We start from the raw sequence: 144,179 nt of genomic DNA, 5'->3' as shown, positions 1-144,179 counted from the left end.
TAATGATCAGTAGAAACTAGACTTGTTCTTCAATTTATAATGGTATTGATTGCTCCTGTTTTAAGATCTGCATTTTTCTCCTAATGATGATGGTACTAAGCACCGTGTGCTAAACACGGGGAAAGATACAGCATAATCAGATTAGACAAAATACAAGTAGCATTTATTTATCGAAGTCATGCACTGTACTAGGAGCGTGGGGTGTCCAGATTAATGACGTGATACATTTCAAAAGGAGCTACATTTTCTCCATTCAACACATAGCTTATAGTCTGAAGGAGGGAGAACAGGTACTTTATCCCCGTTTTACAGATGAGGAAACTGAGGTGCAGAACGGTCGAGTGACTTCCCCAAGGATGGGGAGGAGATGGGATTAGAAACCAGGTCCTGTGACTCAGTACCGTGACTCTTTCCACTAGGCTGCACTGATTCCTTCATGCTCGGCGAGAGGGTGAGAATACTGTCCGAGTTGAGGTGATGTGAAAAGACATCATTTTCAGGTAGTTTGTAGCCTATTATTTGTGGCCTTCATATTTATATTTTCCATCATGGATTGACAGTTTACATCTACATTTTTATTTCATGCCAATCACAATAGTGCCCTGAAACAAAAGGGCTAAAGGTACTGTACCCATACATCTTGATTAGGGTGATTTTGTTGTCAGAGCTCACTGTGAGAAAGCGAGACGTATCATGTGGCTTTTGCTTTTTGATGAATGCTTTTCAAATTGATATTAAAAAAATACACAGCAGATTCCCCAAACCATTAATATATATGAGAAGGTATTGCACAGCACAGAGACCTCCTGAGTTTTCAGCGGTCCCGGGATGCCTCCTCTCAGTAAAAATTGATGTTTCATTAACATTTAGGGCACGTTTTTAGAAACGTCTTCCAGAGGTGGAAGGTACAGAGATCTCAATAGCATGTCCTCCTGGGGGCAAAAAGGGGACACTAATTTGCTATGGTTTTCTGACCCCAAAATCTCACCAGAACTCGTTTGGCAACACTGACTCATTTCCAGCCTGCCCAAGAACAAAGATATTTTATTAATAATAATAATTATTATTATTATTATGGCATTTGTTAAGCGCTTACTATGTGCCGAGCACTGTTCTGAGCGCTGGTGTGGATACAGGATAATCAGATTGTCCCACATGGGGCTCACATTTTTTAATCCCCATCTTTGCAGATGAGGTAACTGAGGCCCAGAGAAGTGAAGTGACTTGCCCAAGGTCACACAGCAGACAAGGGCCGGAGCCGGGATCAGAACCCACGACCTCTGACTCCCAAGCCTGGGCTCTTTCCACCAAGCCACGCTGCTTCTCTGTGTCAATTTAAACATATTTTAAACAATTTTAAACATATTTAAAGATAGAACAGAATAACTATGCCACATAATGAATCACTTCAAATACAGGAAGGGATCATATTTAGGATATTGATCAGCTAGTTGTTCTCATTTACAGACAACAGTATATATTCAAAAAATGAGTTTGACCTACGACAGAAGGCAATCGAAATAAGAACTGGGGGAGGTTTGGAAAGTTTGAAACACTGCACTGAATTACCGAAGGGTGTGTGAAACCTCTTTTTCTGGAGGTTTTAAGTACCCAGTGCAGTCTCATCACCTGGCGTCAACTGAGTTGCTACAGAAATTTTCACCAGTGAGAGAAGCAGTGTGGCCTAGTGGAAATAGCGTGGACCCGGGAGGCAGGTCTAATCTCGCCTCTGCCACTTGCCTGCTGTTTGACCGTGGTCAAGTCACTTAATTTCTCTGGGCCTCTGTCACCTCTTCTGTAAAACAGGGATTAAGACTGTAAGCCCCCAGTGGGACATGGGCTAGGTCTAACCTGATTAGCTTATAACTAACCCGGTGCTTAATATAACGCCTGGAGCTTAGTAAGCGCTTAACAAATATCATAAAAAAGTAGAAAGAAAATAGGAATTCTAGATTCAGTACCTAGCTAAGAGCTGCCTCACTGTGAGAGAATATCCTGGTCACTGCTCTAGTACTGCAGGTTCAGTATGATGCAAAATAGCCCTTGGCTGTAGAAATATCTGCCATCATATCTTGCACTTCGCAAGCTTAACCAGGTCCCCGCCATAAAACCCCGGTGAAGCTAGAATGTGGGAATCGGCCATTTCACAAATGGAGGAGCTTAGGTCCCCCAAGTTAAGGTATTTCTCTCAGCTCTCGCAGTGAAGCAGTTCTTGGCTAGGTACTGAATTTAGAATTTTCTTGGACCCATTCCTACTGAGACTGTGAGCCTCCAGCCCTCAGAACAGTGCAAGCATTTAATAAATACCATAATTAATTAATGATTTGAGCCTACACAACTTCCTAAATAAATTCTATGTTTACTACCCATTATGATGAAAAATTATTTTCTTTGGTTCAGGACTGACACTATTCCCATTTCCTCCCCCTATACCTTTTCGTCTCTCTGTATATCCATATCTCTCTCCCTTCTTCTGAACTCTCCTCGTCTCCAACCTATAAACCACCTCTGCTGCATTCTGCTCCAAAGTCATCTCTCCTCCCCCTGAAATTTCCCATAGAGCAGATATTTTCACTGGCTGTTTAAAAATCAGATTTATTGTTTCTCATTTTGTTTTCTTTTCCTTCAAAAGATCGGTCAGTGGAGTGGGAATGTATAAAGTCCCACGTTTATATGGCCTAAATTATATCTCTCTTGCAGGAAAAGCTAGATAAAACAATCTGGATGATCTTTTTCCATAAGTGTTCTTTAATAGCATTGTTCATTTTAAAACTGTCTGAATTATCAAATTGCAAAATAGTGGGGTCCAGATTAATGAGGTTTTATTATACTCAAAAGGAGGCCGTCTTGTTCAAAATGTTCAAAATGAAATAAAATAAACACAGATTTACTAGGAGAGCCTTTTTCATAGTTGTCAGTAGATATAACACCAGAGCTATTAGGATTATTTCAGAGAAGTGAGGCTAATAGTGAGGGAACAGACTATTTTATGGAAAAAAATACTTGGAATGGCAAAATGTTTACAGCACCTTATCAATAATCCATAACCACAGCCAAGTACATTTTGGCAGGGGAACATAAATCACAAGGATGCAAGGAGAGTTAAGAACAATAAATCCTTGTAGTAGAATTGACTGCGTTAAAATTCCGTTGCACCTTTTCCAGGATCTGCCAGGACATTTTCCTCCCCAAATATCCATCCAATATCCATCTAGAACTAAAACTAGACCACAGTGCAATTTTAGATATCCACTGCATGGGCAAAGGGTTATTTTATTCTGTGCACAATTCCACCATTCATAGATGCCGACCAAAATCGGCGAGCAGCGGGCCAGAGAACGAAATAGTCATTTCTGGACCGGAGTTAACCACGGACCCTTGTCCATGATGATTTCCACAAATGGACCCAAACCAATCAATCAACCCTATAAAAATGTCAAAAAAAATCATCCATTCCAACTGTGAAACGAATACACTGACCTTAATACAAATGTATAAATAAATAAAAAATCTATCAGCACCATGGAAGGCTGGCTGCCACACTCAGCAGTTTCGAGCATTTGCAAGCTTGACAAGGTTGACGTTACTAGAAAATAAAAATTCTCTCGCACATTTTTTCAGCTGGTGGCAGAAAAAACATACCTCAAATCTTCTAGTAAAAGCTCTCTGGCTGCAAAGATACAGATGCACCACTGCTTCCTTAGAGGAAGCAAGGAAAATTTAAAAAATCCTGTCGGTTCTACCTTCATATCACTAAAATCTGCCCTTTCCTCTCCATCCAAACTGCCACTAGGCTGATCCAAACATTTATACTATCCCTCCTTGACAACTCAATCAGTCTCCTCGATGACTTCCCTTGGACTAAGTAGCCATCTAGGTTGTTCCACAAGGGGACAGTCCCAGCAGGAATCCTGAAAAGCCGTGGCTCGATAAGGTGCCGCCCATCGTGCTCATTTGTCTATATTTTTATTACCTTATTAATTTTGCTAATGAGGCGTCCGTCCCCTTGATTCTATTTATTGTGGTTATGTTGTCTTGTTCTTGTCCGTCTGGCTCCCCCGATCAGACTGTAAACCCATCACTGGGCAGGGATTGTCTCTATCTGTTGCCGAATTGTCCATTCCAAGCGCTTAGTACAGTGCTCTGCACATAGTAAGCGCTCAATAAATATTACTGAATGAATGAATTTATTAAGCACTTACTTTGTGCAGGACACTGTACTGAGTGCTTAGGAGAGTGCATTGCAATAGAATTGCCTACCATCAATAAAAGAAGAATTAAATATTCAGCTCTGCCCCGGTACTATACGATGATGCTGTACTGTATTCTCCGAATTGCTTAGTATACTGCTCTGCACCCAATAAGCAAGCAATAAATACCACTGAGGAAGCAGCGTGGCTCAGTGGAAAGAGCACGGGTTTGGGAGACAGGGGTCGCGGGTTCTAAATCGGGCTCTGCCACTTGTCTGCTGTGTGACTTTGGGCAAGTCACTTAACTTCTCCATGCTCCAGTTCCCTCATCTGTAAAATGGGGATCAAGACCGTGAGTCCCACGTGGGACAACCCGATTACCTTGCATCTACCCCAGTGCATAGTAAGTGCTTAACAAATACCAACATTATTATTATTATTATCATGCTGCTTCCCAGAATGCCCTAAGGGATTCTTTGGCCAGAAACCTTCCCTGAAAAGCAAAGAAGAGACACTACAAACCCAGTTCTTCAGATGCCCAAGAAGTAACCTCCTTCCACTGGACCGACAGCACATCTATTTACAGTTTAGATTTAGATTTCATTGCTGTACAGTAAGTACAGCACTTACTGTGTGCAGAGCACTGTTCTAAGCACTGGGGTAGATACAGGTAATCAGGTTGTCCCACGGGAGGCTCACAATCTTCATCCCCCTTCTACAGATGAGGGAACTGAGGCCCAGAGAAGTGAAGTGACTTGCCCACGGTCACCCAGCTGACAAGTGGCAGAGCTGGGATTCGAACCCATGACCTCGGACTCCCAAGCCCGGGCTCTTTCCACTGAGCCTCGCTCTTTCTCAATAGAGAAGCAGCATTTCCTAGTGGATAGAACATGGGCCTGGGAGTCAGAAGAACCTGGTTTCTAATGTTGCCTATGTTGCTTGGGCAAGTCACTAAACTTCTCTGTGCCTCGGTTACCTCACCTGCGAAATGGAGATTGAGACTGTGAGCCCAATGTGGGACATGGACTGGGTCCACCCTGATTAGTTTGTATCTACCTCAGCGCTTAGTATGATACCTAACACATAGTAAGCGCTTAACAGAAGCCATAAAAAATGCCCCCGCCTGCATTCCTGGCAAGACAATCTGTCCTTGGCAAAAATACCAGGCCACGGAGGCATTGTGTTGTGGCTGAGCATATGGAGAAGAAGGAGAGTGTGGCGGCGTGTGGAGGGAAGGATGGAGATATATTCAGGAACCTGAATGTAGCTGAACTTTGCTTTTTGTTTTACAGTGCTAGCAATGTTTATTTTGTTAGCAGGAGAGGTTTGCTTAATCATTTATTTTACAAACACACTGTAGTTCATCTTGAATTTTTCCAAATGCAGAAGGACATTTGGACCCAAATACTGGTATTTAGCATCCCGGGGATATTAGCTTCCAGTCAGTCACTTCATTGTAATTATTGAGCATTTACTGTGTGCAGACCACTGTACTAAGTGCTTGGGAGAGTACAATATAAACAACATAACAGTCACATTCCCTGCCCATTACACAGTTTTACATTTAAAAAAAACCCTATTCCCTTGAAGCTCTCAGAATTCTTTTTAAAATGCTAAAATACATCGCCTCAGATCGTTTATATCAATAATTGCTTTAAATAACAGTGAAAAGAATTTTTAATTTTATTTTCAAGTTCGTATTTATTCTACATTTACTAAGAAATTGACATTTTTTTTCCAAATACCTCAGTTTCAAACCCACAGCCCTCTGACAGGTACAGTGACGAACTTGACAGAGCCTTTCAAAACAAAATCACATACTCCTCCTAACACCTGTTTGTGAATTCACCATCTACCACACACCAATAATTTGAATGGAAACATTTTTCATTCTTATGCCTAGTGATAATTTTAGGGCATTTAATTCATTATATTTGTAGCCCTCTCATTATGCCATTTTATGTCTTAATGAAGACAAATGCCCACAGTTTAGCAACAGATTTGGGTAATGACAAGATGTAGAATAATACAAGGTAATAGGACCGGGCCTATGCATTCTAATTGAATATTTTTCAGATTCTCTCTCCATTAATCTCCCGTTATTCTGTCGGTGTTTTATAGTTCCTTTTATTTCTATCGTTCAGTGTGTGCACATAAAAATATATTTTTCAAAGATGTGGCGTTTAGGTCTCTATTTAAATGACGTCTCTTCCCGTCGATATGGACTGTTTATCTGAAGATGAACCGTTGAGTTTCTGAGGGAAGGGATAACATATAACCCAGACAAGGCACTTAATTGGTATGCTTGCCCATGCAAAACTATCTGATTGCATTCAGTAACCGGCAGGAGCAGCAAGCATTTCCAAGGGAAATGATATCTGGCTGTGAATGTGGGAATATCTATGTTGGAACTGAACAGTAAACACCCGCCTTAATTTTAATGTCTCGCATTATGCAAAACTTAAAAAAGATGAGGTCTGTGATAATCAAGCCGAACCCACGGGATAAGAACGCTGTCGTACGACCACTGTGGGGACCGATGTCAAATATCCAACTGCTGTGAGAAGCAGCTAGAGTTTTACTGCATTTCACATTCCCAAATCACCATTTTCTTTCATAAACGAAAGTATTTACCTATTAAGAACTGTAAAAGTCTGATTTCACTAGGCTTCATGGCTGAGGCCAACACTACCTCCCAGGCTTGGCTTTGATAGGTTAGCATTTATGCGCTAATAGTCCTTCAGGGCTGTAAGGTGCAAATGGAAAACTATGATACAGAACGAAATGGTCATTTTAGAAACGAACAGTCCAAGACTCAGGAGAGACTTTGTCTGTTTAAGAGGCATTTCTGGTAAAATGGAAGTTCCAGAAATGTGCTCTGGATGATACCTATTTAATTTTATGGTGATCCCTTTCCTCTCCAACAAAGAAAGAACTACAGAGACAAAAGGTCATGCCACACTCAACATTTTCTTGCAAGTCTCTTGTCCTCCTAAAGGACCGTAGTCCCTTGATTGTATTTTTAGGCAAAACATTTGTCTCATCCCAGTATTTCCATTCAAAAACATATCCAGCAGGCAAGCTCATTTAACAAACAAGACTCAGGATACTATTTTAAACACAAAATACCCATCGAGAGTTTCTGCAAACTGAAATGTACAATTTTAACTTGGGATTAGTTTTGACTTTGTCGGGATTTACCCTACCGTCCTCCCGCTACCTTCCCAGGCCAAAAAAAAAAAGAAGCTCAGTTAAGATAGGTCAATCGATCAACTTAAGAAGTCATCATTTCCCAGATGGAAAGTGGATGCCCAGCAACAAGATATGGCTGGCGACCCCAGGCACCCTTCTAAAGTGCCAGATTTTAATTATAGTTAGGGTCTTTGGGATGAAATAGACAAGCGAGGTCCTGACCACCTGAGTCCATTCAAGACTGGAAGGAGAAATAGAGGGTTAACGTTGGTGATCCGATTCCATTGCGGCAATGACAATTACAGGCCCTCTCTTTTAATATCCATGGTGGGTTCAAATAGATATTGGATTTTTTTTACTTCCCACCCTTAGTGGCTGAATGGTGCTCTTTTTCGGTCTGAGCTGCCCGGCGAGGCTACAATCATACGTCTTCATATAATCGGTCAAGGAATGCCCCGAGACCCATCTGGTGAAAGGTGCTAAAGAAATAAGGTGATTAACAGCATAGCGTTTCATCTACAATAGGTTGAGAGAGGCTCCGTGTATGAGGCGAGAGGTGGAAACCTCTTTTGAGGAATGAAAGGATATCCAGAGGATTCTTTAATTTTGAGATGGTTTTACACCTTCTTGTATATTCCATGCATTTAGGGGAAATCTGTGACAGGCTATTAAGGATTAATGCACTCACCACCATTACTGCGCTACTCTCTAAGAGTGATAAAAAAAAAGGGTCAGTTGTCAAGGGAAACGGATACGGAGTCATGAGATCATTTGCCTCACAACCATATCCAGTGCTAACCAAGGAGAGGTGAAGACCTTTTCCCTGAACGACTGCCACTCTCAAAAAAGAAGTCAGATAGTACTTTTCTAAAAATCAAAGTACCTTTATATGAGCTTAGAGTCCACTGTTCTAAGATAAATTGATTGCCTTGGAAATAATGGCAAGTTTGGGGCTTTAATATAAGAGCTTTACTTCTTTGGGAAAGTGGGAAGTTGCCCATCAAGAATCGGTCCACATTTTTCCAGAGAATACAACACACTCTGATTATTTTAGCAGGCCAGTGCCCTATTTCTTTCCCCTCTTAAATGTCACATCTGCATTCATCAGTCAATTCGCTTTGCTTAGCTCAATCTTCCCATAGCTCAGCCAAACGCGGACCAGAGGCCGGGGTGCTAGAAGGCCTTTCCTTGATCACTGTTGACAGTCCATAATGGTTGAGGGAAAAGGTCCCAGAAGTGAATTTAAAAAAATACCTTAATCCTATAAAATTTTGACCTGAGGAAAATCATGAATACTATTTTAGTTTCTTTTGGTGTTATCAATCAATGGACTTTATCAAGCGCTTACTGTATGCAGACCACCCTATTCAGCACTTGGGAGAGCACGATAATGTTATAGAGCATCATCCTAAAATCTCATTTGTTATTTTCCCTCCAGAAGTTCACTGGGAATAGTGTCACTCTAGAATTCCATTGAATACACCCTCTATAGTCTATTGGGCATCTCATCTAACTCATCCTGTCTATCTGGCTCTCACCTCCTTAAACACTTCCATCATGGGAGGGAAATTAACATTTTAGGTCTGTGCTAAATCCCAGGGAACAACTCCTGTCGCTGACTGAAAGGTCTACCGTCTCCTAACCTCAACCTTTGGTGTTCATTTAAATCTCTGTCCTATCTGCTCTTTTTGCTTCCGTTCTTCCTTTCTCACTCACTTGTCTACATCTTTCACTATCTTTGTTTATCACACCCCACTCTAGGGTTTTTAAATTGCTCATTAAATGGCCTGCTCCTTCTCTTATTGCCCTTATGCCCTTTTAAATCCCGAATTTCTTCATTCACTAGATCTTAGGCAAGGTCATGGACAAATTCCTCTTGAGGGACTTAAAGGCATCAGCACTGCCATCCTGCTCTTTGGTTGCCTGTAGGACATTTGTTCTTTCTCCCTACCTTCCCCCTCTTCTCCCTCAGGACGACTTCATTCTCCTTTTGTAATCTTGACTTCTTTCCCCTCAACATTTCTTTCGGAGGCTTCTCCATCACAGTGTTCCCGCAACCTCTTTACTTAAAAATTGTTTTTACTTCAACCAATGCAGGTCTCCTTCCTTCTACAGGCTCTGCCTGAATTTGATGGTGATGATGATATTTGTTGTGGGCCTACTATGTGTCAAGCACTGTTCTAAACACTGGGGTAGATACAAGCTAGTCAAGTTGGACACAATTCCTGTCCCTCGTGGGGATTCATAGTCTTAATCCCCATTTTACAGATGAGGTAACTGAGGCACAGAGAAGTTGAGTGGCCTGCCCAAAGTCCCACAGTAGACAAGTGGCAGAGCCAGAATTAGAACTCGGGTCCTTGGAGCTCCCAGACCTGTGCTCAATCCACCAAACAATGCTGCTTCTGCTTAGACTTTGAAGATTAGTGTAAAATAGCTTTCTGTATATGTGAGGAAATTACTACACTACAGTCTTCACTTCATTTGTTTACCTTGATTTAGCTGATTTAATATTGAGACTTGCTTCCAATATTTCTTTAATTCTTTTTTAATGAACTCTAAAATGGTTATCTATATTCCCTTTGTCATCGTATAAATCAGTTTGTACCTTAATTGTGATAATCACACACACATATATTTATGAGGATTAACAGATACATATATAAATGTCTATATGCATACGCACAAATATATGCATATTTATACATCAATCAATGATACCTGGGCAATTACCTACGTATAATATATATATAAAAAAGTACTCACCTGGCTGCCATTGCTAATTCCTCTGCTAATTTATTTCTCCCCTGCCATTCTCTGACTCTCTGAATCTTGGCAGAAAATCCCTCTGTTGTTCATTGAGCAGTAACATTCATTCAATAGTATTTATTGAGCGCTTACTATGTGCAGAGCACTGTACTAAGCGCTTGGAATGTACAAATCGGCAACAGATAGAGACAAATCCCTGCCCAGTGATGGGCCTACAGTCTAATCGGGGGAGACAGACAAACAAAAACAATAGCAATAAATAGAATCGAGGGGATGAACATCTTATTGAAACAATAGCGATAAATAGAATCAAGGTGATGTACTTCTCATTAAGAAAATAAATAGGGTAATGAAAATACATACAACTGAGTGGACGAGCACAGTGCTGAGGGGAGGGGAAGGGAGAGGGGGAGGAGCAGAGGGAAAGGGGGGAAAAGAGGGCTTAGCAGAGGGGAGGTGAAGGGGGGTGGAGGGGGAGCAGAGGGAGCAGAGGGAAAAGGGGAAGCTCAGTCTGGGAAGGCCTCTTGGAGGAGGTGAGCTCTAAGCAGGGTTTTGAAGAGGGGAAGAGAATTATTGTGGTGGTGGTTGTGATGAAGGATCCAAGGAGTAATGGAACTACCTGCTAGAGTAACTGCTGTCTGGGCTGTCCCTTGGAGGTGTCTGGTGTGTTCAAATATACTTCAACGAGGCTGTACCAGAAACCTCAGAGAAACAGCCCCGCGATCAATCAGTGCTGCTAATTCAACACTTACTATATGCAGAGCAGTGAACTAAAGGTTTGTGAGAATACAGTAGGTGTTGGTAGATACATTCCCTGCCCACAAGACCTATAATAACAACAACAATAAGTGTGGCATTTAATAATTCTGGTATTCGTTAAGCACTTACTGTGTGCCAGGGACTGCACTGAGCGCTAGGGTGGCTAGAAGCAAATCGGATTGAGCACGCTCCCTGTTCCACACGGGCCTCCCAGTCTCAATCCCCATTTTACAGATGAGGTAAGTGAAGCCCAGCGAAGTGACTTGCCCAAGGTCACACAGCCGATAAGTGGCGGAGCCGGGATTAGAACCCATGACCTTCTGACTCCCAGGCCTGCGCTCTATCCACTGGGCCGTGCAGCTTCGTAAGCACTTACTATGTGCTAAGCACTGAATTAAATGCTGGGGTAGATTCAAGATAACGAAGTCCCCCCCACGGGGCTTACAGTCTAAGAAGATGGTAGCAGCAGCTATCGAATCCCTATTTTGCAGATGAAGGAGCTGAAGCTCCGAGAAGTGAAGTGACTTGACCAGGGTGACACAGCAGGCAAGCGGTGGATCCGGGATTAGAATCCAAGTCCTCTGACTCCAGGGCCTTTTCTCTTTCCGCCGTGTCACGCTGCTTCCCTCATCTTGTATTCTAGAGAAATGACAAGCAGCAATATCATGGTGGTGCTGGCACCATCTGCTAGCGTTTGGAGAAGGAGGTGGGAGGAAGAGGTGGGAGGAGAGCGTGGACTAAGTTTTCCTTCCCTCCTCCGTTACCCTTCTCTGCTGCACGACAGTTGCATCTGTCAGGATCCCTACCCGACATTGGCCCTAAGGGAAACCCTGCTGTGTTGTGCTGGAAGCTTTTCAGAATGTGGGACAGAACTCCCAAATCCAAGACATGAAGATAGAATTGTGTCTTCGGGACTACAGTGGGTGAAAAATGGAACACATCTTGTGAGAAAGCATCGTGGCAACACGCATAGTCTAGTGGAAAAGAGCACGGGCCTGGGGGTCACAGGACTTTTTCATTCAATAGTATTTATTGCGCGCTTACCGTGTGCCGAGCACTGTACTAAGCGCTTGGAATGTACAAATCGGTAACAGATAGAGACAGTCCCTGCCCTGTGAGGGGCTTACAGTGTAATCGGACCCGGGACCTCACTCAAGCGAACCTGAGTTCTAATCCCAGATCCACCTCTTACCTGCTATGTGACTCTGGGCAAGTCACTCAACTTCTCTGGATCTCACTGTCTTCAAATGTTAAACAGAGTTTCTATATCTGTTCTCCCTCCACCTTAAACTGCGAACCCTATGAGGGATGGGGCTGTGTCCGGCACGTTTAATTATATCTACCCCTGTGCTTAGCACAGTGCTTGAGCACTTGAATGCCATAATTAGTCATTATTATTAAGAGAGACAGAGCTAGGCCCGGACAGGTAATGTAAGAGAGGACGAGCCAGCTGATAGGCTACAAATATATGAGGGTAACCCCAGTTTAAAAAATAAGGCTGTTGACCAACAGATCCCTGGTTTAACAGCCTAGGTGTTAGCCTGCCTAGTTTAGAGCCCTCACTGTTTTCTTCTTCAGGCTACCGGAATTCAGTACCTAAAAGAATCTGTTTTCCATTCGGTTATTTGTATTACCTCGTTCTGAGACTCTTTCAGGCTTTTTTTCTGCATGGATTCAGATTTGCAAGGGTTTTCTATCTTTTTTTTACATTTGCAAACTGACATGGGCAGCTATACACAGCTCGAGTCATCCGGTTTTCAATAGACGTACAATAAATACTCAGTTTCTGTTACGGATGGCAAAGGAGGGAGCACAGGTGGTTTATCCCTTATCTCTAGTTACAGTTTGCACTTTAGAAAAAAGAATCAATCCATCAGTAGTATTTATTGAGAGTTGATCACGTGCAGAGACCCGAATTAAGTCCTATCCACAGGGAGCATACTGTCTAATAATAATAATGATAATGTTGGTATTTGTTAAGCGCTTACTATGTGCAGAGCACTGTTCAAAGCGCTGGGATAGATACAGGGTCATCAGGTTGTCCCATGTGAGGCTCACAGTCTTGATCCCCATTTTCCAGATGAGGGAACTGAGGCCCAGAGAAGTGAATTGACTTGCCCACGGTCACACAGCTACCAAGTGGCAGAGCTGGGTTTCAAACCCATGACCTCTGACTCCCAAGCCCGGGCTCTTTCCACTGAGCCACGCTGCTCCTCTGTGTCTAGAGGGTCTCATGTCTAGAAGGTAGTCATGCCCTCCCTCGCCACCTTCTTTTTCCCCTTCTGGTTTCTGGGTTGTCCTTATCCACTCCCACTCTCGTCAGGATTTTCTCCTCCCACAAGGCTCTTGGCAACTTTCTCGAGCCACTGCTCTAGAGGAGTTTCCCGCTGTTCCACCCATCTGGAGACAGCCTGGTTACGTGATGAACCCGGGGGAATGAAAGTGAACCTTTCTGAAATCACATCTCCTCCACAAGGCCTTCCCTGATTAATTTCTAATCTTCCCACCTTATATGTACACACTGTCACTTCAGCAATTAAGTCTTCACAACCACTGCAGTACTAGGAATAGAGCCTATATACTCTTTCTTAAAGTAACTTTTAAAGTATGTTCCCTCTGCTTCCTGAAGGTAGGGATTATAAGAGAAGCAGCAGGGTTTAGTGGAAAGAGTATAGGCTTGGAAATTAGAGGATGTGAGTTCTGATCCTGGCTCTGCCATTTGTCTGACCTTGGGCAAGTCACTTAACTTCTCTGGATCTCAGTTCCCTCATCTATAAAATGGGGATGAATAATAATAATAATAATAATCATGATGATGGCATCTGTTGAGTGCTTACTATGTGTAAAGCACTGTTCTAAGCGCTGGGGAGGATACAACGTGATCAGGTTGTCCCACGTGGGGCTCACAGTCTTAATCCCCATTTGACAGTTGAGGGAAGTGAGGCACAGAGAAGTGAAGTGACTTGCCCAGAGTCACACAGCTGACAAGTGGAGGAGCCAGGATTTGAACCCATTGCCTCTGACTCCCAAGCCCGGGCTCTTTCCACTGAGCCAGCTGTTTACTGGGAGCCCCACATGGGACAACCTGATTACCTTGTAACTACCCAGTGCTTAGAACAGTGTTTGGCACATAGTAAGTGCTTAACAAATGCCATTGATATATATACACACATACATATCTATATATAGATATTTATATTATTTATATATCGCTATATCTATATTTAGATATCTCTCTATATCTATACCTATATATATAGATATCTAGATCTAGATATATATACGTATACACACACGCCAATTCAACTGTTTTCTCTCAAGTACTTAGAATAGTGCTCATTTCTGAATATTTTCAAATCCACTCTCACCTCTTGAATATTAACTACTTGCAGTTTCATATTCATGGCCTGCCTAGTTGCTCTTAAAAGAGGAAGTTTCCTGACTGTTCTTGAAATAGACCCCTTCCACTCATTTGAACACCTGTGTTGTCTTTCCTCTCAAATACACTTTTCCCAATCCTCCTCCCCTCGCAACTGCTATCTTCAAAGTCTTACACTCCTTCCTTTTTCTCTGCCTTCAAAAGTGCCCATGTTCCCACCTTAGATGCTATAGAGGTTTTATTTTGAGGCTGTGGCATCCTACAGCTCTTGTGTCATTTCAGGCCTCCTGTCCCCATCCAAACTCCTTGAATGGGTTGAATACATTTGCTGGAACAGATCCTAATTTTCCAGAAATTCACCAACACAGCTCTCCCACCTTCAAAATCCTACCTCCTCGAGGAAACAAAACAGTTGTCAACCCAACACTCGTCCTTAGCGCTTATATAGTTTTTCCCCTATTATCAGTACTCATATGTATATTTAAGTTACAAATTTCTGTCATTTTATTCAGCAAATAACTTACTGTCTTTTACTCCCTCTTGATTTCCCTTTTTGTAAATCACTTTGATCTGTTGCCCCCATCAAATTGTTTACTCTATGAGATAACATGCTTCTTTTGCTACTGTCCTACTCCCCTTAAGTGCTTAGTACAGTGCTTACTACACAGTAGGCATTTGGTAAATAACATTTACTGATTGATTGATAAGGGTCCACTGATTAAAGCTTTGGAACAGCCAAGATGGTTTTCTCTTAATTGGTAAACCAACCAGAAAAAAAACTACTGATAACTAGCGGCGGATGTTCTGCATGTTCCTTGAGCAGAAGAGAGTTATCAATCTTGTGCTGTCCAAAGAATTTTCTCCAAATTTCAATATCGCTGCCCACAAGAACACTGAAATCTCCAATGAGAGTTGGTTTGTTAGTCACTGGTATTACTGTGATGTATCATTTTCGAATATTGTGGGCAGAACACTGTACTAAGTGCTTGGGAGAGTACAGAATTGGTAGATGCATTCCCTGCCTGTGTGTGGGTGTGCTTGTATGAGTGAGTGAGGAGAGTTTGTTATTCGTCCTTGATTAAATTCGTCCACAGGTGCCTGGTGACTTAAAAGGCCGCACTTAGTCTGCTTAGATAATAATAATAATAATGTTGGTATTTGTTAAGCGCTTACTATGTGCAGAGCACTGTTCTAAGCGCTGGGGTAGGTACAGGGTAATCAGGTTCCTTACAGTATCTTTCTTTCTATTCAATTGGTATTAATCAGGGCTAGACTATATAATGATTGTAGCATAGTGATTCTGTTTTAGGAAATGGGCTTAGGGACAGATTGGGAGGGTGTGAGACAAGTGCTAAAATCATAAAGACAATCCTCTGGGCTGAAATTAGGGCTGCTGTGCTGTAGCCCATCAAACTAAAACTTAAAGGCTTGATTACCCAAGGCAGAGATGGAGTTAAGGAAGCCTAAGACCCGCCACTCCCAAATAAGGCTTATATAGGCCCCAGTGGTTCTGACCAAGCTGCACCTCGCAGACAGACAAGATCAACAAACAGGACTGAATTTGGAACAGGAAGGCAGAGATACCAAACGCATTATTGCTGGGAGGTTTTCAAGATAACAACCTACAGCTTCTGAAGGTTTTTCTGACTTTTAATCAGAATACCCTCCTAAAAGTTGGTCTGATTAGCAGGCCCCTTGATAACAGTCAATCCTATTTACTGAACACTTACAGTATACACAGAGCATTGTACTAAGCACTTGGGAGAGTACAACAGACACATTCCCTGCCCACATTGAGTTTACAGTCTGGAGGGGATTAAGGGATCCCTGAAATATTGAGTTGAGGCTAGAACTATCCACGAAGTTTTCTTATTACCAAATTAACCCACACTAACCCTCCTTTGTATCTTAAATGTAGTTTGCAGAGTGAAAAGTAACTTACCACAGCGAATGGTCCAGGCTAAGGATCAATCAAGCAGGGCGGGAATCAACCTTGCTGCCCCCTGCTCAGCTCAATCCAAAAGGACTAAGGTTCTCTCCCTCACTCTCCGCCAGCCTCAGTTCTATCTCTTGGAGGGTGGGGGAGTGGAGCCAGCCATCCTATTGGCCAAGAGCCAATTCCTCCCTGGATCATTGCAAACACCTTGGAAGAGGGGGTAAGGGGAGGACTGTACCAATCTGAAGCCCATCTGTGACCTGCCTGACAACTTACAGGAAACACTCAAGTCTCATAGACAATCAATCAGTGGCATTTATTGAGAGTTTACTGGGTTTAGAACACTGCATTAAACACTTGGTCAGGAATGATCCCTGTCCTTAAGGAGCAAGAAGCTTACAATCTAGTCATGTAGCGTACTGAGGTTTCCTTTTCTGTGATGTAATTATTATTTTCTTTATGCTCAGTAGGTTTAGAGCTGGCAGCAACTGAGGTTGGGGTTGACCCACTTTTTCTAATCCTGTCCCGCACCGCAGAGCTAGCTGATAACTCAAGCTAGCCGGTAACCTAGTTTACCTCCTGATTAACCTGGGGGAGTGCCTGATGAACTGTGATCTGTCTTTCTGTTTTCTTTTCCCTTTGTAGAAAGGGAAATGAAGAGAAATTTAGATTGTGTTCCTTTTTCTCTTTCTAGTAGTAACAATAATAGGAATTATTAAGTGCTCCTAGACTCCATAAGTGATTCTCTGGTTGCCCTGCCTATCCAAAGGGCAGTGTAAGCCTTCCCTTTGTTTTCAAACAAAGTGCCCTCTCAACTTCATGACTGAGCAACTCCTCAGGTGACCTCACTTTTAGACCAACACAATTGCACAAGTAGTCTCACCATTTGGCACCCAGAAAACTTTCTGTGTTGCAGTGGGTTCAGATAATCTGGAGGGTATAAACTTCAATTTTTTTAAATACAGATAGGCACCTTGCAGTATTACATAGCGGTTTGTCACGTCCTTCCCCATTTCTTTTGCTGCTCTAAGTCAGTACAAGAAGAATTTAGTGGGAAATCCACTGCTGTTGTCCAAAGAATTAGATGGGTAATGGGCGAAAGCTCTGCCCTGTGTAGATTGGGGTCAGCGGGAATTTTCCAGAAAATAAATTTCCTTCCAAAACACCACTTGTCCTGGTACGTCCAATCTAGATTATAAGCCTTTGCAGAGTAGAGAGCTTGTTCTACTAATTCTATTGTACTCTCCCAAGCATTTAGTATTGCAAAGAGTAAACACTTAATAAATACTATTGATCGAGGGATCCCACCAGTGGCTACTCTGTAGCTGCCATGGATTAACTATTGCATTCCTGCTGTCTCTAGTTCATCCCCGCCTCACCGTGTCACTTAAATTCATCACAATAGGTCTAAAAGGAGTAAGGAGCCTGGAGCCCACTGACGGAATACAACCAAAGACGTTCGCTCCAACACCAGTCAGAAAGCAAAACATAATGGGGTATATGGGAAGAATTGATCCATGAAGCAATTTGGTGACAATTGCCAAAACAGCTCACTGAGAATTAAAGTAATAGAAAACTGTCTGAAATGGCTGAGAATAACCAAGAAACCAAAAGAGAGATCATTTAGCAGGGAATAAGGAGAAACAGGCAGAGCAATATTCTGGAGGTCGAAAATTCAAAAGGAAGTTGAAGAGAATACTCGTTCTAAAAAAATGTTTGTAATTCCTGAGAGAGATCTTTAATTCTTATATATCCATATTACATGTGGGAGAGCAGAAACGGTATAACAAACTTCTGCCCATAATTAAAAGGGTGTTTGGCATTACTCATAATTTTGTAAAATCCATTTTTCTCAATGCCGTTTGCAATCCCACTGAGGCTTAGAAGTGAGATCTGCCTTTAGCGTATCCATTCTTTTTTCCCCTCAAACGTGTGCAGGCCAAGATTGGTATTATAGGGCTGCTCATGAATGCTGAGTGCCTGGCATTGATTTCCTTTAAGAAAAAATAAAAAGCATTCTGCTAAATAAGTTGGTGGTCTCTATCCAGTTCCTAGCAGATTGCTACCCATCTCAGGAATGCAGCATCATAATAGGAACCATTGTTTGCTGCCTTGGCAGAGATGCTAAGGATTAACTGGGCACGGAGACTTAGCCCTGATAATAATCCCTGCACTACAAGGCTAAGGTACAGAGGAGAATTTGCAGAACTTTGCTTCGTCACTGCTGGTGGCTTACTACTTCAGGGGACAATTTTTGTGCGAAAGTTTTTCCCATAGCTTGAATTTCAATAAAAAAAAGCAATTAATAGCCCTTCTTTCTCAGAGACCAGCTCTGTGAATCTCCTTTGGCTTCCCTCCTGGCCCCCCAACCGGGTTTCTCCCTGGCCCTTCTCCCAGTTTTAGGGAAAGAGTCAAGACAGAAGTTGATTGATCCAGAATTCCTGTGCAGGAGTTTCTGAGAGGGAACCAACATTCTAAATTTTTTTTTTAATGGTATCATGTTAAGCGCTTAGATGTCAAGCACTGTTCTAAGCTCTAGGATAGATTTCAAATGAATCAGGTTGCCCCCCTGGGGCTCACAGCCTTAATCCCCATTTTACAGATGAGGTAACGGAGGCGCAGAGAAGTTAAGTGGTTTGTCCAAGGTCACACAGCGGAGAAGTGGTGGAGTGGGATTAGAATCCACGGCCTCTGACTCCCAAGCCCTTGTTCTTTCCACCTAAGTCACGCTGCTTCTCATAAACGCTATTTTGCCGGTAATGACACAGCCAGGCAGCTTGTCCACAATCCTCAAATTCTACATGAAGTCCCACTTTATGCGAAGAACTAAAGTCCCTTTTACTCATCCTATGAGTTGAAATAATGATGAGCACAAGTTTGAAGGGAAGGTTTAACGTTTGTGTACGGTGCTTCCTTAGTGACCAGGTGAGGAGCCTGCTCTGCCGCTTTATTCACTTTTTAAGTTGTTACAGATCTATGTAATCTACTACACTGTAAGGAGTAAAGTCCACGTAAAATACTCCCAGCAGTGATTGGTCACTCTGTGCGTGGGCTGAATTTCTTTGTTTCTGGGGAAAGCGCAATGATTTTTTTCGAGGAAACGTTCATTTTGAATTAATGTCCACAACACATTGAGAATCAGGCACAGATTGTCTAGGTGGGTAATTATATGCTTTGGTAGGCCAGTTACTGGATTCTGGAAAACTCGGCGGGCTGCTGTCTCGGCGATGGGCCGTGGCGAGGAGGAGTTCGGCTGTAGCAAAGGCTGCTATGGTGACAGTCTGCATTCTCACAGGCCTGAGGCTCCCAGAAGGGCTGGAAGGGCCTGAGGGCTGTCGCCTGGATAGCAGAAGGATTTTTCATTTTTTTGAGAAACAATTAGCTGATCTTTTTCTGCTGCGGTCCCCAATCTGTAGCTGCTGGTTCTCAAGGCTCATCTGCCCACTGACGCCGCTAAGTACTGTACTTGTTTTCTCTGTCGTCAAGAGCAGTTCCCCGCCCTCTTTGGTGGCAGATTCTCTTCTTCAGCTTCCATCCAGGAGCTGCTTAAGGTCTTGGGGTTAACCAGAGGGGAGCCAGATCAGTGGAGAATCATTTCTAGTGGACCGTCTATCCGGGAATGATTGTACCAAGTGTATAGAGAAATGACGTGGCCTAGTGGAAAGAGTACGGCCCGGGCAAGAGAGGACTTGGGTTCTAATCCTGGCTCTGCCCCTTGTCAGCTGGGGAAGTCGCTTCACTTCTCCGGGTCTCGGTTTCTTCCTCAACTGAATCGACTTCAGTCCCTGTGTGTCATGGAGGAAGCTACTCCAAAATACCCATAAATCTTCTGGCTCCATATTTTGTTATTAATGGACTTTTTGATCTGGATCTCAGTAGTTTCAGGAATTTCACAGTTGATTAATGCAACAGCTGGGTTTTACGAACTGGTCCAGCTAAGAGAATATTTGACCGCAGCTTCTGGTTCTTCTGGCTTCTACATTGACTCACCTAGGAAACCTTTCCTAGCAGTAAGAGAAAAGGGAGGAAGGAGAATACAAAGGAAGAGAATAAATAATACGAGAGGAGTTAATGAAGGACTGTCAGAGAGAGAGCAAATGTTATTGAGCTGTTACTATTACTGATTGTTTTCCAAGATTTTTATGACGTGGTATGTGTGGAGAATGTGAATTTAGGCAGTTAGGAACAGCAAATACTGGGCCTTAATTTGATTTTAATGATGTTTTACCTATTCTGTTTCTTCTATTTGTTTCCATTTTATCTGCAAGTAACTTTAATCATCGGAGACATTTCGTTCATTTGAACAATTTTTTTTCACCCCGTAGATTTAAAACGTATATTCATCGGTGTTAACCTCTCCTGTCTTCATAAGATAAGCTGGCAAATTTTCAAAAGGAAAATACAGAAATACAACTTCATTTTTCCATCACCTGCAGGTGAAACTTGAAGTGAAGTCTCTTTGATCTATTATTCACAGTTATTCAGTGGCCTAGTCTGCTTAGGACAAAAACCACCTTCAGTTTGAAAAGAGTGCTGTAACCACACATTTAATGGCCCTAATGGAGTCTGTCCAGTTAGCTAGTTAATGAGAGGGGATTTGTTCCTTATATTTCTTTTTGTACTTCAGCACAGAAACATTAGGGCGAGGTCATGTGGACAGGCTTTCTTTTTTTTTTTCCCCTCCACTGAAAGCTTATCTTCTAACTGATAGCTTTCCCTGGGCTTGCTGGCAGTTCTGGGCTTCCTCTTAAGTGACCGTCAGCCTGGGTGGACTCTAAGAACTCTCTGCACGGGTAGGACTAGAAACGTTCAAATTCCAAAGTTCGGATAGTGGATCCTAAAATATTCTAAATATTCATGCACCCTGAAGATATAGGCCAAAGGAAGTATTTTTCAGTAGAAAAATTCCTTTCAAAAATATCCAGCCCCAGAAAGTTTAAGTTGAAAGTCTAGCCAGGGGCCAACGGTAAGTTCTTCTGTGTTCATAAACTATCTGGATAGAGGCTTCTCTAGACCAGAATGGTTCCTTTCTACCCTCCCTGGAGCATGGATACCCTCACCCTCAGGAAAACATTCCCTCCCCCAACATCCTTGATGGCGTTACTATCTTCTCAGTGGCACCTGGAAAATTAGGGAGGGGAGACAGGAGGGAGAGTCACCGCTCGGTAGCTGTATGGGCCTCTCTATAAGTAATGAGTCCCTCTGGTGCTTTGTAATGCTTTATGAAAGGATCTCGAAAAGCACAGGATCTTACTCAGCACTTCGCAAACAGGTGGAACTCGAGTGTTAACTAGGGAGATGGTTTTTGCATAAGAAGAAACTGTAATTTATATCTTCCTCTTTTATTCACCTTTATAAGACCAAAATATCGTGATGTGTAGAGACGCTTACAAAGGACGCGTGAGTAATTATTGTGTTCCCGTGTGTGGATTGACTGTCAGCCCCCCACCACATACAAAATTGTATACATCCAACACTGTCCATTTTATTCTACCCATAAGATTGTTGTAATTGAGCCCAGTGAAGCAGCTCGGCGGACTTCGTGAAAATGTCACTGAGGCTCATTAAAGCACAGAGCACAGGAAGCAAAATGGGAGATTAATTTAGCAGTTGTCAATTATAAATTTTCTCCCAAGCCTGTTTGGGCTTTATTTTCTCACTGCTCTCTGATTTTACTTTTCTGAAGCTAGTTTAAAGGCATTAGTTTAGGCCCTGCACAAAGTTTTAATTTACAAACTATTCTGCTTGCCTAGAAAGGCTCTTTTGATTTATTGGACTAGAGAAGAACCATCATCCATTATAGTTTGTCTTAACTTAATCAAAGGTATCTTTTCCCTTTGGAGTATCTCCCCTCCGAACTACACAGTCACTATGATAAATGTGCCCGCTTGGGTATTTTTTTTTAATACTCTGAATGAAGCATTCCAAGCAACTTCATATTTTCTCTTAAAGCTATAACTTCTATGTTGAATGTCTTTGGGGAGTACACATTCTACAAACTATGGCTCTTATATTTACTTGCAATTTGTTGATTACTCAAACGGCGGCTCTGTTTTATGAAGACGGACACCGATGATTTTTCTGGTTTGGGAAAATGTATATGCTGGCTAATAGAGAGTATAAGCTCTTTGAGAGCAGGCACTGAAGAGCCTTGACCTGAAAGGACTCTCAATAAATGATGCCAGTCATAATGCCAGTCATGATAATGATGGTATTCATGATGAGTTCAGATTTAAGTTGATTCTAACAGCGGTGCAGGAAAAAAAGAAACTTTCTCTTCTGCATGGGACAGTGTCAACCAGTATAAGAGAAATTACCCAGATAAATTCCTCTCCAGTGGAAAAAATCATTTTGCCAGATTGATAAGATAGTTGCCTCGATTCTCTCCTCCACCTGAAAGCTCTTTTTAGGCAGAACCGATCAAAGTTAACTCAGTATTTGGAATTGGAAATTATATTTCCATTAGGCCCAGATTTCTGAGATTTCTTGCTAAAATCCTCTGAATGAGGAGAAGGACCACCCAACCTCCTCCAAACAGGACATTCAGAAAGAATAAGGGAGATGAGCAGGGTGACCAAGAACCCAGTGTGAGTTGAAAGCCCGAACGAACATAGCCGAGTGAATACTTTCCAAATAAAGACATTGGTCAACAACTAATATCTTACTCAGAATAACAGTAACAATTATTACTATTACATTTAAGCGCTTACCATTTGCCAAGCACTGTACTAAGTAAGAACAGGGGTAGATTTGAAATAATCAGGTCTGGACACTGTCCCTGTCCCTCGTGGGGCTTATAGTCTAAGAAGGAGGGAGAACATGTAATGAACCTCCATTTTATAGATGAGGAAAATGAGGCACAGAAAAATCAAACGACTTGGCCAAAGCTACACAGCCTGCAAAGGAAGGACTAGGAATTAGATTCCAGGTCCTCTGGCTTATTCTACTAGATAACAGAAAAAGAATTCAATAAGAGATTTGGATCGAAATGACAACCCCTTTCTTCTCTGGCCCACCATCCCTTAAGAATTGATTACATGCATAGGAGAGGAACATAGCATATCAATCAAGGCTATGTTCTCACTGTATGTCTTTAGGTCAAGCCAGGAGAAAAATCCCCGGAGCCACCTTCTCTGAACTAAATCAAGAGCAGAATGAGACTCAGGGCTTGGCTTCACCCAGGCCAGTCCCCTGCTATTTTGAGACTTAGTAGCAAGTGAATAGCAGTGGTTTCTTGGAAATGTAGTTTCTCCTTTGCAACTCCCTGGGCAACTTTCAACTGGGTCACACAGTTGGCCTAACAGTTTCCACATGGGCATTTGGGTTGGGAGAGCTGTTATCCCCTGTTGGTATCTGTCTTCGCTTTCTTGCCAATTATAAGTGACCCATAGATTAAATCAGCTGATGAAAGAAAAATGGCATTTATTACATGCTCACTAGATGCCCAGCACTGAGGAAGATACAATAATTTCTTGGCATTCATGGATTGTTTTGTTCTTGGTTTTGCATGTTTGTGGTTGGCCTCCAGTGTCGACTATGCAGCGGGCCTAGCGGTCCCTAGCAGTCACAGCCCTGCTCCTTCTTCAGTGGCTGGCTGGTCTCTGGTGCCCCCATTTCCTCCACCCCTCAAATATCCCAGACAATCTCAAGTTGTAGGTTATACTTTCCATTGCTCTAAGCGTAGCTGGAGTTTTTTTATGGGCTTTTTTAAATCGTATTTTTATTAAGTGCTTACTATGTGCCAAGCACTACTCTAAGCACTGGGGTGGCTACAAGGTAATCACGTTGTTCCACCTGGGGCTCACAGTCTTACTCCCCATTTTATAGATGAGGTAACTGAGGCAAAGAGAAGTGAAACAACTTGCCCAAGGTCACACAGCAGACAAGTGGCAGAGGCTGGGATTAGAACCCACATCTTCTGACTCCCAAGCCCGTGCTCTTGCCACTAGGCCGTGCTGCTTTGGGCACAGATCATATTAAATCAACCAATCATTGGTATTTATTGAGCAGCTACTGTGTGCAGAGCACTGTTCTAAGCACTTGGGAGAGTACAGTATAGCAGAGTTGGTAGGCATGTTCTCTGTCCACAAGGAGCTTAGGGTCTTGAAAGGGAGACAGATATTAATATAAATGAGAGATATGTAGGTAAATGCTGTGGGGCAAGGCTTTTGGGATATGAAGGAGGAAGGAGTTCCAGGCCAGAGGCAGGATGTGAGTGAGGGGTCTGTGGTGAGGTAGATAATAATAATAATGTTGGCATTTGTTAAGCGCTTACCATGTGCAGAGCACTATTCTAAGTGCTGGGGTAGATTTACAGGGTAATCAGTTTGTCCCACATGAGGCTCACAGTATTGATCCCCGTGTTACAGATGAGGTAACTGAGGTACAAAGAAGTTAAGTGACTTGTCCACAGTCACACAACTGACAAGTTGCAGAGTCGGTTTTCGAACCCATGACCTCTGACTCCCAAGCCCGGCCTCTTTCCACTGAGCCCCGCTGCTGAGATCGAGGTAGAGTGAGTGGATGGGCATTAGAGGAGCACGCTGTGGGCTGGGTTGCAGTAGAAAGTCAGAGGTAAAGTAGGAGGAGGTAACGTGTTTCCGGACTTTAAAGCCAAAGTCAAGGAGTTTCTGTTTGATGTAGCGGTGGATGGGAAACCACCGGAGGGTCTTGGGGAGTGGGGAAACCCGGACCTGATGGGTTTTTTTAGAAAGATGATCTAGGCAGTCAAGTGAGGTATGGACTTAAGTGGGGAGAGACAGGAGGCCAGCAAGGAGGCTGCTGCAGTAATCGAGGCAGCATAGGATGTGCTAAAATTAACATGGTACAAGTTTGGATGTAGAGAAAAAGGTGGATTTTAGTGATGTGAAGGTTGAACTGTGAGGACTTGGTGACAGACTGAATATACGGTTGAATGAAAGAGATGAGATGAGGGATAATGCCAAGTTTTTGGGCTTGTGATTCAGGGAGGATGGTGGTGCTATCTACAGTGATAGGAAAGTCAGGGGAAGGGTAGGGTTTGGGGGGCAAGATGAGGAGGTCTCTTCACTGTATCACCTCAGTAATGAGGGTTCCTCTAGCCCGTACTCACCCGTTCTAATGTATACTTTTATCGTGAAGATGTTGTCTTGTTTTTGTCCGTCTGTCTCCCCCGATTAAACTGTGAGCCCGTCATTGGGCAGGGATGGTCTCTCTCTGTTGCCGAACTGTATATTCCAAGTGCTTAGGACAGTGCTCTGCACATAGTAAGTGCTCAATAAATCCTATTGAATGAATGAATGTACTTCCAAGTGTTTAATACAGTGCTTTGCACATGGTAACTGCTCAATAAATAGCACTGAATGATTTGATTGAAACTCTGAGGGTTTACTGCACATCCAATCAATCCCATGCAGGATTGGCTCGCTAAGAGATAGGGAAATGGTGGGGGTTTTTATGGTATCTTTAAAGTGCTTAAGCACTTATTATGTGTCAAGCACTGCTCCCTTCAAAGCACTGGGGTAGATAGAAATTAGTTGGGTTGGACAGAGTCCCTGTCCCCCATGGGACTCACACTAGAAATTGGAGGGAGGACAGGTATTGAGTCCCCATTTTGCAGTTGAGGAAACCGAGGCAAAGACAAGTGACATGACATGACAAGTGACACGACAGGCAAGTGGTGGAGCCAGCATTAAAACCCAGCTCCTCTGGGTCCCAGGCCCGTGTTTTATCCACTAGGCCACAGTGCCTCCTTTGTGAAGAATAAGCAATGATTGATGATAAAAAAAGATTTTGAAAATAAGAAGCACTATAGAAATGTGATCTGTATATCAGGGTGGTCTGAAAGCAATCAAGCTTTGAGATTAGGGGTTTTTATTTTGCAAGGTTTCATTGAACTGGAAGAACTTTCCAGAAAACTACTAGAGTTCTGGCCCAGTCTATGCTTAATTCTGCTATCTTTGTCCTCCTTACAGGCTCACTGAAAGGGACTTTACCCGTGTAGCTATCAAAGAAAAAAAAACCTGTTAAGGTAAAGATTTCTGATGATTTTCTCCTGAATTTGCGGGTATTAATAAAGCAAGTGAATTTATCCAGCAGGAGCAGTACCAGAAAGCCATATTTCTGCAAAATTAATGACACACCATTATTAGAACAACTTTTTGCAAGTCTCTGAAGTGCCTGTAATTAACAAGTTTAGCTGTACTTAAAATGATATAAAGTATCATTACTTTCATGTTAAATCATGACAAATTTCTGATTTATTTGTCAGTAAATTATCCAGGTAATTTTCTCAATATTACTAATGCAAGGATTCACACACAACCACCCTCTCTAGATTCAGTCAAGTCAGAGAGTTCTCAGTTTAATGAAGCACTGATTTTTTAACTGAACATTCAAGTTGTAGGCAGTATGATTTTTAAGGCTATATATATAAACACACACATTTGTATATATACATATATATGACGTCTACAAAAATGTCATCGATGTTTACTCTTTTCTTGTACCTCATAATACATCTTCCCCAAGAATATTAGATTAAAATAGTCATTTGCTCATTTTTCACTGCAATTTTTATTTTGTGATTCAATACCATCATTGCCAGGGCTAAAAATAAAAAGATATTCTAACTAGAACACCAGAGGTCAAAGGGCACTCTGAGAGGGTGGGACGGTGATGGAGTTCGTAACGTGGGTGACGGCCATGGTGGTGGGCAGGTTTAGACCGCTTCCAGCTGAAAAATGGCAGGGGGTCACCGAGCGAACTTGATCAGCGCTCAGCGCTGCATGACTACTTATCTGGAGGCCACACTATCAAGACTGGTGCTCTTTCAAGAAGTTAGTACAGTGCTCTGCACATAAATGCTCAATAAACACCATTGGCCGTGACTTTACGGTAGCTAGTCTTCCCTGAAAAAAGAATTTCAAAGATGTCATTATATTTTTTGAGTGGTGGTCACCTTTGGCTGCTAACCCCTGAGAAAAACTTTTCTCTGAAGGGTATCTGTTGCTTTTAATTTTTGAAATCTTCTTGACCCCGAGAATTCATTGTTTTTTCACAAGTATTTATGGTGGGGAGTGGAAAATGGGTACTTTTCCACTCATTTTGAATTTCACTCCTTGCCGCAAGGCCAAAGCTTGTAAAACAAGAAAAGCTAACCACTGTCTGGCTGCTGCATCATTTAGGTGAGATGAATGGTAGGTCTAACCTCAGGGGGTGGATTGTTGGATCCAAACACTGTCAATCCATTAAAATAAGGCCCCAGCTACACCAGCGAAGTACTGTTTTAGACATGAGGCATACAGGTTAAATTTTTCCTATCAAGAAACATTAAACAAAGGCTGGAAGAAATATCCAATTGAGGTTATGGCAACTCTTTCTTTAGACATCTTCAACAGTAGGAAAGAAATGTAGCCTAGTGGAAACCGCATGGGCCTTGGAATCAGAGGACCTGGGTTCTAATCCCCCAAATGCCACTTGCCACTTAACTTTTCTGTGCCTCAGTTTCCTCATCTGTAAAATGGAAATTCAATTTCTATTCTCCCTCCTACTTAGACTTTGAGACCCACGTGGGGCAGGGACTGTGTCTAACTTGATTATTATATATCTACGCCAATGCTTAATCCAGCGTTTGTCCCAGAGTAAATCCTTAACACATAACAAAATAATCATTATTTTGAGGAAAATGACCATTCTCTGTGAGTGTCTAAGCTCCTTGTGGGTGGGAAATGTGTCTCATACGTCTGTTGTGTGTTCTTGAGGGCCTAGTATAGTGTATGTAACTCCTTGCTGGTAGCATTTATTGAACATCCTCATGGTGAGACGCACTGTACGAGCTACTAGGGAAGGAGAGAATAACCAAGGGACACATTCCCTGCCCACAGAGAGCTTATGCTCTAACGGGAAGAAAAACATTAAAAAAATTGCAAGAATGGTTGAAATAAGTAAATTGAGCAGACATAAATGGCTGAATGCTAAGGAGAGTGTAAATAAATTCAAAAATCATTGGTTGAAGGATGATAGAGCTAAGGATGATGGGAACTTATTCAAGGACAACCGTTGGAGGCTGAGGGGTATGGGGTGGCATTTGACTATGGACAGCCTAAACTTGGAAGGGAGAGAGTTTCAAGCGGAGGAACAGCCTAAGTAAGGAAATGAAGGAGGAGAGATGAGTGGGAAGTACAGCTAGAAGATTGTTTTGTGGGGAGCAAAGACAGCAAGCTGGGGAATAACAGCAACAGGGGAGAGCCGAAAGGTAAGGTGGAGCCAACTTGAAGACAGTTGACATAAGTTTCTGTTTGATATTTACATTGGAGTATGGCCTTGCAGATGAACTGGGAGTGTCTTTAGGGCAGGCAGACATTTTAGGATCCTTTCATACTCATGATATAAGGGGCAACTAGAGGGAATATGTTGGTGGACAGCTAGGGTTAGAAGTAAGAGTCGACTGTTCAAATATTTCGGAGTTAACTTTGGAGGTTGGTGAAAGCTTTTAATGACGTGAGATTGCTTGGCCTTATCGACAAGTCTGTTTTAAGACATAAAACAATTTCTGGATGACTTCTTTCCACCACTTTATTTGAAGGGGAAGACGGGTAAACGGCCACATAAAATATGAAAATCTGATATTTAAATTACATCTTATTAAGACTTATTATAATTACTGAGAAATATATAGTGATTTTTTTAAATGGCCACATTTTCAGGAAAATGTAAACTTTAAGTAAATTTTTTGAAGGAAAAATTCACTTTGTTTCTGGGAATCTACATTAAGCTTGAAAAGAGGAAATAATGAACGGCAAAAGGAGTGTTTGCTATTCAGTGATTTCTATGCTCTGCCAAAATGTCAAATAATCCATTTAATCAATCAGAAAATTAGAGAATGTGGCAAATCTCAAGGTAGTTTGAGGTTGCAGCTGTGCAAAGTAATTCAACTATAGCATGAAGCTTATGTCACAATAGCAATTACTTAATGATTCGTTTTTGTATAACTTTGTTGATGTGAAAATACAATTTAGCTTTCAAATTAAGTAGCTGTACTCCCATCTGAATGTAGTGTACCCTATCTAAGGAGATGTTAATATGAATTCTTTCCACTCCAGACTTAATGAATTTCACTTTTATTAACGGGCCACTACCACTTCCATTTTTTTTAACCAAAAAAACTATGGATACACTACCAGAATGATTGCAGATGGAGATGGGGTGTTCTGGGACAGATGTATCCATGGCATCGCAATGGGTCAGAGACAACTCCACCGCATAAGACAAGATTATTGAAAGTAACTTTGGAATATAAGCAAAGCACTTTACACTTTTCCTTAAAATGTCTGTTGAGCAAAATCAAGTTTTAGAGGGACTTCAACTATTGTGCAAAAGTCTGAACCAAACATCAATTAATTTTCCTTAGTTATTAATATCTTTCTCATTGTTAGCTTATGTTCAGCTAAGTTTTGTACAGGTGTTGAGATGATCTTCACGGTATATCGATGATCAAAAGGTGGCTTTGAAAACATTCCTCTTTTCTGCTGCATTATTTCCCCCATCAAACTCAAAGTATATGAGGAAAGCAAAGCTGCCCATTTAAGATACTTCTCCCATCCCAGTTTTGCCAGCGTAAAAGAAAATAGCTTGTGAGCAAGCAATGTTAATGAGTGCTGGCTATATATTAAGTGTTTCTGGCATACAACACAGCCTGCATTTGGCAGAGAAGAGAACAGCTATGGGGCTGGGAATGGGGTGAATATGAAAAGCAAAAGAGTAACAGATCCAAGTTTAATTTATTTTAATGTCTGCCTCCCACTCTAGACTGTAAGCTCCTTGTGGACAGAGATTGTGTCTACCAACTCTACTGAATTGTACTCTCCCAAGCATCTAGTACTGTGCTCTCCATGGGGCAATCAAAAAATATCACTAGTTGACTGTTCAAAAGATAGACAGTGATTCACCAGCCTCATTTTATACAGGCGGGGAAGTGGCAAAGCAGGAGAAAGAGTGGAGGCTAAAGGAAGCCGGCTGGAAACAGCTATTGTTTCTGCTTTGCCTTTCACCTGTAGTTCTTGCTTGTTGCTCCTGCCTCTTGGTTAATACGCTTATGCTGGTTTTGTAGCTGTTTGTGTCGGTGCAGAACCAATGTAAGCAAAGCCCTTAAGGTGTTTATAAGCGGATTTAGCATAGTTGTTTTCTGCATCTCTTGGCTAATGCTGTCTCTTGAGCAATTGAGCCAGTCCTACTTTCCTTTAACCTTCTTTTTACATGTTTCCCGTAAGAAATATGCATTCATTGTTTCCCCTTTCTTCTGCCTGAGAATCAATTTTGGTAAACAGGCATGCCCAGGGTCTGAATTGGCATGGAGAATTTAGGGTCTGTTTGCTAGTGAGAGCCCAGTTCTCTCTAAGGAAATCATACACATATATGTGCATGTGTGCTTACACACACATAATCTCCCTCCCTACTTCCTTCCTCTCTCTCTCTCTCTTCCCCACTCACCCACTTTCTCAGCTCCTTCTGTTCTGCAAAGGATTCTCCTTTGCCTGTCCTGATATTGGAAGGGAGAAGCAGATATTTTTAAGCAACCTGAGCCTCTGCTTTCTAAACATTACCGAGGGAGATGAGAAAAAGCAGGCCATTTTCTGCCGTTGCCAATGAGAGGAAGAAGATGGTAACATTCAAGCCTCGCATCATTCATTAGCACAGTCTCATAGGAATTCTGGGCGAGGCCTCCAAACAAAATCTGGGACTGTCCTGGCTAAACCAGGATAGGTAATCAGTTTAGCTACAGAGAACCCCAACTCAAACTCAGGCAAAACTCTCCTACCAGTAAAGTGGTTTCAAAAGCCACCGGCCAAGGAGTGAAGGTTTTTCCAAGACAGCACTAGTCTGCACATCTTTTCTTCCAAGCACCTGTCAGCAAATAATAGGTTCACACAGTACTGTTGCATCATTTAAACTTTGTAATGAAGAACCTTGGTACTATTTCTCATTCTCTTCTGTGATCGGTATCCCTTTGCATACTTTAGTGCCCTGTGTTGAAATATCAATCAGATATGTCCACTTTGCTATCCCAGGGATAAAATTTCTTGTCACTGAGATTGTCATCACTGTATATGATTAAAACAGTATCCTTTAAATTTCAGCAGTCACCCAGTTGTGCTGGCATATAAGCCTATAACTACTTTTAAATAACACACACTTCTCTCTCTAGCAGATAATTTCAAACAATTCAAAATTCCCTCTCAACATTTACAAGCCTTCAAAATCTTCCTTTCTGCCTTTCTCCAGGTCAAAGTAAGGGTGCATCCCAGTACCCTGATGAACAGAGTGCCCAGGGCAAGGCAGAGGTCATATTTTCAATTTTTCTCAAGACATCATTTACCCAAAAGACCAGTAATGCTTGAAAGCATCTGTGGAGCAATTTAATACTCTTCATGTAAATTTATAAGTGTTTGAGAAAGCCTGTTAGCACATGACACGTGTCCAACCCTTTTCAAATATCTCAAACATTTTGGTTGAAGAAGTGAGAATTTTACTCAGCATTCCCTTTATTAGCATATCTGTTTGTTGAGCTGCATTTTCTCACCCCATAATACTCTCCCTCTCTACCCTGCTCTCCAACTGGTGAGAAATTACTACTTTCTGTTAATTTTGCAAGTCAACAAGCCTCCTTTCACACACACATGTTATAATATGCTCTTCTGTCACTTAAAGGTTGACATGGGATCAGATTTAGCAATGATTGACATAAACCTTCTATAAAAATCTGGAAGTGTACTTTCTAGATTAAATAGGTAGAAAATTGAGGAGCCACGTTGCGTGATCGTAACTGTAAATGGTGGATCCCTGAATGTCTGTATGTGTATATGTTTCTAAAATACACACTTACAAACATATAAGTATTTCTATCTATCTGTATATCTATATATATAGATATATAAGGGGGGGGATAAAGAGAGAGAGAGACAGAGAAAGGATGTATAATTGGAAATCACTCTAGATCTGGGCCACTGCCTTTGAGAGCTACCAGGTAAATGACTGACAATGAAAACAGTTACAAGAGTGATTCTCCAGCTAATAATAATAAAATCACCAAGAGGAAAGGCCTTCTGCTCTTCTTCCTTCTGTCTGGATCAATCAATCAGTGGTATTTATTGAGCACTTACTGTGGGCAGAGCACTGTACTAAACACTTGGGAGAATATAATACAATATTGTTGGAAGAAATGCTCCTTGCCCACAAGAGATTTACTATCTGGACAGGGAGACAGACCAAAATTAAAATAAAATTACAGGGAGAGAAAATGGAGCACTTAACTTCTGTAGGGGTGAGGGTTTAATGAGTAACAAGTGCTTAAAGGGTATAGATCCAAGAGCATGGAAAATGCAGAAGGGAGAGTAAGGGAGAGTAAGGGAGAGAAGGGAGAGTAAGGAGAATGCAGAGGACATAGGGAAGGCCTCTTGGAGGAGATGTGATTTTAGGATGGAATTTAAGGTGGAGAGATTGGTGGTCTCTCCGATGCAAAGAGGGAGGGAATTTCAGGCTGCGGAAGGCCACGGGCAAGGGGTCGGTGGTGAAATAGATGAATTTGAAGTTCGGTGAGTAGGTTGACATTAGAGGAGTGAAGTATGCAGGTTGAGCAGCAGTAGGATATTAGCAAGGTGAAGGAGGAGGGAGAGACCTGATTGAGTGTCTTATTAATCAGTTAATCCATCAGTAGTATTTATTGAGTGCTTACTGTGTACAGAGCACTGATGCTGAGGAGTTTATTTTATACAAAGGGGGATCTCTATTCTTTTGGAAGACAGTAGCAGACGAAAGAGAAAATCTGGAAAAGGCAGGAGTACCAAGGCAGAGAGAAGACACATGATCAGAGCCTGGTAAATGGAGAAAGAAACCCACTGTCCAACCAAGTGAGGTACTTATAGGAGTGTTCTTCATAAATTAATCTATTGGAGCTTTGCACACAAATAAGTGCACAATAAACACTATTGACTGTTTGGAAGACAGTGTAAAAAAAAGAAATGTGGAGAAAGGAAAATTAAAGACTAGCATATACTTACCAATTACTGAGTGTTTTGGCTAATTAAAAAATAAAATTAGTTAAAAATCAGAATCTACTGAAATCGATTCAGATGAGTCACAATCAGAAAGAAATATAAATTTGAAGTGGGAAAATTTTTCACCTAACTCTAATTTCTTTTAGGCACAGTTCTATTTCCTTAATTTTCCTTGCTTGTGAACCCAGGGCAAAGTTAAAAGGCTGTAACAAATACAAAATTAACGGAAACTTAATAGAGATAATATCACTTGCCTACCTCATGAATTGTTATGAATAGCTACTTATTATAATGCACAGTCAGGCTTATGATAAAGCTATAATATGTACGCACTGCATTGTCCTTTAAATGTTTTTGCTTCTAGGGAGATATATTTACAAATAGTTATTTGCCCACAATATCCTATATGGTCCTAATGACAGGAAATTCAGGAATAAATTTCTAGAAATCTATCCCTATGAATTTCTGGATAAAAACTCATTTGTAATAGTGGAAAGAGAAAACTCATAGTCCGCGTTTTCCAGAAAGAGACTAATCTATCTTCATCTTTTCTACTCTTCTGAAAGAATGTATTACTACAATAAACAGCTATAAATACTACCAGTTGCCTTACTGAATTGGAGTTTTAAAGGACATCAACTTCAAATTCAAACAGAAAATTCAATCAATTCAATCAGAAAAATCTCACTACCCACCTCATTAATTCTGGAGATCGTTGTCCAGTTTATATATCATTCAGGTTATTTGAATTTTCTCCTCTCTTTGGCTGCCTGATTTTTGGCTTTTTTACCTGCTCATTAACACTTCTATAAAAGGAGGGGAGGGGGAATCCAGACCAGTTCATTTCGCTGCTTGTTAGGAAATCAGCTGTGGCGTGAACCATAAATTTGTATTTTTCTGTGATTTTCAGCTATTCATGATCTCTCTGTACCCAGTTACCATGAAAAATCAGGAGGTATTCTCTCTTGCGTCTTCAGAAATGAAATATTAATGGAGATCTGATTTTTTTCTCTTGCATGACACACAGTGAATGCTTACAGACAAAATGGGATAGAATGATGATAATCATATACCCTATTTCCCATACTGATTGTGTGAACCAGAAATTCAGTCATTTCTGGTCTAATCAATCAATTAATGGGATTAATAGACCACTTACTTGGTGCAGAGCACCAGTGGAAAGAGCACAGGACAGAGAGTCAGGAGACCTGTGTTCTAATCCCAGCTGTGCCACTCGCCTGCTGTGAAACCTTGGACAAGTGACTTAACTTCTCTGTGCCTCGGTTTTCTCATCTCCCTCTCCTCTCAAAATCCACCCCTTCCACTTGTACCTCCAACATCATTTCCTTTCACCCTATTAAAACAGTTGTCCCTTCTCCGCCTGCTATCTTGAACAAATCACTCTCAAATGACTTGTTTCCCACTATTCTCATACACCACCATGGATCCCCTATCTTCAATAAAAACTTCCCTTGATCCTATAGCACCGTCCAATTATCACTTTTACATTTTTTTCCCAACTTTTCTATCAAGCTGATTACACTGGCTGGTTGATTACACTACACTTCCACTTCCTCTCCTCCAGTTATCTCCTTGAACCTCTGAAATCTGGCCTCATTCCAAAGAAAATGCTCAAAGGTCACCCACGAACTACTTTTTGCCAAATCCAATGTTCTCTACTCCATCCTAATCCTCCACAGACTCTCAGCTGTCTTTGATCCTGTGGACCATCTTCTTCTAATTAAAATGAAATCCAACCTTGGCTTCACTGACACTATCCTCTCCTCGTTACCTTCCTATCTCTCTGGCCACTCCTCAGGATCTTTTTCAGTCTCCTCCTCTGCCTCCCACCCTTTAACTGTGGAAGTCCTTCAAGACTCAGTTTGGATCCCCTTCCATTCTCAATCTACACCCACTCCTTTGGATAACTCATTCACCAACACAGCTTCAACTACCATTTCTAGGAGAATGATTATTCCCAAATCCACTTCTCCGGCCCTGACTACTCTCCATCTCTGCAGTCTTGCATTTCCTCTTGCCTTCAGAATTTCTCTATTTGGATGTCCAGCACCTCAAACTAAGCATGTTCAATACAGAACTCTTCATCTTCCCACCCCAAACCCTGGCCCATCCTTGAGTTTCCCATCACTGGATGCTACACCACTATCTTCCCTGTCTCACAAGCCCATATCCTTGAAATCAACCTCATCTCTCTATTCAACCCACATATTCAATGTGTCAACAAGTCTCGTTGGTCCTACCTTCACAACATTGTTAAAATCCACCCTTTCCTCTCCATTCCAACTGCTCCTATGCTGTTCCAACATCTCATCTCCTCAAGAGGCCTCCCCGATTAAAGTTTCTTTTCCCCGGCTCCCTCTCCCTTCTGCAATGTCTATGCACTTGGATCTGTGAAGTTTGAGCAACCCCACAGCACTTATTACATTTCTACAAATAATTATATGATGAATAATTTATTTACATTAATGTCTGTCTTCCCCCTAGACTGAAAGCTCCAGGTGGGCAGGGCACGTATCCACCAATTCTGTTATATTGTACTCTCCCAAGCACTTAGTACAGTGCTCTGCATATAGTGATTACTCAATAAATACCATTCAGTGGTATTCAATACCTTCTGCAAAACATTCATTCATTCCTTTGAGCACTCAGTTTTCCCCATATATTCTCTATTTTAATGTCTGTCTCCGCATCTAGACTGTAGGCTCCTTGTGTGCAGGGAACATGTCTACCAACTCTGTTGCACTGTACCTTCCCAAATGTTTAGTACAATGCTTTACACCCGGTAAGTGCTCAGTGATTACCCTTGAATGTTTGTTATTCACCCCACTCCCACACCCATAACACTTTGGTTCTTATCATTCAATCCCCATTTGCTCATCAGTAATTTCTTTTAATATGTCTCCTCTAGTGTGTGGGATCCCTTTGTCAGGAGCTCTACTGTTCTCTTCCATAGTGTTCTTTCCCAAGCAGCTAGTATAGCACCCCTCACATAGTGAGAGCTAAATAAATGCCACTAAATGAATAGCCATACTTGCATTTAATGACATCATAGTAACTGTGTCCCATAATAGCATGGGTCCCATTCTTTCTTAAGCTACATATGACCACTCCATCAAGATGAAATGGTAAAATAGAAGAAAAAACATTCAGAACTCTTCCATTAATATGATTTCCATAATAATATGTTCTATTCAGTTCGGGGTTTGCAAAACCCATACCGCCTAAAATACTGGGGCTAAAAATGTTTAGTGCTCCAATTTCAAATCATTGAAAAGTCTGAATTATTTTCAGTATTAAAGGAACTCAAAAACCTGAAGAAGAAAATGTAAACATATTGTGCATTTATGACCATTTCTTCCAAAATGCTTTTGGTTTCTCTGATCATACTTACGTATATGTAGGGGGCAAACTATGATTTTTTTAATGATTAAGGTATATTTGTATATGTGTTTATGTGTAGCATATATCAAGAGAATAATTTTATGTGGCAATAGTCTAGAGCCTTCAAATCTGAAGTACCAAATTCTATGGTTGTTCCAATCCCATGATGGTTGTTGAACACTTGGATAATCCTGACTGGATCCATTCTTACCTAAGATCCTTGTAGTCTTCTGGGAGAGGCTATGGGACATTGAGAGTTCCCACAGAAATCCCAGAGTCGATCTCCAAGGGCTGGAGATGGTAATCAGGGTTACGTTGTCCTGGCGATTATGTGGGTGGGAATGGGTCCTGTGCTTCTGTTGTACTTTCCCAAGTGCTTAGTACAGTGCCTTGCACTCAGAAGGTGCTCAGTAATTTCCATGATTACTACTGTTAAGGCAAGATTAAGCTCCAGGTTGCTGGAACTAAGCCAGATTCTTCTTGGAGGAAGTAACATGGTCTAGTGGAAAGAGCAGGGAGACAGAGGACCTGGGTTTTCATCTTGACTCCCGCCACTTGTCTGCTGTGTGCCCTTAGGTGAGTCACCTCGTATCTCCATGCCTCATTGTCCTCATCTGCAAAATGCTCTCCCCTCCCATTTTGACTGCCCAAGTCTTCGTTAAACAAATGGAAACAGCAGCTACATTTTAGCCAAAATGTTTGTCAGTACTCAGCATATGAATTATTTTACCTTTGTTAAGACTCCTGGAATGTCACATTTGTTACTGTTAGAACATTTGTTAGAACCCATAGCTTAAATTGGGAGAACATCATTGCTTTCTTTCAAGCGGGGCCAGGCTGCAATTTTCTTGCTGAATGATACTAGTTCACCTGCAGAAATGTAAAGCCAAATCATCTGGGTTTTGTGTCTTCCATCTTTGAAATGCTTTTATTGGGTGAGATGGCCAGTTGGGCTTCACTGACAGACATCAAAAGGTGGGCTGTAGATACCACAGTTTTGTCACCTCCTTTCCCCCTTTTGCTTCAATATCATCGACACTAAGGTGGTGGGTTTTTAAGGTATCTTTAAGGTATCTTTTGGTGGCATTAGCCATCAAATTTGCAATCATTTGACTCTAGAATTCATAGTAAGCATCCCTATAAACTAAGTGCGCAGAAAGTCACAGAGCTCTGTGACTGATGTACTAGAGCTTAAAAATCCTAGACAACTTTAAAATGCTGAACTATTCAAGATGAAAACTCAACTTCTCTAAATTGGGCTAGTGCTGAATTGATCAGTCAAGGAGTTGAAGAATAAACACGTCTTCAGATGAAAACGTTGATAGAAAAAAGAAAAAAATTAGGCAAGTTTAGATCACTTCTTAAAGGATAGCCCAGATTAATGAAAACTAGTCAAAGCCCATTAAGAGTCAACAGAAAAAAATGAGAGTGACTTTAACCACTAATATCTAATACTACCCTTGCTCAGTTTCTATAATTAAACAAATCTGTGGAGAATTTTAGGATTGGATGTATTTTCAGTAGATGAGTGCATGAAACACTGGAAAACGTTTTGGGAACAAATCTTTAGTTTTTCTGCAAATTCCTTTTTTAACATTTCATGTTTTTACATATGTTTGCACATTGGTGCCATATGCTGTCAAATGGCATAGTCTAAAAGAAATTGTCAGCAATCCATTCAGAGTTACAGATTGGCCATATTTGCATGAATAAGGCATCACTTCCTGAACAAATGTTTAATAATGATAATAATAATTATGGTACTGGTTAAGTACTTACGGTGCGCCCAGCACTGTTCTAATTGCTGGAGTAGATACTAGGTAATCAGGTTGTCCCACTTGGGGCTCACAGTCTTAATCCCCATTATACAGATGAGATAACTGAGGCACAGAGAAGTTAAGTGACTTGCCCAAGGTCACACAGCAGGCAAGAGGCGGAGCCGGGATTAGAACTCACGACCTCTGACTCCAAAGCCTCTTTTCGCTAAGTCAGGCTGCTTCTCTAAAATTCTTAGGGTAAGGGAGAAAGAGAATTTTGACCAATGAGTGAGGAAACAAAATATATATATTTTGGGGGCTGGTTTGGTTACCATTCTTGAGAGCAACACCATGAGGTTTTGGAAATCATTTCTTCAACAATCAGGTCAGAACTGTGTTGCTTTTTAATAGAAATCCAATTGCTTTTTATTTTGTATGGTCCATTCTATTTTCTCTGGCTCAAAATGTATTTTTTCTTATCACTCAGTAGTTGGTTTCAGTAGAAAATGCATTATTTCACAGAGCTGTTCCACCATTTTGACAAACCCTCCCCACCCCTCCGATCCCCCGATATTTTGACAAGAGGCAAAGTATCAGAAATAATTTTTATTGGAAAAAATACAGAACTGTAAAAAGGAATATGATTGAATGCTTAATAAGAAAACATTCCCAGAATTCTCCAATCAGCAAAATAAGGTAAAAAACTAAGAAAGCCTATGTTGGAAAGCAATATATGGGATGGTGGTCCTCTTAGAAATATTCTCATGAAGACTCTTTCTGCTCTCAAAGGTGCAACTCCCCTCCCTTGCTTTTAGACTAGTTTCAAGAGGAGATCTGCCCAGTTTGAGGGAAATAACTCCATTTGAATCAAATAGGCTATTTGAAGGTCTTGACCTATTGACTATGGGGTAAGGGATAGGAGTTAGGTGTAGGTGGGGTGATAAGTAATGGGACAGGGTTTTTTTTGTTGCTTTTTATTTCCTTTGCAGGAGTAAAGAAACTTGGATTATAGGCCAAAGGGGGAAAAGCTGGGGGTGGGGGATGGTTTCTTATTTTAAACAGAAATAATGTGAATTTGAGAATGAATCCACAAGAGTGCTCCCTATAAGACTGACTAAATCTCTGGTTTAGTGTTTCTTAATTAAAATACTCATTAATTGCAAATGAAAAAAAAGTATGACAAACAGAAAGGATTGGGCTTTGAATGTTCATGTAATCAGTGATTAAGATGATGAATCAACTTTCATAAACCAATTTCCTTAATTGTCAAACTATAAAGGAGTGAGGGATGAAGAAACTAAAGAAAAACCAAGCACGGAAGTTAGCAAAGCTGTGCACTAGATCATTTTCCAATCATTTAAATAGCTCCACAACTATAATGTTTTCTATCCTGATGGCCCCAGCTTAGTTGATGATTTTTCACAATGTATTTCATGGCTTCCATCCCTACATGAGACTTTATTACTATCACATAGGAATAAAAAGCCATAAAACACTAGAGTGAATTTATCTTGATCAGATGCAATACTTATTTTCTTCACATGATTTCACAACCATTTCAAAACTAACCAATAATTTCATGCTACATTACTGAACATTTTAAACTACATTTAAGTGACAGGAAACACACCGAAATTGTGACATCACAAATTAGCGGAACTTTATCCTTCAGAGACATTCCTAGCTACGAAGACCAGAAAACACTCAGCACGCACAACCATTTAATTCACTGAAATGGGGGGGACACCAGAGAGAATTTCACATGAAAAAAGAGTCACTTCGACATTCATCTTGAAACACACAGAAAAGACAAGAGACAGACAAATCACTGATACAGATTAAACTGAAGACAATTGCGTCTACCACTTTCCTTTCCTTCACCTCTTCCCCACACAGCTTCCTAACAAGCCCATACACCTCTCACAGGAACAAGCTCAACAACTACACCCTGGAAGGATTCAGCCATCTCTGTGTAATTGAAAAAATCAGATTTAACCACTAGGGCACGAAAGATCACTCGGCTACTGGGCCAGTGTGTGTGTGAGGCAGAAGGCTCACCATCACTAAGCCCAAGGGCACCGTGACCCTGTTTTTAAGGCTCGTGCTTTTCCTAGACTAAAAAGGCTAAATAGTAAGGTGACTTTGAATCCTCTGCTACTCTGATTTTCCAGCCTCGCAACCCAACGGACCCCACTCTTCTGTCTGAGACGCCCTGGCGCGGCACAAGGCTGCCTCTGCCAACATCTCGATTTCTTATTTGAAACGGCTTTGTTTCAAATGGAGAATCACTACTCAGGCAGAGATTGTCTATACTGCCCTCCTGTTCTAGGCTCCTTGAGCCCTGCTGGGATTAAGGAAGGGGAAAGGAAGAATGGTGGCACAATCATGGCCAGCATTTACCATCCGTCCCCCTGCCCCCCAAGGCACGCATCCTTCCTACCACATCCAACACTGGGAACGTGGGGGAGAATAGGATATTCTCCCTTCCGCCCCCATCACAGCTCAGTGCACGGAAGCATTCCTTTGTGGATTGATAAAATCCCACTCTGCCTCAACTCAGGGAGAAGATTCAGGTTCAACAAAGGTTGGCATTCTTTATTTCCACCACTACCCCTATAATTCTAAACACAGTTCTTTGGGATCACTGAAAAGTCCATTTCCATAATTTGCCTTTTGGGGTCCTTTGAAAGTAACTTGGTCTGCAAATTTACCGTCGTGCAAAACTGCTTCCCAGATATTGTCGATATCCAATTCTATATTTGTAGATAAATTTGGGGTATTATTTGACTTTAGAAATCAGAAATATCTTCATATTATCTATCACGATAGGGTCAAACCAAGTTATTTTCATCTGCCTCAACTATCAAATCACTCTTTCTGTTTGGAAGGGGGCCTGGATTACGTGTACCGCATTGGAAAGACCAAGAAGTCATTAAATGAAAGGAAGTGCATAAATAAATTCAATTATCATGCATAAAACATGCAAATGATTTAAAGACTGCATCTGAAAGTCTAGTTTATATTCATTAATCTCGTGTTGCACTTTTGAGGGAGAAAGAGATGCTAATTGGGTCCAGATTAATGCACTCCCAAACCTTTCAATTTGTTTGGAGGTGAGGGTTAAATGAGATGTATTAAAATAAACACAGCTGCTCCACACCAACCCCACCTTTTCAGTCCCTGACTGTCCCCGTAATCCCTCTCTTTCTGATGTGGGAAAGAGTTAAGGCACCCATTGTTGATTTTCCTTCTGAAGAGAGTGAAAGAATAGTCCCTTCCTCTTGATTTTCCTTCGGTCTTCTTTCTCCTTTCTCACCAGGCTTAATATGCCGGGCCATATTGGTAAAACATCTATCACTGTTCTGAAATTCCAGGGACTTCTTTTTGTTTTGTTTTTGGAAGAAAGGCAGTGTGGCATCAGGAATGAATAGACATAGGAAATAATGCATTTTTTTTTTCCTTCTGGACAGCAGGTAAAATAATATCTTTGGTTTCTATAAATTCAGTGCTGAACCTCTTCTAACTTGGATGAGTTGTTTCAATGTGTATGCTTATATAAAGAAGATTTGCTCTCGGTTGGCATGGTGATCTTGTAGACGAGATTGTGAAAAATTAGGGATTCAAGAGAACTTTTAAAAAAAAAAATTGGTGCTCTTAATCGGCCTGCATAAGCTTGGTGTGGGACAAAAGTCACTTTGGGAGCCAAAGTTCAACCTAAATAGTCTTTTAAAACAAAACGATAAAACCCTTAAAAGAACAGCCTTCGTTACAAAACTCTCAGTTCAATTTTTGATTAAGGGCATGTATTATTTTGGGAGATATGCAAGTCATATTATAGGAAGAATCCCCTATCAGTCAAAACTGATTTAAAGATGTGAGTGTTTCTAGAAGAAGAAGGGGGAAAAACCCATTTATTCTGAGGTCTGATAATTACAGTAAAAAAATACACAAATTAGAATGTAAAAACTTGGGGATGGGGCAGAGGGAAACTGGGATTTAGAGAAGGGGACTCATTTTAAATGAGCACAGACACAACAGGATGAATAAAGCAAACAAAAGAGAGGCCATCAAACTAATTTCACACTGAAACTGATGTTTAATTTGAATCACAGTTCCCAAAGGGAAGAGGTTATTCTCATCAATGTGGGATCACCCTTTTCTCCTTTAACATGTATTGAAAATTCAGATTAACCATTCATCATAAAATAGCATATTCCTTTTTTTTTTGGGCCACAAATCAATCCCCCTGGGCCACATCTGGAAACCCACTTGCTAGCCAGTCCTACAAATCTATTTTTATTACAAAGAAGAGACAAAACAAAGATACATATATATACACAGGGACATAAAATACCGGACATGTACACATATAGGCACACAAATACACACAGTTCTCAACAGTCATTTACCCTGAGTCTTTCCAACAAAAGTCAGTTGTATTAAATAGCAACGATGATGAGCCGATATTAAATCTGTCACCATCCTGACAAATGCTTTAAGAGCTCTTTAGTTAGGAAATACAGGTATGATATTCATAGCTCCTAAAAGAGAAAATGATTATTCAGTAACTAAACCCTAAGTAAGAGCTAAGGATATTCACCTCATGAAGCCATTTCTCAACTAGCCCCTTGGCACTTGCTGGAATTATTCACAGCACGAGCTCTACTTTTTCATTTTCTGCTGACTCCATGTGGGTAATTTCTTTCTCATGATTAAAAGTGAGCTTGGCAATTCCTTCAAAGCATTTCTTAGGTGTGGTTGGGCTCAGAGTGGATTCTTTGTCTCAGAAAGGATTTCACAGATCGCACCATTGGTCAGAGAAGGGGGAGAAAGACCTATAAAACGACAGTAAAAATGAACTTTATAGATACCTTTGTAAACAGATTTTTATAGCACTACATATACATGTATATATACAGCTGACAGATGAAATGGACTGTTTACCTTGGAAAGAATAGTCTTTTCTTCTCCAAATAATCACTCAGGCCTTTCTGAATGTCATCCAAAAACGATTCTGCCTCCTTCAACTTATCCAGCATCTGGAGCTGTGAGATAACCCTCATGGCACTGGCCTCCTTCACTGACTCCTTCATTATTACCCTCCTGGTGGGTGAGATAGAATACAGTGAATGTAATAACCATACTTCACACAACAGGCTCTCTCTCTCTTTTAAATTGAAAATCCCCTTATTACAAAACAAGGGGTATTCTTTTGCTTCTACCTTTAAGTAGGACGGCCACATTCATTGCTTTTTACAAAAACGCAGCTGCTTTTTAAGCTACAGATAAATAGAATCTGCTAGGCAGTAATTCTCCTCAGTCTGAATGCATTATTTTCTAAGACACTTTGGTGAGGGGCTTTTTATTATAAACTGGAACGAACAAGGAAAGTCCTTTTCTCATCTAATTATGACTGTTCTTTGTTCCTTACTATTAACCTACAATGTCAGATTGATCTTCTTTTCTTTTCTTTTTTTGCTGCAGCCGGTTCAATAAATCAACATACTTTTTCTTTCCGGGAAATTAGAGGACTAATGATTAAGACTTCATGGACTCTAATGACAAACACAGAAATAGCACAGGAGAAAAGCCAGTGTTACCACAACAGATCTGGACCCTGAAGAGATCTTTTAATGTGTGTAGCTTTGAATTATGTTTTCATATTCAAATTATGAATGGCTATAATTATTTTAGTATAAATTAACAGGGTTTTAAGGTAGGCTCAGTGAGTTGAAATCCCTCCATCTTTGCACTAAAAAGGAAGAGAAAGAAGGAAATATAAAATTGTTTGAGGAATACTTTATCCTCTTTATTTACTGCACCATTGTGTTACAAATTCCTAATTTTTTACCTGTGACAACGTTTCATTTCAAAGTGATTAAATCGGTAACGTGCCTAAAGAAGAAACACTATCGCAAAGGAGATTCAACTTGGGCATTATCAACATCGCTATTTTCTCTAGCTAGGGGTCTCGAGTAATATCAAAGGAAATTTATGATTGGAAATTCCACTAATTTAAATGCTGTGCAATTCTTCTGTGATTTCTCAAAGATGCATTTGAATGAATTGAATCCCCAGATATTAAGGGCTTCTCTTTAAAAAATATCAGTGATATTATGAAGGGTTCTAATTAAAATAAAAGCAATACTATTTCATCCTTTACAAAAATTAGTGGAAACAGAAGAATGGGCACATTTACCAGTACAAAATTTACAGACAGAGTAAATCCAATAGTACTTTTCTCCTGTAATGGATAGGTGTGGATTCATTCATTCATTGATTCACTCATATTTACTGAGCACTTACTGCATGCAGAGCACTCTACTAAGTGCTTGAAAAGTACAATTCAGCAATAAAGAGACACAATCCCAGCCCATACTGGGCTTAGACAATGAGCAATGTTTTGGGGTGGAGGGAATGGAGAGTCGGATAATTTCTTCAGGATTATTTTCCAAATATGTGACTGGGAAACTGAAGGAACAGTGGGACACCTTAAAGTATTCAGCAGAACATTTCTAGACTGGAAGCTCACTATGGACAGGGAACGTGTCTGTTAATTCTCTTCTATTATACTCTCCCAGTTGCTTAGAACAAATGCTCTGTATCTAGTAAACACTCGATAAATACTATTGATTGATTGATTTCTGTTTCTGGATAAATTCAGAAGGGCACTAAATACTTCAGTTACAGGATAATCTGTGAGAAGGAAGGCTCATTGAGTGGTCCTACCCTCAGATCCTTCTTGGACCTAAAACCAGAGCGTCTTTAAGTCATACTATGGTATAACTTACAAGAGTAGATAGTATTCTGAGTAAGGAGCTGTCCACATTTTTCAAGGCAAATAATAACAGTAGAAGGTACATAAATGTAGTTAACAGTGGTGATATCTGTCCTCACATATATTTGGCAAACAATGGGTGGTCCCTTTAGGTTACTGGTTTTAGAAAAGGTTAACTTAACGTTCTGATGACATGAGAACACGATTTGCTTAAAGAATACCCAAACCCTTATAAGAGCAAAAAAAAATTCTAAATGCACTGACCGTCACTAATGCACTGAGGTTAAGATAAACATGTTAGTGTATCATTTTAGGAAATTAAACTCTGCAAGTATTATCTTAAATGAAAGTGTGATTTAGAAAGTAATGTTTTGCAAGAAGAATTCACTTCATCATGATTAGCTTTGCAAATTTAAAAAAAACATCAGGGGATATCTTTAATGAATTTTCTATTCTGATTTGGAACACATTAAAGAGCACTTATTATATAATCCTATTATAGGCCAAAAAAAAATCTTTGGAGAGACCTCTTCCTCTCCTCTTATGCTCTTTTTCATTTTACTGTAAAAGTCAACTATCACAGAATGTCAATATCAGCCCCTCACTTATTCACTTATTTTCTGAATTACCTAGAAAAGTGAAACTTATTGCCTTGATTTAGACAACGATATGTTTTGTGTTAGTAGTCAGTGAAGATTTGCAAGACTTTGCGGTCATAATGCTATTTTCCTATAATGTACCGTAGTTTGTTTCTTGTGAACTTTACACAATACCATACCCAGTTCTCAAATAAACAAGTGTTGTCCGACCCATCATTAGATGAGGAAATTGGACAACAGAACAGTACTGACAGTAATGAGTCAAATTTTCCCTGTAGTCGAGTTGGAAATCAGGTCATCTGGAAGAGTTAATAGACTTCCTTAAGGGCCCATCTTTCAACTGTGGACCAATAGCCACCAAGAAGAGTGATGTCCAGTTTAGCAGTCTAAGAGATCCTGTTAAACAGTCCTTTAAAACCCAATTTAAGATATGATTAAATCCCAGTTCTTCAAAAGTGTGTGTGTGTGTTCTGAGGACCTATCCACATACATTTGACCCTACAAATTTAGTCAAGTGTAATTTGGAAAATTTATTGAAATAAAGGTTATACTTCATTACTGCATCAAAAATAGTCAATATTTCCCCTTCTATTCCATAAACAATGAATTGAGTTGCCTAATGAGGGAGTATATAGGAAGGATACTATTCAAATCGAAGAGAAGCTCTTCCTTTGTTAAAGCCCCTGCTCTCCAAATGGCAAGTGTCAAATGTGAAGATTCTCAAGCAAACCACAGCATAGTAGATTTTAGATTGACTGAACTATTATGACATCTCCCTGAGAGATTTGATTCCTCTATCTCATTCTTTTTGTATGGACAGATTCCACCGCATTTGATAATGTGATGCAATATAGACAGATTTTTATTTTAATCTTATGTGTTAAATCTAAATTTTAGTTATGATGGGAACAAACACAAGTATGCTATTATAAGAACACAGCCATTTCTCTCTGTAATCTCTCAAATATTTACATAATGCACCATATTTTAAGACTTTGTCTTGTTGTAGATTACATTAGATAATATATGGCCAGTAGGAGAATTTATGTAAAATGAAATGTAAATACTTACTAATACTTCACCAAAATTTATATAAACTTGGGTACTTGGATTTTTCATGAGGAAAATAAATAATTGGAAAGCCACCTGTGAGCCCAAAATAATTGTATCCAATATGTCTCACTCTATTGGATATTGACTATCAGTTCAATTGGTTCTCTTTAAAATGTGATCACTTGTATTCCACATTAAAATTTTATGTCATAAAAAATGCATATAAGTTCCATTTAATACCTTCTAAAAGTATTTCTTCCATTAGTATCTGGTCGCATTTTTCGTCTTAGACAAACATGGATGGAGAGTATAACTAATCAGTGGTATTTATTGAGTGCTTACTGTGTGAAGATCACTATGCTAAGCACTGGGAGAGAACAGCACAAGTTATGGGAACTTGATGAATCCTCCTGCAAAAGCCACTAGGGATGACAGAGGGAGGAAACAATACAACAATTACAAATCACTATCATAATTACATATATAGATTTTCTCCCTTGAGAAAATACATATATGGGTACTACTTATGTTATTGTAATGTATTGTAAGTTTGTGACTACAAATCCGATTTGCTTGTTTCCACCCCAGCGCTAAGTATAGTGTCTGGAACACAGTAAGCGCTTAACAAATACCAGAATTATTGTTACAAGGTTGAGGAATGTGTTTTCAACTTCTGTTTTCTTTTCCTCTTCATAAAATATGGAAAAGAATGGGGCCACCCAACTGCATTTTTCTCATTTGGGAGATCCATTCACTTTCTGAAGCTCTATTACATTTTGATGCACGTCGTACAAACTAAAGTGAAACAAGGTTACCATAAATAACTTCATTTTTTTTAGCTCTCTAATACTCTAAAGGGTGCTAGGGGAACAGTTAAGTTTGAAAAGTTTTTATACAATGAAAGTTACTCCAGCTTAAATCTCATAGGGTGGTGAAATCTGAGATGTAGGATGAGATGAAATCTAAAAGCCAATTAAATTCAAGAGCCCCTCAAAAAACAACATAACAGCTTAGCCTCCCATGCTAATAATTTCATTTTTGAAGGATGCAATAAATGGGGAGCCCTTCATAGTTGTAGTTTTCACAATGTGATCCTTTAGCAAAACCTGAGAGGGAGGGAAGAAAGATTAGATGCATGGATTACTGTATTGAATGGATGCCAAGATCAAGATAAAAAGAATAGATAAGTTAGGGGTTCTGAGGAGCTAAATTTGAAGCCAACCAGCAAAACGGATTGAACCTTATTACCTCTAGTCACTGAGAAATTCCCCAGACAGTTGGATGTAATTTGAAAAGGTCAGAAAAATATTTCCTCCACGGCATTTCTGCTTCATGGTTTAAGGGTGTACATTTGTGAGATGCCAGCTCTAATCATTTTTATTGACTTTGCTATACAGCGATAGACAGACATGTGGAGAGTCAAGATAGATGAATAAGAGATATGCTGCTTCCAATTTGAAACTCTCTTGCAGTTTCCCATTACTTGTAAATATGAAATATTTTTTTATCTGATGAGATGGGATATAAATTATACAGAAAAGAAAGGTGATTGTGGGAAAAATAGATATAATTCCATGTAACTTTTCATAATTCTTTGCTGAACTCGAACTTTGATTAATCTTGGGCAAAATAAAACACAGGAAGATTTGAAGGCCCTAAATATTAATTTCAAAATTAGTGGCCCCTTTCCACAAAATACGTTGAAATGTTCTAGCTATTTCAATATTCAGGTATATAATCCTTCAAATGAAATATAGAGAGATACCTTCATGAATTGGATCGCTCACTGAAAAGGATATATGGATTCATTATATTAGTAAGCTTAATGCAAGCTTTGTTGTCATCAGTGTTGTTTAAAAATAATGCACTGGAGAGGATTTTTGGTTTGTGTGGATATTATGCAAAAGGAACCTTTGTCAGCAATTCATTCATACTCTTTTTTGTGACTCTAATCAAACCAAAGAAGATTAACAATATGGAAAGGTATTAACCATCCCCTCACTGAACAGGCTAATTAACATTTGACTTTCCTTTCAGTACGGAATCATTTGTTTTCAAACCCAATGCAAGCTAATTTCCTAGTCTCTTGCTTAACATGCACTATTGAAACTTTTAATGGGCTTAAGGCTTGACTGCAGAGGATCATGTGTGTTCACAAAATCAGCTTCAAAGAGAAATAAAGCTTTCAGTCAGTAGAATACGAAGTTCCACAGGCGGAAAAGGCATTTTGATTCTGGTCTCTCTCACACCCCATGAATTTTAAACATTGCAAAAATATCTCTCTATGGGCAGTAGTTAAAACTTCACGTATGCTTATCATCTTACCAATAATACTATAACCAGGTACCATACGGTAAACCAGCGATATTTAAGTATTTCTAAAATTTCCTTACTCTTTTATTTTGTAGATTGGTATAATTGTTCCTCTGGGCCACGGAAAATGAGTGGGCAGAAGGTAGAAAGGAAATGGATTGGGTCTGATCCTGAAAATGAATAAGGATTGAGTGACTTTTTAATGGGCATTGGTAATTGCAGGACTTCCAGTTTCAGGATGGACTATCATCATACTGCCCATACCTAATAGTTTCAGAGGATGAGTCCATCCCTTATTACTGATCACAGCATCACGCCAGCGTGGATCTGACGTAGCCTTTGGCTCAAGTGACATCTGATTCTAATACCATTCCATCGAAGCAGCACTTTCAATTTTTCTTGAACCGCTTCAATTGATCAAATAGCATAACTTGGCAGAAGTAAACTATTCACATATTTTTAAGAGATTCTTTTCCTGGGAAAAGGCAAGACTATAAAGTGAGCGCCTCCTCTTTGTTTTGAGCAGAGTTAGTCCAGTACGTATACCTCTTCCATCAAGGCTCTCCATCTTTAAAGAGATCATCTGAATATAAACGGAAGAACTGAAGGAATCACACAAATACTTTATACATGTTTTCAGGTTAAGCTTTAAAAAAAAATGAAAACAGGCTATGATTGAACATGTTCGATCAAAAGGAAACATCTCGCCATCAGCTTTAAGGCACTCCATCAGCTCTTACCCTCCTACCTAACCTCACTTGTCCCACTCCAATCCAGCCCACTTACTTGGCTTCTCTTTTTTTATGTTATCTGTTAGGCTTCGTACTACGTGCTGAAGTAGATACAAGCTAATCAGTTCGGACACAGTCTGGGTCCCACCTGGGGCTTACAGTCCTAATACCCATTTTACCGATGTGATAACTGAAGTATAAATAAGTTAAGTGACATCCAAGGTCACATAGCAGACAAGCAGCACAGCCAGGTTTAGAACCCAGGTCCATCTATCTTCCAGTCACATGTTCTATCCACTAGGCCACACTGCTTTTCACTCCTCTAACACCAACTTACTCACTGTTCTTTAATTTTCTCTCTCATTCCATTATCCCCTTGCCCACATCATCCCTTCAGCCTGGAACTCCCAGCCTCCTTTCTATCCAACAGACCAGCACCTTCCATATCTTCAAAGCTCTACTAAAAGCATATCTCCTCCAAGAGCCTTCCCTAATGTCTAAGAGCATATCAATCATTTCATTGATTTATTGAGCGCTTTCATTGGGCAGACCATGGTACTAAGTGCTTGGGAGAGTACAATACAACAGAATTAATAGACACATTCCATGTCCATAATGAGCTTACAGTCTAGAGAAGCAGTGTGGCTTAGTGGAAAGAGCATGGACTTGGGAGTGAGAGGTCATGGCTTCTAATCCCAGCTCCACCACTTGTCAGCTTTGTGACTTTGGATAAGTCACTTAACTTCTCCGTGCCTCAGTTACCTCATCTGTAAAATGGAGATTAAGGCTGCAAGCCCTACGTGAGGCAACCTGATTACTTCGTATCTTCCCCCCACTAGATTGTAAGCTCCTTGAAGGCAGAGATTGTATCTATCTGCTCTTCTGTGTTATATTCTCCCAAGCATTTAACGTAGTGCCGAGCATCCAGTAAGTGCTGAATGAACCCCATCGATTGATTGATCAACTGAATATTGGCTACAGTTTATTTTCTGCCCTGGTGGTTACCTTGAGAGAGGGGACAGGGATAGCACAGAGATAGCCATGGTCCCCCTGAGTTGGACTCAGGTTTTGTTATCTGAAGATCTAGAATAACATTCCCTTGTCGGTTAGCAGGCGCTCCTAGCTACAGGCCCATACGCAAGGAGAGTGGTACTGTCCATTTTAAGTGAGAGTAGATTTTATTTCAAAGAATGGTTCATTTATAAAACTTCCATGCTCTCTTTCTGATGAGAAGCAGGGTAGCCTAGTAAAAAGAGCATGGGCCTGGGAGTCAGAGGACCGGATTTCTGCAGGCTTTACAACTTGAGCCTCATTTTTGGCACTAGATGCAGGGTTTTGGAGGTAGAGATGGCATTAGGAGAAAAGTGGAGGGAAATTTTTGAAGAGAGTAGTGGGTAACATAATCACCAGGCTGAGTCACCAAGGGAAGTTGACACTCATATTTTACTTTTTATGAAGTCAGAGTCGGCTCTTCTATAGTGGAAGCTCTCGCTGATTCAACATCAATCCACTAATGTTACTATATTGTTCACCTATAATTGAGGTGTAATTCAGTGTAATAATAATTCTATGTAATTTCAAAAACTTTTAGAAACCGGCATCCGTTTGATTGCATTATTCTTATAAGAATATTGGTTTAGACTTCCATTTTGCCAATCAATGGTATTTATCAGATGCTTATTGGGTGCAGAGCACCATACAAAGCACTTTGGAGAGTTAGATATACTAGAGTTGGTAATTCCAGGCACGATCCCTGACCTCAAAGAATTTACTTATCCTCATCTGCAAGATCACGCAGGTATCCAAAGACAAGTCTCTGGACTTCTAGGCTACAATGAGTCTGGTAGTCCTGCTTACTACAAAGGAAAGCAGCAATAGGAAAGTTAAAAAAAAAAAAAAAGACCAACTTTTGGAGATCTCCCCTCTCATGGATCATGACTGACAATTTAATTTTGCCAAGACTGGAAAGGAGGAAATTATTCCTTGAAATTGTAGATTTCAATTCTAAATATAAGCCACCTATTTTGCTTTCACTGAATATGCAGGGTCTCTCCGCATTTTCACAAAAGGAGACAAATTGACCAGGGCAGTCATTCTCTGTAGCTTAGAATCAAGTGGCTGAATGCTCCCACCACTAGGTAGAACTCCACTGTAAAATGGAACGTGGACGACCTTCTGACTGTAAATCACGGTTTGAAGTGGAGAAATGGTCACAGGATAGCTCGGTGAAATAACCAAATTTCACTAAAGTAATAAATTTTTGTTTTTACTTTGCATATGGTTTTTGATTGAGAAATAGTCTTGTATTTTGGGGATAAAGTCAAAAATATTTATTCATTTTGTGGCTCATCAGCATTTTTGTCACCTAACATGGCTGTTTAGTTGAAATCACAACATCGCTGGATACACTTGAATTTAATCTATCGTTCTGTCATTCCATATCTTAAAGTAAAATATTTATTCTGAGGTTGGCCGACCATATCTGATAAATTCCGCTCCCAATTATAACCAAATCAAACCAATTACCAAGAGATACAAATATAAATTTTTATATTTATCTACCTAGGGTAACTGTTATTCGTGTATACTGCAGTTTGAAATATGTTTTTTTTCCTTAAAGGTCTAGTTATGTATGTACATTGAACACTGCTCCTAATAGTTTCGCTTCCATTATTTTGAAATTGCCTCAATCCCAGTGCATTATGGTTAAAGAGATCAGCCAAGGTGACAGGGAACAGGCATTTTGGAACTCCTTGCTCAATGAGGCTTCAGAAAGCTCCAGTTTTTACCCTATGGAAAATGGTATGAAAAAAAACACCACAACACACTGTTTAAGTTGATATCCCCAAAGGAAAACCCAAAAACTGCTGCTTCTGTGGCTTACTGGATTTTAAAATATTTTAATTGCTTATATTCCTTCTGAGAATGCTGCCCAGGGCTTCGTAGTAATAACCCCCGTTTCCCAAATCCTAGAAATAAATCTTTACCCAGGAGACAATCTCAATGCTCTGTTGGTCTTATGCTAAAGTAACTGGTTTTGAAATCCAAAAAGTATTTAAGGCTAAACCAATTTGGTCCTTTTGAACTATTTTAACTTTTTAAAATAGAATCATTGTATGCTAATAATGTCCAGATTTTCCTTTACTTTAGCTTTGGAATCATATTATATGGATATCAAGCAATTGGAGGGACAGAGTGGGGGAGAAATATATTTTACTGGAATTTTTTCAAATAGATTGGTTATTTTTTTCCTTTTAAAATCTCTTGAATCTTCATTTAGGGTTTCATGTTTACAGAATTTAGCAGCTATCCACTGTTTAGCAAGGTCAACTCCAACTTGGTGAGTCAACTTCTTCTGTCTCATATTGTCAGACACCGATGCTTTTTTGTCTCCTTGGCCCAGAGTATATTCTATTCAAGCCCCATTCCCCAGATATACCCTAAAAGATGGACCCATTATTACTGTGGTGTTGACTAGAAAGGAACAGAGCTCCTACCTCGGCTTAGTCAAAAAGCCACAGGAATTCTGGGAGAGAAACGGGGATATCTAAAATGAGAAAACTGGGTTTTGCTGAGCTGGTTCGGGACTAGAACCCACCAAAGTGAATAGGTAAAGAAAGATGGATAGAGCTGATTAAACCTGGATTTACAGCAGATTCTGAGAAGCAGCATGGCATAGTGGGTAGAGCACGGACCCGGGAGTCAGAAGGCCAAGGCTCCGCCGCTTGCCTGCTGTGTGATCTTGGGCAAGTCACTTCACTTCTCTGTGCCTCATTACCTCATCTGTAAAATGGGGATTGAAACTATGAGCCCCACATGGTTCGGGGACCGTTCCAACTCAGTTTGCTTGTATTCACCCCAGTGCTTAGTACAGTGCCTGGCACATAGTAAGCGCTTACCAAATACTAATATTATTACAGCAGCTGAGGGCTGGGTTTGATTCCCTATAGTGTGAGAACCCCGGCTGAGAAGTTTTCAACCTGATGGCATGTTCTGGCACAAACACAGGAGGAGTCAGGGGCCTAGCTTGCACTTGCGGATGTCTCAGATGCTGGGGTGTTCCAGTGTTCTATGTGAGCTCAGTAATGTTTATACCGTGCACTAAATCTTTCCAGCTTTACAGAGCTGTCACTGAGTCAATGATATCATTAAGGAAATTCTCCTTGTCAAATATAAAGTTCTCTTCTCTTGTTTTGATACTTCTATTTATGGTTAGACTTTTCCATCTGAGCATAAATTAGAGGGGTCAGATGCTGAATTTTTATGGTGTTTCAAACAGGTGTCACCTCTGCCAACATTCAAAGTCTTGGAATTCAACAATCCTCGTTGGTTGGCTCTTCTTTTCCTACTCTATCTGAATTAAAGCTGTGTCTTAAAAGCAAAGGAGTTTTAAAACAGTTAATGGGAAAAAACAAAAGGTGAAGTAGAGAGAAGCCAACCATGTAGGTGCTAGGCATCATAATTACTTATAAGTCCTAGAAGCTCATAACTTTGCCGTTATCTTTGACCTTTCTCTATCGTTTGCCTCCTACGTGCAATCTGTCTTTAAATCTGAACTGAAAATTAAATGAAAAAGGTTCAGGGGAAAGGCCGAAGATGAAACAATTTTCATATCAGAACGGTCATATTGGAACTTATTCTTTGCCAGGGCCACATTCCAGACCGTTGCAATTAACTTGCAACACTGTTAATGGATTTTCTTCCACAAAGAGTCCCATATCCACCCCTTTCTCTCCTCAGTCCACTTGCAACCGGACCAGTGCATTAACTTCCAGCCTCTCCCCTCTCCAACTTATCCTACACTCTGCTGCCGGGTTTATCCTAAAATAATATTCAGAAGGCATCATGCCACATTTCAAAGACCTCCAATGGGTACCATTTCTCTTCACACTGAGATCTCTCTCGTTCTCATTTTTTTCTTCTTCACGTACTACATTTCAGCCTGCAATCTTTATATATAGAGAGTCTTAATCCCCATTTTACAGATGAGGTAACTGAGGCACAGAGAAGCTAAGTAACTTGCCCAGAGTCACAGAGTTGACAAGTGGCAGAGCCGGGATTAGAACCCATGACCTCTGACTCCCAAGCCCAGGCTCTTTCCACTGAGCCACGCTGCTTCTCCCTGGCCCATGAAAAGCTATTCTTGTACATTGAACTTCACTCTTCGACCCCATACTCGTGCCCTTCTGCCTGCCTGGAATTCTATCCCCATAGTGGATAGAGCACAGACCTGGGAGTCAGAATGTCATGGGTTCTAATCCTGGCTCTGCCATTTGTATGCTATGTGATCTTGGGCAAGTCATTTCACTCCTCTGTGGCTCAGTTACCTCATCTGTAAAATGGGGATTAAAACTGTGAGCCCCATGTGGGACAACCTAATTGCCCTGTATCTACCCCAGTGTTTAGAACAGTGCTTGACACATAGTAAGCACTTAATACAATTATTAGTAGTATCCAAACCTGTAATATCACATCCTTCCTAATAATAAAATCCACCTGCTCCTAGAGATATTCCCAATTAACTTTACCACTTCCCCAACTGTTACTCCAGTAGCCCACCTTAGTTCTTATGTGTGTTTATTACATTTACCACTATTTTTCTAGAACATTCATTTCTTACATTCATTCTGTCATCTATATATATAATTTTTCATTTTCCCATATTTTTGAAGTTACCGGCTTTATTTGTTATACCTCCTCCCCCTATTCTCTACACAACTTGTGCGTACCTCCCCTCCCCATTGAGTTTAAGCTTCCTGAGAGCAGAGATCATATGGTTTACTTTTATTATCATCTCCCAAATGTTTAGTACAATACTCACTATCAACTAGGTGCTTGGTAGATGCAAATAAATGAACAAACAGAATGCCAAAAAGAACAAAAGAGATATTACCACCGATGTTATAAGTACTGCATGTCAGCTGGGGACATTTTACTTGGTGGCAACATGACGTAAATCGTTCTGTCACTGCCTCTGGTTGAACAAGGTAGGGTTTCTGCTTAGGGTTCCCGGAACCCCAAATATTCTCCTCCCCATAGTAATATTAAAAAAAAAAAACAAGGAGGGAAAGCAGTGTGTCTCTTTGAAGGAACACAGGACTGGGAATCTGGAGACCTGGGTTCTAGTTCTGCTTCTACCACCTGCCTATTCTGAAAATTTGGATGAATTTATTAACTTTTTAAAATGGTATTTGTTAAGCACTTTCCATGTGGCCGGCACTGTACTAAGTGATGGGGTAGAGACAAGATAATGAGATTGGACATAGTCCATGTCCACATGGGGTTTACAGTCTTAATCTCCATTTTACAGATGAGGTAAATGAGGCACATGGAAGTAAAGTGCCTTGCTCAAAGTCACATAGCAGACAAGTGGCGGAGCTGGGATCAGAACTCAGGTCCTTCTGACTCCCGGGCCCATGGTCCATCCACTAAGCCATGCTGTATTTCAACATATAACTTCTTGATGGCTTACTTTCCTCATCTATAAAATGGAGATAAAATAGCTATACTCCTTCTATTAGACTGGGTTCAAACTGGTTATTTCTTAATCTAGCGCAGTGTTTGATATGCAAAAAAACACTTATTGCATCAATCACTGTTCTTTACCGAGCAGTTACTGTGTGCAGAGCACTGTACTGAGAACTTGGGAAAGTACAGTATGAGTTGGTAGATACATTCCCTACCCACAAGCAGGTTACAGTCTAGAGGACTATAATATGTCCCTCTCATCCTCTTCCCATTAATGCCGTTTGGGCTGCCCAAAGCCCCAGAATGAAATCATGGTGGGTGAGCCTGGGAGGAGAGCCTCACTACTAGCCTATTTCCTACTTAACTGGTCCTGTCTCTTCTACTTCATGCCATGGGGAACCTGAGCAGCAGGGGATAGGTTCTGTGGCTGGCAGAGGGCTGCGGGAATGGAGGCAAGTGAGGGTTATCCTAGTTCCCCCAAGGAGTTACCAGACACAGGATGACATGCACTGGGCTAAGCCAATGACAGCAAGTGAAAGATGCCCATTTGTCTTTTCAGCAGAATGACTCCCTACAGGAAGGGAGGGGATAACCACCAGTATTCACTGAGTACCTACTGTGTGCAGATCAGACCACTGTACTAAGCACTTGGGAATAGGGTTGAAAAAAATGACCCCTCCCTTCAAGAAGCTTACCACCTAATGGGGAAGACAAGCAGACACAAATTATTTACTAATAGCGGGAGCTCTAGGAATAACAAGGATGCTATTTATTTTAAGGAAGAAGCAAACCCAACCACGATAACATTAGAATTAGTTACCAACACAAAGCCTTTTAGTACTTGGCAAGTAGTAAGTGGTTAAAAAACACCAGAATTATTTCTGTTGAAGGGAAGTGGGGGAATTAATTGGGCTACCATGAACATTTGAGGACCAGAAGTGGAAATGAGTGAGAAAAGAGTGGCAGAATAGGCCTGAGAGGAATACACCTTGCAATGGGAGGCTGAGGCGTGGACTGTTATTAGTGTGTAAGGCTCTCTGGCCAGCATTGTCCAAAACACTGAGTATGTATCAGCTAGCCCAATTAGTCTAACTCCAGCATCCCTATTATTCCGCCTATTTTGAAGCTTATATGGTTTCCGCATCCATTTATTTAGATATCAGGTGTGATATGGCTATTTTGCTTTTCAGTGTACACCTGCAAGTTATCAGCTGACTACAAACTCCATCCATTTTAACTCATGGAGAGAGTAGACACTGATTTTTAAAATGGGATATGTGCAGAATTCTCTCTCTGGGCTAATCTGAATTTGCAGCCCTCTCTGCACATCTAAAATGTAATTGAAATCTCATAGTATCAAAGGTACATATGGATAAGAAAACAAGATTTATTTAGCATGTGCCTAGTTTCTTTCTAAAAAGGAGTATAAAGAGCATGAAGTTATGAAATTAATATAGAAATGTAATGATAATTCCATAGAGGATGTTTGAAGCATATATATGAAGCTGGATAAGCATGTAACAAAAATGATGGAATCCATTGCTGAATTTAGCATATATGAAAAGTCAAGAATAAATTTTACCAGGTATATTACCAGAATTTGCTTCCAATATGAATGGATTTGTGTGCTTCCATAAATCACACATCTGTAGTGGAAAAGACTACCACTACAGCTTTTTTGACCACTTGGGAATACAAGATCATTTTTCACATATATCATTAATATTTGCTTTGGACTTAATTAAATCAAGAGTTGCCCTTCCATCTCCAGCCACATCAAGCAAAAACTCCTCACAGTTGACTTTGAAGGCCTCTATCAACTCTCTCCTCCTACCTGTCCTCCCTCTTCTCCCACCAGAATCCAGTTTACACATTTTGCTCCTCTAACATCAATCTACTTACTGTGCCTTGAGCTTGTCTCTCGTCTTTAACACCCTACTCACACCATCCCTCCTGTCTGGACCCCACCCTCCCTTTCTCCTTCATAACTGACACACCACTTCCCTCCTCATCTTCAAGGCCCTACTAAAATCATATCTCTCCCAGGAAACCCTGTCGAATCTCACCCCTTCCCAATTTTCCCTCCCTTCCATGTCACCTAGTCACTTCAGTCTAAGCACTTAGATACTCACGACCACCGCAGCACTTCTTGTGCTCTGTTAACTCTGTTTCTTTTGGTTTTGTTATTGTTAAGCACCTGCTAGGTGTCCAGCACTGTTCTAGCCCTGGGGAAGCGGGGCTCAGTGGAAAGAGCACGGGCTTTGGAGTCAGAGGTCATGAGTTCAAATCCCAGCTCTGCCACTTGTCAGCTGTGTGACTGTGGGCGAGTCACTTCACTTCTCTGTGCCTCAGTTACCTCATCTGTAAAATGGGGATTAAGACTGTGAGCCCCACGTGGGACAACCTGATTACCCTGTGTCTACCCCAGCGCTTAGAACAGTGCTCGGCACATAGTAAGCGCTTAACAAATACCAACATCATTATTATTATTATTAAGCTTATCAGGCCAAATACAGACCCTGTCCCATATGGAGGTTACAGGAGGGAGAGCAGGTTTTGAGTTCCCATTTTGCAGTTGAGGAAACTGAGGCACAGAGAAGTTAAGTGACTTGCCCAAAGTCACACGGCAGACGAGCGGCAGAGCAGGGATTGGGACCCGGATCCTCTGGGTCCCAGGCCTGTGTTTTATCCACTAGGTCACAATGCTTCCCAATGCTCTGTAATTCATTTTACAAATTCAAAATCAGCATCAGTCAGCATTTATTGAGACCCTAAAGTGCACTGAAAACTGAACGAATAGTAATCGTAATCATAGTAATTAAGCTCTTACTCTGGGTCAAGCACTACACTAACTGCTGGGTTGGATTTGATTCAATCAGATTGGACAGTCCTTGTCCCACAAGGGGCCTATTCCCATTTTACAGATGAAGAAACTGAGGGTCAGAGAAGTGAAGTGACTTATCCAAGGTCACACAGGGAAGCAGCATGGTCTTTTGGAAACAGCACGGGCCTGGGAGTCAGAGAACCTGGGTTCTAATCCTGACTCTGCCATTTGCCTGCCATGTGACCTTGGGAAAGTCAGGTAACTTCTCAGTAAGCCTCAGTTATCTCAGCTGTAAAACGGAGATTAAATCCGCCTCTTCCCTCCAATTTAGACTGAATCCCATGTGAGACAGGAACCCAAATTGCTTGTATCCACACCAGCGTTTTGTACAGAGCTTGACACATAGTAAGGGTTCGCGTCATTATTATTGTTAGTATTGCTGAAATAGACTGTTAAAAATATTAGCTTACATGCTATCAATCAAAAGGATTTATTGAGAGCCCACTGTATTGCCAAGCACTGTATTAAGCACTTAGGAGAGAATAGAATGAGTATGCACAATCTGGGGTAGGGGGGAGATGGACACTAAGATAAATGTAAATGAATTCGTGCTTGCACACCACACACACACACACAAACACTCACATTTTTTAGGCATTTGATGGCAACACTATTGATGGCATGATTTTTCCTATGTGGGAGGGTGGCTGAAAGAAACAGTGCTCAGTCAACATTCTCCCACATCGTTGCATGATTCGTTGCCGTTTTGTCATATTTACTAGCTACGTCACCTCCTTTAAAGCATGTATCGTATGCCAAAGAAAGGAAATTTCAACTTAAGCTCATTAACACGTACCTTCAAGACAATAAGACTCTAGCATAACAAACCTTGCAAAAAAAAAAAAAAGAAATCTGTTCCAAGAAATACATGGCTACTTTTCCACATTAGCCAGCAAGCTGGGAAAAATGATTTATATTGAAATATTCCCTGCCCATAAAAATCTCAATTTAGAAAAAATATAACTCCCGGCATCTCCCAAAGGAGAAATGATATCCTAGCAATGGGACCACTGCAGTACTTGCTAAATGGTTGTCAAGCAAACTTTTAACATGGGGTACTCTTACAAAAACTTAATTCTCATAATAAATGTTTTTCTTTTTAAAGGCTGCAGTGGAGGCAACTGATCAAATACCTGTCTGTTTTACTTGATAGAAAAATATCCTGGAAAAGCAAACAATGTCTAATGTGCAATTATTTCACTCCCTGGTTTTCACCAGGATTTTTCTGTTGACAAATTAAAACGAAAGGAGATGTGTTGGAGGGAGTATTTTTTTTTTCTAACCACTGGCATAGAATTTATATATAATGCAAAAATTATCTAACCCTCCAGCACTAGAAATTAACATAATAATAATACAATATTTGATAATTATATTTCCCTTAATCCTAAATGAAATACATCCATATGGAGTGCTCAAATTTAGATCATGAAGAACTGGTTGCGAATGACATTTAAATACTACATCAATTAAGAGCTCAGGCTCTTAATGACGGATCTAATTTTGAAAATCTTTAGGTTAGAAGGCATAAGACCTTCATGACTTCCTTAATTTAGGATATTAGGAGTTTGTGTAGTCCAAATAGTTGGACACTAACTTACATTACCATTGATTGGAGTAATAGATGGAAGACCTTATTAGGGTTTCTTCCAGCAATAATGCTGTTGAAAACCAGGCTTCATTAGATCCAGGACAGAAGGAAGCAGCACTTAAAAAAAAGAGTAACACACAAACCAGTAACAAAATAACCCTTGATTTTCCCAATACATTAAAATGGCACTCTCTGACGGTCACAGAAGGAGAGCTTATCTCCAAACATTTTACATCTTCCTACTTAAATTCAATACATCATTGTTTTCTTTAAGAACAATGACAAAAAAAAGCTCAATATATCACTCAATGAAAACTGTTTGAGTAACTAGCCTTTCTGTTATTAACTTGATTAAAGGTACTAGCTGATACAATTAAATTTGCAAGATAGTTTATTTATCTTAATCTTTGGGCCAGTAGGTGGATAAAATTCGCGAATATATTGGTCAAAAAAGATGTGCGCCTCCATGGGATGGGCTGGCTTATTGTCAAGCCAGACAATGAGTTTCTCCCAAAAAAAAAAACACGAAAATGTCTCCGGTTGAGTAAAATATTCACATTAATACTGGAAGCATTATATAGAGAAACCCCCATCCGACAGCCCATCTGTCCCTGAGAATTAGATTTAGAAATCATATGTAATATAGACATTTCTGTCTGAATATCATACAATCCTGACACATCCAAGCTTTCATTAAAAAGCTCTGAGATGTGACTTGAATAACAATCTGTCTTAGCTAATTAGTATTTTCAGTTTAGCATATTCACTTTCAGACATATTGCTGTTTGCACATGGTAATTTGGGTAAACAGATACCAACCACAGCTGCATCAATTAACACTGCTAATCAAAACTGAATTCAGGTAATTAGGCACATTTATGCAAAAAGTGTGTAATTTTGGAGGAAAACTAGATTCTTCAGTAATATTTCAATAAGTGCAAGTCTCTTTCTGCAAATGAGATCAGGGTGGGGGATAAGATGCATCGTTAAAATATCCATGATACTGGCTGAGCAAAATACCTTAAATTAAATCTCAATATTTAATTGGCCTGGATTTTCAGAATAGAACCTTATTTTCATAAATATAACTACCATTGATTGATTGAGAAATATTTTCCTCAATGTTTCCACATAGAAAAGTTGATCCAGATCTGCCTAAGGGCATAACGATCATAAATCAGGGCTTATATAGATAATGTACTTTCAAGTATTCCTACAAGTGAATGTAGTGTTGGCCAAGTCTTTTCTCACCTCCTGACTGATTTTAAAGCAAATGTCCTGAACAGATTTTTGATTTAAGGCACATTTTGGAGTACTCTTCCCTTTATATGTGAACAATTACCTTTACTCCCATCAATATGCCTTCCTATCCTTTTTAATGTAAATTTCCATCTACCAAATCATACCAATAGGTTTTTAAGGCTCATTCCTAGTTTTAAATTTCCAAACTTAACTTTCAAAGCACTCACATTATTTCCACAGTTCATGAAATTCGGTCATGCGTGAGCATAGAGAGATTATTTGAAAATACTCACACTTTTATTTAACATAACTACAATCTTTCTAACCTCTGGTTTTCCAGTGCTTTGACCTGTGTCCAAGTGAACAACAAGCTTTTATAGGTGCTATGTTGTAATTATAATCTTTTGGCTCTTTTTAATTGTCCTAAGATATTAAGGGGTGAGTCAACTCAAAATGAAATACCATTGTCAGTTAGAAGATAAATCTCCATATTCAAAATTGTACAATATCATTTTATAAAGAGAAATGTTTCATTTTCTAATACTGATACATCCTCTTTCTACTTAAGGCAATCTTGATCTTATGATTATCAATTTAGGGTAAAATCAAGTTTTATAAATTAGCATATATATTTCTCAGATAGCAGCAACTCTCCATGATCTCATTACTAATTTTTTTGAAGATGTTTTTTCTTCATTTCCAAATACTAGGAGTCTGCAACATGGGTAACTAACTTCATGTATGATTTGCTAAGATTAGACTAATAAAAACGTAAGTAAAAGTATAGTTGGAGAAGACACTCAAAACCATTCAGGAAAATAATTAATGCTCCGACAGTTTCTAATCTCAAATAAAAAGTGTCTGATGTCTTCAAGTTTAGATGAAGAACCTTGTCATTTACTAAAATTCTACCTGACCCTTCAAGAAGTTTTGCAAAGATAAGAAATAAACAGGATGATTGAAAAAACAGGTGTATTGAGATGCCCCAGATATTTTAAATAAAATTTCCCTCTGCATATTTTGGGGAACAAATTATAATCTCAAGAACAAATGAAGCCAAGGCCGTTGTATCCATGAGTAGTCAAAGCATCGTAATTTCTCTCCTCATACCTTCTGCATTGATTAATAAGAACCATCCATTCAGTATCCTTTCAAAGTCCAATAAAGTCCATTGTTTTAGCAGTTCTTCTGTTTTCATAAGAGCATAGGAAAGAATTCAGAAGAAGGGAGCTAGGCTGTCCTTGGTCCAGCCATTCAGAGTAGAATATTAGAAATGGAAGTTGCCAGTTCTGGGCATAGCTCACTGAGAGTTAAACACTTGAATAATGAAACACACAAACTCACCGGGGCATTATTCCTCTGCTATACAGGGAAGCCATATTTCCAGTATGGCTTGAAATAATTATACCAGTGGTCACTAGACATGCTTTAATCTGCTGGAAACAAATTTAGAGTTTTAACAATGATCATCAGGAGAAACAACACGTGGTGAGAAAGTGGCATTTTTCGGTGTTAACTTAAATGGCCGTTATTAAATAAACATCACATATTACGGACAATTAACTACTAAAAACTACAAGGCTATTTTTATTTTTTGGTTTTATTTTAATTTACTATTCTCTGCTCGCTTTCCTATTCCAGCCCATAAAAACATTAAATATGTGAGGCGCTAAATTAATGTATCTAACAAAAAAAATTACTCTTCTTACTTTTATAACCCTAAATTGAAGATGCATTCTCCTGTTTATTCTTTCAAAAAATTTTTTGCCAAACAAACCTAAATAAAATATGAGATTCATGAAAATAACGCATAGCTTAAATTCTGCCTGGCAAGAAGGTGGGAGAAAACATCATAGCTGGTACTAGATGAATGAATGAAGAAACAAATTGCCAGGTCCTCAAAATTAATATGAAGAAAGCAAAATATGGACTATAAGTTTCTTCTTCATCTTCTCCCCTCTCAGCAAATATTCCACCACAAACATGTAAATACACATACATGCACGCACACACACACACACACACACACACACAGAGAAACTCACACCTACCTTTCAATCTTCATCAAGAAGTACTGAATATTTATAAGGGTGCAGAAAATCCCATCCATTCTCTACATATTGTCTTTTAGGAATACTTTATGGAAATGAAAAAGAAAAGCATATTAGCAATAATATGTCTGTTCAGAAAATCTAATAACACAATGTTAAAAGGACTTTGGCTAAAGCCAGTCAGCTAAACAAGGATTGTCCAATTTGGTATATTTTTTACCAAAGGGAAAAAGTTAGAAAACTTATCAATTTTTGTTTTCTTGAAGATTTCATTAGAGTTTGTTGGTGTTATCATAACATTATCATATGTACGTGATTCATCATGGAATCTCAGAATTAAAAATGTGAGAATAAAAGTCTTAAAAATGGAGAGCAGAATTAGGGATTCAGTTCATCAGAAGAGGCACAGTAGAGCTTCCTTGTTTACAAATTGATAGTGGAATACAAGTCCCATAATTACAAATTAAGCAATGATCCTTTTAACAAATAGATCCTAGTTAAACATATTATTAAATCCATGCCTTAAGGTATAATTCAATACCCTGGAGGAGCCCACAATATTTTTGCCAGCTGTTTCATCTAGGTCACCCCTCCTCAAGTTAACTTTTCATCTCTGAGTATTTTAATGGGGCCTCCAAAGAAGTTTGCCTTTCTGGAGGAGGTTTTAAAGAGTATATAAAAAGCCTATGCAAAACTAAGCTCCAGCACCTAAGGCTCCTCAATTTTTACACTACAATGACTTGGACTTTCTACCTTGACATATTCAGTGTGAACCCTTTGATGAAAAGAGAGGAAAATGAATTTCATATGAAATGGAGAGAAAACTTATTACCATTTTAATAGTTCCCAGATACATAAGAGAAAAGGATTTTTCTTTATTATGTGATGGAACTCAGACTAAAAAATATTCACTTATGATTTTAAGGGAATCTGATAAAATGCAAAGAGGGCATATTGTTTTGAAGCAATATGAATGTTTAACTTTTGACTAGGGATTCCAAAGAAGGCAATGGGAAGAAAAAATTATTCATTATATGATTTATATGGAAAATTAATTAAAATGCATTATGTACCTATGCACGACCAAAGACTACCTGAAAGGATATTTCAAAAAACATTGAGTTTTAGAAACAGTCTCACATCGAGTCACACCAAAAGCAGCTCTTTTCATCAGTTGCCAGGGGATACTTCATATGCGTGTCCTTTAGGTGATAGGCACTAGATAGGATAACACCTATCAATAATGTGAAGATCTTACCTTCTCTATATATTTCAGGTTTATTTTCCACAGGTAGCATTTAGTTTCTCAAATGTAAACATTAGCTTCAGACATGTATGCTTTTTTCCTACAATTCCTTCATCATGACAGATCAATCAGTTTTGCTTCTTATAAGGCCACTTTGGACTGAACTAGTTTTGCCAGTTAAATCAGACCGTATTTATTAGTAGCTTCTCAGATGTGCAAAAATTCAAATTAAACAGGGAAGTTTTTTTTTCATTTGAATGACATACCACTCTTCTCAATGTTTGCATTTAAATTGGACAGAACAATTTAGCACTGGCTTTTAATTTCAGAAGGGTTAATCACCCTAACAAAGGTCAATCAAACTTTAATCTTCAATAAAATTGCAGTAGCTCAATCACCTGCAGGACATTTATTATATTCCTATTTCCATGCAATAGAATGCATTACTTTAGTCACACATCACTAATCTTTTCACTCTTTAAATTAGCACATTAACCATTAACATTTTACTAAAATTATGAATTTCATTGAAACTATGATGAGAGTTCATTTCTACACATTTCAGAAGATAATCCTGTTAAAAACCAGGCACATCTGCTGCGACCCTTCTTTACTGCTCCTCACTAATCCTCCCGGACCTTTGATACTCCAACTCCGTTTCAACAATGCCCAAAGTCTCAATTTTGGAAAATATTATGTGGCTTAGGTTAAAATAACAATACATTCTCTTAGCACTTAATCTTTTTCATTGTCTCCGGTTCTGCTGCCCATCTATTCGAAGCTATTCACAGGGTTTGCTAGACGGCCCCCAATTTCCACCCCCCCAGCTCCCCCGCCCAAAAAAAGTGATTTTGAAAAAGAATATCTGTATTGCAATAGAAATGCCAGGTGAAGAAAACAATTAGCTATTCTAAATGTTACGCATAACCTTGTGTGGTCCTTGGAAGCTCACTCTGTAGAGAATAAAATTCTCCTTTAAAAAGGATGCCCTACCATTAGTAGAAAACAGGCTTTGGTCTCCACTTTGAGCTTTTCCTAGGAATCGAATGTGATTGCATTTAACTTTAGAGATGATCAATGCTTCAATTTTAATAACAGTGCTTAAAGTAAAACCATTCTGCCTTCCCTGTAAACCTCAGTTTTTTTTCTCCTATTAAAGGAAGATGGAGCATATAACGAACGAAAGGTTTCCTGTAAGATTTTCTTTTAAAAAATAAGTCATTTGACTAATGCTACTTTAAAACCCAGTATTTTCAAATTTTTATTTTCCAAATACTTTCATCATCGGGGAAAAGATGGAGAGGAAAGGTAAAGACAAGCCATTGAAATTTAAGAGGACAACGAAATCTGCTTCCAAAATTGGGCTTTAAAGTTGCTGTAATTGAGGAGTCAAATAGTACTAGGTAAATAAAAATGACTCTTTTTGCTATGACAGTGACCTTGGAAACTTCTAAGATGTCTAAGAACTTTAACATGCCACTATTTTCATTGCAACTGATTGGCTAGCTATTATTACAATAATATTTGACAAACATAATTAAACAGTTCATTCCCTTCCTGGCTTTGCCTATTTTCCCCTCACTCTCTCTTTTGACTACAGTGGAGCACATATAAGCATTCACATACTCTACCCGTCATTGGTAACATGCCACGATGACTTTTTGGTGGATTCTCTAAACCACTGATGGACAACAAAGTCATTTGAAAAAAAAATAGGCTGAAAAATTGAAATTATTCACAATGTCAAGAAGTATAAGACTCATGTTTTATGTAGTTTATCTGGGTCCATGATTTGGACCCTGCCTTTTCCTTTCGGCAATATCAGTTCTTAGAAGGAAATCATAGCTACTAGATGACAAATGTATTGTTACTTCCTCAGATAAACAGAAATACTCCTAAAAGAAAATAGTATTTTTCTAAGAGTTAAACCTTGCCTGGTTTAGGTGAATTAAACATACTTCTGAAAATCAGTAGATAGGGACTGTAAAAGACTCTCATTTAGAACCCAAATATGGAAATGATTAATGTTTTCTTTTTCATATTTTCACATTTCTTTTCCTAACGTATCCAATTCTCTCAGAATTTGTCATGATTTCAGACATTCTGGAGCTACCTGAAATGAAACCTGCTTCGATCAGAAAAGACAAATTGGAAACAAAAAGCCCGGAGAACAAGTGAAATTCTGAAAGAAGCATACCTTTGGTTGAAGGAGTTCGGCATTTCTCATTTTGTCTCCTCAGCTCTGCCGCTCAACCAGCTCAAGAATCGACTCCGCAACGCTTGTGATCTGGGTGACAATGCCATCATTCGGCTGGCAAATTTTTCGATTAAACTTCTCAGACGTGGTAGCAACTTTGTTAATTATGATATTAGCCAGCTGGCGGGTACGATCAATCACCCACTGTAAGAAAGCCAGACAATGAGACATCTAATCATTGCAACCAGAGCAGATAAATTTTGTTCCTTTCTTAGACGTGTCACAGATTCTATCCCTTCTGACCCTCTACTCAGCCATCGGCTGTCAAATTTAGATTCAGCCTGCTCCCAGCTTCTCTTTATCCCTGCCTTAGATCTGAAACTCCTGGTTATCAGGAAGACAAGCGTCACCAGCTGTCTCGGAGCAGGAAGGCAATCAGGTGAATAGTACTTATTATCTTTCATTGCTTTCTGAGGAGTGACAAGATTGATTTGGGACCAAGAACACAACCATATCTCATGCACAGTTCCTAGGACTTCCCGTTTAGGCTGGTGTGTATGTGCGAAGGGGCTGTTGGTCATTTGAACACAAACCTTATTAAGAATGCACATATTTGTAAAGTTCTGGAGTGAAAATACAATTGTAACATGGACCCAACTTCCTTTTTCTAACTATATGCCGATTTCCTTCCTAGTTACCCTTGTAAAATGATTTGGATAAGCTGGCTACATAGTTGCTTCTATATGCTGAATTTAGATTATCTGATAATATAGGATTATTTTCCCCTCTTTTTTCATTTAATATGATAGCCAACAGATTCCAACTAGTGAAATATATGTATGGAATTTAAATAATACAACCAAATTAAGAATGACTAACTTGTTTGTAACTAGTTGAATTTTGATAGTTAAAAAAAACCTTTACTCAGAGCAGTCTTTTCTCTTAATTCTTCAAATTTCATCTGGGGTTGTACTGTACACTAATAGAATCCTTAAAATCCTTAAAAGATAAGCATATCAAGCATACACTCACACCTTTAATATATGTAAACCTAGGATTATCTTACATTAGGATGCAAAACAACCATACGTCAAATTTGAAACATTTAAAGAAAAGAGTGCTTTGAGTAAAGGAGTTTTTTTTTTCTGATTGATTTTCAAAATTTGGGGTATAACTGAGATGGTCATTCTATAAATTGGTGGTAATATTCATCTGCATATATACAGATGATGTATTAAATATAAATCACGTACAGGTACATATAATAGATATTTAAATATAAATTATATATATATATAATATTGTGGTATCAGTGAAGTGAAATTAAAGGTTAGAAATCAGATTCAATTAATAGAGATACAAAATTGAATATTCCGAAAATCAAACATAATGACGACTACTCCAGAAACTTTTCCAAGGATGGTGAATATTTTTTTTGATGAGAAGCTAAAGCACCTCTTATAATTTCCTTTTAAAATACCACTTTGTACTGTGATATCTGATTTCAATTAAATACATATTATTAGGACCCAAGGGGACAACATTCTCACCTATAAGCATAAAAATGATGGGTAGCTTGCATTACACTCATTACAGCAGTATTAAAAGTAATTAGTAGATTATCATTTGAATTTATGTTTTATTTTAATATGATTCACCTTGACTGACTATACCAAAGTGTAGGGGCCTCTGCCATTCCTTTTTCCTAACATACCTGAAGTTTCTGAAATACTTTTTTTTCTTCGCATGGGAGTAATGAGTGATCCGATTCAGGCTCGTAGGATACAAATGCAGGTATATTTTGAGGGGTAGAAGGTGGCATGGATTTTGAAGGAAAGGGGGATGAGAGATAAAGAAATTGGCAGGTGTCAGTGTCAAGCACTCAATAATTACCATTGATTGATTGAAAGGAAAGGAAACTCAAGAAAGCTGGTAACGGTAACCGTACCTTGGGCTGTCTCACTGCTGGCCACCAATAATTTCTTGCAACAAAGAAAAGTCATTTGACATTTTGCCAAGAGCCAAGATCTCTCCAGTCAATAAACACCTCAGGGGCAAAAATGTTTACCTGTTTAAAGTCCCTTACAGAAGCTCTAGCATTAATAAAGGTTTCACTATTAATAACAGAAAAAGTACTAGTTTGAGGCTTCAGAAGGCAAAAGAAGGCTATCCCGGGATATGAAATAATAATAATAATAATAATGTTGGTATTTGTTAAGTGCCTACTAGGTGCAAAGCACTGTTCTAAGTGCTGGGGGATACAAGGTGATCAGGTTGTCTCATGTGGGGCTCACAGTTTTAATCCCTATTTTACAGATGAGGTAACTGAGGCACAGTGAAGTTAAGTGACTTGCCAAAAGTCACACAGCTGACGAGCGGCGGAGCTGGGATTAGAACCCATGACCCATGACGAAATAGTATAGTTTGGTCTGATATGCAGAATGATCAATAATTCCATAAAAGTTTAGGCAGAAAACGTTCTCTTTTATTCCATTCAGTCATATTTATTAAGCGCTTTCTGTGTGCAGAGCACTGTACTAAGCACTTGGAAAGTACAATTCAGCAACAGATAGAGACAATCTCTACCCATCAACGGGCTCACAGTCCACTCTTCCGTATGGCAAAACTAAACAATATAAAAATAAGCTCTACGGCACTTTGTGTTATTGAAATATTGATGGTAATAGAGTTGGCCTTAGTTGACCTTATCTCACGCTACAGAGTGAAGGAGACACAGGAGCCGCCTAAGTGAAGAAGAACCAAGCATTACCTATTCAGCACCTAGAGTATGTTTAATGCTAAATGTTAAATTGATCGAAACAAAAATGAGCCTCAGGCATTTCTTAGATAAAAAATGCCTTAATACACTAATAATCTAACAAAATGCATTTTTGGTATCAAATCAGAGTTTTAAGCCCGAGAATCTACGTAATCATTAAAGCAAAAACGGTCAAGGAACACATGGCATGAGAACTTTGCATTTTTTCTATGAGCTAGATAAAATAAATTCTATAAAAATCTGATTTTTATCCCGGTGGGTGATTTTCTCTTCCATGTAATAAGAAAGGGCACAACCCTGAGGAAAAACCAACAGGTGCCGAAAGGGTAACTCCAAAGAAAGAGTCAGAGAACGTGGAGGGAGACCAGGCATGCCTTGGGCAATGGGCTCGGACCCTAAGCCAAGCATAAGAACTCAGCATGAAACAAAGTCCCACCAGCTGGGCAAGTAGACCAGTGGGCAGCAGTGTGTGAGACAAGGAAGATTTGGTCCCCATCTCTGTTCCCAAGTCAGTATTTATAGGGCACCCACTGTGTCCAGGGCATTGTAATAAGTCCTTGAGAACGTGCAATAGAGTTCATTCAGGCTGACAGCTTGCCCTAAAGTGTCAAACAGTAGGATTCACGTTGCTTCCACCCAATGAGGGAGGACCAATTCTGCTTATAAGAAGAATGTCGCTGGTAGAGTGGAAACAAAGAAAAATGACACCATCTGAGTAGAGGAAAGAGAACGTGATAAGGGCTCTTCTAGTCCCCATACCATCCTTGAACTAGATTTTTCTCCAGATCAACTGAGAAAACAAGCTTTCCATTTAACTCTCCATATTCTCCAGTCAGAATACTTTCTACTTACTTTGGGCTATTGGCAGAGAAAGATAAGAGTCTCCTGAAATGTCTCTTTCTAAAAATAGGCCATTCAGAGTCCAGGCAATAATCCATTTGGCTTAATTTTGTTTGAGTAAATATTGCCCCGAATGTACAGAGATTTATGAAGGAGGAAGGAATAATGCATGGGAGGGATACTTGCTATGGGATGAATACATTAATTTAGCCCAGTGATGCTTGCAACCACACTCAGAAATGGGTTAGGCTTGATGTTCTGGAAATATTTTCCTTTATGTGGACACGTTACTATTAGTGTATAAAGTCAGCCCAAGTATGGGATGCTTTCGTCACTTCAACAACAAAAAAAGTCATCTACATGTTCACTAAATTCCCAAATTCCAAAGATGTTGAAGTGTTTCGCTTCCGCCAGTAGAGCAGGCAGAGAACTAACAAATGTCTAGGTAATAAAGACAAACATTCAGTTTTCTTTACTCAAAGTATTTGAACCTTCTCTTAAGTCTATATATTTAGAAAACTTTTCCCTTTATTTATTTTACTTACATATTTCCATAAAATAAAAAATGGTCCTTTCCCCCCTCTTGGAATAGTAAAGATGTTCTCTTTAAAAGGAACACAAACAGCAGGGTACATAGAAAGGCCACAGAATGTAAACCTCCCTCACAAGGCTCCTCTGTTAATTTAGAACATCATCAAATGGCAATCTGTGTTTCTTGGAGAAGTTAGCAGCTCATTTTCTACATTTGTTAAATGTTCTATTTTTCCTGAGCAAATATTACAATGAAATGAATAATTGTAATGAACCACAAGTGGGGAACACTACTAGAATGTAGAGAGGGGGACAAAACAACAGGTTATAGACCTGAGCCAGAGAGGCCCCCAGAAATATAACGAGGTACTTATGCATTTCATTTTCAGTCATCTGAGTGAAATTTACATTGTTTAATCTAATAATAATAATAATGTTGGTATTTGTTAAGCGCTTACTATGTGCCGAGCACTGTTCTAAGCGCTGGGGTAGACAGGGGAATCAGGTTGTCCCACGTGGGGCTCACAGTCTTAATCCCCATTTTACAGATGAGGGAACTGAGGCCCAGAGAAGTGAAGTGACTTGCCCACAGTCACACAGCCGACAGGTGGCAGAGCTGGGATTCGAACTCATGAGCCCTGACTCCAAAGCCCATGCTCTTTCCACTGAGCCACGCTGCTTCTCCAAAGAAGGGTGCATATTCATAGAGAAGGCGCATATTCATAGAGAAGGCTTCAACTAAAATATTTTCCTATGCCGAGATTAACTGGCCAAGAGAACTCAAATTACTAATTGAGGAAAGTAAAGAGCCCTGAGGGGAAAAGGAAAAAATTATAACTCTAAAATGATTGTCAAAGCGTAACCAGGCTACTCTGTCAAAAACAAATGCACAGTTGGAATTTTTTACTGTACCAGCAATTAGAACCTCTAACCACTCTTGAAATTTCATGTGTAGTTCCTGTATAATCAGCTTTTTTGTCAGTAATGGGAAAATAAAAATAAGTAATAGTAAAAATAAATTTAGTAAATATGACTAAAGCTAATAAAGTATAGAAAGTTTTCTTGTAGTAAAGTGAGATTGCCCTACTCATCATCATCATCGGTATTCATTGAGCACTTACCGTAATATACATTTGGGAGACTACAACAGAGTTGGTAGAGGCATTCCCTGCCCACATCATATTTAGGAACTCAATCTACCCCAAACCACCAAATTACAAATTGATAATATTCATACCGTTCTTTTCATTTCCATTGGGTAGAATTGATACAATCTCATTAGTCAGGAATTACATTCAAAGTGACTGTGTGACAAGTTATTAAAATTAAAATTAAGTTATTAAAATCCCATCATTAAAAGGGTGGGATTCAATAAGACAATGGCATGTCTTATTGGGATCGGAAACAAGGAACACCAATCCAGGATGGGGAAAGATGGACTAAATAATAAGTTCAATAGAAAGAGACAAACGGTAAACAAAATGCCGAATGCTGGTCATTAACCAAATGCCATTAGTGGGAAAAAAAACCCCAATACGATAGTAGGAGGCATCAGTCAAACTATGAGGAGGAAGAACCTGGAAACGTCATTCGGTTAGTCTCTTAATCAGACCTTAACGGAATTGTGTTTGGTTTTGCCCACCACATTTTTAAAAGAGTGCAGAGACATGAGATTATTCAAACAGGAGCAACAATTTTTTCTGAGGCTCTGTGGGGAGAGGTTAAAAGAAGTGGGGTTTGTTTACACTGGAGAAAAAAGGCCATACTAAGAGAGCTTATTTCTATAAAGATGCTCCTGTACATTCAATAGAGGACCACCAAGAGGAAATGGTCTAAACCGACAACAAAGAAAGAGTTTCAGGAAATGTAAGGAAGAACTACTACCCGGTTAAAATATCACAATGGACTACCAAAACAACACTTGGAATTGCCAGCTGTGGAAAACCTCTTTTACGGTATTTGTTAAGCACTCTTCTAAGTGTGGGGGTAGACAAAGGTAATCAGGTTGGACCCAGTCCCCGTCCTACCTGGTACTCAAAATCTTTAGCAGGACAGAACAGTCTTAGATAGGAATTAATTACATATGGAATTAATTGCCATAGGTTCTGGTTGAGCAATTCATTCACAAACTGGCAGCAGGGGAGTAACTTGTAACTGTTCGAGGATTGGATGGTATGTATCATTACATTTTTGAGAAGCAAACAGGAAGTGGTGGTTGGGAAGGCAATCTGTGGTGCATGGTTTTTCCATAGCACATGTACAGTGCCCCAGGCCCTCTTGTTACCAGAGTTGCAGCGGTTACACCCTAAGAGACCAAATGAGTATGGAACAAGGGAAAGAGGAGGATGCATTGTTCCTGCCCCTCCGCCATGTGTAGAGAAGCTACCACTCTAAAACAAACTCCGTGGTTTGCGTTGTGGTGCCATTTTGGGAGGGAGTTCAGAGGGCTGCTGCTCTGCACAGAATATCGTTCTTGAACCTTTAATAGTAATGGTAATAATAATGATGGTATTTGTTAAGCGCTTCCCATGCGCCGACCGCTGTTGTAAGCACTGGGGTAGATACAAGGTAGTCAGGTTGTCCCACGTGGGGCTCACAGTCTCAATCCCCATTTTACAGATAAGGTAATGAGGCACAGAGAAGTGAAGTGACTTGCCCAAGGTCACACAGCAGACAACTGGCAGAACCAGGATTAGAACCCATGACACTTCTTAAGATTGCCCAGACAATTCCAGATCAACAAGTAAAATCCACAGAACTTCCAGGGCTGGGGAACTTTTGGTCTCGGGAGGTACTACCCAGTACTTCTTCACACGTTGAGATTATTCAATTCAGTCACTGAATAACTTAGTCACCAAATTGGAAAGGGCTCAGAAAAAATAATGGTAATGTTTTGGGTTCATAAATTCCAGGGGGCTTACTGTAGCACTTCTCTTTCTGGAGACATTTAAAACCAGAAAAAGACACCAATCTTCAGATGGTTTTAGTTTGGTTCAGCCCAGGGGCAGCAGGAAGAATTAGATAATGTTCTAAGATCCTCCGGGCTCAGAGCCCCTCACTTCACATAAAAGAGATAGACAAGCAGTTACATAATATCTCCAGATTTCTGTAAATTCCAAACAGACATTTTATAAAGTGCAGCCAGGATTCAAATTCGATCTCTATCAAATTTTACTTCTACTGATGGTTTTTTGAGTCAAAAAGTGAATTTTGACAACTCCATAAAAATTATTAAGTGACTATGGCATATGCATTTGTACATGACAGATATTTCAGAGAACAGTAATCATCCTATCACAATAATCCTCCTCTTGGGGAAAGACCTTTTGATAACTCTCTCGAGGGTCCCTAGCTCTTATGAATCATCAATTCTTTGCTCAGTTTAAAAGTGTCTGACAGCTTTGGTTTTAACACCGCAAGAGAGTGACACTTGAACACTGATTTAAAAGGTAGAAATAAATGAACTAATTAAAGTCTACCCTAAATAGCAAACTTTACCCAGGGAAAATACTCAAGTCTAAGCTAAAATATGGGACGAACAACAGTATTCATTTATTTCATCCCAAAAAAGGAGGAAAGTAAAATAAAATCTTAGTTTGCTCTCATCCCTGAAATACTACAGAGCTGTGAAGATCTGTTAACTTTAGGTGAATAGGGAAAAGCCGCAACCCTTAGAATTTACCTGATAACCTAAAGATGTATTAACATCCAGGAAAGCTTCCAATTATATAGTTGGGTCTTTCAGGGAGACTTCAGGTGAATTTTTAATATGTTGGACTGTTCCACGATTGTGAAATAATGCCTTCTCCTTTTTAGGTGTTCAATTCTTGAGATTAGTAGAAGATGAGAGGTTCTCATTCAATTTCGGAAAGCTGATGAAATTTTGAAAAACTATTAAGGGCCAAATAGAAGCAAGCACAATGGACCCTTTTCATACTGATAGATACTGATTTCCTCAACTCTATTTGGGAATTTGGGAAAACAACTTTGTGGCATTAAAGAAAAGCACCCCAAGGAGGGGGAAAGTAAAATGGAAAGATTCAAATGAAGAACGAGAGCCCAAGCTAGAGTTAGGAAGATCATGCGATACGTCGAAAGATGAAACAGATGAAATACACAGCTAAGATCAAAGAGTTCCATCAATTCATTCTGAGAGTCAAAATCCAGCTGAGCATAGGAGCCCTGTCTGCATAATAAGAAAGGTTGACTAAAACATAAGGATTAAACAGATGAGCTGTCTCCTGTGAACGCACGGCAGAGAGGCCCCGCTGAGCCACTTGTAAAGACACTTTGGAATCGTACACCTGCTCCTCCATAGTCAAACCTACAGGAGGCCGGTCTGGCAGAATAAATTCCTCTAATGGACAAAATAGCGATCTTTAAAAGAAGAGACTATATCCTCAGTGCGGGCCTTTTATTTATCATGGCTTTTTTGCCCAGGACAATGACAAATCTATAAAATGGCTCCATTCTGTTTTTCAGAATTTTGTTTACCCCGAGCATTCAGGAAGGAAAACATGGACCTTCGCACCGTTATCTTAGAATGGAAACAAAAGCAAATAGGGCTGATAGTTTCCAAAAGGGCTGACGGTTATTCTCTATTTTAAGTGATCTCACTAATAAGTTTTAATTTAAATAAATATGGGTAATACTACTGTTCATGAATCTGGTGAATATTTAGTCCTCCATGGCTGCTTATCAATAGTACTGACACCAGACCTATTTTCAGTAGCAGGATCTATTTCCCCTTTGCTGGCAGAATTATGTAGTGAGCTTTAACAAATGCCATGCCATGATTTAGTGGCAGAGCTGAGGATAAAATTCAGAATTCCCGATTCCCAATCACCTTCTACTCAGGAACCCACAATATCACTCCCACCAAATCAGAAGTCTCTAATCTACAAATTTGCCTTTATCAATGTGCCATTGAGCTTCATTCCATCAGGAAAGTTTCCCCTACTAAATTAGATTTCAAGTCTTCCTCTAGACTGGAAGCTCCTTATTGTATTGTACTCTTCTAAGTGCGTTGTACAGGGTCTGCACACAGTAAGCACGCAATAAATGTCATTGGATTTTTATGCTTGCAATTTATTTATAAGTTTCACTAACAATTGGCCCATAAGTGTTGTTTTCAGTAACAGTTTTTATTCTTATTTTAGTTGACAGGTCAATCTCTTCCTAGATCTATGATGGTCTAATACATTTGATTTTCAGGTTCTCTAATGCCAGCTCCGCCACTTGTCAGCAGTGTGACTGTGGGCAAGTCACTTAACTTCTCTGTGCCTCAGTTACCTCATCTGTAAAATGGAGATTAAGACTGTGAGCCTCATGTGGGAGAACCTCATTACCCTGTATCTACCCCAGTGCTTAGAACAGTGCTCTGCACATAGTGAGTGCTTAACAAATACCAACATTATTATTATTTTACAAGCCCTGGCATTTGTTCATCATGAAGGTATAATCCGATGCAGTAAGATAAGTCCACAAAGGCTGATTTAAGAATCCTCTACCTACCACGTAAATTTTCTGGAAACAAACATCTAAAATGAATTATTAAACATTAGTCTGCTAAAAGTAAAGCATGTTTCATATACATCACCAACTTTTCAAAGTATAAATTATTCAACTATTCCACTCCTAGATAGTTTTGTTACACGATGTGCAGGATGTCATTGATATGACTGTAAACTCCTTAAGGGCAAGGATTATGCCTATTAACTGTATCTGTATTAACAACAATAACAATGATGGGTATTTGTTAAGCGCTTACTATGTGCCAAGCACTGTTCTAAGCTCTGGAGTAAATGCAAGGTAATCAGGTTGTCTCACCTGGGGCTCACAGTCTTAATCCCCATTTGTCAGATGAGGTAACTCGGGCACAGAAAAGTGAAGTGACTTGCCCAAAGAAGTTAAATGACTTGCCCAAAGTCACACAGCTGATAAGTGGCAGAACCGGGATTAGAACCCATGACCTTTGATTCTCAAGCCCGGGCACCTTCCACTAAGCCACGCTACTTCAGGTTCTACTTCGGGTCCTGCTTCTTCCTAGGGCAGGGAGGCTTCAGTGCTCAGTACGGTGCTCTGCACACAGTAAGTGCTCAATACGTACCACTGACCGATTGGCCGGCTGGCTCCCCATCTGGAGCGTGAGCTCCCTGGGTCGCGGACGACGCTTCCACATCGGGCCGCACCGATTAGAGGAAGCAGAGAGTGTGGCCAAGGGAGCCGGCAGTTGAAGTCCCCCAGTGCTCCATACAACCACACAGAATAAGCACTTTAAATACCACTGATTGAATAATTTCTCTATAAAGTAAAATGATTAGTTATCACAGGTCATTTTCTCTTCAAGTCTCAGTATTCACTTACAATTTTAAAAAATCAACACACAAAATACCTATAATGGGTTACCCTTCTCTAAATGCCATTATAATTATGTCTGACTCAAAATCATTTTTGATAACCACTGAAACTAATGTTGGGCTCAATAAATTATTCCAAAAATTACAGTCTGAATTGATAAGGTAGAAACAGCCTCTTTATAAATTGGAAGGTGTTGTCATCTTTAATGACCTTTAAAGAACATCAAATAATTTTGTTCCAGCTTTCTTTAAGAAAAATCATCAGAAAAGTATTTTGGGTTTGATTTCATGCGTGGATGCCATTTTGCAACCGAAATTTCTTTCAGCCACCCCATTTACTGTTTAAGAAATTACAGCTTTAGTTCTTTATGAGATTCTAAGCAGAGTAAATAACAAAACATCATAGAATATGAGTTGACTTGTATTTCTTTTGGATAATAAATTAACATACTAAATTTGAGAAAACGTTAATTTTAGACAGAGTATGTCAAATATTCTCTGATTACATCAATATTCTCCAAGGGTTCTGTTAATTCTTAGTCCACAGAGTAACCTTGCTTTTGAAAAAGAAAAGGAAACCTGAACTTCCTCTGTTTTTTATCATTAGGTATTTATCCAGTGTATCGGGAATAGAGTGGAAAAAGTACAGGGAACATTGAAGCTCAGGTCTTACAGCACACACACACATCAAAACTTCCTTTCCTAACTCAATCAAGGGTATAAAAACAACATTCTCCAAGTTCAAGGGAAATCTTACATCTGTCTCTTTTGAAAAATAGTTTCTAAAGGAAATCCATTTGCCAAACCTCTGCCATTACGTTTTACATGACAATAACTGTGCCAGACACAATACAATTAGTATTGTACCGTGCATCCGTCCTAAGAGCTTGGGAGAGGGTAATGCAATGGAGTTGGTCGACGTGATTCCTGATCGCGAAGAACTTATGGTCCAGATGGGGAGACAGAAATTTAATTACAGGTAGGGGAAGAGGTCAGAGTATTGGGATATGTACCTAAGTGCAGTGAGGCTGGAGGTGGGGTGAGTAGCAAAGTGATTTAGACAAATAGACCCAAGTGCTAGGCAGCTGAGAAAGGAGGACAAAAAGGGAAGGGATATGAGAGGTTAATCTGGGAAAGTTTCATGGAGCGGATATGATTTTAGCAGGACTTCCAGCTACTCACTACTAACATTGCGTTCTAGAGTAAAAATTCTGACAATTATTTTGGAAGAAAACACAAACGTGATTATTGCACATGAAATTCTAAAAAAACAATCCCCATTTTTCTCTAATGATAAGCAAGGTAAGGAAGGATTTCACATGCAAAGCTTGTCCCGAAAGGCCCCATCTCTTCAGGTCTTTTTGGAAATTGGAATGTTATTTGCACTGCCACTTGAGGTTCATAAAAAAAACGTTAAAATATAAGATTTTCTAGAAACGCCACTTCCTCAATCCTAGAATAAAATTGGTGATTTTTTTTTCAGAAACCACCAAGGGAAAATTGCTCCTTTTTCAATTTGCCATTGATTTTGTTCTCTTGTGGTCTAATCTCATTTTCTAGGACTTCACCAAAAGAAAATGCCTGTGTACGGAGTAGGAACATTTTATGAAGGTACAAATAAGATGTAAAATAGAAATAGCATAAATCAAATTACTTTTATCCACCAGGCTACATATAGTACAATTGGGTACTTGAAAATTCAAACCCAATAATAATAATAATGTTGGTATTTGTTAAGCGCTTACTATGTGCAAAGCACTGTTCTAAGCACTGGGGGGATATAAGGTAATCAGGTTGTCTCTCATGGGGCTCACAGTCTTCATCCCCATTTTACAGATGAGGTAACTGAGGCCCAGAGAAGTTAAGAGACTTGCCTAAAGTCACAGCTGACAAGTGGCGGGGGCCGGGATTAGAACCCATGACCTCTGACTCCCAAACCCGGGCTCTTTCCACTGAGCCACACTGCTTCTTAATAAGATAATTCTCAGTAAATTAGCAAAAGGAAAAAATAATAACCATAGAATCCCAGGACTGATAAGATGCAGAGTTTAGTGACTCCAGGCTTCCCTTCCCTTCCACATTTTCTACATCCCTCTCAAAGATCATCAAGTACTTCAAATTCCCAACAGTTAGAAAGTGTTCCAAATGTCTAGAAAAGAGTCATCATTTAGCACATAGTCTCCAGGTCACTACTTAAGTGTGTAAGTGAAGGATGAAGAAAATAGTGATGCAGACAATAGTACAGAACACAAATAGCACAAAATTATCTCTAAACCCTCCTAAACATTTATCAGCTAGGCCAAATTATTTAGGAGATAGTTGATGTGCTTATTAAATCTTTCCTGCTATAATGACAGACTGTTGCCTAGACTATAGATGATTTAAGGACTTCGCCTCCAAGCCACCCCTTCCCCCCATCATCCAAGTGCAGTTTTTATCCACTTTGCTTAAATTTGTTGTTTGAGGTTGGTGAATTTGTAATTTACTGTTGTTTTGCCAGCTCCCTGTAAACTCTTTGAGGGCAGGGATCACGTCTACTAACTCTATTATACTCTCTCAAGTGCTAAGTACAGCATGGCCTAGAGGAATGAGGACAGTCCTGGGAGTCAGAGGAACTGGGTTCTAATCTGACTCGACATATGACCTTGGGCAAATCATTTAACCTCTTTGTGCTTCAGTTACCACCTGTCTGTAAAATGGGGATTAACACTGTGACCTCCATGTGGGATATGAACTGCCTCTAACCTATCTTTTATCTAACCCACCACTTAGTACGCAGTGCCTGTCACATAATAATAACGGTGATATTTGTTAAGTGCTTACCACGTGCCGGACACTGTACTAAGTGCTGGCATTAATATATACAAAATGGGCTAGACACTGTAACCGTCCCACATGTCTCCCCACCTCTAGACCCTCTTCGGCCCTCTAGACTGTAAGCCCGTTGTGGGTGGGGATTGTTTCTCTTCACTGCTGTATTGTTAAGCACTCAATAAATATGATTGAAAGAATGTATGAATGAGGGTCACAGCCTTAATCCCCACCTGACAGCTGAGGTAACTGAGGCACAGAGAAGTGAAGTGACTTGCCCAAGTGGTGGAGCCAGGATTAGAACCCGGGTCCTTCTGACTCCCACACCCATAGTCATGCTAAACACTTAAACAAATAAATACCATTAAAAAAAATCCCATCTGTCCTCTAAGTCCATTTTCTTTTATTTAGTCCTTGTGGAGATGGTGATCCTTAAGTGGGTCACCAGTCTTTGGGTTTCATATACCCAGGTATATGAACATATTGGTATATGTTTCATATACCTTGAAATCAAGACCCAAGGGTGAAAAATAATAATAATTAAGGTATTTGTTAAGCACCTAAGTGCCAGTACTTGTACTGTACTAAGTATAGTACAGTATATTTATATTTTGATATATTTTGTGACTGCCACAAAGGGTCAAGTTAGTAAGTCAAGCAAATATTGTCATATAAAAGGGCTTGACCGAAGAATTACCAGTGGGTGGAGTGAAAAGTGTTAGATAACCCATAAATTTGCATTTGTAAATTAAATATTTCAGATTCAATTTTCCTTTGTCAAAATGTTTCAACCCAATTAATTAAAAAAAAAAACTGTTTCAAAAGGAACCACTATTGTATTTTATTCAGAAGTATACAGTGAAGTTACTGTTTGGCTCTAGCTTTTGAGGTTGATGACTATAGTCTCTCAAAAAGTCATCCGACACTAAACGATATTTAAACTTTCTTAATAGTCGAGTGTCCATGCTACAGTACCTTCCATTAGCTGAAAAATGCTCTTTGATTTCCCCAGCCACAGATGAATTCATTAACTTCTTTATTAATTCAAATGATTTTTTTTCAATTTTTATATGTCCTAGGGTTGTCTTCCCAAGATCAGTTCCCTCTGTGTTCCATGAAATTGTAATCAATCTCCATTACAGTCACGAAAATAGTATTTGTCACTTTGTGGAGAAAAAATAATCAATATATCTTCCAGGGCAGAACAGCCATCTAATGCAATGAATTGATGCCTGTTAGAGAAATTTCACTTGCCAGCAATTTAGGACAAGATAATAGAAATCCAGAAAACCCTCAGACGATGGCAGATGAACTATACAGATATACCACGGAAATTAATATTTGGGCATTAAAATAACCTGTCATTTTAAATGGTGGAAAGAAAATGGATTTAGACAGGCAAATCCCAAGGGATACTTGGTTAAAAACAAAAACACATTTGAAGAAAGAATTGCTGAGGAATCACAAATGAAACAAATATCTGAAGTAGAATTTATCCAGATGCAACAGACCAGCCACAGAGACGTTTTTAATACTATTTAACTAAAGACCCTTAAGTCCTAAAAAGCGTATAGTCTGCAAAGTGTTAAGAGATTTGAAGGAAGAGCTCTCCTTTCTCCCCTTCTTAGGTATGAAATTTCTGACAAAAATCAAGAGTAAAGAAAATATGGAGTTTGCTGAAAGACCCCATCCCTGAAAGCTGTGTAGATCTTTGGAAGATACGTGAAGAAATCTGAATTAAATATCTCGGTTAAATAGTAATTTTTAAACCTGAGATCAAATGTTAAAGGATGCAAGAACAAAAGAGTACTGGAAAACAGAACCAGTAGGAGCATATGTCTCAGATAATGATTCTCTTTACTAAAATAGAAGCTCTGACCTTTCCTAAAATCATATTTGATCCTTTCAATCTATTACATTTGGGGATTTTTAGAAGTAACATTTCTTCCCAGACATACATAGGGCAGAGTATACTCAGGTCTTCTGTAATGTCAGGTTGCGTTTTTGTAAAAGCCCACATTAGAGAAAACTCCCATGTACACATGAAGTCTGACACTAGCCACAGACACACGCACAGATTGTTTCTCCTGACACTACGCCGCTGTTCGACTCTGAAGCTTTTGTTTCACAGGATTAAAACTGAACTAAACTAGGTCTAAGATTAACAATCCTGCATTCAGAGCAATTTATGGAGAATGTGGGAGTAGAAACTCCAGGCAAGACCTAATCAATATCTCCATGAATGTTCAGTCATTATAGCCGAACCAGGCTCCCAAACAGAATAATAGCCCAAGTCAAGACTTAATGTTAAAAATTGGAAAGAATAGCAACAGAAGATGCAAAACTGAGATTGACAGAATGATGTTTAAAGCCACCAAAGTTCCAAGCTGCAAATGCAAAAGTTGATCGATTACCAGTCATCACTCACCTTGTTCTTGGCCACATAGTCACTTAATCTTTTCTTGGAAGAAGTGGCTGGAAAAAAGTTTAGATTACAATAACCCCAAATTAGCTCAACCTAGGTTCCTTTTTACCTCAGGTGTAATTTAAGCATTTAAGCTCATTACCCATGATGACCTTACAGTCTAAAGGTGGAGACAGACAATTTAAGTAAATAATAGTATGTAGTTTAAATATATGTACCTAAGTCTTGTGGGGTTGAGGGGGAAACAAATTTTAAATGCCCAAAGGTCACAGATGCAAGTTCATAGACAATGCAGAAAGGGTCCTTGGCAATCTTTCACCAAATCTCCTCCCATCCTTCTAAGAGTTTCCTGATTAAACCAAATCAAGGGCCAGATCATTTGGGTGTTCAGTACTTAGAATCCTCTTCTCTTTTTCTTGTTGTGAGTGAATGTGTTTGGGTTATATGCATGTATTGTTTTGTTGAGAGAAATGGTAGTTTGTGTCTACCTCCCTTAGCTACAGAAGAGTGAATCATAAGAGTTAGTTGTAGGGTTTTTTTTATTATTATGTTTCATTCTCAATGTATCTCTTCACTTCATGTACTTGTCAAAGTATTTTCCTACTCTTGCTGGACTCTAAAATCTGGGTCCCCATTTTCCAATTGCCCTTACTTCCCTTTGCAATCTAGACCACACTCCTTATTCCAGCCAGGAAAGCCATCTTCCATCTGGGACTCTCACTCCTCCATAGCTTCACAAATGTTATTCCCCAAACTTCCTTGCTCCTAAACCTTTTCCTTTTCTTCCTCCAAAATTCCACTAAAATTGCCCTGTCTCCATAAGGCCTACCTAAACTACAACTGCCTTCTAGTTATTCTAATCAATTCTCAATACCTCACATTCATTCAATTCATTCAATCGTATTTACTGAGCTCTCACGTGTGCAAAGCACTGTACTAAGCACTTGGGAGCGTACAATCTCTGTACACTGTATTTTTGTATGTCTCTGTTTTAACATTGCATGCATTTGTGTTCTAATTATAATGATGATAATAATAATAATAATTATGATATTTGTAAAGCACTTTGGGCTGAACACTGGTCTAGGCACTGGGGTGCCTAGACACAAGTTAATCAAGTTGGACACAGTCCCTGTCCCACATTGGGCTCACACTCTTAATCTCCATTTTACAACTGAGGCCCAGAGAAGTTAAGCGACTTGCCCAAGATCACACGGCAGAGATGTGGAGGAGCCAGAATTAGAATCCAGGTCCTTCTAACTCCCAGGTCCATGCTCATTCTGTTATTTGAGGTTTTCATTTCATTGTTCTAGATTTCCCTATTAGATTATTTCTCTCCAAGGTGGCAGAGCTCAGCCTGCATTTGGCATTCAATAAATATTGCTGAATGGCAACAGTAATTCAGAATATTTATTTCCCAAAGAGTTAACATCAATTTCATGACTCTCATTCCTTTTATATTTAAACAGTGTTGTAATATATGTAATGATAGTTGTTACCCCATTTCAGGTGGAGTAATAGATGCACAGAGACAACTTCAACTTCCTTAAGCAGTAACTGTCTCAGTGACTGAATCAGTGCTCGAACTCTTATTTCTGATCTCCCACTTTCTTCAATATTGCTGCAGTAGACTAACTTGATTCTCTATTTCACTTTGAGAAAATGTGACTAATAGTAAAGTAAAATCTTAAAAATTAAGAATCATTCTGCCTTGATACCTTAAATTAAACCTCACAAAACAGGGATTGTTAAATTTCTTAATTTTAACTTGTTTTCACTGGGTGCACATAAGATTCTTAGTGCTTAGTGTGTCTGTCCTCTTACACGTGGATGGTAATCTTCTTGTGGGCTGGGCGCTGTGATTTAATGCATCTTCTTGTTTGTATTCTGGCCCTCAATATAGAGCCTTGAACACTGCAAGGGTTTTATGTTTTATTATGGCTTTAATAACGAGGCTGACAAGGAAGACCTAACAATGGAGCCCTTCTAAATACATTTACCACTCTTCCTCTCCCTCCCCGCCTCATTCTCCCTCCAGATTTACCACTTTTATCTTCTACTCCCCCAAATTAATATGATGAATCAAGCAACTAAAAGGCTTCAGCAATTAAAAAAAATAAACAGCATACTCTCAGAAAAATGCCTATTCAAAGGATAAACTTATTGCAAACACATCAGCATTTACTGTGCAAACTCATATTAAGCCAATCACTCTATGTTTTCCCAATTTATTCTGCCTTATACAATGACAAATCTAGTGGAGGAGAAACTGATCCATGTCTAAATATTTGTCTCATTCCAAGAGTGTCTCAGAATGAATTAAAATCTCACTGTGTAACCTTCCAAAATTCCTTCAAAAAAATCTGTTTGGTTTTCTGGATATCCCCAAATAAAAGCTAACATTTTACATCAGAAATATTTCTCAAGACAGTGCTAGTTAAAAGCACATGGATAAGTAAATTGATCATTTTGAATTCTTAACACCTACGAATTCATAAAAGAAGCATATTTCGTTTTTAACAGTTTTGGGAAGTCCTTCATGAGCGCATGGACCACATCTCTTATTCAGCCATACACTCCCGAGAGTTTACCACAGTTTTCCGAACAAAGTAGATGTTCAATAATTATAATCAATTGACTTATTAATATCATATTCTAAATTTCCAAGAAATCTGGAGTCAGTTATTATGTAGAACCCTGGCCTTCTGAACTGTTCTTTCGAGAAGCAACTCCTAACAGAAATTATATTTGTATAGAAAGCCCATATATTTTAGATTAACACCGAAACATAAAATAAACTGTGGAAACCCAAGCTTATTTTATCAATAGAGACGGTCCTAAAATTGATTAAGAAACTCTCAAGTTATAATTACAAAACCCACTTTAAAGAGTAAAAATGGCATTAGTATAATGAGATGTTTATAAAAATCAACACTTTGTGTGGATTTTCAAAAATCCACCACAAAAGCACCGCACTGCTAATTAATTTGAAAAATGTCAAAACGTGGGGGTCATCTTCCTTCCTTTACTGCTGAAAATCTGTAGACAAACTGTGTTTAAGTGTTAAGTAGCATATTTCTTCCTTAGAGTTTAATAATTAACTCTTAGCTCCTTAAATATTACTTGCAGTATAAAGACAAACTCATGGACAGCATTATTAATATTAAACCATAAACTGAAGTCCTATTTTTTCTTTATCAATTTGTGCTTTTATTGTAGATATCATTTTTACCTGAACCTGCATATTCAATATCAGGTTATTAGTAAGAATGGGAACACTTAGTTCAGTGTAATACTGTCAACATTTAAATTTATGGTTTGCATGAGATCAGCCATTTGTAATCCATCCATAGGAGGGTAGCTGAAGTGTTATAACCGAAAAAAGACCAAGTGCTATTGTGGTTAACTTTTGGTGTAAGCAATGTCTGTCTTCTCTATCAGATACTTGGATTTGCACATGGAATATAATAATAATAATAATAATACTGTTGGTATTTTTTAAGTGCTTACTATGTGCAGAGCACTGTTCTAAGCGCTAAAGTAGATACAGGGTAATCAGGTGGTCCCATGTGAGGCTCACAGTTACTCCCCATTTTCCATATGAGGTAACTGAGGCACAGAGAAGTGAAGTGACTTGCCCACAGTCACACAGCTGACAAGTGGCAGAGCGGGGATTCGAAGCCATGACCTCTGACTCCCAAGCCCGGGCTCTTTCCACTGAGCCACGCTGCTTCTCTATGTGAGAAGGGATCTAAACCCAGTTACTTTTTCATCAAGAACCATCTCCTTCCAAACAACTCAGTGATATTAAGCATTTAAATTTTTCAAATCACTGTGCCAGAGGGGTACTCTCTCATTCACCCCCCCTCCACTTTCAGTCCATCACTAAATCCTGTCAGTTCCACCTTCTAAAATCCACCTTGCTAAAATCCAGTTCCACCTTGCTAAAGTCCACCCTTTCCTCTCCATCCAAACTGACACCACACTAATAAAATCGCTTTTCCTATCCCTCTTAGATTACTGCATCAGCCTCCTTATTAACCTCGCAGCCCTCTGTCTCTCCCCACTCCAGTCCATATTTCACTCTACTGCCTAGGTCATTTTTCTCCAGAAATGTTCAGGACATGTCACCGCTCTCTTCAAAAATCTCCAGAGGTTGCCCATCCACCTCCAAATCACACAAAAACTCCTCACCATTGGCTTTGACGTGTTCCAGCACCCTGCCCTCTCCTACCTCATCTCATTAGTCTCCTACTACAACCCAGCCCCCACACTTCACTTCCTCTAATACTAACCTTCTCGCTGTGCCTTGATCTTAACTATCTCACCACCAACTATCTCACCAACTATCTCAGGCCCGGCACTCCCTCCCTTTTCAAATCCAACAGACAATGACTCTCCCCCCACGTTAAAACCTTACTGAAGGCACATCTCCTACAAGAAGCCTTCCCTGACTAAGCCCCTTCTTTCCTCTTCTCCCACTCCCTTCTGCATCACCCTGACTTCCTCCCTTTGTTCTTCCCCCATTCCAGCCCCATGGCACTCATGTACATATCTGTTGTACATAATAATAATAATGATGGTATTTGTTAAATGCTTACTATGTGCCAAGCACTGCTTTAAGCACTGGGGGAGATATGAATTTATCAGGTTGTCTCAGGTGGGCGTCACACTTTTAATTCCCATTTTACAGATGAGGTAACTGAGGCTCAGAGAAGTTAAGTGACTTGCCCAAAGTCACACAGCAGATGAGTGGCAGAGGCGGAATTAGAACCCAAGTCCTCTGACTCCCAAGCCTGTGCTCTTTCCACTAAGCCACACTGCTTCCTTACATTACATATCTGTAATGTATTTATTTGTTTTGATGTCTGTCTCCTGCTCTCTCAACTATAAGCTCGTCCTGGGCATAGAAAGTCTTTTATTTTCTTACTGTATTCTCAAGTGCTTAGTATAGCGCTCAATAAATATGATTGAATGAATGAAGTCCCATTGATTCTGCCACATAATTCTTGAGATAATTCATATAAAAATAATCACTAAATTTTTATCACTTTGAAAATATAAATCTCAAAGAGAAAATTGGACAGGACATTATTCCAATTAAGCGTATTTATAAGCAATTATTAATCAAGTAAAATAAATTGCAACATAGGCTTTAGATTAATATGAGGGCTAATGTAAAAGGGATCAAGGCCATAAGACAATATCCTCATGACATTATTTCTTTTTGCTTTATTCTTCTGCAGTCACTTCAAGTATGAGACTTTTCCACTGCATTTATAGAGTGGACTTCAGTAGAGAAATGCAAGCATAGAATCCATTCATCTCTTTCTCTTATCTCCTGGTTACAAAGTAAATAATGGCAAGAGGATCCAGAGAGGCTAGAACAAATGTAATCATTGTTTGGGAAATACATATTTTAAGATAATTTTGCTCATTTCATGTAACACTAATATTTTAAATTATACATTTAGAGTGTAGCATTCAATTTAATGCATTTTTGTTGTCTTAAGATTCTAAATCAGTAAGTACTGAGGGACAAAAATCGCATCAATTGTTAAGAAAAGAAATAAAGAGAAATGCAAGGTAAAAGATGCAGGGAATATTTGGGGAAAGTAGCTCTTCATAGATGATCATATTTTAGACAAATATTGAACTACTTCTCAAATAAAGGGTCCTGAACTTAATTTTTATACAGAGTACATTTGCATAAATCGCAGGATTAAAGCATCATTGCATTTTCAGTGACACAGCTATACTCTCAGTGTTCAGGTATTGAATACTTGCAATCACTCCCTCAGTGCACACAGGTATCCACATCGTATTTTCCATACCCTGGAAAGGGCTTGATAGTAAAAGACCTAGCAAGAGTGAACAGGTATTTTTTTTTCCTCACATGGATTCTTTATGAGGAACAAAATTCCAAGGTTGGAAAGAGTTGATTTGGCCACTTTACTACTCTATCTTTGACAGGATTTTTTTGACTTCCCTACTGTCTGCTTAAGTATTATAGGAAGGAAAATAAATTAATCAACATCACAGAGAATCAATCTCCTGGGAGATGAGGAACATAAATACTGCATGCATACAGTGTTGTCTGTTGTCTCATATTTTATTCAATTTACTTATGGCATTATATTTCCCCAGATAATCTTGGCAGCAAGAGATAAACATTCTCAAAAATGCAAATGCAAAATTAATATATGTCCCCATGTATGGTGATTTAACAAGCTGCATGTCAGGATAAATAAATGTAGCAACAAAATCTAAGGACCGTATCTTTGAATAGTATTCCTCATTCACTTGTCTTTTACCTTTTATACCAACATCCCTTTCTAAGTACCTTTCATTTTCAGTGGCCTTGTTGACCATGAGAAACATTTATTCTCTATTCCTTTTAACATAGGGATAACCCTTCAATTTTTAAAAAAAATGCAATTCATAGCATTTTAATGGACGTAAATAGAATGAGAGTGGGTTATAGTCTAGAAAATGGGTATTTTGGTGCAATGATCAAGTTAAACTACAATTAAATGTGAGTGGCGGTACAATTCTTATTGAAAGAAGCCAGTAAGTTTAACGCCAAAAATGTACAATCAGGTAGTACGGTTTAAGTTTGAGAACTGGAAGCAGTACAACAGCCTGAAGACGACCAATTTGGAAGGATGAACCAGGAATAGTTCTTAAAAGAAGTATGGGGACCATTTAAGTCCAACCCCTCAAGACACTAAATCAGTGGCCAGTGAATATGAAGAGGTGGGACAAGAGAGAGATGAAGTCTAGTGGAGGGAATATTAACTTTGAATCTAGCAAAGAGGCTCTGCTCCTCCTTAGTACAGTCATCTCCCAGTACAACTGTGCTCGTACACTTCGCTCCTCTAATGTCCATCTGTTCACGTACCTCTGGCTCGTCTTATCTCACCAACAGTCCTCCCTTGGGCCTGGAATTCTCTCCCGCTTGATACCCAACAGACACTACTCTCCCCAGTTTCAAAGGCTATGAAAATCACATCTGCTTCAAGAGGCCGTCCCTGACTAAGCTCTCATTTCCCCACCTCTCTACCCTCCCTTTTAAATTGCCTTTGCCCTTGGATCTTATCCATTACCCCTTTAGCACTTTGTTATTCAGCTAATGCCAGCATTAATGCACATATCTTTATACCCTGACATTTCCCCTATCTTTAATTTATTTTAATGTCCACCTCTCCCATTAGTCCCCTCTGAGAGTCACACCTGGAGAGTTTCCAGTACCCTACCAGTCTTGACTACGGGAGGGAGAGTCAAGCAGAGGCACAGCCATTCCATTCCTAGCTTGGGCAGTGGCTAGCGAGTGGCAGGCAATCTGCTTCAAGTCAAAACTCACCCCTGCTGAGCAGCAGAGCACGGGAGAAAGTCGAGGGCAGAGACTCAAGTTTACTGCAAGGCAAACCTCATCCATATTTTTATCAAGAAAACTCTATGGATGCACTACCAAAATGATGGCAGATGGAGGTGGAGTCTTCTGGGAGAGATGTGTCCCTGGCACCGCTATGGGTCGGAGACAACTCGACAGCATAAGACAAGCCTCTTCCATTAGACTGTGAGCTCCTTGAGGGTAGTAATCGTGTCTACCAAATCTGTTTTAATGTACTCTGTTGAGAGTACGCACTTAAATACTAATTATGGAAGGAAGATAACACAAGAACTAAAGGTTAAAGAAAGCCTGGCGTATGCCTTTGGGCCCAGGCTCAAGCACTAGAGCAAATAAAGAGCAAATATACATGCTACATAGCCTCTCTTTTATTCTAGCTTTGAGGAGAGCATGTAAACCTGTTCTGACGGTTGTTGATTCCACTTGGTTGATTCTACCTATCAATGACATATTAATATTTGCAGTCCATGCCTTGAAAAAAATCAATATTCTAATAACTGTAGCAAAGCGCTAATAAAAAAACGTAGAATCTTCCAGCAGGATTTGTAAGATTTATGGCGGGGGAAAAAAGAAATGAGTCATATTAGAAAAATGCAGGAAAAGAATGATCAATCAATAAGTGGTATTTATTGAGTGTGTACTATGCATGCAGGACGTTATACTAAGTGTTTGAGAACATAAAATACAACAAATTCCCGGCCAACAAGGAGCTTACAGTCTAGCGGAAATGACAGAAGTCCATTTATTAGATGGAAATAAAGAGGAAAAATAAGTTCTTCTGAAATCTGTGGGTCTTTTTACGAAGGAGGGGTGTTGATCTTTTTAAAGACTATGGGAAAACATTTTAAGAATAATGTGCTTTTACAATTGAAGTCAGTGACCCACTTAAGGCAGCTGTACACCAAACGGTGTTGCTCATTGAACAGCAGGAAATTCAGATAACCTGGCTGATGGTTCATTTTAAAATATGAATGTTAAGTACTACTATGAAACAAAAGTCATGCGCTTGCCTGGTGACACATTATTGCCATCCACTTGCGAACTCTTGATTATCCACTTGAAGGTGAATGATTTCAAAGGAATTTCTCATCTCTATTAGAATTTGAGAAACTCAAAACTTTGACATCTTCAGAGGTGGTGATATTTTCCTAGGCTGCTACGGAAGACTTATGGGAATGTGGGCAAATCAGATAGCTCGTTGGGTCTTAGACTTTCCCCATCTTTAAAAATAAGATATTCTTCCTATCTCCCAACATGTTGAAATCTACATTTTGAACTCCTGCATAAGGTCCAATATCCAGCATTATTACTCATATGCCAATATCATTGAAATACTTTAATATTTGGGAATAGCTCTGGAAAAAACTCACTAAAATGTCTTTAATTGAATGGCGAAGAGCACATTGTTGATGTACAATAAGAGGACACAACATAGAATATGTTTATTAAATCACATTAATTTCTAGGGACAAGGTCTCTCTTTCACCCTTAATTTCCAAAACTCATCTTCACCCTTCCCAACTGACAAGTGCTAAAAATTTGACCAGAGAGATAAAGAAATAAAGTGCTGTACTCCTCCACTGAAATGCATTTACCTGGCAGTCCTACTGTGAGTGAAATGGACTTGGTTTGTAAAATGTTAGACAGCTTAACTCCCAGCTGGAGGCAGAGGAAATTTACAGTCGTACAGGCTTATTGCTCTCCCTCTGCTCTTTCGCTGTCAACTGGAGTATGAGAGACAGGAGAAAGCAGAAAACAGGTAGATTCAGAAAGCAAAGAGGGTAAAAGGCATTCAAAGAAACGAGAAAAGAAAATCACAGTTGAGTGAAAAATATTTTGCTCACCAAAATCAGTATCCCACATCGTTTTCATGTTGACGATAATTATTACACATTTATATGCCACTTTTCCCCTCAGGAGCTTAAAATACTTTACAAACCGTAAATTACTCACTGGGTATTAATCCTTTCAATATTCCTGCAAGGTAGGAGAGTCAAATACCAGACATGATGGTGCATGAGATTTAGAATAATAGAACTGCAGGCAAAGTACAACGGATCTATTTAATATGCTCACATTTTTGCACCCTGTGCTTTTACTGTACAAATCAGAATACTGTACTTAGAAGAAGTGGGTCACTCTGGGAGAAAGAGACTGACATATCCAATGATGAGAGTCAAGGATATGAGTGTCTATTTGCACACCGAGGGTCCTATTGTCTTCATAGAGAACATTCTCTTCCTCGTGTACCTGTCTCCTTGATTCCTTCATTTTCTTCTCACTCGATTACCGAATTGTTTCGATTATAAAACTCTATCAGTACAAAAATAATTATGTTATCAAACGGTGAATCAGGCACAATTTCAAATTGTTTCAGATTGAAAGCCTTGAGTGTTCTATGCTCAGGTAAATGGCAACGATACACTTTCTCCCTGAATACTTCTTGTATCTACATCTGTACCTCAGACACCGTTGGAGGGCTTGAGATCAATGACTCTGGCAATGATTGCCTTGCTTCATATTTTCCACCTATATTTTGCCTCCTGGGCTGTGTGTCCTATTAAAACTGCCTCTACTCAGAAACCTGAGGGAAAATCAAATGAAAATGTTTGTCTGGGCAGTGCAATCTGAATAGTTTTATCTCACCTCCAAAAAATAGATATAGACTATAGGGATGGAAATTACATTTTATAGGGAATTTCTGAGCACGTTACACCTTCCTGTGGCAAATGTAGACATTCCGAGATACTTGAAAGACATTTATAATTAAATCAAAATGAAATCCCTTAAGAGGCATAAAATAAATCTCACCTCAGCATTATGGGACACCAAGAATTCTCTGTGGTTGTAGCTTTTCATTAATAATGCAGCAAAAACCTTTAAACCATTTTTCCTGTGGGACAGATGCCTTCTCCTTTTGGCAACTGGTCCGAGAATTGATCAACAGATTCAAAGTCAAATGCAAAACTGGATAGAAATTTTTAATTTCCACCATTCTGAAAATTCCACAGATATAGTGGCAGATAATTAGAGTGTCTAAGAAGAGGAACTTGTTTTTTTGCAGACATGATTTGCATTATAAAAAGTCTTTGTTAATAAACTTTACCCATGCTATTCAGCAACCTTCAGTCCTGAAAAATGTTTTTACATGGTCTCTGGAATTTGTGGTGAATAGCAAAACTTGCCAGAATCACTGTATGTCTATTGAGGACAGGTAAGCAATTACTTTACTAAGATTTAATTTGGTTCTTCTAAATGTATTTTTAAATAGTATTTGCTAAGTGTCAAGCAATATTGTGTCCAGCAATATTCTAAACATTGGAGTAGATACAGGTTAAACAGGTTAATCAGAACAGTCCCAGGCCCACATGAGGCTCATAGTGTAAGGAGGAGGGAGAAGAGGTATTGAATCCCCATTTTATAGTTGAGGTAAATGAGGCACAGAGAAGTTAAATGATTTGCCCAAGGTCACACCTCAGGCAAGTGGCAGAGTTGAGATTAGAACCCAGGTCCTCTGACTCCCAGGGCTTTGGTCTTTCTAATTGTTAACGCTGCTTCCCCATTGCTTTTCTATATTCTTTTTTTATTTTAGAATAAAGAATACTCTATGTTCTTTATATTCTATTTTGTTTATAGAAAATAGCTACTGCTGCATAGCCATTTGTCAAAAAATAAAGTACGGCTCAAGCTCACACTACTGTCTATCTTTTCTTCTTTGGTAACCAAATCAAAATAAATCTCTTACCTTGAAGACATATTGAACAGCAGAGTGTGCATAACAGGATGAGTGATGTCTCTGATGTTCTTCAGCTGTCTGAACACATGATTTATACCTTTGTTCCAAGAAGATACCTCTGCCAGTACCGATGAAAGACTAAATGACATGAAAATGTAACCGACATATTATCCATTCCAACCTGGAAACTTAGTGAAAATGTAAAACTTAAAAAAAAAGAAAAGAAAAACCTGAACACTTCATGTCAAGGTTTTGTTGCATTTCAGAATTTATATTAAGCACATATGCATTGAGAAGATAGACCATTTAGATTTGGTGGAATATTGAAATTATTTTTCTAAAGAGAACTTTGCTTTTTGTGATGTGAAGCTTGAATCAATACTTCTATTTGATGTCAGGTTTAAAAGGTCAAAATCATTCCAATTTTATTTTAGAATTTATTTGCTTAGTAAAATTTTGGTAACATGCACTCTGGTTCTTTTGACATCTGATATGTGAAAAGAAGTCATATAATGCTATGTCCTTTTTGAAAATTAAGATGATATAAATTCATCAAAATATCTATTTCCTTTTTATTATTTTAAAATGAAATCTGATGGTACTGATACAAAAGAAAAAAAGAATACTGTCATACCAAATTTACCCCAGCCTAATTTTAAGCTCACATTCCATTTGACATTTTTCTGCAGGCAAGAGAAAGAAAATCAATGCTTCTACTCACCTTTGGAGGGATTTACTGCAAATTCTCCACTGTTCTGAAGAAACCAATAATATGTAGCTCACTATTGATTTCTTTGTGACACTTGTGGAAATATCGTCTCCTTTTCTAACAAAGCATACCAACAAAAATCCTACAATTAACTAAAAGAAATAAACACATTTCATTTATCACAATTTTACCATATAATCACCCAAACTGATGTTTTCTGGAAAAAGAATACAATCCTATTGCATGGTAAACCTTTTTTTTTTTTACACAAATCTATACTTCAATTTTCTCTTACCTCGTTTCCTACAAAAGTCAGTTTTGAATGATCGTCAGTAATCATATAGACTGGTTTTAATGCAATATCACAAGCCCTATGCTTTTAGAAATTAGAATGTGATGCATTACTATTATGTTGAAATACTGCTCAGTAAATGGAGGAAGTTTTGCATTACTGAATGAATTCACACAATAACTCAGGAAGACAATTTTCTTTGGCTAAATCTTCATAGAACTAATGAAAGTCCCCCTTCAAAATCCTGTTTTCACCTACTCAACTGTAGCTTCTGCTGGGAATAAGAAATATAGACCCCACTAAAAGGCAACAAAGTTTAGATTTTAAAATAGAGGATTTGATGACTCAGATTATATTTATTAAAAATCATGATAAATTAGGCCCAGGGTGAAGATGCTCCTAAGAGCAAGGAGGAAATAGCAATAAGCCATTCCCCCAATGTTCCACACACAAAAACACTACAATTATCATTATAATTACCAGAATCAATTCCTGACTTCTTCCGGAGCAGAACATTTTCAGGATGTTTGCAAAGATCATCCGCAGCCATTCTGTGGAATGACTGCAGAGGGTTCTGTGGATCTTTCAATCACCTCGTCAGGTCTGCAAAACACAAAAGTGCAGAATGGAATAAAGGCCATTTCTGGAACATTTGCTGCTCCGTGAGCAAATCCTGAGAAAGGAAGTATAAAGGTTGTTTCCCATAATAGGTGACATCTTGGTTAAAAAATGATATAACCATCGTTGCACTGTGACAGAATATGTGCTAGGACATGACAGGCTTGAACACACCAGAACATCTTTTCTGCCAAAGACGGTTAACCTCTGGCTGTAGATAATAAATTCACTCGATTAATTTTTGCTACAGTTGGATTTTTGCCTTTCAAATTTATTTTGAATTAAGCTATTCTTCACATCACTGTCAATTTAAGGTCATGTAGCGTTATCCTTTTTTTCGAAGGTGATGACCCTTGTATTTGTGTATGTGTCTGAGAGCAACTCTGTTGTGCACTTTGTCCATGACAATATGATAGTGTGCCTTCCTCTAGCCTCTTGCCATTTGGAGTGAGAATTTCTCAGATGCTAATGGGAAAAAGGAGACAAATATGTCCCATCATCAGCAGAATATACTTATTTTTGCAGTGGTGGGGATGGCTTGCACCGAGTCATCATCAGCCTATTCCAGACCTCACATGAGCCTTTGGGCACACTTGTTTTTTAAACCAAAATGATTTAAAATTATGTACTTAATCAATTACAGGGGAATGATATAGCTATATTTATTTACACTGTCAGAGGTGTTCCAAATTAGAGTAGCTGACTTACTTGGTTGTTAATAAAATCAATGTGCTAACCCTTGGGGGCTCCATCTGGCCTGGGCATCCGGTCAGGGGTTCTAATCCCGGCTCCACCACTTGTCTGCTGTGTAACCTTGGGCAAGTCATTTTACTTCCCCATCTTTCAGTTATCTCCTCTGTAAAATGGGGATTGAGACTGTGAGCCCTATGTGAGTGACTACGACTAACCCAATTTACTTGTATCCACCCCAGAGCTTAGTACAGTGCCTGGTATTAGTAAATGTTTAATAAATACCACAAATTATTATTATTAGGTAATCCCCTCCCACCTCCACCCAATGCACTTTTTAAAGTGTCCCTCTCTTTTCTCCCACCACTCTCAGGCTTTAAAATATTTTGTCATTTTCTCGTAGCTATCGTGTGTCCCCCTCCACCCGACTCTACCTTGTGAGCTAGTGCTATAAAAGAAGGCAAGTGTTGTAAATTCAAAACTGAAGTATCATAAAGCTGAAAGAGGGTATACATTATTCACTGTAACGAGAAATGCCTCAAGTCAAGGAAAGGTTGGGTTGCAGGATGATTAGAGTACCTTAGTCTGGGGTTGAAGGAAATTCCTTTCACTTTTTTGTGACAACCAGAAGGAAAAGAAAACCAAGAAATGAAAAAACTAAATAACAAAAAAAAACCCCAACAAGAAAGCAGACATTAACTTATTCTTTACATCTCTATCAATTTATGTTCACCCCCTCTCTTCATGTTCTAAATGCTAGAAAGTTTACTGCCCATGGAACCGGTTCACATTGGTAACTAAAGAAATTTGTTCCCCAAAGTGTAAACTCAGTTTTCCAGAAAATTGGTGTTTTTTATATAACTCTAAACTGATGCCAGAGGGACTCTGTTTGAGGGGTGGGGAAAAGGTCCTTAGCCAGAGTCTACATGGTAGATTCATATAATTTTATTAATGAGCACTTTTCACCTTGTAAAAGTGCTGATAATCACTAAATTTTGGAACTCCAACAAAGTGGCAATGTCTTGGCAGCATTACATAATAATAATATTGGTATCTCTTAAGCGCTTACTATGTGCCAAGCACTGTTCTAAGCACTGGGGTAGATACAAGGTAATCAGGTTGTCCCACGTAGGGCTCATAGTCTTCATCCCCATTTTACAGATGAGGTAACTGAGACACAGAGAAGTGAAGTGACTTGCCCAAGGTCACAGAGCTGACAAGCGGCGGAGCCAGGATTAGAACCCATGACCTCTGACTCCCAAGCCCGGGCTCTATCCACTGAGCCACGCTGCTAAGATTATTAATTTTTGAACCATGTAAGTTACCTTTAGAACACCAATGATTTAAAAATCATACAAATGGGAAAATATTTTCACTTCATTTATAGGATAGCAACCCCCAAACTCAGTCACACACATGAATGCATGTAGAAAGAGCTCCGCAGATGAACCCAAGCAAATTAAAGATCGGTTTTCTTCCGCATCCCCCAGCTCATCCTTCCAAACCTTAGCTGTAAAATTTAATCTTCTTACTTTAATCTTGGCAAGTAAATATCTACAGGATTCTTTTATGATTACAAAATATATAACAATGCAGAAGTCAAATCATTTAATATAATTGCTCAGAAATGGCAATCAATACTTCTGGTGTTTTTTTTTCTAATCCTCCAGTTTTATAGGCAGGAATTAACAATCACATTGGAATCAACACAGTATGCCTCTCTAAAATGCCCTAGCCTAACCTGGAATCAGGAAATTATTAAATTATTTCATTAAGTTTTGGAATTATAAGAGGTCTCCCTGAAATATTCTTCTGAAAGTTATGAAAATATAGGATTTCCCCTCTTCCACCCAAACACAAGTCTGCTATGTAAAATAATGCTACTGTGCCAGGGCTCTGCCATTAGTGAGTTGGCAGAATTTGACAAATTGGCCTTGAAGGAGTAAAGGCTTTCTTTTTTTAAAATAATATTTCTTAAGTGCTTACTTTGTGACAGGCACTATTCTCAGTGCTGGGATAAATTCAAGCTAATCAGATTTGGCAGGGTCCATAACCCACATGGGGCTCACAATCTAATTCCCATTTTACAGACGAGGTAACAGACCCAGAGAAGTTAAGTGATTTGCCCAAAGTCACACAGCAGACAAGTGTCTGGGCCAGGATTAGAACCCAGATCCTTCCGAATCCCAGGCCCATACTCTATCCACTAGGAAACGCTGCTTCTCACCTTTTTTACTGGCAAGTGAACTGCAATCTTTTCAAAAGAGCATCATTTCAGTACTTTCCTTAAAAAAGCATCGATGGGGTTTGGATTTCAGATCCCCAGAAGTCCATTTTGGTGAGTACTATGAAAGGAACTGTCAAATTCAAAAATACCCTCCCTTAATGAAGCTTTTTGTTGCAGAAGGAGAACAATCCAGCATCTTCCTTTCTACAGTAAAACTGTACCCAAGGTAAAAGATCAAATCCTTGTGAATATCATCATTATTCATAACCCTGGGATGTTTCAAGCACTGCCATCTCTAAGATTCTCAACTGCAGTTGTGATAATTTGGTGAAGCAACCAATGAAATATTCAATAGTCTCACTGAAAGCTTCATTTTTTCCTATATTTAATTAGTTCTTACTTGACACTTCAACATAGAATTATTTATCATTATCAGCTTTTTAAACCAGAATCATTGCCTTGCATAAATAAGATTCCTATCCTTGAGCAATTTACCCCAACTGGTTTTAAACAGTGAGATTTCCAGTATGGAGTGATTTGACCTTCATATTCATTACTTACCTACCTGTTCAATTTTGTTCTAGTAGAACTATGCTTAATTCATAAAGAAAGTGAGGCCATCGCTTAAGTGATTGTGTCATATTCTGTTTTAAAATTATAACGACTTTGAATGTGTGGTGACATTATTGTCATTCCCTAGATGATAATGATAATGCTGCCCATCATTTGAAAGAAAAGCCTATTTGTATATCAATTTAAGTAGATTTAGGACATTTAAATGCTTGAAAATCCAAAATATAGGCTTTGCTTTCACTTGCTTTACTGAAATGTCCAGGCCAGCGGTGCTGGAGTGAGAACATGCCAATTTCAGAGATGCCCTTCCTGGTGGAAAGTAGTATCGCCTCGAGCCAGTTTCTTCAAGTGCATCAGGAGTTGATTTTTGATCTGAAGATTAAGCTGCCGACGGTGAGATTACATCCGTGGAGGTGTGTGTCTTTGAAAGAGAATTTTGCAAATTTTGTTCACCGTGGAACCGTAGTGCCCCTTTCCTGGCCTGAGAGATGAATAGCAAATCATTGGAAATAAAGCACTTAATAGAGTGTCTCAAATCAGATCACCTAAAGTCCATTTTCTGAAAATTCAATCACTTCTTTGCTGCAAATGACTTGAGCAGCTGGGTTCCGATTCTGGCTGCTATGACCGTGATTTAGAAGTAGGGGTTAAAGGAGAAGGAAATGGGAGCTGCCCACAGGAGCTCAATAAATACCATTTGATTGATCGATTGGAGCTGTAGGCTGCGTAACCTCAGTCTGAGAATCTTATCTGCCCTTGAAAAGTGCTTGGGGAGACCAGGATCCCAGCCTGACCTGGGGGAAGCCAGCAATACCAATGCAAATGGCAATTTCACTATAGGTGAAATCACCTATAGTGATTTACCACTATTACTTCTAATAATAATTATGGCATTTCTTGAATGCTCACTATGTTCAGGCAACTGAACTAAGCGCTGGGTTGGATACGAGCAATTCAGGTTGGACACAGTCCCTGTCCCATGTGGGGCTCACAGTCTCAATTCCATTTTACAGATGAGGCAGCTGAGGTCCAAAGAAGTGAAGTGATTTGCCCAAGGTCACCTAGCAGACAAATGGCAGAACCAAAATTATGACCTTCTGACTCCCTGTGTTCTACCCACTATACCATGATTTGTTTTTTAATGGCACCTAGACTGAAAAAAATCCCAGTGTTTTCTATTCTCTACTGGGTCAAGAAAGAAAGGCTCTGGAGTAGGTCAGTTTCAAACCACAAATCCTGACCCATTCAGCCTTCTGTCACTTCACTTGCCTCGAGACGGTAAGCCCCTTGTTGGCTGGGAACGCGTCTACCGACTCTGTGATACTGTACTCTTCCAGGTGCTTAGCACAGTGCTCTGCACATGGTAAGCTCTCGATAAGTACCTGCGATGGATTCACTTGGCCTAGAGAGGGTTTAAGTGAAGGCAATCTGCCTCCCACAGATTGAGAAATTGGAGCTATGAGTTCCTCCAGAAGCTCTGACTCTCAGACCTCACACTGGTCCAAGGATTCCTCTTCTCCTTGTATAATCTGCCTCTGCCAAATATGAAATGTGGCTAGGGGTGGAAGGAGGATCTAGGGCATTGGGTCCCCTGTCAGAGCCATCAGCTACTCACTGCACTCCTTCAATCGATCGATCAAAATTATGTAGCACTTACTGTGTACACAGCACTGAACTAAGCGCTTGGAGTAGTACGTATAAAAGAGTCTAATCATGGCAGAGAGGTCGGGGGCAAGATAGATGAGATCGAGGTACAGTGAAGTAGGTTGGCATTAGAGAAGTGAAGTAGGCTGGCTGGGGTGTAGAAAGAAATCAGTGATTTAAGGGAGGAAGGGACAACTGCTTTCAAGCCTAAGGTAAGGAGCTTCTATTGCCAAAAAGAGATGGGGAGATGGATGGGCAACCACTGGAGGTTCTTGAGAAGTGGGGAAAACAAGGACTGAACACTTTTCCTCCACAGATGCGCAGTCAGAACCCTCTGGAGGCTGGCCGGTGGGCACCCGACCTAACAGAAGTTAGCTGTTGAAGCGGCGGGCTGAAGGTAGAGTTAGGAAATTGCAAGGGAGGAGAAGGAGAGAAATAGGGCACGAAAGCCGGAACGTGATTAGATCTCTGTCAGCCATGGAAACAGAAACAGACACTGATATGCCAGTGAACTCAAAGAATAACCGCAATTCCACCGGTCCCGAAAATACTCTTCTACACTTCCACACCACGGAGTCTGAATCAAAGTGCCTCCCTGTGAGTCTCTCTCGCAGGGCTTCTAGCAATTAAATTACTTTTGAAGAGAACAGAAAGGTAAATCACTGAATAGCACGATGAAGCACTGAAGCTAAGAAATCCCAAATGGAAAGTGCTCAAAAGGCCATTCAGTCTATTTTCCTGCCAGCACAGGATCACTCAATAATTAGGTTAGCTTAAAATCACCTTAATATACCGGCCCCTTGCAAAGGGGAGGACTTCCTCAGAAAAACCCCTTTGCCTGACTGTGGCGTGTGTGTCTGTGGCGTGAGGTAGCCACCATGTCTGCATGAGCAGCATGTCTATGTGGGAAGTGCTGGGATCCAGTGGAAAGAGCAGGGACCTAGCGTTTGAATATCAGCTCCACCACTTATCTGCTGGGGAACGTTGGGCAAGTCACTTAACTTCTGTTTCATTTCTCTCAGATGTAAAATAGGGATTCAATACCTTGTCCTCCCTTCTAGACTGTGAGCTCCATGTGGGACAGGGACTGTATTCAAGCTGATAAACTCATAACTAGCCCAGTGCTTAATTAAGTGCTTAACAAATACCACAATATAATTATTATTGCTATTATTACCTGTGCTTTTTATTACTCTCCAGTTCATTCCCAAGTCTCTAACAAGCCCCAAATGTATTTTGTCTTTTTTTTCCTACAGTCAGGCAGGCTGCCACCTAGTAATGACAGAATTTAACACTACTCTTCAGAACCGATTAATCCAATCTAACAACTATCACTGTCATTTCCCTTGATTTCATTAATTTTCAGTAAGACACTTTGACACACTGAAGTAAGCAATGAAGTACCTTAGGAGTACTTCTTTATGGCCAGGTTCACGCTGTTCGGTATGACTGCTTCAGTGGACTGGGTTAAATAGTTTGGTGGTCTAACTTTTAGTCAATACAATTTCCGATGAAGTCCAATTTATAAATAGGGAGCAGCTTAAGCCAGGAGGGCATCTTGGCATCTTGCTCTACTAGACGTTATACTTGGTTCCTGGTATTCTTGAGCTTTTATTTTAAGATGGCGGTCACACTCCCACACATACATACTTCTCTCTCCGAGATATGGACATGCTGCTGGAGAAAAATACTAAAAATTAATGCAAGAGCGCAAAGCTTACAAAGAGATAAATAAAATAATGACTAAACGAACAGATTTCCTGAGCTATAGAATATGTGCATTTGAAATACTGCTTCCTAGCTGAAAACTGGGAGTAAATTGCTAGTGACAGACCTGCAAGGAGCGCTGCCATCAGGAAGGGAGTGGCTCTCTTTGAGCAAAAGCTTCCCACAGAAAGACCAGGAGGCAAAGAGAAGCTGCAAACATGAAGCACAACAATATGACAAGAGGTGAGCTTTTTGTGTGCCCAATGTGGCCAGGACTATGGATCCCACCGTGGCCTTTTCAGCTACACTCTCTGGATTTTGAAATATGGCCTTGGAGAGAAATCAATCTTTCCTTCATCCCGATATGAACTGGGAAAGATTAATGGAGATGGCAAGATTTCAGGAGTGCGTTAGCTCATCGCCCTCCGTACCCCAGCAAGAACGTGCCTGGCAGGAATGAGAGCACTCAAGTGTCACTGGGCAAACCACTAGTACAATAATCAATTCCTTGACGTAGGTAGGGAGACCATTAGGGGGGCAGGAATGTGAAAACAGGTTTAGAGAGCCGCATAAAGGAGAGTGCAAAAATGAGGGTGGTAAAAATGGATAGGGAGAATAGCATGAAGGCTCACCTTAGCAGAGTCAAGAGGACGTCAAAGGAGACTGGAGGCAGGAGATGAGATATTCATAGCTTGAACCTGAGAGTGGAGCAAATCACCCTAGCCTGGAGGATTGGCAAAGGCTTATCCTGAGAGGGAATTTTAAAAAATAATTTAAAATCTAAAAATATTAAAAGGTGATTTTAAGGAATTCTGTACTCAAAAAAAGAAAAATAGGAGAGTTGAAACGTTCCGGTTGATATTAACCCAGTAACTAAAATGACGAATCTAAGGATGCCATAAATAGTGAGGTAGATGAGATCGGAGGACAGTAAACAAGCTGGCACCAGAAGAATGAAGTGTGTGGGCTGGGCTATAGTAGGAGATCAGTGAGGTAAGGCAGGAAGGAGAAAGCCGACTGAGTCCTTTAAAGCAGCTGGTAAGGAGATTCTGTTTGATGTGGAGGTGAGTGGGCAAACGCTGAGGTTCTTGAGGAGCGGGGAACTTGGTATGCAGTTTAGCAGCAATATCTTGGTTATGTCCTCTTTTGTTGTTAGCAAGACATTCAGAAACCCACAAAGAGGCTCTGAGTTCAGCAGGAACACCATTCCTTCAGCTTTATACAAGGCAATCCAGCCTTCAATACTGAGAAGGGTACCTTTATAGTTTGGTATTTTTCCTTAAGCATCCACATTTCCTCTGCCTTAGCTCCTGCCAATGATTTCCCCAGCTCATAAGTAGTGTCCGATTACAAAAATATCCGAGAGGGAGATATAAAGCCTGTGGAATCGGGGGGGACAAGGTCCCCCCACGTAAATGCTCTAGAGTTCTGCGGACTTCCACAGAACATTCCGTATGACATCATTACACATTACTACGTAACCCACTTAACTCATATATCATTCACGTATCTTGCTTCTAGGTTGGCAAAGGTGTGGCACAGATACCTTCAGTGGACACCCTACCGGCAAGGTAATGTGGGATTAGAGTCTTTTCTTGCGAGACACACTGTTTTCCCACTGTCCTAAGGTTTGAGATCATAGTTCCAAGAAGGATCAACAAGGGATTTATGTTTCATTAAGGATAATACCCACAAGGATGATCATGTTGGCTACTTGGCAGCAAGATTTGGACAAGAATCTCCACAAGTGACAAGATATTATCGCACAGGTAGCAGAGGACCAGACCTTAGACTCAGCAATCAGGTATAAGGAGTCAGACTAAGAATGTTGGGCAAAGAGAAATGGCAGGATTATTCCCGGTTATTAAGAATAAAGGAGAGTGAGAAATTGAAGATCTCTAGAAGAACGTCACTGAGAGGAAACAGAAATGAAATCAGCTTCCAGAAATCTATGAGAACATTATCTTAAAGGGGGAAGTTTGGGGGAAAATGATCTGATGTCCATATTCATTATTCACTCACATCAATGCTTAAGCAATTCCATATTTTAAGCATTCTTTAGCCATTGCATGTATTTTTCTGAATTCCCCCAGATACAATAGTTTCCATTTTCCTAAACTGCAATATCATTTACTTCCTCCCCACCACACACACAAATTTTGTTCATTTCCAAGTGCATTAGAATTTCTGTCCTAGGTCACGTGTACAACTCTTATATTGTAAATCAACTGTAACTGCTAATTCTCGATCATTAATGTGGCAGTTAAAAAAAAATAGTCCAGAGAGGTCACTGACTCAGGCGGCCTTTCAGAAGACAGCACTCTGACACACTGTAATTGTCATTATTCTTTGTTTCATGATCTTGCAGACAACTTTTAACCTACGTGTCTGGATGAGTAAATTAATTTGAAATAATTCTATACATAAATTTTAATGGAACTCTGCTTTAAATACCCAGATATTCCTCAACAGCTTGACCTACACCCTCAGGGTTAAGACTGAGTTCATTTTCTCTAGAAACCCTGATCCTATTATCACTGATTCATTGATACAGCCAATTGATTAAAAAATCACTGAAGGACTAGAACGCCACTCCAAACATTTTCATATAGGCACTGCGTATCCTGTACATTCCTTTTGTCACAAGTCATTCAATTCAATAGTATTTATTGAGCACTTACTATGTGCAGAGCACTGTACTAAGCGCTTGGAATGGACAATTCGGCAACAGATAGAGACAATCCCTGCCCAATGATGGGCTCACAGTCTAATCCGAAACCAAGTCGTAAAGCCTAACATCTCATTTCCCCACTCTGCTTAACTGCTCAAAATCCCATTATTTGCAGGAAGCTGATTGATATCTCTGACATCCTTCTTTTAGTAAATTAATAGGGTCAGATTTAAAGGATGATGATCTGGGTGCCCCTCGTTCAAGTTTATTCCAACCTCCCCAATTATTTCCAGTTCGTCTGATAAGTAAAGATGTCTCTTAAGTTTTGTAGTTGAAATTGTTCTCCCTCTAACTATGAATGTGATCCCTGTGTGGGACAGGGACTATGTCCCACCTAATTAGCTTGTATCTACCCCAGGGCTTAGGACAGTGTTTGACACATAGTAAGCACTTAATGAATATCATTAAAGATGTATATATATATATATATATATACATCTTTAATGCTCTACACACACACACACTCACAATTCATCTGTGGGCATACATGCCTATTGGCTCTGTTGTTCTCCACCCTCAGCTTGATTCTCCAGTTTCAAACAGGATCATACGTATTTCAACCAGAGACTTTCTGGAAGATCCAGAGCAGTGGGTCCCCTTGCAGCCTAAGATCAGAGTAACAAAGCTTGGAGTTTTCAGTAACTGGAGCCACCAAACCCTGATACAATGAGCCCCATGTGGGATAGGGACAGTGTCTGATTATCCTCCATCTACCCTAGCAGCACTTAGCATAGTGCTTGGCACAGGTGCTTAACAAACACTACTATCACTATCATTATTATTCCATGTGCACAGTACAGGGGGAGGGAAAAACTATGTCCTTCCCCTCCACTCACAAAAAAATCTATGGCGGACATCCTCTGAGGGTCTGTGCTTATCTTGCCTCCTGCTCTATATTTCTGAACTTCTTTCTAAAGGTTAGTTCAAGCATATTATCAAAAGATGGGCTGTACACTGCTCAGAGAGTTGACTAAGGCTCGGCTGGATCAGAGAAAAGGTTAGGACCAGTCAGCAAATGTCCTGCTTTTTAATCCCCAGTTACATACATCACATCACCCGTCCTAAACAGTGGTGAGCCTGCAATCTCCGCAGCATCCAGTGCCTAAGCTTTGTAAATAGGATGTTTTTTTAAAATGAAGGAAAGTTCCTCTGAGCACTAACATTTCTGTGGTTTTTATTCACACCGGATATTTTACCGATCATTCCTGATGCTTTCACCACAACTGAGATGGCCCTTCCACATCAGCGTTCCTCCTCCTCTCACTCTACGATTTCCGTTCTTGCCAAAACTCAGAGTGAAGCTAGGGTTAAGAAGAAAAATTCTGAGGCTCTTGCCTCCCAAGGATAGGAACAGTTATTTGGGTAGTCTAAAAATGTGCTATTTGAGTTTTGACAGCTCAGTACCTTTCATTGCGATCCAGATGTAAGTTTTAATATTTTGCAGATGGGGTTAAATACAGTCATTTATCTTTTCACCTGCCTTTCTACTTCCTGGAGATGACTCCATAAATCTTATAATTCCTTGGAGTAACATCACTTCAGAGATCAAAAGATATCCTGTTATCCAATTGCTAGCCTCTTTGAAGATAAGGACTCCCCAGAGTACCAAATTCCCCATTTCAGTAAACCTGGGTTTCGTGCTGATGGAAATTTTACCAGCTAGGAAATAAGTCCTTGCCCAAAGACCTCAGGTCTAAAAGCAAACAAAATTGGTTGGCCTAATATAAATTGGCACCTGGTGTGTGAAAAATGGGGTGTCTGTTAAATTTTCGTGATGTTGCAAATCTCTGCCTCTCTGCTGTTTCTTTTCCCTTTGGATCTTGTTTGAGTATCTGCTGCAGGGAAACGCTTCTGTTCTCCAAGTGATCTGGAGAGTGCAAGAGAAGGAGGTAGAGAAGGGTGACATTGATAAATGTGGGACCTTTGCAAATTCTGCAGGAAGAATTGAAATTGTGTAGACCTAATTATTCTTGTAACTTTTGGAAAGGCTGAATTAAATCACTCTCATTCACTGATGAAGTAGGTGATGGGTTGAATTCCTGCCACCATCTTGCAGCAGAAAGGAGGCATGAGATAACAGATTCTACTATTTTTACCGATTTCTTTTCACATATTCCTAAAGTATGTGTCTTACTTTCCTAGCTGGAAAATAGAACACTTACAAGGGTTTGATTGTTAAAAAATACATTCAATCTCTACCCAATCGCTTATCGCTATTTGGGAGAATTGTCCAGCTTCTTTTTGGCAGCTAGTTAGCTGTAGTTAGTTGTCTTTTTAATTTTCTAAAAATAAAGTGACCTTTACCTCCTGATGAGAACAACAAGTGCGGAATTCTGGAATATGAGAAAAAGAAAAGTAGAAATGACTATTTTTTGCTATGAAGGGAAATGAACCTTGATTATCCAGTCCGAGAGATAGGTATTAGCATTTATATTTCTATGAATTGATTGAGAAAAGGGACTTTCCCAAATAATTTTTCATATACCATTCATTTTAGAAATAACAATATGTGCATTAGAGAGAAAACTCTGATTATATCATAGGTTTTTAGGTACACGGCCTTTCCATTTACCACCTCATGATTCAACCTTCCTGCCACAAAACCAAAAAGTACCCGCCACATGCCTCCCTTTTCATTTCGAGCATGGAGGCGAACTTGGGGTGGACCACTGGGAGTTTAAGGATGCTGTGATGGAACATGAATGAGACTGAACCAAGAGAAAGAAGGCATAAGCGAAGAAGAAAGAATGCTCTTTCCACTAGGTCTGCTGCTTTTCGCTTCCTACCAGCAGGAGCCCAAGATTTCATACTTCTAAATGAACAAATGACTCAAGATTTCATACTTCTAAGAACTTCAGGAAATCCAAGGAATCTAAAGTTATGAGTGCTGAATTAGAAATCAGTAGACTGCATAATAGGAGCTATACAATAACTCTTATTTGGGGGATTAAACCTTTTAATCTTTCCTCCCAAACAAAACCCCCCTCACAGTCAGCTCCAGGGCTTTCTATCTTTTGGTCCCGCCTGACCTCTCAGATCTTGAAAGGGGTCAAAGGTGGGACTAAGGTGGTGATGACTCCTCTTCCCTCTTCTTTCAGGCCTGGCTCCTTCTGGGCCACTGCCGGTAGGAAGTGAGAAGCAACAGGCCTGGTGGAAAAAGCATTTTTCCTCCCTCACTTCTGCCTTTTTTCTCTCGGTTCAGCCTCATCCGTGTTCCATCTCAGCATCCTTAAACTCTCAGTGGTTCACCCCAAGTTCGCCTCCATGCTCACAATGAAAAGAGAGGCAGGCGGTGGGTACTTTTTGGTTTTGTTGCAGGAAGGTTGAATCATTAGATGGAAAATGGAAAGACTGCGTACCTAAAAACCTATGATATAATCAGAGTTTTCTCTCTATTACACATAGTGTCATTTCTAAAATGAATGGTAAATGCAAAATTAAATCTAATAGCCTTATTTTCTTTCTATTTTATATAGATTCTTAAGAATAAAAGGTAAGTTGAGCATTTGATACTGGATTTATTTCTAGGGCATAATGTTAGCCGCTTCCAAGAACCCCCTATAAAATATACATTTATGCTATATTTTGATACACACATACATTTTCTTCCATATCCTTAAAGAGGAGCCCAGAGAATGAGCCATTTGAATGAAAGTTTCTCTTCGTTTGATGAAACTACATAGCTTAGAAATATCCTTTCATCCAGGGGTCCCTGAATCACTAAGCCTGTGCCTCACCTATGCCTTTTGGAGCTAATCCAAGCACAGAATTTCCTTTGAAGTCAACTGGAGCACCACGCATGGCTGAACTCTTCAAGGCACAAAGCAGAAAGAGAGACAGGCTTGTTATTCTTAACTATGTGTTTATACGCACTCAGCTCTCCCACAGGCTGCAGGAGATTGTAGTTGAATTTTCTGCAGAATTGGCAGTGTCCTGGTGATAGTTGGCAGGAGAAAGCATGAGAGGATTCTCATTCTAAGAAACCATTGCTTTCTGTTGCTTATCCTGGAAGCAGCTATAAATGCAAACTACCCCCTCTCTCCACTTCCCACCACTACACACACACACAGCCCAATTCTTCCAGTACATTAACTGCTCTCTGGGAGGCTGAGACTCTTTTGGAAACTGGATTATATTTCTCTACAGAACCATTTGCACTAAACCTTGGACCAATCTATAACATGAGGCATCAAAGAAATATCCCTAGACTAAGACACGGAAATAGAATAGAAAAGAACCATCAAAGCATCCGATACAGGCACGATCCTAACGAGGAGCTGCTAAACAACTCTGCGGCCTGTGTGCTCCTGAAACAGCAGTGGGCTTTAGTCCTCAAGGAAATGCAAGGCAAACAATGTTCACAGCTTGGCAGATTTGAAAAAAAAGCAGAGAAAACAGCATCCTGAAACCTAGACCATAACTTACCGAGAGATTAAACGCTACAAGGTAAACTGGACTCAGGAGAAGTGCTTCACGGTCCTCGGACTACTACATGACATCATACCTGGTTGAACTAAAGTTGCTGACACCAGTCTGGTGCCATAACTAGGGGAGCAAAATAGATGTTCACAATAGTTCCTTATTTAGCCTGAGGACACAACTAAAACCCTAGAGAACAATATTAAAAGATGCTTCTAGTCCTTTTCTAGCTCACAGGCTATAAGCATCAGAAAAGATCGCCGTGCTCTACCTTAGACTGGAAGCTCCTTGTGGACAAGGATCATGTCTCCTGTATTGTGCTCTCCAAAATCTTTAGTTCAGTGCTCTGCATTTATTGCTTTTTTAAAAAATTTTTATTGCTGTCATTTGATTAGGTTTTTTTCCCCTGAATTTGCCTCTTGATTTTTCCTCTGTGTATCTATCCTCCTTCCCCAACTTTAGATTGTGAGAATTCTGTGACTAGGAACTGTGACCAAAATTCGTACCTCACCCTGCAATAGTACACAGTTCTCTCCTTTGTAAATTCATAATATTAATCAATGGTGTTCATTGAGCACTTACCGTGTGCAGAGCAGTGCACTGGGGGAAAAACACAATAGCTGAGTTGGTAGACATGTTTCCTGCCCCCAAGGAGCTTATTATGTGAAGGAGTGTTGCCTAGTGGAAAGAGCATAGACCTGAGAGTCAAAAGACCTGGGTTCCAATCCCAGGTCCATCACTAGTCTGCTGTTGATTTTGGGCAAGTCCCTTAGCTTTTCTGTTCCTCAGTTACCACACTGTAATACGGGGCTTAAATCCTCCTCCTTATGACTTGGAAAGTGAGCCCCATGTGGGACGGGGAATGTTTCCAACCTGATTACCGCGTATCTTCCCACACAGTAGAGAACAATCTTTGACATATAGTAAGTACTCATCTAATCCTGCAAATTATTTTTATTATCACTATATAATAATGAATAAGAGAATAAGAAATCTTCCTCAGAAACTAAAATCCTCACCCAATCACCGAGCCGAAAGATACCACGTTGGTTTCTGTCTCCATAAGGCTAGGCTAGCAAATGATGTGTTAAAAGACAAAAGCGAAAAACACAGCAAAAGGCTAGCCAGCAATCAATAAGTTCCTTGTGGGCAGAGACAGTGGCTACCAACTCTGTTTTACGCTGCTCTGGGAAGCAGCGTGGCTCAGTGGAAAGAGCACGGGCTTTGGAGTCAGGGCTCATGAGTTCGAATCCCAGCTCTGCCACTTGTCAGCTGTGTGACTGTGGGCAAGTCACTTAACTTCTCTGGGCCTCAGTTCCCTCATCTGTAAAATGGGGATTAAGACTGTGAGCCCCACGTGGGACAACCTGACTCCCCTGTGTCCACCCCAGCACTTAGAACAGTGCTCTGCACATAGTAAGCGCTTAACAAACACCAACATCATTTTTACTGTACTTTCCCAAGTGCTCAGTACAGTGCTCTACACATGGTAAGCACTTAATTAATACTTTGGATTGATTCAGAGAGCACAGGCCTGGGAGTCAGAGAACCTGGATTCCAATCCCAGCTCTGTCACTTGTCACCTCTGTGGTCTTGGGCAAGTCACTTAACTTCTCTGTGCCTCAGTTCATCTGCAAAATGGGGATTCAATATGTGCTCCCTCCTACTTTGACTGTGAGCTTCCTGTGGATCCTGGTTATCTTGTATTTACCCCAGCGACTAGTACAGTGCTTGACACATAGTAAGCGGTTAACAAATGCCACAATTGCTATTGGTTGGTGCAGTCAATTAATGGTATCTAATGAGTGCTTGTTCAACCAATCAATCAATGGTATTGACTGAGTGCTTATTGTGGATGTCCTAGGCACTGGTTGCAAACAGAATAGTGAATTTAGTACTTAGGTGAGTACATCAGACTCAACCTCTGGGTTCCCTGCTTTCAAAGAGCATGCAAATCTGTGACATAAATCTGCACCTGGAACTATCTGCAGAATGATATTTGAGTCTAGCCTACTATAGGCTGTAAAACCTGGGCCGCCATAGGTGATGAAATCCAGCCTCACGAACAAAATTCACCAGCACTGTCTTCCTGCCACGCAAGTGGACAGACAAGATCACCATGAACCAAATCTTGAAATATATTCGGTCCATGTGTACTGCCGGACTACTATCAGTCAGTAGTATTCGTGAGTGTTCGCTGCGTGCAGAACACTGTACTAAGCTTTGGAAAATTACAACAGAGTTGGTAAACACATTCCCTGCACATAAGGAGTTTAATTAACAATCTATAACAGCTAATCTACTAGCTGCTATGTAGCTCCACTGGATAGGTGGGGTGTGAAGGATGACTACAGTCTCTCCCTCCTGGTCAGACGGCTAAAGAATGGGGAGAAAAAACACTTTAGAAGAAATATCCCAGGTAGTGTTGCCTAATTGATTAGTGCTGACAGATAAGCCTAACATCAGAGAATAATGGGATTGCTCATTTCAGGGTGTGAGTCACAGCCTGTGAGTCAAGGAGATAAAGCCACAAACAAGGAATAGCTCTACGTGACTAAGCCACAGAGAGCATGAAAGGCCTCCAGGTTATGAATGATATTTGGCGGGCTATGGACTTTTATCAATGGATTTCAGTACCAACACTCACATTATTTTTCTAGTAGAGAGGATGGCAATATCAAGAAGAAACCTGGTAGTCCAGAAGCTTAGACTTAGTGTAAAACAATGATCCCTTAAATTCAAATAACTTTTCTGTCATAGGAAATGGGGAGGAATAAGTGCTGTAGGGTCAGTTACCTTTTATTAGTAAATTATCATGATTCCATGTATAAAAGTCAAATTTAGAATACAGTCACCCAACTCCTGAACTCCAAGTCTTGAATTCTGCTATATGAGAGATAAAATTCTTTATGGAAAATATTCCTTTTGGCAATTTTTGTCAACAGTAGCAGGCAGGTCATTCATTCCAGCCATTTTTAATGGATGACCTATAGTTTTCATTTGAATCATATTACAGGGGTAACCTAGAATATAAGTTACAGAATTCATCATCTAAGAGAAGGACACTCTCTTCAGCACATTGAAGATCACCAAGATGGTGAATTACTAATATATTAATTCAATCAATGGTATTTCTTGAGTGCTTACTGTGCGCAGACCCCTGGGAGAGTGCCTGGGAGGATGCAACAAAGTTGGTAAACACAAGGAATTTACAGTCTAGAGGGGGAAACATTCATTCACCTTAAGTATGGATCTGCACAAAAGTGCTTTGGGCTGAGGGTGGGTTGAATACCAAGAGCTTACAAGGTGCGGATCCAAATGCATAGATCATGATGATGACATTTGTTAAGCGCTTACTATGTCAACCAAGCACTGTTCTAAGCACTGGATGACAGAGAAGGGAAAGACAGTAAGGCAAATGAGGGCTTAGTAGGGGAAGGCGTCTTGGAGGAGATGTGATTTTAGTTTCGCTTTGGTGGGGAAAGTGGTGGCTTGTCAGATATGATGGAGGGAAGGAATTACATGCCAGAGAGAGATATGGTAAGGAATAAGGAGGTGGAGGTGAGGTCGACAAGAGCCAGATACAGTGAGTAAGTTTATATTGTAGGAGCAAAGTGTGTGGGCTGCATTACCAGTGGCTGGTAAGGTGCCAGTTCACTGATAAAAGCTTAGTTCTCCCAAGCCTTTAGTCCAGTGCTCTGCACACAATAAGCACACAATAAATACGACTCAATGAATCGAATGAATAGGCAGAGGAGAACTGAATGAGGGCTTTTCACTCAATCAGCCGATCGCACAATTTGTAAATCATTTAGGTCTTGTGATCACACCCACCAGTCTATATGCTCCTCGAGGGCAGAGAATGCAGTGTTGTCTCAAACCTTTAGAGCAGTGCCTATATTCCATGGGCCTGAGTGATTTTGAAAGAGTAATATAGCTCAGAAAATGAAATTTTGTATTTAAAGCACACAAAGCAAAACCCAAGTGGCTTCTCTGTGGCCCAAAACCTTTAGCAATCAAATCGCCTCTTCTAATTTCTAGTGCTTCTGATCTTGATATATATTTTGGAAATTTCAAGATTGCCATGAAGAAGAGGGTTTAGCTCTCACTGAAATAGGGAACCAAAATAAATGATGAATCAAAAGAAAAATGACCTCCCAAAATTAGGCAAATGTAATTTAAAAATGGAAAATACTTTGAAGAATAGTTGAAGAAATCATTGAAGAAAGAAATATCCTCTTTTCAGATTATTTACAAGAGAAGAAATACTTTACCCACTTAGCTCTTCATTCCCATCTTAATACATTTAGTCATAGTAATGAGTGTTAACCAATACAACACACTACTAGTCACATTTTAATATGATGTATGCATAGACAGTAAGTGTCATAACATAGGAAGCAGAAAGATGGCTTGAAATAAGTAGACCACATCTACAATTTTCAAGGAAACTGGGATATTGGGTGAGGCTACCACAGGAAACAAACCAGCCTATCCTGCTCAATGTATTTAAAAACATGCATAGCTCTGACCAACAGAATTACCCAGATATCTTTCAAATTCAATTATCCTTTTCCCCAACTCCTCCTTAAGCCATTATGGTTAGAAATATAGACTGTAAACTCAACTTTCTAGTCTGTAAGTTCTTTATGGGAAGGGAACGTGGCCGCTAATTCTATTGGATTGTACTCTCCCAAGAACTTTGTACAGGGCTCTGTATATACCAAGCACTTGATTAATACCATAGTTTGATTCATAAATGGGCACAAGAATCCAAATTCCAAGCAGCAGGAAAATAAAAATATTCTGCCTCTTGCCTCAGGCTCATCGCTTCAAGAGAGCCAGTGAATTCATCTAGATTGTAAGCTCATTATAGGCAGGGTATGTGTCAGGTACATTATTATATACTCCAAAGCGCTTACTACCCACAGTAAGTGTTCAATAAATAAAACTGATTGAATTCCTATGTCCTATTTCTTTTTCCAGGATATTTGCACAAATCTGTAAACATGAGTAACCCAAAATAACTATGTAACAGCCAGATTTACCAAATATGTTTCCCACAACATGGAACTAAATTATAAAATTACTAGGACTGCTCAGAGAGAAATGTTTTCTACTTTAGATCATGTAACCAGCATAAAATTTCCATTTGGGAATTTGAATTTTGTCTTACCCATCAAGTTACACAGTGAACGAATGGAAGATTGCTAAATGGAAGGTGGGTGAAAAATAAACACCGGTGATAGAGTTCTTTAAGTGTAGAAGAAAAGTGTGTTGGCAGGACTAGGTAGTGGAAATGTTCAGTCCCCTGTTAGAGAGTAACTGAGGTCAAAATGAACTGAGGGGAAGAAGGAAACATTTTTCAGTACCTACGGCCTAAGAATTACATTTCCCAGAGGTCAAAATCCCTTGAGAATGAAACCCAATCAACCCGCCACAAAGAAACTTTACATTTAAGAGAAGAATCTCTTTTTTTTTCTGTCCCACTTCTTGGATTATGTTCTGGTAGCCTGGCAGCATAGTTTGCTGCAAAATGACATGAATTGCATGAATTGTTTGCAAAAACCAGAGAAATCTCGGGACACTTCTCTATTTTTTATTATTATCATTACTGTTGTTGTTGTACTTGTTAAGCACTTACTATGTACCAAGCACTGTTCTAAGCGCTGGGATAGGTACGAGTTAATCAGATTGGACAGTCCCTGCCCCATAAGGGGCTCACAGTCTTAATCTCCAGTTTTGCAGATGAGGCAATTGAAGCACAGAAAAGTAAAGTGACTTGCCCAAAGTCACACAGCAGACAAGTGGTGGAGGTGGGAATAGAATCCAAGTCCTTCTGACTTCCAGGCACATATTCTATCCACTAGGTTATGCAGTTTCTCCTGAACTGACACAAATTTCATGGATGGAGTTTAAATGGATGTGGCTTAGTGATCCTCTGTTCCTCTCCTTGCGTATCAAAATAAGCTTCTGTGTCTGATGTCTGGTAAGTACTAAGAGTTTCTTTCTGGTTCCTTCACCATTAACCCTGAAAGACCAGCTTTCACTGAATGTCACACGGGCAGGAACCGTTGAGTCAATCATACTTATTGAGCACTTTCTGTGTACAGAGCACTGTACTAAGCACTTGGGAGAGTACAATATGACAGAGTTGATAGACACATTCCTTGCCCACAAGGAGTTTACAGCCTAGAATATCAACCCGAGACATTTGAAAAAAACTGGGGAATCCCAAGAGGGTCCTTCACAAAAGATGAAACGCTGTGTGGTCTGTCTACCATGGTTGTGGTCACGGTTCGAATCCTGACTCTGCCACTTGTCAGCTGTGTGACTGTGGGCAAGTCACTTCACTTCTCTGTGCCTCAGTTACCTCATCTGTAAAATGGGAATTAAGACTGTGAGCCTCACGAGGGACAACTTGATTACCCCGTATCTACCCCAGCATTTAGAACAGAGCTCCGCCCATAGTAAGCGCTTAACAAATACCAGCATTATTATTATTACCATTAATGTCCGTGAAAAGCATCCTGGATAAACCTTGGAAAAGGAATGAAAAAAGAGAAATCAGCCTCTGATAAAGAGAACCACTTGTTTTATAAGTTGATTTGACAGCCATTCGGTATATCTGGGACTGGATTCCCATTTTATAGATTACGATGAAATCTGAGGAATAAGAGCCATACATTCCAGTACGTAAGCAGGCTATTTGGCAGAGGAAGGTGGGGTAACTACTTCTGTTAGTAGTTGATTTTAATTCTAAGAAGTAAATCAAATGTATTTGAAACATTAAAATTAAGATGTCATAGTTGAAACAAATATTTTTCTCAGGAGTTATTGGTGTATTACTTTTCATTGATATCAAAGTCACCCTGAATATTGAAAAACTTTTCAGAGAGGGTTGTGATCACTCTCCACAATAATTTTCAGGATCTTAATAAATGGACTTCTAATGTTAGAATGTAAATGGAAACACCTAACAGAAAGATAGTTATTAAAGCTAGTATGATGTCTAAAATCTGGGTACCTCCTACTTCTATCCAAATTAGAATAAAATGCTGTGAAACAATAGCAGAACTTGTCCTCATATAATGTTCACTTTCTTCCTCATAAAGCTAAACAGTTGATTAATTATCAGTGTGTCATATTTATAAGAACAGGATCAGGAACAGATAAGCAGCAACTACGATTAAACATATAAAAATCCTTAACAATGTGTCTATCCCTCTTATTTATGGTATCAGAATGAACCAAATGCATTTTGAAGGACCGGCTTTTAGGTATATTATCATCATTTCTATGGAGTGTCCAAACTCTGGATAACAAGCAGATGTCATCAATAACCCTTGAATAACGTTTGGAATCCAAAAATGATTTTGAGTCATCACTATAACAATCCACCAGGCAAAATTCTAACTATTACAATGCTAATCACCTTGATAATACACCCTGTCCATGAAATTGCTTTATTTCCTATTTTTCCTTTTTTTTAAAAAAAAATGGCATTAGATGCTCTCCAAGATGCTGTTTTTGAAAATCGGTGGATATAAAGCACCTCTGGACAGTGAGGGAATACAGGGCTAGGAGAATTTAGTAGCTCATTCTCTGTGCTGAGAGATGCTTCATTCACTCTCACTTTTTCTTTGAAGTGCACTTTGTTGTCCATGAATGTCAATGGATATCTTTCTATTTTTGATACCTATTATATAGATTACATGCTCCAAGCAAAAGATGGAAATCCTCTATCCTGAGCGATCTTAGAAGGCAAATAGTAGTAGACCTTTAAAAATACATCTGCTGCAGAAACACCCGCCCTGTAGATTGGAAATAACCCTCTAATGTTGTTCACTTTTAGATCCTCAAAAAAGGATGAAGAAGGCCAAAAAGTGCATTGCCAGAAATCCCTTCCCCCCCCCCCCGTATTCATGAAGAAAGTTTTTGGCTTTTTGCTCCAGGAGCCACTTGTTGCAGTAATGAGCACTGTTTTAGATTTTTCTTGAGCTGTGACTCTTCCACACTGGAATTAAGCTCTCACCATTCTGAGGTGGAGTCACTCCCTACCAAGCAGGTTCAGAAACAGTTTTCCAAGGGGAATTTTGTTTTCAGAGATGCTTATTAGCCAGCAATGGCCACGAGATTCCAATCATCTGTGCTTTCAAGGGAGTTTCAGTGACTTTTCGTAAAAACAGAGGTCTGGTTACTGGACTCTGAGCTAAATTTCAATCAAGACAAGTGAACCAGAGAATTGAAATTCTTACTCCTTCAATTGGATGCCATATCAGGTAGCTCAGACTCTATGGACCAAAAAATAACTGACAGTCTTCTGCCAGGACACAGGTGGATTTTGTTTTTCTGGAACTCAAGAAACACCATGGCCATTCAGGAGACCCCCGAAGCACATGGTGGCCACAGGGCTCCTTAGAGCTTCCTGGTGGGAGACACAGTGACCCAAAAGAGGGAGGTGAGGGATTCAAGGATAGGTTGGTTCTGCTAGGGGGAGAGGGAGGCTTTCAGGCACCTCTAGGGTGCAAGTAGATTTGCAGACACCTGAGTGGGGAGGGGGCAGAGAAGTTTCACAAACCCATGAGGATTTTCGGAGTGGGGAGGCAGGGCCTGTGATTCCACCAGTGTCAGAATGATCTCTGGATAAAGAGGCAGTAGCCCATCCTGAGAATAGCCCTCCTCCTCCCTCTACTCGAGACAGTTTTAGGCCAAATGGTGACCCACTTTGTATGACCCTGGAAGAGCACAACCCCTTAAGATGGTCTCAACAAACCCCACAACTCCCAGGACTTTACAAGAATTGTACAATACTGGACTGTGATCAAACGTCACTTCTCTTCAGGCCTGCAGGCCAAAGCGTCCAATGCAACAGCCTGTTGCCGGACACCATAATGAAGAGAAACATATGGCTTTCAATTACAGTTCCCCTTAGGATCTATATATTTTCTTTCTTCTGGATAAGTTTAGTTTTCATTTCCTGTCCTAAACTATGGCAGTTGATGTATTGTAAGCTATTTGTTTCTCACCTTTTCGCCTAAGAATAATTGTGGCATTGGATAAGTGCTTCCTATGTGCCAAACACTAAATTAAGCACTGAGTAATCAGATTGGACAGAATCCCCATCCCGCTTGGAGCTCGCAGACTAAAGTGAAAAGCAAAATTTAATGTCCATTTTATAGATGAGGAAGAGAGGACAGAAAAGTTGAAGTGACTTACCCAAGATCACAAAGTAGGCAAGTGGCAAAGCAGAATTAGAACTCAGGTCTCCCGATTCCTAGTCCTGTACTCTTTCCATTAGGCCACGAGGCTTCTCCTTCTCAGTCTGATTAACTCTGTGCAACAACCCATGAGAGTTCACAACAAATGCATACACAATCTCTCTCATCTCTCTTTGCTTATCTTCCTGCTCTTCCTTTTTCCCTATCTCCCTTCTTTATCAGTTAGACTGACTCTCTCTCTCTCTCAGCTCTAGTCCTTTCTCTCTCAGTTTCTCTATTTCTTCTTCCTCGTCACTTTCCCTCTCCACTCTCCCTCCCTTCATTCCTGTTTCTCCTCGTCACCCTCCCCTCTTGCCAGCCCTTGTCTCACACTATTCCCACTCTCCTACTTTGCTGCATTCGTTCTCTACACTTTTGTATCTGTACATACATCTTTCTGTCTATAAATAAACCTCATCTACTCATGCCTCCCCTCAAGCCAACTCAAGCCACCACAGAGAGTTATTCCCATCAAAAAGGGGATGCTAATTGCCAAGCATCACTTTAAGAAAAAGCTGGGAAGAGTAAAAAGATAGAAAATGAAAAATATTAGCAAATAACATTGGAAATATGTGGAGAAAAAATTTTCAATTAGAGCCCCCAACTGTACGAATGTCACATTAAATCTAAGGTTTTAGAAAAATACAGTGCTGAGCTATACATTACGTTATAAGGGCAGCCAGAAGGGTGAGACTTCAACAGCAGGGAGATACAATTATACACTAATACTAAGTGACGCACAACCCATAGCCCTTCTAGTAGAAGTAATAAACTTTCATAGTAGTGGTAATATCTACTGAGCTCTGACTGTGTGAAAATCATCATCCTATTCAGTGGTGAAGAATATACTGGGGGGACATTAGACAGGGTGTCTGGATCTCAAGGGTCTCACAATCTAAGAATAAGGGTGGAAAGGGATGACAATGGGCACATAAAGAAGAAAAAACAACCACACAAAGTAAACCTAAAAGACGAGGACTGGGGCCGATGCAAAATGAGATAAAAGCGGTACGGTCCTGTTGTTTGAAGACCAGAGTTTCAGGACTCTTGCAACTCTAGACCAATAGTCTTAGTCAATGCGACCGCCATAACCTCAGCCTTCCTAATGCTCGACAGTCTGTGAGGAGGGCCCGCCTCTGACTGCCTACTGCTGCTGCTTCTGGCCCTCCTGCTGAGATGGAGGCTCATAGGCTCAGAGAACTGAGAGAAAGCTCCAGAAATCATTCCTCTGCATCCTGCTGGTGAAACTTCTATGGAGTTTGTGTATGATGCCCTGGATTCGTCTGTAGCACACTGATTAGCTGATCACTCTCAGCGTAACATACTGAACACTACAGAAACATCCAACCTTTCTTTGAAAGCATCAGGGAAAAGGCTTACGTAAAAATACATCATCACTAACGGTCCCTCCTTTCCAAAGGCATGAGGGGAAAAAAAACCTGGAATGAATGCAAGTTATTTTACTAATAGTTGGCACCGTTTACTATAACTAGGCACTTGGGATGCAGTAGAATCCAGCAGAAGGAACACAGGACCGGAAGTCAGAGGCACCAGGTTCAAGTCCTTATTCTGTCACTTGCCTGTTGAGGGAACTTGGTCACGTGACAACTTCTCTGTGTCTCGGTTTCCTCTTCTGAAAAATTGGGCCTCACATACTTCTCCTCCGTCCCTCTTAGATATATGAGCTCCCTATGGCGCAGAGACTACTTTGTACCTTCCCCAGTGCTTAGCACATAGTAAGAGTTCAATAGACACCATCATCATTATAATAATAATAACAGTACTTGTTAAGCACTTATTATGTAACTAGCACTGTTCTAAGCACTGGGGTACATACAAGGTGGTCAGGTTGTCCCGCGTGGGGCTCACAGTCTTAATCCCCATTTTACAGATGAGGTAACTGAGGCACAGAGAAGTTAAGCGACTTACCCAAAGTTAAACAGCTGACTAGGTCCGGAGCCGGGATTAGAACCCATGACCTCTGACTCCAAGCCCGTTATCTTTCCACTAAGCCACTCTGCTTCTCCCATCATAATTACTTATAATTTTCAAATATTGAAAAAACACTGAGAAGAATACAAAGGCATAAGTTAATTCAGACATAAGTTCATATTAAGTTCTGAATAGGTCAGAGAGCCCAGATTTAACTCTAGAGCATACAAAGTGTATCCGAGTGAAAAATCTTACCTACTTTGGAGATGTTCAAGATCCATTTCTGGAAAATACATCCATGTAGTCTACCAAAATAGTTCTTCTTTACAAAGCGAGTAGATGCAAACTGTATTAATGTAATGATAAGCCTAAGATAATAGTCAGTTCTACATATCAAAGCCATTAGATTTAAATCTCAGTTCCCACAGGAACTATAATTTGACTACTTGTCTGGACCATATATCTTGAGCCATTAAATTAACACCATAAAGAAATATGACATACTGGATAAGAGTAAAGGGCTGGACTTATTATAGCGTGGGGAATCATCAGTCTGAATCTCCCCATTTTGGGATATGATATTTGGACATCAGAAATGCTTTGGGAAACTAAAACAAAAAACCCCACCATATCCACTACTGGCAGCAACGCAATAGCAGAGCTATGACCATTTTGCCATTCCTAGGGAAATCATGAGTAAAACACAACCAAATTTCCAACTAGCATCTATGAGCCCCTATTTTGTACAAAGCACAGTACTTTTTTTTAAAAATGGTATTTGTTAAGCACTTCCTGTAAGGCACAGTGCTAAGTGCTGGGGTTATACCAGCTGATGACGTTGGACACGGTCCGTGTCCTATGAGGGACCCACGGTCTTAATCCCCGTTTTACAGATGAAGTAAATGCGGTGCAGAGAAGTGACCTGCCCAAGATCCCACAGCAGACAAGTGGGAGTATAAGACAGTCCTGTCCTCGAGGAGCTTGCCACCTAATGGAATCTGCTCACCTGTCACTGACTACATGACATTCTATCACATTCATACTCCCTATGGAAGCTTCCTCCTATTAAGAAGCAGCACGGACAGAAACAGTGTCCTACATGAGGAATTCATCCCCTTCTGGGTTCTTTCACCAACGCTGGGTTAAACCATCCCTGTCGACTGCCATAGCTTCCATCTCTGGATATTGATCTGAGCATATGCGGGCGTAGGAGTTCACCACACGAGATGGTCATGCTCAGCCACAGTGGACGAGGATGGTGCAGGCGAAAGTTGAGAGAGTAGTGGTGCGGAACAATAAAGGTGATATAATTGCATTTGTTAAGCACTTGCTAAGTGCCAAACACAGCACTAGGCTGGATACAAGCTAATCAAGTTGGTTACAGTCCCTGTCCCACATGGGACTCACATTCTTAATCCCCATTTTACAGGTGAGGTAACTGAGGCACAGAGAAGTGAGTTGCCCAAGATCACACAGCAGACATGTGGCAGAGTCAGGATTAGAGCTCATATCTTCTGACTCCCAAGCAGGGAAAACTAACTCTATTAGGACTCTGGGCACAGCATGACAGATAAATGGTTGGGATAGATGAGAGTGGGAAGAAGATAAGGAAAGAGAGGTGAGAAAAGAGGAGGAAAGAATCAAAGGGAAGAGAACAGAAGAAAATAAGTTTAAGAACATGGAAGCGACCAAGAGAACAGGAGAGTTGGGGACAAGGAGAGGAAGGAGAGAAAGAAGTGGAGAAAAACAAGAGGAAAAAAAAAGAGAGAACTCAAAAATCCTGGGGAATGTTTCTTGTGTCTCAGGTAGCATATTTTAAACCTACCATGCAGTGACTATACTCCTGGAATTCAATCAGGCATTGCTATTTTTAATTTATTAAGTCATACTCTGTGACTGAATTAAGTAAAGGCTCACCCCAACTGAATTACGCTGCTTATACGTGTAATAGTGGTGTGTGAAACTCTTCCACTGAATTGTCATTGGAAAATTTCTACTCTATGATGAAAATAAGATTAGATATTTTTAAACAATTTGGACAGTGTTTACTCTGTATTAAAGCATATTTCGGGAGCTAGGATAAAAGTTTCTCATATGCAATATCTTAGGTTGAAAGGGGTGGGCAGTAGGATGGCAAGTGGTTAGAATGTCTTCCCTTTCTCTGCTCTAGAAGATGCATAAATATTGTTTTTCAAGGCCATCCCTCTCTTTGTCTTTTATTTCTTTCTCCTAATCCTATACTCTTCCCGTGAGCTTGTAACAGGTATTACGTCATTAAACACACAAAGGGACACAAACTTCGAGTTAAAGTTTTTGATGTGAATAATTACTTCTAAATTTCCTCACAATTCAATATGTGATTTGGCTTTAGCTTACTTTTTGAGGTACATAACCTAATTTACATCATCGCTAAGCAATTACTGCACCCTTTGAAAATGGCCAGATATTTCTTCCTTCAAATACACTTCAAGAAACATTCTTCAAAGGACCATATCCTAAAGGCCTCCAAATCACTTAAAATGATTGGAAGCAACTCAGTGAAATTGGGCAGCCCTAGTGTTGAGGTGGTGGAGGCCCTGTTACCAACTTTCGTCTTGTGGAGATATTTGGGTCTTTTCCATCAGATACAGATTTAAGACATCAGCACAGAAACACACCTAATTTCACGTTTTATGCAGCAGTAAATCAGTCGGCCCGTTATTGTCATAGACGAAATAATGCAAACAGAACATTTTGTACTGTATGTTTGAAAGATCTCAATTCCAAATAAATTCAATACACATTAACTAAGTAAACAACTCTGAATTTTGAAACCTCCTTATCTGTTTTAAGGTGTGAACGGCTTTTCACGCTTCCCACTGAACATTTTATGAGGGCATTTTTAAAAATCTGAACTGGAACAAGACTGAAAGTTATTACAGACATGCCAAATGGACCACCTCTTTTAATGATCCTGTTACAGATACCTTTTCACCCTACTTCGACCACTTTTATCTTATATCAATGTAGCCAAACCCTGCACGTTGGGGTTTGATTTTTGCACAAACACTACAACATTTCTCATTTATGTAAAGTGTATCTGATATTATTCTGGTTAGATGCGACACATATTGCCCACCTATCTATGGGCCAAGCGTAGCCTCGAGCAGATCTTTTTTTGAAGAAAAATCAACTTATTTGGCATCAAATCTGCAGGGAACAAATTAATGCTAAATTCATGCCTGATATTTTGGATTCTGTTATTGATTCAGGACCCAAGTTTTGGGAGCCGTATCGTACAAGTCCCACTCTAAACCTACTTGGAGAAATGGACGTTAATCATTCCACCGGACAGAAATTTAAGCTTCTCTCTCCTCCAGTCCAGACTTTCTACCTTCGAAGGTTTCAGGTTACTTTTTTAGGGAAACAGTGTGGTGTAGTGGAAAGAGCACAGACCTGGGAGTCAGAGGCCCTGGGTTCTAATTCTGGCCCTGCAACAAACTTGTTGCGTGGCCTTGGGCAAACCAATTAACTTCTCTATGCCTCAGTTCCATCTCATGTAAAATTGTACTGAATCCTGTTCTCCCTCTTACTTAGACAGTAAGCCCCATGTGGGTCCTCTAGGCTGTAAGCTCGCTGTGGGCTGGAATACATCTATCAACTTTGTTATATTCTACCCTTCCAGGTGTTTAGTGCAGTGCTCTAGCACTCAGTAACCGTTCAATAAATACAAGTAATTGACTGCCAACCTCACAACAGCGCCAGGGAAAGCTGTCAGTTGGGCAGACTGGGACAAAGGCAAAAAGTCACACCCAATTATTCAATTTATACCCATGAACAATGAATCTATCCCTTTCACCCCTTCTCGGCTGACATCGATCAAGACACCGGTAGCAAACCTCTGGATCGTCTCTGTTCCGGCAAAGCAGACATATCACTATGCAAAAGACACAGGTAGAATCTATTCATTTTTCTCAGCCTGCCTTGAGGGATATCTCATGTCGCTGGGGCTGTTTAGAGAATTGGAAACTGTAAAGACAAGACGGAACATGAACGGCAAGACTGGAATAAATTTAACCTGCAACCCTGCCCGACTGCCAGAGCCCTTCCTTGAGATGATAATAATAATAATGTTGACATTTGTTAAGCGCTTACTATGTGCCAAGCACTGTTTTAAGCACTGGGATAGATACAAGGTAATCAGATTATCCCAAGTAGGGCTCACTGTCTTCATCCCCATTTTACAGATGAGGAAACTGAGGCACAGAGAAGTGAAGGGATTTGCCCATGGTCACACACCTGACAAGCAGCAGAGCTGGGATTAGAATCCATGACTTCTGACTCCCAAGCCTGGGCTCTTTCCACTACCTCCACTAGTTTTGTTTTTTAAAAGAATTTGAGGTTTCAGATGTAGATCTCACTCCTGGCTTCCATTATTGAGTGAGGTACGATGGCAGTGCTTACAATATGGCAAACTATTCAGTAAAAAAATGGATCAAGATATTCGAGAAGAGTGTGATGTCCTTGTGAGATGAGGAGTTGACAAACAAAGTACCGAAGGTTAAGAAAACCCATCTCTCACGATCAATCATTTGAAGTCTCTCATCACCCCAAAACAAGAGAGAAAGGACTTCATCCGAACCCCTTATATAGTCTCTGAAAACCACTTTGCTTTCCAACCCAGTAGATCAGCTCAATAGCTGCAAGGCTTCATTGCGCTACAGTCAATTAAACTTCTTGGATGACGGATAGGAAAAGGGCATACCTAAAAGGCAAGTCTACAAGTTTCAATAAAGTAAACAGAAACAGTTAGGTTTCCTATCAGAAAATCTTAATTTGAACAAAGTAAAATAGATATAGGAAGCAAAATACTAGCTTTTATGAAACTTCTCTAGGAATTACTAGAGTCTAGGTGTTAATAAAGTAAAAATAATTATTACAGTCTACAGTCTCCCCTTCAAACTCATTATGGGCAGGGAATGTGTTGGGTAATTCTGATGTATTGAGCTCTCCCAAGCACTTAGTATAGTGCTCTGCACATATTAAGTTCTCAATAAATACCACTGATTGATTGATTAAACTGGAAATAAAGGATGGAGTTTCTCTCCCCAAAATCAGTACTAGAGAAGGAATTAGAAGCCACGGTTGGTTCATTCAGGAAGGATTTTACACTTTTTGTTACACAAAATGCTCTCAAACATAATACCACATTTTACCAAAAATGTCATCTCACGAGAAAGAATAAAACACACTAGAAACACTAGATTTATGCAATTTTGAAGATTTGTTTTACAGTGCATCTTATTTCCATACATTTAACTTGAAAGTTGAATTGTACATCATAGTGTCAATCTCACTGGGATGTGGTCTGTTAAAAGCCATGATTGCCATCATACTAGTTTAAATAACTACAGAAATAAGATGATTTGAGAAGTTTATTAAGTATGAGGTCTGATTTTTCTCATCTAAAAGTAGAATCATCTCCATATATGCAAGAATGGGCAATTACATCATAATTGATTTTACATCTAGTAAACCAATGACAAATAGAGAAAGCAGGGTACAATTTAATTTATGAGAAAGGATTTCCTCTAATACTCTGCTGTGAGAATTAACGTATGAATTCATATACTTAGTTTCTTCTCCAAATTCAAAAGCCAGCAATGGAGGTCCATCTTTCTCTTTGGAGCATATAAGGGATAGAATCTTACTTAATTTTCAGAAGAAAGTCTGGAGTCCGTAGCAGTTTTGCACATTCATTTACATGCCCAAGCATTCATTCTATTTTAAGGATTTAATATAGCTTCTAATCTGAATTAAATTACTGCAGACTTCTCTGAAACCACTTTTGCCAAGGATAGATTTACATTTAGGTAGAAATTATTATCAGCCCCCTTGTGTGATCATCATTAATCTAATCAAGCTGTACATTAGAGCAATAAAATCATTCAGTTTAGAAGAGATACCACAAAGCAGTTATTAAAAAGTTCTAACTCAATTCCTATTACACCTCAAAATGAATAGCAACCTTCTTCCTAAATTTTTCAGTGTTTGCAATTTCATATTTCAGGAGTTATATTTACAACTCTCCAAGATTTACTTCATCATCTAAAATAACACTCCTGCAAATGACACTGTGAAATATTTAGGACATTTTTCATTTTACATCTAGAAATACTAGTCTCTCCCTCTATTCTTGGAGAAATATTTTTCTAGAGTTAATCACTAAAGTTCAATATTGCCTATTAGGAGTCCTGAAGCAATAATACCACTGTCAGGTGGCCAAAAATAAGGCTTTGTAATCATACTTTCATTCCAGTACTGAAAGGCAATTCAGTGGTATTGAAAAGCTCTGCCTTCCAGATTCCATTCCTTTAGAAACTAGTTTCAATGACAATTATTATCTGACTTACCTACCCATGAACTTTCAGCTCAGAGTAAAGGACTCCTATTAGGACTGTACATCAGAACAAGAGAATGAAAGAGCTTTTCAGTATTCCCTCTCAATATATTAAACATTCTTGAAAAATGAAAACATGAATGAAGTTAACTTTTAAGACTTGCATGTTGGTCTTGCTTTATTCCTTCACGTACAGAAAGAACGTTGTTCTTTGAAAGAGATCATTGTATTTCATTCCTACCAGGTATCATCTGATTAGAATACAAATTAGTGCTCTGAAATTCTGCTGTTTATTTCTTCTTTATGATTCATATAAAAACTATTTGATACAAAAAATAGCTTGAGAGCCTTGCCCACCGCCGTTAACATTAATGAATAGCAAGACAAATGGCTTAAAAATGCAAAATCAATGACTAAACCTGGCCAACAAATAGACAAAGCGGTTCATTAAAAAGTTTGCAAGAACATATGTGCATAGTGTAATCTGGGCTAATCAGTTTAGTATAAAATGATGAGCACATTGCCCATAAACCATACTACAACCTTTTGGTGAAGAGCTGATGAAGGCTGTAAGCTAAAACATTTCTTCAGATGTCTGTTTTGCTGGAGGTTAGCACGTTAGGCAACTAGACATACACTATAACGTGATAGCAATTTCTAATTTCTAATATAACAGGGAAAACATATTACTGTTTTTCTGCTAAACATCACTGTACTCCATAGCTTCTTAATTACAGTGGCTCCTTTCTAGTAAGATGCCATAAGGAAGACCAAGCCCCATTAAGTATCACACAAGCAGAAAATTCCTAGTAGTAACCAATATCAGATATTACTTGAAGAATCTGCCTGAGATTGAAACAGGGAGTTACCTTCTGCTAAAGCACAGTACATTTGGCTGCATACGTTTTCCTCATCAGCGATAACGAAGTGACAGACAAACCCTATCAGGGAACAAACTAGGGATTTTTTTGATATATGTGCAGAACAAATACATTCCAATTCGATTCATTCAATATTCGGTCATAAAATGAGAGAAGGTAGTGAAATGGAATGCCAGTTTTTCACTGTAAATCTACATACAAGTCTCATCATCAGATAGCACAATTGAAATGCTAATGCACAGGAAAATGAATGCCAATTTCCTCTACTTTGCTCCAAGTTTCAGTGGTCTTCTACAATAAAAGATAGCTGTTTGTGGAGACTGGCTTGTTCCATAACATTAACTCAGAACAAAACATATTTTTAGTGGGACAGCAGTGTTTACTTGTAAGAACTGATGAATTGCACCATGTCATTTATCACTTGCAGGCAAAAACCTTCAGTCGCAATTTTGGACATAAATCAAGGTACATGCCCCTAAATTAAACAACAACAACAACAACAACAACAACACCGCTTAAGTCTCTAAAACTGCATAGATTGAGGTCAAACTGGCCATAGCAACCAAGAACAGTACTTTGGCCACCAAAAAGACCTAGCAACCAACAAATGAGCTCAGATCTCTTTTCATCTCCATTGGTGTGAAAGCCAAAATTAAAAAGATTAGATCACCCTGCACCCATTACAAAAGGCTTCACAATGAAAAAGTCATTTCTATCCTTAGAATCACATCAAATAAATAACATTCATCTCTTCTATAATGAACAACTTTCAAAGTAAATCGAATCTCCATAGTCCTGCTTTTCTTGCAGCACCATATTTACATAACAATGTATCACAGGAAGCTGAGAATGGGTCTTGCAAATGGGACCCTGAGTAAACTGCATCTTTAGGCCTGATTACTGTACATTTCAATTTCAAAACGCCTTCCATTTCCCTCTCATTGAAACAATACATTTCCTCACCAACACAAACAATGTTTCACAGCTTTCACTATGAAAGTTTATTTGGCCGATGTGTTTCGCTCGTGTAATCGTTTTATAAATGGAGATTTATATGGAGGTAGAAAATGATTTATCCTCCCCTCCCCCAAAAGAAATTAGCATTCTCCAGTTCATTTTATTTACACTGAGCACATCTACTTCATTTTACTTAAGCAGATCCATTGTTGTTTCTAAAATTGTTTTATCTTCTAGTTAGTCCCAAATTTTCATATTTTAATTTAACCAAATACATATTTCTCTCTACCTCAGAGAATATTCATTATTTGCCATTTCTAAGTAAATAAGCCAATACTGTTCATCAAACGTGGGTAAGTAATCTATTTAAAATATTCACCTTCTGTTGTTCTTTATTGCAATACATTTTCTCTAGCATTCTTCCTACCTTTAAAGAAAAAACAAAACTGGACAAATCTTTGCAACAACTGCATTCCTCTAAATGGCTGTTTAATGGCAAGTGTTTAACATTTGAAGGTTGCACCCATACTAAAACCATCCTTCAGTTTTATCTTCTGAACAGCAGTTCATAGAGATTGTACTACTAGAATCCAGCAGGGAACCTCATTCATTTTTAAAGCGTTAGCCTCAGTACAGGCAAGAGAGGAGGAATAATTACAAATTAGGAATGCAGAAGCACTGCTTGAATATTGCACACTATTGCAGAGTGCACGAGAACTGCTGTAAAGGGACATTATCGATATAATTTTTTCTCATATAGATTTGGAGCTGTGTGATGAAATGCAAAAGGTGAGTGTCACCATTATTCCTGAAAACATGTAATCACCCATCAGTCCAGCAAAGAAATCTACCTTAATCCTCAAAACGACTCTAATAGCCCAGAGCACTGCGATTACAGGTTTATAAGGTAATAACAGCCAGGAAACAGCAGTAGAATAAAGTAATTTTATAATACGGCAAATTTCATACCTTCCCGTCTTTAACTCATCTTCCAAGATGTATAATTCTTGATGGGGAATAAATGTTCTCTCTTACCTAAAACTTGTCAGAAGAAAGATCCTTCTCCATTGTCGTCACCTCCAGTGCCCCCTCTTGCCACCATGGAGATTGCTTCTGCTCTGTTTATTGCTCTGTGCCTCAGTTACAGCTGTGACACTAATCTGCCTGCATAGACCAGCAAGGAGGGGGTAGTGAGTGCCTGTGAAAGAGAAGAGGCGGGAGGAAAGGAGGAAGGAGAAGTCCAGGAAAAATAAAAAGATAGAGCGGGCAAAATACAGATGGGAAAGGTCAAGAAAAATGATCGAGAAAATGGTGAAAGCACAAGAGACGAGAAAGAGAGAATGTGAGAGGAGAAAGAGCGAGAGAGAGGAGAAGGAGCAAGAGAGGAGAAAGCGAGAGGAGAAAATGAGAGAGAGGAGGGAGAGAGCGAGAGAGCTTGAAAGAAGGGCAAGAGAGGAGAAAGAGCGAGAGAGGGAGAAAGAGCAAAAGAGGCAAAAGGGAGAAGATACAGGGTGAGGGAGAGAAATAAGAGAAGGGAAGAAAAGAGAGGAAAGATGAGAGAAAAGAAAAGAGAGGAGGGAGAAGGAGACAAGGAGGTGGAGAGGGAGGGAGAGAGGGGAAGAGAGAAGGAAAATGACAGAGATAGAGGGATAGAGGGAGAGAAGGACAAAGAGTGAGTTAGCATGAGAGGGCGAGACAGCGAGCGAGAGAGAGAGAGAGAGAGAGAGAAAGAGAGACTGCTGACTTTTAGACTGGGAACTAAACCTCAGGCCAAGTCAAGGCTGAATGAAAATGATCAAAGCTCTATCCTTCATCAAGAGGGTAGACAGAATTTTTTCCACTGAAAAGTGGGACTGTCATTAAGGATTCTCACTAAGAAACCTGTAACAGAGGCAGACCTTCTTCAGATTGCTAGTGCCTGCCCAGCAGTCCGTGCAGAATACAGGTACCTATTGTTCCAGAGACAGATATGTAGCCAGCCACTCAGACTCTGACAGATCTCAGCAAACCAGTGAGCCTGCCTTCATTTTAACTCCTTATTTACTAGTGCTCTTTGGTATCCTTGAAACTCAAGTAAATGCATCCCCATTATGTGAATTAGCTTTCCTTCAGGACCTGTCCCTGCTTCTTACACAGGGAGATATTTCGCATTCTATTTTGAAGCTTGATTGGATGGAAACATTTTATTTTTAAAAGAGAATCAGTTTCCTGTTACCCGTAGATCAGGATGGTGGGTAAATGAAAGCCCACGTAGCTGGCTTGCGATATGAAGCTGTTTAGGAAGGGAGATGGGGACACTGAAGCTTTCCGAAACAGCTTCACTGGGGCATCAGTAGGGTATTAGCGATTTGAGGGAAACGATTTAGATTTTCGGGAGGATGGAATGATTGAGCAATTACAGTATATCACCTTCACTGGAACCTTCCCAAGGGGAATAGAACCCCCAACCCCTATGTAAAACACCTAGGGCACCCCTTTTGATTAAAAGGGAGCCATAAGTCGCTTTAGCCTGTTCCTCCCCTCTGCTTTTTATCGTTATTGCTTTCTACAATCTACAAAAAAAGGAGTGTTGAATAAAATAAAACACAAATTAGGTCCAACAAGGCAATAAAAAAGTCATGAAAGCCCAGAGAATAACCAGCTATATATTTTCAGTTATAATGCACCACTTGCTGAACTGGTGCAGTGTTTTAGCCTTTACATTTCTTACTTTGGTTCTTGTTAAGTGTCTATCACCATTTTATTGCAACAAATGGGTGAGAGGGAAGTTTACCTGTTTACTTTTAACCCATTTGTGCCTTAAACACTTATTAAAAACAGATTAACCCTCACAAAAAACCAACCACCCTAGTACGTGAGGGAATTTGAAGATTGATTTCTTTTTAAGACACTAAATATTGATATGGGGATTGTGAATTCTAACTTTAAGGAGTATCAATTCTGATCAGTTGTTAAGAGTTTATGGAGTAAATAGTGTTCGTATTTTGACATGAGAAACACGCTTTGCATATGCTGTAAACTAGTTGTGAACATTTTTGTGAGGCAAATGCTACACACTTTCAATATCTCTATTCAAAACTGGAGGGGAAACATTCCGTGTTATAAGTGGAGGTTTAACCATGTGTGTCTGGTAATGGTAATGAGACATGTATTACATATCTGTGCACCACTGAACAGTTTCTCCTAGATATCTTAAGATTTGGGGTTGCAGTCCTTAATTTCTCCAGGGTTAAAATGAAAAATAGCTTCTAATTTCCAAATTTCAATGAAAAAATCCAACTTATACAATCTTTATTCCACTTTCCCTCTCTCATCAGATCAAATTAAAATTTCAAATCTCATGTAGATCTATATTGCATTTCATATTTGGAAATGCCCCAAAGGGAAATTTTAACAAAATACATTCACAGAGCCTCCTGATGATTCCTGAAAAGACCAAGTTATGAAGAGAGGTTCTGGACTTTGTATCTAGGGGAAGTAGCCATTTAATTCCCAGAGAAGATAAGTCTGCTGAAAGAGGATAGCAGAACCCGATCCTCTGAGGGAAGCCCTCTTTAGCTCAGAACTTCACCAACCTGTCATGTAACGACGACAAATGAGGGAACTTCACCTCTTCTCATTTTCAGAATGCGACAAGCTGCTGACATTTCCATTTTAATGGGCAGGGGGAATAACTTCTCTCAAAACTTATTAGCAATCAAATATTTTGTGTTTCAAAGGAAGGATGGAAGTACACTAGTAGGGCAGCTTTCTTTGCAAGTGTGTGCAATAAGGATGAAATTGCAAAATGGATGTGTTATAGGATGAACCATAAAAAGAGGGATCTAAACTCTAGCCCATCCTTGTGATAAATCTGGGAAACAACCACTCCGATTTGAGTATGGGATCAAATCTCACCTAGGTACATTAACCGTGAACTGTTTCAGTATCGTGTGTCCCAACTCCTCTTTCTCCACAATCCTGGGCAGGTTTTAAACCCTCATTACAAAAGAGCTTACATGCTTACAACTTTAAAGTCTTTGGAGTCCATTATTATCTGATGCACAATTCTTGGAAACATTAATGAGAGCCCCACATGCAAATGAAGAGAAATTAACCCCTAATACTAACCCCTAATAGAACCGCATGGGTAAATGTTGCATATATCTGCTATGTCAAAGGAAGAAAGGAAGGAAGAAGTTTCCTTACTGAAATTTTGGTGAATTGTCCAACGCCTAGGTTCTTAGCTTCTCTGAAGACCACCCTATTCCCCCTAGTTTAGAGCACGAAACCAGTGATGAACACAAAACGTCACTCGAAGTGCAACGTAGCAATTTGTCACCCTGGTCTTCCTAATTCATAGGATAATTCATAAAAATAAAGAATACTAAAATTATTGTCTCATGTGTTAGGTTGCTAAGGAATGCACATGCGAGAGTTAAGCGCTCAACTTATTAATGGCAGCAAATTTTATGGCCCAGTCCCTTGACACTCTCCTGAATATTTACTCCTTTGAATTCCAGGGCTTCATCTGAAGTACTTAAAATTATGCTTCCCTAAGGAAAAGTGCAAAGGAAACAGAGTTCTTCTGTATACTACATAATATTCTCAAATATGATAAGTTGGCAAGAAGATATATTGCTCCACTTTTTCAACCATTACATAATGGTGTACAGTCCAACTTTAAAAAGTGAATGCTCATATAAAGCAATAATACCATCTGGGGGCCTGGGGGCCTGGGGGCCAGAGGTGACATGCCTGTCATTGTGAAGTTATTAGTTAATTCACTGATTCAAAAGTTGTTTAGCCTAACCATGTAGGTGCTGCACAGACAGGGTAAAAATCATAAGTAAATCAGGAATATGTGAATATATTCCTTGAGTCTATCACACCTGGAACATGTAAAAAATAGTATCCATAAGAAAGTATACTCTGATTAGGAGGCAAGCGTATAAGTGATTGAGATGTGTTCATTTCTGACTACTGAAAGTTTGAATTTGGAGTTATGTTCAGTAGTCCTGAAAAATAATATGAAAATGATCCAAAGCAATGACAACTTTTAGAATACATGTTTTAGGTCCTCAGCAGTTACAACACAAGGGGTTAATTAAACTAGGACCAAATATTTAGACTTGTTAGTGTTCTAAATGTGACTGCCTTAGATGGTTGGTCTCCCAGTGCAAACGAAACACCAGAAAACATTTTGGGATGGTGCGCGAGGCATGGGCGAGATGAAGAGATGTATCTTTCTTTTGCTTTTAAAAATGAATGTCTCTTTTCCCACACAATTTAACTATTCCAAAATAAGGGGTTTTAGGAAATAGGTCATGGAATCTGGTTGTTAGAGAAAATTATTTAAGTTTTAAAACTAACTTGGTAAATATGTTGTAGAATGAAGTTTGTGCCGTTCTGATGAATGGAGGAAAGCCTTGCAATTTGCAGGGAACACTAGCTCCTTTAAGAAAGTGTGAGTGCAAATGTTACATTCTCATGACACCGGATGAAAAAATAATCAGTTATTAAGAAGAGAAGTAGCTGTTGCTCTGTGAAACATTCCTGAATCTTGGATTCATATATCAAAATCCTACGTATTCCTGTGGATCTCACTAACAAGATTTTGTGTGGAAGCAAATGAAATGGATTTACCGAAGTCCAAATAAAAGCGGTATGAAATCTCACCGAGACTTCATTCAAACAATTTGTTGAAACAGATTTAAAATTTGATAAAGGATCTGGTTGGGAAGGATTCTCATTCACCGTTTCTAAAGCCAAGAAATGATAAAATGTAAACTTTCATGAAAGGACTTATTAGCAGAAAGCATTCTATCTTAAGCCACTTACATGGCATTAACTACAATCAACCACAGTGAGGCACAAATACAGGGATCTCTAAATGTGAATATTTTTGAATTACAATAAAGAGGAGGCATCCGTATTGTTCCGTATAAGTGAAACCATGCATTTTCCATGGAAAAAATATGCCTTCTATTCACATTCCCCGACAAGAGCATAATAAAGCAAAAGTTCTCTAAATGGCCCAAAACATATGATATTGAATAGCATTCCTGAAATATGAACCGTGTAAATTCCTTCTTCACCCTCGGTTGCTACATTTTAAAGTTGAGCATCCTAGAGAACTGAATCACCAGTTGATAGGTAGCTTGTTGCTAAATACTTATCAACCTGTTAAGACTGAACTTTTGGCCAATCTGAACTTACCTTACCTATGCCAAGTGCCGCTCTCTAGAAGTCACCACGTTCAGAGCCCACTGGGGAAGTAACTGGGAGGGATGTTACGCCCACAGCCACTGCTGCTCCTCTAGCTTCATCCCGCTGTGTGCAGCCTTCCTCACTCGAACCTTTTGATAAGTCAGGACGAAACATGATTTATTAATGTAGCAGAGTCATTTCAATGCAGAGCTAAAATGTTATTGGCCCTCTCCCTTGCTATCGTGGTTTAAGGAAGTCCTTAAAAAACAATTCAATTTCCTTTCACACAGCCAAATTTTCTCTGTAGATAATTGACTTTCATCATTTGCAACAAAAAGCATCAATGAAGTCAATATGTCCAACTCAGATTTTGCATATACTGAATGGATGCCTTTTCATATGCATGCATGTATACCATATTCAAATGCTGTATAGACTGAGCCCGATGTTAAAAGACACTGTATTTCAAAGACAGTATATCCGTCTTTGGGTAAAAATCCATTCTCTTGGTAACGCATCTAGTGTCATTAGTACATATGACTATTCAAAGTAATATTTTTTATTCATTATACTTGAACTCAGCTCGACAATCGTATCACTGCTTCTAATCAATTCATTTGAAAAGCATCCCTTTTTGTAAATCAGCATTTTAAATTCCAACTAAGATTTACAGTACTACTTTGAACACACATTGTGGATTCTATTACCACCAAATCTGGGTTTACGAATCTAATGCAGGATCACTAATTGTTCATAAGTGCCTTGAAACATTAGATTAGCAATATTTATAACTATTTAAATACAGCATGACAATGTGAAATCAATTACCACGAGCATCAGTCTGACATTTTAATGCATTAGAAAAGAGTAGCTTGATACCCAGCTCAAAAAGAAAGTTACGCATCCAGAAAGATCACTAACGAAAGTAGCACTTAGTTGTTGTTGCTTTTTAGCCTAAAACCGAACGGACACAAAATAAAATCTGCATTACTGAGAAAAGCCTACTTACTAAGGTGTTTTTCCTTCTCAGCCAGAGGGCATTTCTAAGATATGGAGGATTTCAGATTCGGTCGATTTATTCATTTCCTCCCGAAGCAGGTGTAGGAAGGGTGCCGGGCTGCTGTCAAATCACGACAGTGTCCTATATAAACCAAAAACGTTCCGTACCCTCTGAGAATCGTGGTAACACCGTACCCTGACACTCCTCCACCGAGAGGTGTTTGTTGCCGTCTTTGTCCAACGTGGTACCTCAGAGCTTGTGGAGTCACAGTCACCTTCATTTTCACTCCTTGTGGCCCAGGGTACTGAAGTAAGGAATGTTTCTTCTCAGTATTTATTTGCCTCCGGAGTGGAGCTAGAGGGTCAGAGTTTTTCCATTCATGACCACACAGACCTGTAGTGGGACAAAACACAGTTTTCTCACATTGACTCAGTTCCCTGAGTTACTCCATTACTAAAAAAACTCAGTGTTCCTTGTTCCATAACGATTCATTGATTCTTTGGAAAAAGAAAGAAAAAGAAATATTATTAAACAAATTCATTTCTCTCTTCTCTGCAGCCCAGTCTTTCTCCTGTGGAATAGTAACTATTTCTGAAAAGAAAGCCCTTAATAAAGCTAAGGTCAGGCTACTTAGGGTTGGCGTTTGCAGCGGTAAGAAGTCAGAAATGATAGCATCATAGAGATTTATGAATTTTTTCCCCCCGCAGTCACAAACATCAGACGTTCACTTTATAAAGAAAGCTTTTAGATCCTTCCGGCAGTTTCCATAGTGATTTCATTTTTCCCTTTTATCACAGATTGGCTGAAGAGCTGCTACTCTTTGTGCTTTAAAAGGCTTGTGCTACCAACTGTCGATATAAAAGGTAGCTAAGGCACACGTGCAATCCTGCCAAAAATAATTGAAACAGATAAATGTTGGTGAAAGGTTTCAGGATAAATGCATTTTTCTATATCAACAGAATGGCACCAGAGAAAATAATTTTGCCTGAATAAATGTAATTATCTCAGGCTAAATGTAGTTCTACTTTACCATTACCTACAGTACTCAGATTAAAACACTCATCGTACAGAGCATAATCCTTTCATAAAAGCCTCTAATATAAGCTTATGTTGTTCAAAATGCTTGAACTTGTTAGACATAAAAGTTAATTATGGAAACATTTTCATTTCAGTCACTCTAGTTTTGTCTGCAATGTTTATTCCAGGGATCATTCTTTTCCTCCTTCGCAATATAGTTTATTCATATTAATATGCCTGAGAAAGGACGTACATTCTTTTTAGCAAAGCATTCCAGAGACTTCACTATAGAACCAACTTTGCCAAATAAACCAATCCATTTACTTACCTAGATATAAAATGGGTTAAACTTAATATATTTGACTCTGTGTGTGTGTGTGTGTATACATATATATCTGCATTATATACACACACACACACACACACATATATATATATATATATTCCTGTTCAACCCTTAATAGATGATACAGATATATAACCATAGCACAAACCCTAATTTAGTACTTCATTGCTTCATGTGGTCCTTCTCCCTATTAAAATAGTAGAATTTTATGTCATTAAATGTTAAATGGATTCTCTCTCAACTCTCCCATCATTTAATTATGTTGGTACATGCATAATTCCAGTCACAGGTTACAGTAATCCTGTGAGAATTTCTGCTCTATACAAAGATTGTATATACTTATTAGATATATTGAATTCTTGTCATGAAGAGATAGATGAATTGCAAATAAACTCTTTGCACCAAAATAATTTTCTAAGATAGTATAAAAATAACTAAATTAGCAATTTGCAATGTAAATAACAAAAGTTAAACAATTTTTATGGATCAATATAGAAAAGATAGTTCCTCCAAAGGAAAATAACCTAAATAGATGCTATAATTTGTAAATGACAAATTAACCAGGGCACTTTATTAGACAATTACTGACTGCAAGATGAAAAATTAAATATTGAAAGTATAGACCTTCCCCTCAAATCAATCAGTAGTATTTATTGAGTATCATCAGTGTGCACAGCACTGTACTAAGTATTGGGAGAATACATTAGAGTTAGGAGACATGATAGTCATGAGTTTACCATCTAGTGGAAGAGATGGACACTGAAATAATTTAAAGGGAGGAGGAAGGGGAGCAGTGGGAGGATAAAGAAGTGTGTGTGTGTGTGTGTGTGTGTATAACCGTTTAAAAAAAGTACAACGTGCAAGTAGATATATAATGGTCAGTCCAGAGGTCTGCATGAGTAAGTGTTCAACAATACCATTGACTACTGGTACCAGTATCAATTCTCTGCTTTAATCTGGTTAAGTTTCCAAACGAAGATCGATTTTTGAGATGGATCTGAATCCAGAAAACTGTACGGATTAACAGCATGGACAAAGAATCAGATATCACAAAAATGAAAAGAAATATGAAACTGCATAAGGACAAAGAGGTTGAGCAAAAAAATAGAAGAGCTGAGAGGTGATGAAGAATGCTGAGAAATCTCAAACAATCATTAATTTAAACAATGACGTGGTCTCCCAACAGAAACAGTGGATAATTCTCAGTCCAGTTGTGCAGATTGTGGGTCCAAAAATCAGTCCCAGGGAATTCATTACAGTGCTAGTGACTTGCACAGTGCCACTTCCATACAATTATTCCTGTAGGCAGCATAAGCCAAGACAATAACCTTCTTATTGTAATGGAGGTGCAACTAGTGAGTAACAGCAGTAACAGAATAGTAAGGATATTTATTACCATCTGAGTGTGATACACTGTACTAAGCACTTGAAAGGGTATAACATAAGGGCAAGACAAGAGCTTACAATCTAACAGGAGTGACAGACAAATTATTTAAAAAGAGTGGGCTCGATAGGAACGAGAAGAATAAAATAAGGAAAAGATGTCACATTAAAAATCAGAGTAAGTCATTGTACAATCAAATATACATGTATACCTAAGAATTGAAGATGGATATCAAATAAATACAAAGATGCTATTGGGGCTTTTGGGTTCATATGACTTGGGGAGTTGGTAACCAGAGAGGGTTAACTGGAGGCGATAGGATTTTCGGGGGCTTTTTAGAAGGGGAGAAATGAGGTTTAGCGGATTTGAGGGGAAGGAAAGGAGGATTCCATACTGGAGAAACAATCTGAGCAAGGGTGGGAGAGGTAGATGAGACAAGAGTGGGACGTGAGTGAGAGGTAATGGGTGAAGAGAGTTGGATATGTAAAATGGAGAAACCTGGCAAAGAGCCTTCAGTCAGTCACAGGCATTTTAGTTCACTGAGAAGGGAGATGGAAAGCCATTGGATGCCTTTGAGAAGTTGGAAAACAAGTGTTGAGCAATATTTCGGGATGATAAATCAGGCAGCAATGTGGACTAAAATGGGGAGACTAATGTGGTAGAGAGACCAAGAAGGCAGTAGATATAATAGTCTAACCATGATAGGATGAGTGCTTCATCAGGGTGGTGATTGCTTGGGTAGAGGTGGAAATGAAAGATCTGGTAAGTGTTCCGTTGGAAGAATCAAGAGGATTTAACAGTTGATTGGGTGTGGGAGCTGAGTGACAGTGAGGCCAGGGAGGATGGTGGTTTCAATCAATGGAGATGGAAAAGTTTGGTAGAAGGAGAGGGTTTAGGAAGAAATATGAGAAGTCAGCTTTGTATATGTTGCGTCTGAGGGCCTGGCAGGCTAAGTAGAGATGTCTTCTTGGAGGCAAAAGGAGAGGCAAAATTGAATAGTGAGGGAGAGAACAGGAATAGAGCAGTAAGGGCAGAGAGTGTAGATTGGGAGTCATGGTAGGAGTAGAGAAGCGGCGTGGCTCAGTGGAAAGAGCACGGCTTAGGACTCAGAGGTCATGGGTCTGCCACCTGTCAGCTGTGTGACTTTGGGCAAGTCACTTGACTTCTCTGTTCCTCAGTTACCTCATCTGTAAAATGGGGATTGAGTCTGTGAGCCTCACGTGGGACAACTTGATTACCTTGTATCTACCCCAGAGCTTAGAACAGTGCTCGGCACATAGTGAGCGCTTAACAAATACCAACATTAATATTATTATTATTTTTCTTATAAAGGAATAGGAGGGCAGGAGTACTGCACACTGTTAAATGAACGTAGGAATTTTCCATACAAAATCCATTTAGTGACCACTGAGTCGTGTCAACATACACAATTGTGCACCACAGACCAGCCGGTGGTTGCCAGACTAGTACTTACATTTAGCTGCCGTGGTTTCCGCTCCCCACGTTAGCCAGTCACTTTCGGTGTTCCTGACAAGCCTGTCCTCCACATGAGATGCCCTGCCTGATTCTCCAGTGGAAATCTTCACCACAGATAGCAGGTGTCAGCAGACACTCTCCTACTTCTAGCTGGCTCAGCCTTCACTGTAGTGAAGTGTGAGTCAGACTTTGGGGGCTGCAGTAGGGATGCAAAAATGTAATAATGTCAAAACGATGAAAAACAAAAATTATTTTTGCAGTGCTGGTCAACTCAAATTGGACAGGCAAGAAGATCCAAGAGAGGATAGGGTAATGCAAATAAGAGGTAATCACAGACCAGGGCCTTTTATCAGGGATAAAGCTGGAGGTGTAGAGCAGAAAGAATTCATTTTAAAACATTTAAAGTGGAAGGATCAGTAGGGGAACGAAGGAGAGTCGGGTCAAAAGTCACCCTAAAGAAAATGAGAAGATGAAGTTGATGAGACTCAGAAGAAAAGCCCTAGGAAGAAGAGGGAGAAGATTTGAAGGGAGTTCATCTCAGTAGATAAAGGAAGGAGATGGAAAAGAAGGCAGGAATAAATATGTAGAGATCTGTAACAAGCAGGTTTGTGACAGTAGACAAAAGTTACGTGATGGTGATGACGTTGGTATTTGTTAAGCGCTTACTATGTGCCGACCACTGTTCTAAGCCCTGGGGGAGATACAGGGTCAACAGTTTGTCCCTCGTGGGGCTCACAATCTTAATCCCCATTTTACAGATGAGGGAACTGAGGACCCGAGAAGTTAAGCGACTTGCCCAAAGTCACACAGCTGACAGGTGGCGGAGCCAGGATTAGAATCCTTGACCTTTGACTCTTAAGCCCGTGCTCTTTCCACGGAGCCATGCCGCTACATGTCCAAGGCATTCTAGCCAAGGTATAGAGGAGAAAAAAGACTTATAGGAAATAGCAGCTATGGAAATTATGTTGAGAATACTTGTGTCGGGTAATATGAGAAAAAGCAAGAAAAGGAAGAACTTGCATATTTTGCATGATTTCCCTAAGGGATAGGATTCTATAGGGTAAAAATGGAATCTGTACCAAATGGATCAGTTACTACAGGCCAAAGATCATGAACAATGGTTGTTGTAGTCTTGGTTAATTTTTCTTTTTTTTTTTTTACTTTCAGCCCTGAATAATAGATTCAAATTCATTTTGAAAGTGTGACTTCCATGTGCTACTCCCCATTATTTCCAATTTTAAGACATCACCAAAGTGGAGTAAAAAAAACTACTTAGTGGAAAATTTCTGTTGGATTTCCAACCCAATTAGTAGCAGAAAGTGCCAAGAGTTTTACATAAAACCATATTCTTAGCTCAATTTTACAGGCTTAAAAGAGAGACCCGTGAATACGCTTGACTTCAGGACACCTTTCGTGGCAACCTCCTCCTCAAAAACATTATCTTTTTTTCCGCCTTTTATCTAGAAGGATCCTGACTGCTATGTTATTAGAAGGCAGGTCTATTCAGTTCACCTAAAATGTGGGGGTTGCATTCTTGATGAACCCATTAAGGGAAAATGTGTATCATCACCTCCATGCCATGCCCAACCTCGTTCACCTGCATTCAACCACTTCTTCTGACATTCTGTCACGTGACACAAAGACAGGTGCATTGTGATAAACTAACTTTCCTAATTTTGTCATCACATTCTGTCCAAAGAAAAAGGTAAAATATCTTCGCAACTACTGTTATTCTTGTATTTCAAAAACAACAACAAAAAATTCCCATCACTCCTGAGAGAGGTACTGAGATGGCGCTTTACCCAAGGCTCATCCTAAATCCCTAAAGAAAGAATTTTATAGACAAATAATGCATTACAGCCAGTGGTTAGAAATATTTATGCCACCAGCTGGTGTCTCCATCGGGGCTTTCAGCAAACCTGCACCGCAACTGAAGCTGAAAATGACCATCTCTGAGCAGGCTGGGTGGGAAAGTGGCTTCTCCCTTTCTATGGATTTTTTTTCTAGCAGAACCCTCAGAGAGACCTAATTATTTACTGAAAGAACATCCCGGAACCGATTTTTCCAATATGTCACAATTTGGTTTCTTGAATAGGCCTCTAGTGGACCTATTCTTTCTGCATTTAGTCAGATTCAAACCCCAAGCCTAGAAGTTACCTCTGCCGTCTTTATTGTCCGGCAAAATGTACATATTCAGGGGAAGCAGCGTGGCTCATTGGAAAGAGCCCGGGCTTCGGAGTCAGAGGTCATGAGTTCGACTCCCGGCTCTGCCACTTGTCAGCTGTGTGACTGTCGGCAAGTCACTTAACTTCTCTGTGCCTCAGTTACCTCATCTGTAAAATGGGGATTAACTGTGAGCTTCACGTGGGACAACCTGATTACCCTGTATCTCCCCCAGCTCTTAGAACAGTGCACTGCACATAGTAAGCGCTTAACAAATACCAACATTATTACATATGACTAAGCAGCCCGTAAGAGACTTCCCCCATTCCTCAGGCCAAGGGGACACATTTGGAGGATCCCACCTGTTCTCCCAACACCAATACCATCATCCTCTTCTCCAACCCACCATCTGAGCTATTCATCAGTAGGCCGGGGGCTGGATTTCACCTCCAAATACTTTTATTTCAGAGATATAGGCACGTCTTTGTATATACAAAAATGCAATAGCTCTTTATTATGTTAAGGAAAACAACATGATTAACAGAATAAAGAGCTGTGACTTTCAATACAAACACACATATAAGAAGCAGCATGTTCTAGTGGAAAGAGCACGGACTTGAAAGGCAGAGGGCCTGGGTTCTAATCCCCACTCTGCCACTTGTCTGCTGTATGACCTTGGCCAAGTCACTTAGCTTCTCTGAGACTCAGTTTCCTCTTCTGCAAACTGGGGATTAAGACTAGGAGCCCTATGTGTGAGAGGGACTGCGTGCGTCCAACCTGATTATCCCGTATCTAACTCCAGTGCTTAGCACATTGCCTGGCACAAAGAAAGCACACACAAGGAGATGCATGGAACGTGCACTAGAGTAGTCACAAACCATAGCGCCCACATATTTCTTTGGCAATCCTGGTTCCATCATTAAGAAAGTGCTTCCTGATATATGGAAGAATTTTTCTTGCACGCTCTGAGTTGTAGCACACAGTTGAAGATGCATTTGTGGCTGAAATGATCTTTCAAAATATGCTAAGCCATTCAACTTTATTCAGGCCATTATATTAACTGTACTAGTTGGTAAATCATCTTCCAAAGCCACCTGTGGCCATACTTAAGCAGACTAGGAAAGCC

General features: G+C 39.6%; 1 long non-coding RNA gene and 3 other non-coding genes across 8 annotated transcripts; 1 reads left to right on the top strand and 3 right to left on the bottom strand.

Annotated features, from left to right (window-relative positions):
• Positions 1-39,005: 39,005 nt before the first annotated feature.
• LOC120638818 lies at positions 39,006-137,047 on the bottom strand. 5 transcript variants are annotated; one of them, XR_005660792.1, is made up of 13 exons: positions 136,677-137,047; positions 135,682-135,816; positions 130,514-130,676; positions 95,941-96,063; positions 95,181-95,320; positions 94,469-94,597; positions 92,568-92,700; positions 92,319-92,447; positions 67,568-67,771; positions 64,125-64,209; positions 63,418-63,509; positions 43,359-43,517; positions 39,006-43,249 (listed from the first exon to the last, which is right to left on the bottom strand). It is a non-coding gene; the product is annotated as an uncharacterized LOC120638818 (long non-coding RNA). The 5 variants fall into 5 exon arrangements; XR_005660795.1 differs by having other exon boundaries at positions 63,418-63,506; XR_005660793.1 differs by having other exon boundaries at positions 95,181-95,285.
• Positions 39,200-39,255, bottom strand: MIR7430 (microRNA mir-7430). The gene has a single exon (NR_127419.1). It is a non-coding gene; the product is annotated as a microRNA mir-7430 (primary transcript).
• On the bottom strand, positions 39,824-39,932 carry MIR135A (microRNA mir-135a). Its single transcript, NR_034858.1, has one exon. It is a non-coding gene; the product is annotated as a microRNA mir-135a (primary transcript).
• Positions 90,528-90,665, top strand: LOC114816778. The gene has a single exon (XR_003764585.1). It is a non-coding gene; the product is annotated as a small nucleolar RNA SNORA7 (small nucleolar RNA).
• Positions 137,048-144,179: the final 7,132 nt, after the last annotated feature.

Source organism: Ornithorhynchus anatinus, chromosome 14, assembly GCF_004115215.2.
Source record: "Ornithorhynchus anatinus isolate Pmale09 chromosome 14, mOrnAna1.pri.v4, whole genome shotgun sequence".
NCBI lineage: Eukaryota > Metazoa > Chordata > Mammalia > Monotremata > Ornithorhynchidae > Ornithorhynchus > Ornithorhynchus anatinus.
This window is presented reverse-complemented; position numbering and strand designations above follow the sequence as displayed.